Genomic DNA, 144,179 nt, shown 5'->3' with positions numbered 1-144,179 from the left:
TATGTACAGGACTATAACTACTATAATACTGCTCCTATGTACAAGAATATAACTACTATAATACTGCTCCTATGTACAGGACTATAACTACTATAATACTGCTCCTATGTACAAGAATATAACTACTATAATACCGCTCCTATGTACAAGAATATACCTACTATAATACTGCCTCCTATATACAAGAATATAACTACTATAATACTGCCTCCTATGTACAAGAATATAACTACTATAATACTGCTCCTATGTACCAGAATATAACTACTATAATACTGTCTCCTACTTGTGTGAGTTTGGTCACTGTGTACAGATGATTCAGAGGTTTTGGAGCCTCAGCCTCTGATTTCCCTCCTCCGGTGCAGGGATCTTGGATCTGCTCGTAGGAAATTACTTTACACATTGTTAGAAGATTTTCCTCTCTCCTCACACTAGTGACGGTGGCCAGGATGGCGGTATAACTGCGTGCCTGTGCGATCCATCACTGTGAATCCAGAGAGCCTCTGGCCAGGGTGAGGCATGAGAGGGGAAAGAGAAATAAATGCAGTGAGAAGTAGAGAGAATCAACAGCGATTCCACACCCGACCGGCTTCAGTCAAGCCGTGGTTGTATCTGTACCTGGAAAAGCTGGGTGATAAATGATATATGTGCTATTACAGCTCCCACAGGGATGCCACCTAACTTTCCTACACTCCCGCATGTCTGAGTAATGTACTCAAGTCTGAAAAAGCTGGGTGGCAACCCCTATGGGAGCTGTAATGGCAGCCACAATGGCAGGGTCCACCACGGAAAGACTAGCACAGCATGCAGCATTAACTATTCCAGGAAAATGATGGGCACCATGACAGAACATGAAGAAGTTATCGGCGTCCGTCAAAGCTTAAAAGGGTTTTCCAACATTTTATAACTGATGACCTGTCCTCAGGAAAGGTTATCAGTATCTGATCTGTGGGGGTCCACCGCCCGGACCCCGCTGATCAGCTGGTTGAGAAGGCACCTGTGCTGCTGTGAGCACCGCAGCCTTCTCCCTGCTCAATAAGCACAGTGCGTACATAGTATAGTGGATGTGCTATATGGGGCCGAGCTGCTCCTAGGCCCGTCACCGACGAACATGATGTCACATGGCCCAGGCAAAGAAGGCCGCAGCGTTCACCCGAGCGCCGGTGCCTTATCCAACAGCTGATCGGCGGGGGTCCCGAGTGTCGGACCACCATCAATCACATACTGTTGACCTATCCAGAGGAGTCTTGGAAAACCCCTTTAAATTATGATTTTCTTCTCCTATGACCAGATAGAAAATCTATCTCATATCTATCTAATTATCTATCTACCTCATATCTCTCTCTCATATCTATCCATCTATCTATCTATCTATCTATCTCTCTCTCATATCTATCTATCTATCTATCTATCTATCTATCCTCTCTCTCTCTCATATCTCTCTCTCTCTTTCATATCTATTTATCTATCCTCTCTCTCTCTCATATCTATCTATCTATCTATCCTCTCTCTCTCATATCTCTCTCTCTCTCTCTCTCATATCTCTCTCTCTCTCATATCTATCTATCTATCTATCTATCCTCTCTCTCTCATATCTCTCTCTCTTTCATATCTATTTATCTATCCTCTCTCTCTCATATCTATCTATCTATCTATCTATCTACTATCTATCTATCTATCCTCTCTCTCTCATATCTATCTATCTATCTATCTATCTATCTATCTATCTATCTATCCTCTCTCTCTCTCATATCTATCTATCTATCTATCCTCTATCTATCTATCTATCTATCTATCCTCTCTCTCTCTCTCTCATATCTATCTATCCTCTCTCTCTCATATCTCTCGCTCTCTCTCTCTCATATCTCTATCCTCCTGCTTTTCCCATGATTCGTTCATCTCTTCTCATGTATTTTCCATGCAGCTCTTTCGCTTTCCCCCGGTCCTTCCGCAGATCCGCGCCTCTTCTCATGGACCAGCTCCTCACTTCTCCTTATAACCCCCGGCTCCCCCTGTAAGACACTTGTTCATAGGATTATCTCCTGGAGACATCTAGGAGGACACATAGCTCTTCCTACAGACATGCACTTATAAGAGTCGGCGCTCCCCTCCCATGGATTTGGTGCAGTTGGGAGGTCATTAGCGGTTTCAGTTCCTTTGAAGAGATTTCTGTCCGTTTTGGCCTCGGGAGCGATCGTTAGTAATCACGGCCAAGAACAATACAGCCCGTTTGGCAGGGAATATTCCTTTTAACAGGCTGGAGCTACCCTGGGAGCGAGCTGCTGTGTGCTGGAAATTCTTCCTTTTTTGGACAAGTGCAGATCAGGATATTCTCGATATATGTGCGTTTTACAATTATAAGACAATAATCCGGGAAAAGCGATTAGAAGTCTTCATGGGCCTGGTGTATAAGTCTAATATACTGTCCCAAGCCCAAGTTAGTCCTGCGTATGTGAGCGAATGTCCACCAACTTACAAGTAGATCTAAAGATAGATTATGCCACCTTCAGAGCTGAAATCTCCCATCAATACCATAAATCATTCCCTGCTTGTTCAGTGTCTGCACAGAGCTTCCTCTGATGATTTGTATTCTTGGAACTGTGTATAAAAACGAATTCATCCCCCTGCGTTATAGGAGTTCAGCAAAGCTGTAAGGGGATGGATCTGACAAGATATTTGCTGTTTCCAATACAAACTGCAGAATTATAACTGCAGCTCTGGAGTATAATACAGGATGTAACTCGGGATCAGTACAGGATAAGTAATGTATGTACACAGTGACTGCACCAGCAGAATAGTGAGTGCAGCTCTGGAGTATAATACAGGATGTAACTCAGGATCAGTACAGGATAAGTTATGTATGTACACAGTGACTGCACCAGCAGAATAGTGAGTGCAGCTCTGGAGTATAATACAGGATGTAACTCAGGATCAGTACAGGATAAGTAATGTATGTACACAGTGACTGCACCAGCAGAATAGTGAGTGCAGCTCTGGAGTATAATACAGGGTGTAACTCAGGATCAGTACAGGATAAGTAATGTAATGTATGTACACAGTGACTGCACCAGCAGAATAGTGAGTGCAGCTCTGGAGTATAATACAGGATGTAACTCAGATTCAGTACATGATAAGTAATGTATGTACACAGTGACTCCACCAGCAGAATAGTGAGTGCAGCTCTGGAGTATAATACAGGATGTAACTCAGGATCAGTACAGGATAAGTAATGTAATGTATGTACACAGGGAGTGCACCAGCAGAATAGTGAGTGCAGCTCTGAAGTATAATACAGGATGTAACTCAGGATCAGTACAGGATAAGTAATGTATGTACACAGTGACTGCACCAGCAGAATAGTAAGTGCAGCTCTGAAGTATAATACAGGATGTAACTCAGAATCAGTACAGGATAAGTAATGTATGTACACAGTGACTGCAACAGCAGAATAGTGAGTGCAGCTCTGGAGTATAATATAGGATGTAACTCAGGATCAGTACAGGATAAGTAATGTATGTACACAGTGACTGCAACAGCAGAATAGTGAGTGCAGCTCTGGAGTATAATATAGGATGTAACTCAGAATCAGTACAGGATAAGTAATGTATGTACACAGTGTCTCCACCAGCAGAATAGTGAGTGCAGCTCTGGAGTATAATACAGGATGTAACTCAGGATCAGTACAGGATAAGTTATGTATGTACACAGTGACTCCACCAGCAGAATAGTGAGTGCAGCTCTGGAGTATAATACAGGATGTAACTCAGGATCAGTACAGGATAAGCAAATATCTATGAAGTGATTGATAGATTTGGGGGTCGGAGTGCGGTTTTAGACTTAATGCAGCAATGTAAGGGTTACCAAGAAGCTGCCTCCAGCTCCATTCAGCGGTTGGCCTTGTTCAATGTGGCATGGCTTCCTTTATTCCAAGCCCCAATGTCCCGCGCTTCAGAGCCAAGCTACATTGTACAGGGAAAAGGGCAGCCGGTTCCCAGGGAGGGCGATCACGTGACGTCGGGTCGGAGGTCACTGCTCGGCGCTGCGGCTGATAAGGGTCGGTTTTCAGAGCATTTAAGTAATTGCCGACTTCTGAATAGACGTAACTCATTAGGCCGGAGGAGGACGCCATTTTGAAATGAGGGCGCTGTGAATAGACCAAAAGAAGCGATGAAATGAACCGGTGTTCAGACAAAGCCAATCGAGTCCCACCATTGTACCGCAGCTTCACTAAAGATAGAATCCTTCTCATTTACAGCCAGAGACTGGAAACCTACCCTGACCTACTACTCCTCACAGCGGAGGGTTTGGGACAATTTTACCTGCGCTGGGACACTGTAGCAAACTATCAGAGAGAGAGAGAGTTGCGTTGAGGATGTGTTTTTAGCTCACAGGTACAACGGCATAGCATCAGAGGTCAGGGTGAACTCTGTTCATCCTGGGCCTCCTGGTTCAAGAAAGGAATGCCAGAACGGCAGTGAAGACTCAGCAGTTAATAATTATCCTTCAGCGTAAAAGAAAAGCATCGCTTACAATACGTGAAGAGGGCACTGCGTCGCTGGCCAACTTCTCTGAAGGTAAATGGATTTTCTGTGTCGCCGGGTCCCCTGACACCAAATCCATTAGCTCTTTTGTGACAGAAAGTAACATCACTCACCGATATTAGGGATCCGGGGGCACGTTAGGCCACAGCCGGCCGCCATTTCCCAGACACACACAGGGACGATGTTCCTATAAAAGGAGAGAATTTAATTTATTTATATTATCTGTTTCTGGGAAAGCTGGGTAATTGCCAATATGGCTACCAATCCGGCTTTTCCAGATTTTAGAAAAGGCATGCCTAGCATGTGCCATTTATAATGGCAGTGTCCTCTTTGGGGCCTTTGAGCTCCTCTGTCACCGGGGCCAGGGTGCAACAAATACCTACGCACCCCCTATAGCTATGGACGTAAAAACAGCCTGATTCCGTCTACCTACGGGATGCCATTTGCACAGTAAAAAACGAAATAATTTTTTTAAACTGTTGCCCATAGCAACCAGTGCTCTGATTGGTTGCTATGGGTGACAACTCTGCCCTGGACAAAAAAATAATAATGAAACCCTACAGGCCTCATTTATCAATGCTGTACAGTAAGACTGATTAGGTTGCCCATAGCAACCAATCAGAGCCCAGCTTTCATGTCTTTGCCTCCTGTGGGAAAATGAAAGCTGAGCTCTGATTGGTTGTTATGGGAAATCAAAGCAGGCTTACTAGCCGATCTGATAACTGAGGCCCAGATTTCCCAAAACTATTATTCGGTCATTCGAAAAAAAAAAAATACTTCATTACACGTATTCTGTGGCAAATAAATACTAGTCTGGTGTCGTTTAGTTTAGTTTTTTTTGAGCGTTTGTTGTGGTGTTTTGCAGTTTTTGGGTGAAAACGCCAGCTGTAGATATGACATGGAAGTCTACGGGAAATATTAAAGGGGTTGTCCCTTCTTGGACATTGGGGGTATATCACTAGGATATGCCCCCAATGTCTGATAGGTGCAAGTCCCACCTCTGGGCCTCCCACCTATCCTTAGAACGGAGTCCGCAAAGTGCAGGAGGGTGCACTGCTCTTGCGCGGCCGCCCTCTATTCATTTCTATGGGACTGCTGAAAATAACAGAGCCCCATAAAAGTGAATGGAGTGCTGGCCGCGCTTGCGCAGTGCCATTTCTATTAATTTCAAAGGGACTTCCAAAAATAGCCAAGCACGTCGCTCGGCTATTTTCTGCAGTCTCATAGAACTGAATAGAGGGTGGCCACGCATGCGCGATGTGCCCTCCTGTGGGACCTGCACCTATCAGACTTTGGGGGCAAATCCTAGCGATATGCCCCCAATGTCCAAGATGAGACAACCCCTTTAAGAGAAGGACAAACGGTTTTATGTAGTGGTGTTTTTTTTCACCCTTGAGGTGAGTTTTTTGTGAAAGTAGTGAGAGTGTTGGAAAAAAAAGCTAAAAAGTCGCAAATTTTGTCACAATAATAAATGACCCACAATCCTTCATTGGCCCGGACCTAAGCCTCTCAACCCCAAACATTTTGGTAACGTATGCAGTGCTGTGGCAATGAAGGGGTTAACCCGTCTCCCGACGTTCTCTCCCCACCCCCACGGTTAGCATTAACAGTTTCATTCGCAGACGATGAAAGAACCGCTCTGTATTCTTGTGAAGCCCGAAAAAAAAAACAAAAAAAAACAACCAATTTCAAAAGCCACTAATTGGTGCCAATCTGTTTAATTAAGAATACCCAGGATCGTTAGGAAGTGTTTCCGATGCCAAATGTTGTGTTATCTACATGTTACAGCCCCTCTGCTGCACACAGATTGGGGGGCCCTAGGTACAGTCACATAGCGGCAGGGATTTAACCCCTCCCAGGCTTCACACGCCACCTGCCGCTCTGTCTGCGGCGTCTCCACATTATCGGGGGGGGGTTAAGTCTTTGATGTTGTAAATGATTGGGAAACAAAATTGCGAAAATAGGCAAGATGGCGTCCAGCGCAGGGGATCTGAGGAGAGGCGGTAAGCTACACATCATGGCAGTAGTCTATACAATTGGTCAAACACATACTTGCCAACATTTTTTAAGTTGGCTTGTAATTTTCTGGATGTGGACACGCCCCCTTATACAGAGCCCCACCTTTTTTACATGGCGCAAAGCCCATTTTGTGTGTCGCTCCTCCCTCTTGGCACTTTGGTGGCTGGGACTGCAGTTGATGATGCAGAATCCCAGAAAGCCACTCTCTATGTTGTGCCCCGGGGATCTGACAACTCTTCGGGAGGGCTCTAAATTTTCCAGGAGCCTCTCAGACATAAGTATGGCCAAAAGAACCAGACTACCTTGCTATATGGTAGGAGTTTCAGATGTAGAAGTTGCACTAAGGTCTTGGTACCTGATGGGGCCTAAAGGCCTCTCTACCACATAAGAACAGGATAACGTGCCCACAGGACCGCCAACCATTCTCGTGTCCCTTTATACTACCATCACTGCACCTATGCCAAGATAAAAAGACCTTTACTCTTCTCTCTATGGCTAAAATTATAATAACTATGAAGAGGAGGGGTCCAATTCAGTTCAGCTCCGCCCATGAGGAACCTAGATAAAGCTAAACTGAGCTGAGGACCCCAAAGAACCTAGGGTCCTGCAATTATAATACCTAACCACAACAGGGCCATAATATTCAGCAGAGGATGCTATGCAGGTATCCTTTATAACAGTATGACTGAGGGGCCCCCAAAAATCAATTGCCCTGGCCCAAGAGGAACCATAGGTATGACCTTATCAATGGAACCTCAGACATTTCTAACCACGGAAAATTGCAGATCAAAATTGGGAGCTTGGAAGCCAGGATGGATAGCCACTATAAAGAGGAGACTCTGGAAGAGGACTGTATTCAGGGGCGTACCAGTAGAGCTAGCAGTTGCACTCAAGTCTTGGTGCCTAAGGGGGGCCCATTGCTACATAGGTGTATGAAAGTCGGTAGGTGGAGGCCCTGTTATGGATATTGCATTGGGGCCTAAGAGCTTCACGCCTAATTTAGGATTTAAAAAAAGTGAACAACCCTTTTAAGGGATAGTGCGAATTGAGGGATAGACTGACCTATCCGTTTAAGCTTAATTAACCCTTTGTTGTCATCAGGCATCGAGTTCTCTTTCCAGGCACTTGTGGGTTAAGCGGACTGCGGCAGATGAAATAGCAGAGCGCGGCTAATGAAGGCAAGTTTGAGACTGACCATTTCACTTTACAAGCTCATTACGGCGGCAGCGATTACTCAGGGTACATTAGGTAGAACACATGCCAGCCCGGGCAGAAGAAAACACATATATATTCACGGGGGATATTCTTTCTGCATACGCTTAATGGACTAATTAAAAGAACTTTGGCCGGAGCGGCATCTGAAGACGAAGCCGTATGAGCCAATTAGTCATATTGTGTCTGGAAAAAAAAACGACTCCAAGGCCAGGCCTGAGAAAAGATCCTCGTGTTTAGACTCAGTCTGGAGCTGCTCAGAGGATCTGGAGCAGCCGGCGACAAAGCCAGCTCTGCTAACGTGCTGGCGGCGCGTCCAATTCAACGTCAGCCGCGTGCCATGTGTTCAATATGGCGGCAGCTGGGGTGACTGTAAATATGGCCAAGGGCCCGCTATGATTAGAGGGATCATATATGTGGGGACCCGTGTGCAAAGTAGTGGCATCTAAATGATTGGCGCATGCCAAGTGGGTGAAGCATTGGACTTAAAGGGAATTGTTGACAGGAAAGTTGCCTTTAATCCAGACACAAAGGTCAGTTTAGCAATCCATGGCTTCATTCATTCACTACTTTTAATCCCTATTCAAAAGAGTAATTAAAGGGATTGTCCAGGATTAGAAAAACATGGCAGCTTTCTTTAAAAAAAAAAAAACAGCACCACTCCTGTCCATGGGTTGTGCCGGGTATTACAGCTTGGCTCCATTGGAGTCAATAGGGCAGAGTTGCAATACCGTACACAACCTGTGGAAAGGCGTAAAAAAGCAGCCATGTCTTTCTAATCCTGGACAATCCCTTTAAGTGCCGCAAGGGTGGTCTCAAGCCACTCTGCCAGCCCTGCCAAGCCACTCTGCCAGCCCTGCCCTCTCCTTCTCGATTGGCAGGAACAGGTTCCTACATAGTCATCTTACCTTAAGAAGGAGAGGGAGGGGTTGGCAGAGTAAGTAGGAGGAGCATGGGTGCACGGGGTGGCTTTGGCACGCCCCCTTGGGGCATTTAACTGCTCATTTGCATATGGATTCTCGTTAAGTGAGGTAGCCCTGCAAGGCACTGTGCCTGGTTTATCAGTGACTATCCTGACAACACTCCCTTTAAGTCACAGTATACTCCAGGCAAATCCAATACATTGTATTATGTAGGGACTTCGGTGCCAGGCTCCGCCCCTCAGGCATCACGCAGTGTATCATTTTGGTGAGGAGTGCTCCTTTAAGAAAATCTACACCTAAGAATTCAGGGGTAAGGGCTCATTACTTACCTTAATAGATTTACCAAAGAGCTGTATGAAAGTGTGGCTTAAAGGGAATGTCTAGTCACCAGATACGGTACTTACCTGATGCTCGTTTTTTTAGACCTGCTGTATCACAGCACAGCTATGATTGGTGGCTTCGGTTTGTCCATTGGCGTCTGCGGAGATCTCAGCCTCTTTGTTCACCACCATGCTTAACCCTGCAGCTCTGTTTGCTCTGATTGGCGGCTGAAGACACATGAGCTGAGCATGCTCTGCACAGATGAGCCAGCAGGGGCAGCAGTGAGGTGTGCAACCCGAGAGGTAACAGGGAATCAGCAAACCTGAAGTGCAGATGTGGATGTGACCCTACAGCTTGGATCCATCTCTGGTATACCTGCTGCTGCTGCTTTGGTACCCCCTGATTTTTGTGGAACCCTCTCATGTGAATGCCCCCCCGCCCCCCCTTCTAGCGGGTCCTTGCAGCCAGGTTTAACCGCGAGCATTGCTGAGCGCTACATAAACAGACGGCGAGATTTAGCAGTTGGCTTTTTCAGATCTTATTACTCTTGGATCAGACGTAGACCCTGGATCTGCTTGTTAAGATAAAGCTGCGCTGTTTACGTTCCAAAAACCGGGGTCATTGCCTGCTTATAAATACAGCTGCCTCCCCGAGCACACGCCATGCGGCCAAAGCAACTGCGACACAACAGAGGAATTAACCTTTTTATTATCATTCTGGGTGCACCATGGAGCAATGCACCCCTCTTACATTCTTCTACATAGCAGGCAGTATTATATTGGATCTATCCTTGTGCATAGGAGCAGTATTATAGTAGTTGTATTCTTGTACATAGGAGCAGTATTATAGTAGTTGTATTCTTGTACATAGGAGCAGTATTATAGTAGTTATATTCTTGTACATAGGAGGCAGTATTATAGTAGTTATATTCTTGTACATAGGAGCAGTATTATAGTAGTTATATTCTTGTACATAGGAGCAGTATTATAGTAGTTGTATTCTTGTACATAGGAGCAGTATTATAGCAGTCATATTCTTGTACATAGGAGCAGTATTATAGTAGTTATATTCTTGTACATAGGAGGCAGTATTATAGTAGTTATATTCTTGTACATAGGGGCAGCATTATAGTAGTTATATTCTTGCACATAGGAACAGTATTATAGTAGTTATATTATTGTACATAGGAGCAGTATTATAGTAGTTATATTCTTGTACATAGGAGGCAGTGTTATAGTAGTTATATTATTGCACATAGGAGCAGTATTATAGTAGTTATATTCTTGTACATAGGAGGCAGTATTATAGCAGTTATATTCTTGTACATAGGAGACAGTATTATAGCAGTTATATTCTTGTACATAGGAGCAGTATTATAGTAGTTATATTCTTGTACATAGGAGCAGTATTATAGTAGTTATATTCTTGTACATAGGAGCAGTGTTATAGTAGTTATATACCTGTACATAGGAGCAGTATAATAGTAGTTATATTCTTGTACATAGGAGCAGTATTATAGTAGTTATATTCTTGTACATAGGAGGCAGTATTATAGTAGTTATATTCTTGTACATAGGAGCAGTATTATAGTAGTTATATACCTGTACATAGGAGCAGTATAATAGTAGTTATATTCTTGTACATAGGAGCAGTATTATAGTAGTTATATTCTTGTACATAGGAGGCAGTATTATAGTAGTTATATTCTTGTACATAGGAGCAGTATTATAGTAGTTATATTCTTGTACATAGGAGCAGTGTTATAGTAGTTATATACCTGTACATAGGAGCAGTATAATAGTAGTTATATTCTTGTACATAGGAGGCAGTATTATAGTAGTTATATTCTTGTACATAGGAGCAGTATTATAGTAGTTATATTCTTGTACATAGGAGCAGTGTTATAGTAGTTATATACCTGTACATAGGAGCAGTATAATAGTAGTTATATTCTTGTACACAGGGCAGTATTATAGTAGTTATATACCTGTACATAGGAGCAGTATAATAGTAGTTATATTCTTGTACATAGGAGCAGTATTATAGTAGTTATATTCTTGTACATAGGACGCAGTATTATAGTAGTTATATTCTTGTACATAGGAGAAGTATTATATTAGTTATATTCTTGTACATAGGAGGCAGTATTATAGTAGTTATATTCTCACACATAGGGGCAGTATTATAGCAGTTATATTCTTGTACATAGGAGCAGTATTATAGTAGATATATTCTTGTACATAGGAGGCAGTATTATAGTAGTTATATTCTCACACATAGGGGCAGTATTATAGCAGTTATATTCTTGTACATAGTGTGGGGATTTGCTCTGGTAGACAGGGTATGCGGACCCAGTACAGAGGCAAATTACCAGTTCTTAAATCAAACTTCCGTGTTTATTCACACATGAGGCAAAAACAAAACGTCACTTTGCAGTCTTGGTGTTAGTTCACACACATTGGAAAGTCCACATAGCAAAAATCACCTTGTTGGCAGTTCTATCTCCAGAAGGGCATAGCAGGCTTTTAGGGGGCCTGTTTCCCCTAAACACGGGTCTCAGCCCTCCAGCACGGCACAAGCCTCAGATCCCAGCACACACACTTTGCTGCTGAGCCCAGCTGTCTTCTAAGGACAGCTAGATGCTGTCAAAATCCAGTCCGGTGTTTGACCCCACCTGGCTGCAAATCAGCCCAGCAGCACACACTGGGAGGAAAATACCTGTTTTCCAAGACCATACTCTTCACTGTGTCACATACCCCCCCCCCCCCCCCCTTTGTTCAACCTTGAGGGGGTGAACACTTACCATACAATGTACTCGGGACAGGGCATCCTCGTTTCCCTGTAATCGGCCTGCCCTGTGTTCCACTGTAAATTTAAAGTTCTGTAGGGAAAGGAACCATCTGGTGACCCGGGCATTCCTCTCTTTGGCCTGGCTCATCCACTTCAGAGAGGAGTGGTCGGTCACCAGGCGGAATTTTCTCCCCAACAAATAATAGCAGAGAGATTCTAGTGCCCACTTGATGGCCAGGCACTCTCTCTCCACTATACTGTACCTGGTCTCGGCTGGGGTGAGCTTACGGCTGAGGAAGACAACGGGATGCTCCTGGCACAGGGCCGACTTCAAAGCAGAGATTGCCTCTTCCGCCCGATCTTCCCAGCGAACCATCATTGACTTGTGTCCCTTCAAGAGTCCTGTCAATGGCGCGGCTATCGTAGCAAAGTGGGCGACAAACCTCATGTAATAGCCCACCATCCCCAGAAACGACTTTACTTGCCTAGAGGTGACAGGTCGGGGCCAATTCCGTATCGCCTCTATTTTGTTTCCTTGGGGTTTGATGACTCCGCGCCCAATGACATACCCAAGGTAATTAGTCTCCTCTAACCCTTTAGCACATTTCTTTAGGTTAGCTTTCCGAAGGGAGTCCACTACGGCCTGCACTTTGGGCAGGTGACTTTCCCAGTCGGTACTGTGGATGACAATATTGTCCAGGTAAGCCGAAGTGTACCGACGATGTGGACGAATCACAATGTCCATTAGACGTTGAAAAGTGGCGGGGGCGCCATGCAGACCAAAGGGTAAGACCTTGTACTGATACAGCCCCTCAGGCGTCATGAAGGCCGTTTTCCCTTTGGCAGCCTCCGTTAAGGGCACCTGCCAGTACCCTTTCATGAGGTCCAAAACAGAAAAATACCAAACTTGTCCTAACCTATCGATTAGCTCATCCACCCGGGGCATGGGATACGCATCGAATTTCGATATCTCGTTCAGCTTACGACAATCGCCACAAAATTGTAACATCCCGTCCGGTTTGGGTATCAATACTATCGGACTGGCCCACTCACTTTTAGACTCCTCGATGACGTCTAGCCGCAGCATTAGCTGCACCTCCTCCGATATGGTTTGCCGCCGAGCCTCGGGTACCCGGTATGACTTTAATCTGACTTTTGCCTGAGGCTCAGTGACAATGTCATGCTGTATTGCGGAAGTGCGTCCAGGGAGGTCCGAGAACACATCCGTGTTCCGACTAACGAACTCCCTGGCCTCCTGAGTCTGTTTAGAGGAGAGGCTGTTAGCCATTTTTACTGTGGCAACCGCCTCCCTTGTATCAGACAGAGGGGCCGGAACCTCTTCCCCTAGAAAACCCGGTCGCGGGCTGTCTTCTGTACAGGTCTCCCTATCTTTCCAAGGTTTTAGTAAATTCACATGGTAAACCTGCTCTGGCTTTCGCCGCCCTGGCTGGTGTACCTTGTAGTTTACATCTACAACTTTCTCGAGTACCTCGTAGGGCCCTTGCCACCTAGCCAGGAACTTACTGTTCACAGTCAGTACCAGAACCAAAACCCGATCACCCGGGTTAAAGTTTCGGACCCGAGCCTGCCGATTATAGACCCGACTCTGGGCTCGCTGAGCTGCCTCCATATGCTCCCTGACAAGAGGTAACACTGTCTCTGTCCGATCTTGCATCTGGGTAACGTACTCAATGACTCTTTTATGCGGAGTGGGTTGCTGTTCCCATGCCTCTTTGGCTTCGTCCAACAAACCACGAGGATGTCTGCCATATAGCAGTTTGAAGGGCGAGAACCCAGTAGAGGCCTGGGGTACGTCTCGCACAGCGAACATGAGATAGGGCAGCAGAAGGAGCTCCCAGTCCTTCCCATCTTTAGACACCATCCTTTTTAACATGTTTTTTAATGTTTTGTTAAACCTTTCTACCAGACCATCCGTTTGCAGATGGTACAATTACGTCCGAAACTGTCTGATATGCAGCAACTTACAAAGTTCCCTCATGACCTTGAACATAAAAGGACTCCCCTGGTCAATTAGGACCTCTTTAGGTAGCCCCACTCAGGAGAACATTTATATTAGCTCCTTAGCTATAAGTTTAGCCGATGTATGTTTCAATGGCACCGCCTCCGGGTACTGAGTGGCGTAGTCTAGGATGACCAAGATGTGTTAGTGTTCTCTAGCGAACTTCGGTACTGGGCCTACGAGGTCCATAGCGATTCGCTCAAACGGTACCTCAATGATTGGGAGAGATACCAAGGGACTGCGGAAATGGTGCACGGGCGAGACTTACAAAATTCGTCCACCTCCCTAAACACATTGGGCCAATAAAACCGTTGTAGTATCCGGTCCTGTGTTTTCTGCTTTCCCAGGTGACCCCTGAGAACATGTTGGTGGGCTAACTCTAACACGAGTTTGCGATAAGCCTGGGGCGACATATCCTGATGAACCACAAAACGACTCTGCCCCAGCTTGTTGTGGTTCACCATCTACTATTAATACATTTTCCCAGGCTCGGGATAGGGTTGGGTCCGGTGTTGTGCAGTACCAAAATTATCCCCAGAGACATTGAGGTCTGCCAGCTCAGGCCCTGGCGGCAAGTCCTCCACATCTCACACTTAGTGGGTTGTCTCCTCCTCTTCCACCGAAGAGGCGGTCACCCCTACCGCTGGCCCTACGGCCTCTGGTTCCCAGGGTTATGGCCTCTCCCCGGAGCAAGGTCATTTTGCTGGGGTTACTCCTGTCTCATGGGTATCAGTCACTTTCGAAGCAGGCCTCAGTGCCGAGAAACCCGGGACGTCTCTCCTGATTATAAGTTCGTAGTGTAAGTTTGTGGAGACAGCCACTTCGTGAGTCCACCTGCTGGTCCCCGTGGTTAGAGACACCAGGGCGGTGGGATAGTCTTTTAAGTCTCCGTGGATGCACATGACCCGATTTTCCAGCCAGTATACTCAGCGAACAGTACCAGGGGAGCCCTTACTAGGGCCTCCGCTGGAGTATCTCCCACTTTCACCTGGCACAAGTGATTTACAGTTTCTGGGGTACCTGCTGCACACAGCCTCCTGGCATATAGCGACTGACGGTAGCCATAGTTAGTAGTAGTTATATTCTTGTACATAGTAGCAGTATTATAGTAGTTATATTCTTGTACGTAGGAACAGTATTATAGTACTTATATTCTTGTACATAGGAGCAGTATTATAGTAGTTATATTCTTGTACATAGGAGGCAGTATTATAGTAGTTATATTCTTGTACATAGTAGCAGTATTATAGTAGTTATATTCTTGTACATAGGAACAGTATTATAGTAGTTATATTCTTGTACATAGGAGGCAGTATTATAGTAGTTATATTCTTGTACATAGTAGCAGTATTATAGTAGTTATATTCTTGTACATAGGAACAGTATTATAGTAGTTATATTCTTGTACATAGGAGGCAGTATTATAGTAGTTATATTCTTGTACATAGGAGCAGTATTATAGTAGTTATATTCTTGTACATAGGAGCAGTATTATAGTAGTTATATTCTTGTACATTGGAACAGTATTATAGTAGTTATATTCTTGTACATAGGAGGCAGTATTATAGTAGTTATATTCTTGTACATAGGAGCAGTATTATAGTAGTTATATTCTTGTACATAGGAGGCAGTATTATAGTAGTTATATTCTTGTACATAGTAGCAGTATTATAGTAGTTATATTCTTGTACATAGGAACAGTATTATAGTAGTTATATTCTTGTACATAGGAGGCAGTATTATAGTAGTTATATTCTTGTACATAGGAGCAGTATTATAGTAGTTATATTCTTGTACATAGGAGCAGTATTATAGTAGTTATATTCTTGTACATTGGAACAGTATTATAGTAGTTATATTCTTGTACATAGGAGGCAGTATTATAGTAGTTATATTCTTGTACATAGGAGCAGTATTATAGTAGTTATATTCTTGTACATAGGAGGCAGTATTATAGTAGTTATATTCTTGTACATAGGAGCAGTATTATAGTAATTATATACTTCTACATAGGGGGCAGTATTATAGTAGTTGTATTCTTCTACATAGGAGCAGTATTATAGTAGTTATATTTCTGTACATAGGAGCAGCATTATATTAGTTATAGAAGCAGGATTATAGTAGATATATTCTTGTACATAGGAGCAGTATTATAGTAGTTATATTCTTGTACATCAGAGGCAGTATTATAGCAGTTATATTCCTGTACATAGGAGCAGCATTATAGTATTTATATTCTTGTACATAGGAACAGTATTATAGTAGTTATATTCTTTTACATAGGAGCAGTATTATAGCAGTTATATTCTTGTACATAGGAGGCAGTATTATAGCAGTTATATTCTTGTACATAGGAGCAGTATTATAGTAGTTATATTCTTGTACATAGGAGCAGTATTATAGTAGTTATATTCTTGTACATAGGAGCAGTATTATAGTAGTTATATTCTTGTACATAGGAGCAGTATTATAGTAGTTATATTCTTGTACATAGGAGCAGTATTATAGTAGTTATATTCTTGTACATAGGAGCAGTATTATAGTAGTTATATTCTTGTACATAGGAGGCAGTATTATAGTAGTTATATTCTTGTACATAGGAGCAGTATTATAGTAGTTATATTCTTGTACATAGGAGCAGTATTATAGTAGTTATATTCTTGTACATAGGAGCAGTATTATAGTAGTTATATTCTTGTACATAGGAGCAGTATTATAGTAGTTATATTCTTGTACATAGGAGCAGTATTATAGTAGTTATATTCTTGTACATAGGAGCAGTATTATAGTAGTTATATTCTTGTACATAGGAGCAGTATTATAGTAGTTATATTCTTGTACATAGGAGCAGTATTATAGTAGTTATATTCTTGTACATAGGAGGCAGTATTATAGTAGTTATATTCTTGTACATAGGAGCAGTATTATAGTAGTTATATTCTTGTACATAGGAGCAGTATTATAGTAGTTATATTCTTGTACATAGGAGGCAGTATTATAGTAGTTATATTCCTGTACATAGGAGCAGTATTATAGTAGTTATATTCTTGTACATAGGAGGCAGTATTATAGTAGTTATATTCTTGTACATAGGAGGCAGTATTATAGTAGTTATATTCTTGTACATAGGAGCAGTATTATAGTAGTTATATTCTTATACATAGGAGGCAGTATTATAGTAGTTATATTCTTATACATAGGAGCAGTATTATAGTAGTTATATTCTTGTACATAGGAGCAGTATTATAGTAGTTATATTCTTGTACATAGGAGGCAGTATTATAGTAGTTATATTCTTGTACATAGGAGCAGTATTATAGTAGTTATATTCTTGTACATAGGAGCAGTATTATAGTAGTTATATTCTTGTACATAGGAGCAGTATTATAGTAGTTATATTCTTGTACACAGGAGCAGTATTATAGTAGATATATTCTGTACATAGGAGCAGTATTATAGTAGTTATATTCTTGTACATAGGAGGCAGTATTATAGTAGTTATATTCTTGTACATAGGAGCAGTATTATAGTAGTTATATTCTTGTACATAGGAGCAGTATTATAGTACTTATATTCCTGTACATAGGAGGTAGTATTATAGTAGTTATATTCTTGTACATAGGAGGCAGTATTATAGTAGTTATATTCTTGTACATAGGAGCAGTATTATAGTAGTTATATTCTTGTACATAGGAGTAGTATTATAGTAGTTATATTCTTGTACATAGGAGCAGTATTATAGTAGTTATATTCTTGTACATAGGAGGCAGTATTATAGTAGTTATATTCTTGTACATAGGAGGCAGTATAATAGTAGTTATATTCTTGTACATAGGAGGCAGTATTATAGTAGTTATATTCTTGTACATAGGAGGCAGTATTATAGTAGTTATATTCTTGTACATAGGAGCAGTATTATAGTAGTTATATTCTTGTACATAGGAGGCACTATTATAGTAGTTATATTCTTGTACACAGGAGCAGTATTATAGTAGTTATATTCTTGTACATAGGAGGCAGTATTATAGTAGTAATATTCTTGTACATAGGAGGCAGTATTATAGTAGTTATATTCTTGTACATAGGAAGCAGTATTATAGTAGTTATATTCTTGTACATAGGAGCAGTATTATAGTAGTTATATTCCTGTACATAGGAGGCAGTATTATAGTAGTTTTATTCTTGTACATAGGAGCAGTATTATAGTAGTTTTATTCTTGTACATAGGAGCAGTATTATAGTAGTTATAGTTTGGTGCAATGTATATTAGTTTAAACTGTTTTTGTCTCTGTTTTTTGGCCGTGTCCATTTTCATTTTTCCAATCTTCTTCATTTAGTTAATTATGGGTTTGAGGTGAGAAAGAAAAGTGCAGAAGGAATCTCCCAATTACCTATGATGGAAAGGGTTAATTATAAGTGAAGTTTTAATTTCCGAGATATGTCAGCGACATGAGATTCTCACAGCAGCTGGCAGGGAACACGCCAGACCCAACCAGCTGGGACGGCAGCTGCACTGTCCCTCAGAATGCAGGAACTAACGAAGACGATTGTCCGATGCGCTAATTATACTCTCTGTATCTGTTACATTTAGGAAGGGCCCCGCATCTCTCTTCACTAATTAGCAATGTTTTGCTGTTTCAGTATGATATATGCAAGGCCAATTACCAGCTCTCTCCCCCCTCCCCCCCCTTACACCTTATCTCAGGCTCCACGATGACACCACAGAAAAAGCTCGTTACATTACGCACCTGTATCTGTATGGACGTGGCGGTGTTCGCCTACAGCTGCCGTGTGCTCTGTTCCCGTCTACAAACATTTCTGCTGATCGCAAGCACAGAATCAGGAAAATTTTAGGGGGTAAAAAAGCCCCAAAAAAAGTTATGAATAGAGAATAAAGTTTTTGATTGGATTGCATAGGTAGAAGGTAAAAGTTGCAGAATGGCGCAAACCTCCACGTCTGCCGTGTAGGATGACGCAGGGTGGCGCAGACATAATGGAAGTCAGAGCTGTGGCTCAAAAACAGCAAAAAGAATGTGAGCCATTTGCTCATGAGGTCTGGGTGGTCACCAATATGGTGGTCGTTACTGCTTTTGGCACACATATGACCCAGCTTTTCGAGATCCCTGGCAAATACGACTTCTATGGACAATTGCGTTTATCTGCAAATAAAAAAAAAAAAAGTAATTTTGCCATTTTTTTTCCCACCTAATCTTCTCGGCTAATTATCACCCAGCTCTTCTTCCAATGGCTCCAGAATAATTAGTTTACACAAATTAACAAAGATAATGACGATGGAAGGTTCCAGAAAATAAGAAAATCGTTCACATAGTCCAGTGGCAACAATACGACACCCTGGACCTGATCCCCTTACCCCATGGGTGATGGAAATGAGCACTCCGACATTAGCAGTCCCAATATGGCGGATTGAGATCAGGGTATCTATAGGAGTTGCTCTGGTATCAGGGTCCTGGCCTACAGGGGGAAACGAAAACCCTACAACATGGGGCAGTTGGGGGCCCCTGCACAGACTTTGCAGGCAGCTTGGGCCCCATTTTCCTACATCTTTCCCACGAGCATAGGCCCCATAGCCTTGAGGGCTTCATGACAAGGTTGGAGAAGTTCTCCATGGTCAATGTCCACATCATCGCCTCTTTTCTCTAGTTTCGAGGTCTTTCCACGTCCTCTCTCTCTCTCTCACTCGCTCCCCTCCCCCATCTCACTCACTATTTATGTTGCGGAGGAACACGTGGCTTCATTAGCACTTATTAATTAAGAACATATGTAGGTTTCAGCACCGCTGCTAATGAGCCGCAGTGGAGGGCACAGGAATCTCAGCGTGCCAGGCCTGACTGCTAATGAACTCAACTCTGACAACCTCTCTGAGAACAACCACAAAGCTTGGCTGTGAAAGCAGAGCCCTGCGAGGGGGCAGCCCCACCGCATAGTCCTACATATGGCACCGGCCCTGGCCTCGGCCTCTATCCCAGACTGTGTAGTGTGGTGATGGAGTTATCTATATATCTATCATCTATACTACTTATAGGAAGATCGCCAAGAAAGGTAGAAAGTTCACAAAACACGAATATCTCATTATCTATCTCCTATCTATCTATTTTTTCATATCTATCTATTATCTCTCTCTTATCTATATATCTATCTATCTATCCATCCCACCTACAGGCAGAAAGCCTATAGCAAAAAAGGTAGAAAGTTCACAATCTGGACACGGCAGAGTTCAACTTGAAGCAAAAGTGTACTGCCTCTTTAAGACCACCTTGAAGTTTATGTATCACACAGACACACACTTGACCTGCTTACTGTACAGAACAAGTTGTAATGTGCTATAATAACATATTACAACTTCAGGGAGTGACCTTCCCAACTCAAGGCGCCCAGAAGGACGAGAGAAGAACCACAAGATTTCACAGAAGAATATTTAGCCCCCTGCAGCTATATGTGACTCATAAATTTATATATATATAAAAAAAAAAAAACTTGTTAGAGGGTCCAAACTATTGCAGACTGTCAGTGCAGTCCCACTACCTATGTGCCCACAAATGTATCTTTAAAGCCCCTGAGATCTGGCGGAGCAAGGACTTTCTCCTCTACGCCGCACCTGACTATGGACTGTGTGATTGTTGAGTTGCCACTTGCCTTGGAGCGGCCTGGGGAGCCTGTGACTTTTTGTGAACCAGACCTCAGTCCACAATGACTCCAAATGAGCCATATCTAATAAAGAAAATGATCCTACAACTGGTTTCGAAGCAGTCTGTGTGGGCGATCAAGCCAGACACCCTATATAAGTGGCCTGAGTCAAGTTCAAGCGCAGTACCACCTCATAAATTGCAGGTAAGAGGGTTATCTGTTGATGGCTAGTGTAGTGCTTCTTCCCAGAAGAGCAAATACCAAGCATAGTGCCTCTGTTCAGAAGAGAAACCACCAAGCTTAGTCCCTTTGCCCAGAAGTGCAACCACCAAGCATTGTGCATTTGCCAAGAAGAGCAGCTTCCAAGCATAGTGCCTCTGCCCAGTAGAGCAACTCCCAAGCATAGTGCCTCTGTTTAGTAGAGAAACCACCAAGCATAGCACCTCTGTTCAGAAGAGAAACCACCAAGCATAGTGCCTCTGCCCAGAAGTGTAACCAACAAGCACTGTGCCTGTGCCCAGAAGAACAACTACCAAGCATAGTGCCTTTGCCTAGTAGAGCAAACACCAAGCAGGATGCATCTGCCCAGAAGTGTAACTACCAAGCATAGTGCTTCTGCCCAGAAGAGATACCACCTAGCATAGTTTCTCTACCAGAGGAGCACCCAAGAAGCATAGTTCCTTTGTCCTTAATAAGAAGTCACCAAGCATAGTGTCTCACCCAGTAGATCAACCACCAAGCTTAGTGTGTCTTCCCAGAGGTGTAACCACAAAGCATAGTGCCTCTGCCCAGAAGTGCTAACAGCAAGCGTATTGACTCTGCTCAGAAGATCTACCACCAAGCACAGTGCTTCTGCCCAGAGGTAAAAGCAAGTATAGTAACATTACCAAAAAGAGTTGTGCCTTGTAAATATAACGGTGCTGCCTCAGTCCTGAATATGCACTTGTTCTTGTTCAATTTGCTGAGTCTGTGTCCGTCACTGCACCCTGTAGGGGCAGACCACAAGGGCCAAATACCTCCACTAATACCTGAACTGCCCCCTTACACTCACACCATGATAGATGCCAAAAATGCTGAAATTGAGCACAGTTGGAATAAATAGTCTGCGAGGTGCCAGTCAGCGGCTGGAAATTCATGAACCAACCCAATCTGCAATTCTCAGCCCTTCAGCCCAGCAGAGAGATCACACGTGGTGCACTTCTCCAGCCCAGACTCCCAAGGAACATGGAGTCCTGCGTCTAAGCCGTGATAAGGATGGGGTTGACTTCTTCTGTATTGTGTATGCTTCGGCCTCTTTAGTCCCGCACAGGGACTGCCGCTGAAGGGAGAGATGGAATTTAAATAGGAAATGTTCTCCCCTCCATAGAAGGAAGCACAGAAGTCAGGACGTGTGCGGGGGTCTCCAGAGAGCGCAAAGTACACAGAATAAAGGACAAGTCGGGGAATGATAAGGGGCGAGATCAGTACGGGAAGAGATAAGGTTTGGCAGAGAGGGGACTTTATATCTGTGAGGTCTGCCGTCAGCTTCATCCCGTCCGTCCGGCTACAAAAACTCCTTTCTTCAGGTTCTTTACAATTCCGCCGGGTTATCGTTCAGCGGCAGGGCCACAGCGCCAACAGCCCCGCCATATCCACGTATTAATGTACTTCAAAGAGGAGCGTCTGACGGGATCTGTAATAACGCGGCGACACAGATCCGCTCCATGTGTAATTAATTAGTGGCGCTAATAAAATATATTTTCTTCTGCCGGGAAATCTGAAATATTAGAGAGGTGGATCGCCTCTTCAGCCGCGGACACTCCGTATCTACTCTCATACCGCTGTGCTGCCCACAACATTATCTATCTATTTATCAATACCCAAATACCGCCATATAATGCCCTCACTCTACTGCCATTCAGTGACCAATAAATTCTGCCATACAATGCCTAAATAATACCATTATACATTATTCAGTACTACTACCCTATACCGCCTACATATCGCTGCCATTCAGTGTCCGAATAAAACTACCATACAGTGTCCACATATTACCGCCACACCGTGCATAAATAGTACAGTATGACCACATAACTCTATCATATGGTTCCCACATAATACTACCATAGGTTGGTTTTAAGGGTAATTTATATAAAAGGTAGAAATTATAGGTGGTCTAGGTCAGTGAAGGGTCAAGGGAAAATTTTGGGTTATTCCAGGAGGTCCTGTTCATGATGGCGGTTGCCTGGGAATTTCTCAGTTTGCCAGCCCAGCAAGCATGGTAAAGCGGGTATTAGGTTTACGCCTCTGATTGATAGGCCTCCAAATGTGAAGGTCCCGCCGCCCGCCGGAGACGCTGTAAATAACGGTATTAATTCAGGTAGATTATATTTTTATCACTTTGTGTCCATTCTTACTCTGTTCTGGTAACGCCATTCATATCTATAGGGGGAGTGGGATTTGCGGGGTTAATGGCGAGCGGGATGGGGGAGGGGGCTCGATGTCCTTTGTTTTGTTTGTTTCATATTTTGCTCTCCAGTTCTTCAGGTATTTATCCTGGACCGAGCAGAATTAAACAGATTATGCGGCCCATTAATTCTCCCATGTAAGCTCGATAAAAGCTCGCTGGCTGGAGAGCCGCCCGCTCGCTCTAGTTGGGTGGTCTCCCATTTAATGGGCTCTTTACCTGGCACAGATTACCGAGCTGTTATATTGTGAGGTTTGGCCCGAGTTCCTCGCGTCTCCCTTTCAAGAGAGTGTCCAGAGACTGAGGCTGCTCCTTCAGGGAGGAATAATGGGGGTGAAGGAGAATCCGTGTAAATTGGTCTCCCCTATACGGACAGCGGGCGGCGGAGATCCGGGTCAATGTCAGTGCTACTATGTCAGTGTCCTGCACCCCAAGTGTCATTATCCTGTACCCCGAGTGTCAGTGTCATTATCCTGTACCCCAAGTGTCCGTGTCCCACACCCCAAGTGTCAGTGTCCCGCACCCCAAGTGTCAGTGTCCCGCACCCCAAGTGTCAGTGTCCCGCACCCCAAGTGTCAGTGTCCCGCACCCCAAGTGTCAGTGTCCTGCACCCCAAGTGTCCGTGTCCTGTACCCCAAGTGTCAGTGTCATTATCCTGTACCCCGAGTGTCAGTGTCATTATTCTGTACCCCGAGTCTCAGTGTCCTGCACCCCAAGTGTCAGTGTCCTACACCCCAAGTGTCAGTGTCCTGTACCCCAAGTGTCAGTGTCCTGCACCCCAAGTGTCAGTGTCCTACACCCCAAGTGTCAGTGTCCTGTACCCCAAGTGTCAGTGTCCTGCACCCCAAGTGTCAGTGTCCTGCACCCCAAGTGTCAGTGTCCTGTACCCCAAGTGTTAGTGTTTTGCACTCCAAGTGTCAGTGTCATTATCCTGTACCCCGAGTGTCAGTGTCATTATCCTGTACCCCAAGTGTCAGTGTCATTATCCTGTACCCCGAGTGTCAGTGTCATTATCCTGTACCCCGAGTGTCAGCGTCATTATCCTGTACCCCAAGTGTCAGTGTCATTATCCTGTACCCCAAGTGTCAGTGTCATTATCCTGTACCCCGAGTGTCAGTGTCATTATCCTGTACCCCGAGTGTCAGTGTCATTTTCCTGTACCCCAAGTGTCAGTGTCATTATCCTGTACCCCAGGTGTCAGTGTCATTATCCTGTACCCCGAGTGTCAGCGTCATTATCCTGTACCCCGAGTGTCAGCGTCATTATCCTGTACCCCGAGTGTCGGTGTCATTATCCTGCACCCCGAGTGTCAGTGTCATTATCCTGTACCCCAGGTGTCAGTGTCATTATCCTGTACCCCGAGTGTCGGTGTCATTATCCTGCACCCCGAGTGTCGGTGTCATTATCCTGTACCCCGAGTGTCAGCGTCATTATCCTGTACCCCGAGTGTCAGTGTCATTATCCTGTACCCCGAGTGTCAGCGTCATTATCCTGTACCCGAGTGTCAGCGTCATTATCCTGTACCCGAGTGTCAGCGTCATTATCCTGTACCCCGAGTGTCAGCGTCATTATCCTGTACCCCGAGTGTCAGCGTCATTATCCTGTACCCCGAGTGTCAGCGTCATTATCCTGTACCCCGAGTGTCAGTGTCATTATCCTGTACCCCGAGTGTCAGTGTCATTATCCTGTACCCCGAGTGTCAGTGTCATTTTCCTGTACCCCAGGTGTCAGTGTCATTTTCCTGTACCCCAGGTGTCAGTGTCATTATCCTGTACCCCAGGTGTCAGCGTCATTATCCTGTACCCCGAGTGTCAGCGTCATTATCCTGTACCCCGAGTGTCAGCGTCATTATCCTGTACCCCGAGTGTCGGTGTCATTATCCTGAACCCCGAGTGACAGTGTCATTATCCTGTACCCCAGGTGTCAGTGTCATTATCCTGTACCCCGAGTGTCGGTGTCATTATCCTGGACCCCGAGTGTCGGTGTCATTATCCTGTACCCCGAGTGTCAGCGTCATTATCCTGTACCCCGAGTGTCAGTGTCATTATCCTGTACCCCGAGTGTCAGCGTCATTATCCTGTACCCCGAGTGTCAGCGTCATTATCCTGTACCCGAGTGTCAGCGTCATTATCCTGTACCCCGAGTGTCAGCGTCATTATCCTGTACCCCGAGTGTCAGTGTCATTATCCTGTACCCCGAGTGTCAGCGTCATTATCCTGTACCCCGAGTGTCAGTGTCATTATCCTGTACCCCGAGTGTCAGTGTCATTATCCTGTACCCCGAGTGTCAGTGTCATTATCCTGTACCCCGAGTGTCAGTGTCATTTTCCTGTACCCCAGGTGTCAGTGTCATTATCCTGTACCCCAGGTGTCAGCGTCATTATCCTGTACCCCGAGTGTCAGCGTCATTATCCTGTACCCCGAGTGTCAGCGTCATTATCCTGTACCCCGAGTGTCTGTGTCATTATCCTGCACCCCGAGTGTCAGTGTCATTATCCTGTACCCCAGGTGTCAGTGTCATTATCCTGTACCCCAGGTGTCGGTGTCATTATCCTGTACCCCGAGTGTCGGTGTCATTATCCTGCACCCCGAGTGTCGGCGTCATTATCCTGTACCCCGAGTGTCAGCGTCATTATCCTGTACCCCGAGTGTCAGCGTCATTATCCTGTACCCCGAGTGTCAGCGTCATTATCCTGTACCCGAGTGTCAGCGTCATTATCCTGTACCCCGAGTGTCAGCGTCATTATCCTGTACCCCGAGTGTCAGCGTCATTATCCTGTACCCCGAGTGTCAGCGTCATTATCCTGTACCCCGAGTGTCAGCGTCATTATCCTGTACCCCGAGTGTCAGTGTCATTATCCTGTACCCCGAGTGTCAGTGTCATTATTCTGTACCCCGAGTGTCAGCGTCATTATCCTGTACCCCAAGTGTCAGCGTCATTATCCTGTACCCCGAGTGTCAGCGTCATTATCCTGTACCCCAAGTGTCAGTGTCATTATCCTGTACCCCAAGTGTCAGTGTCATTATCTTGTACCCCGAGTGTCAGCGTCATTATCCTGTACCCCGAGTGTCAGCGTCATTATCCTGTACCCCGAGTGTCAGCGTCATTATCCTGTACCCCGAGTGTCAGCGTCATTATCCTGTACCCCGAGTGTCAGCGTCATTATCCTGTACCCCGAGTGTCAGCGTCATTATCCTGTACCCCGAGTGTCAGTGTGTCATTATCCTGTACCCCGAGTGTCAGTGTCATTATCCTGTACCCCAAGTGTCAGCGTCATTATCCTGTACCCCGAGTGTCAGCGTCATTGTCCTGTACCCCGAGTGTCAGCGTCATTATCCTGTACCCCAAGTGTCAGCGTCATTATCCTGTACCCCGAGTGTCAGTGTCATTATCCTGTACCCCGAGTGTCAGTGTGTCATTATCCTGTACCCCGAGTGTCAGTGTGTCATTATCCTGTACCCCGAGTGTCAGTGTGTCATTATCCTGTACCCCGAGTGTCAGCGTCATTATCCTGTACCCCAAGTGTCAGCGCCATTATCCTGTACCCCGAGTGTCAGCGTCATTATCCTGTACCCCGAGTGTCAGCGTCATTATCCTGTACCCCGAGTGTCAGCGTCATTATCCTGTACCCCGAGTGTCAGCGTGTCATTATCCTGTACCCCGAGTGTCAGCGTCATTATCTTGTACCCCGAGTGTCAGTGTCATTATCTTGTACCCCGAGTGTCAGTGTCATTATCCTCTACCCCGAGTGTCAGCGTCATTATCCTGTACCCCGAGTGTCAGCGTCATTATCCTGTACCCCGAGTGTCAGCGTCATTATCCTGTACCCCGAGTGTCAGTGTCATTATCCTGTACCCCAAGTGTCAGTGTCATTATCCTGTACCCCGAGTGTCAGTGTCATTATCCTGTACCCCGAGTGTCAGTGTCATTATCCTGTACCCCGAGTGTCAGCGTCATTATCCTGTACCCCACGTACACTGTGTCATTGTTCAGAACCCAGAAGCAAGAACTGAAGAGAGTACAAAAAATTGAAGGGAAAATACAGATGGGGAGGAGAAGAAAAAGTAAATGAAATTAGAGAAAATAATGAAAAGAAGTTCATATAAATTATTCAAAGGCAAAGAGTATAATTATTATATGAATATGCAAAAAAAGCACATCAGATATAACGGTAAAGCAAAAAAAAAGTTTTTATTTTTAAATAGAATATTTTAGCTTCTTTTTTTTTTTACTGCCAGCTGACTTGCTTCATTTTATGTTGTAGAGAAGGGTCGGCACTGCCAGAGCGGTTGCGGTGCACGTGTCAATAGGCGGGCGTCCCAACTTGCGATATAGAGAAGGAAGACCGGCACTCGCGTTGCTTCATTTTATCCCATAAATATTAATAATTATTTCTTTCTTAATTATTTATTGTAACATTTTGAGCTTTTATTTACATTGTTAATTTGCCATTTTTTGTATTAGTTTGGATTATTTTTCTGCTTTTCTTGTCTATTTTTCTACCTTTTCTTTAGTTCTGGCAGCAGTATTATTACTATCATTCATCTTCTTCTTCTTAGGGCCCATGCATGCGAACATGTGCTGGCCATGCCCTTATTGCGGCCCGCAAAACAGTGTGTCCGCAATATACGGGCACCCGCCGTGTGCCCACCGTTTCACGGGTGCAGACCCGTTCGCTTGAATGGTGTGGAATGCTTCCGTGGCATTTTGGTCCGTGCCAATGCACTGCGAAAAAATAGAACCTGCTTACGGTCCGGTGCGGACGGATCACGGGCCCATTCAAGTTCAGCGTTGGCCACATGGCTGGTGCACGTGCAAGGTGCGGTCCCCAAAGCATGGCATAGGCGGCACACGAGCATGAGCCCTTATTATTATTATTATTTTCATCATCAGTTTATTTCCCATAAGCCCATGAAAACAAGAAAAAAATCAGCCGCAGTAAACGCTAAATATCATCATTCCCGCCTAGTTGGTCGATCTGTGACAGGTTTTCAAAAAGCCCAAAAAAATTGTATGATACTTATAATAGAAATAGGAGGAGTGGAAAAAAATTCTCTGGTTTGGAATTAGTCGTCTTTCCAGGATTAGAACTTCCTCACTTAAAGTCTAATCACCTCTCGTCTGGCCCGGGGTTCTTGGCCTTCAGTCTTCGGCAGCGGCCCATCGGGTCAACACACCGCAGGGTTCTGATTGGTCGGCGGCTGTTGGTTTAGGCTTCTTCATAAGATGCCCACCAGGAGAGCGCAATTAATTTATTGGAGGTCTATGCTGGCTCGCTCCCTCTCTCAGATCTGCGGCTCAGACTTTGAGCAGTAGACCGTACTAAAAAATGTTTTTTTTCTCTTTTTTTCCAATGGCTCGGAATTTTTCTGCTGAGAAAAGCAAAGACCCTCTTTTATAACCCTCAAACCACCACTTAAATGAGCATGGAAAATAAAGTTTTCTGACCACGTATGGCGGCTGGAAGTCTGCGCGGAGATATTTGCACAGAACTTCTTCCTAATACTGCGAGAGAACATTGGGCTGACACCTTGAAATGGGCTGAGCGCTCGAAACGGGTTCCCGCTCGTGAGGACGACTTAAAGGGAGTCACCTTGGGTAACCTTGGACAGGGCAGATATACGGGTCCCCAAGATATTTTTAGATTTTTATTTCTATTTATTCATTTTTATTTGAACTTTTTGCATTTATTTTTATTTCACGTTTTTATTTTTGTTACTTTTTTTATTGTTGTTTTATATATATATATATATATATATATAGTTATCATATTACATCATTATCATTAAAATGTACAGATAAAATTTAAATTGAAATAGTTTTTTTTTTCTTCTTAAACAAAACAAATCTAGTAATTTAATAAATTCTATAAAAAAAATCTCTAAAATTTAATAAGTGAATAAAAAAGTTTCCAAGGAGAAAAAGTGCAAACCTGTGAAAGTTTTTTTTGCAGTTTCTTAGGGTAAATTCAGAATCCACAGCAATGATTTCGGACCGATGAAAAAGAATATTTAGGATAAAAATACTACATTATTTGAATATAATAAAAAATATAATAAATAATAATATCATAAAAAAATAAAATAAAAGTAAAATCTATTTTTAATACAAAAAATTATGTATGGACATAAATGAGTACTTTTTTTTTTACTCCTTTGTGTCTGGATATATTGATGCAGACAGATATTGGGGCATTGACATGACCTTTTAAGGCCGTCACTGACCCAGGGATGAGATAGTTAATAGTTAATTGTGACTTAATTTATTTTACAGCCAATTAAACCTGACAGAGAGGACCTGAGGTCAACTGGAAGCTGCAGGTGTGGTCAGCGGGGCGTGACAGGGAGGCGGCTGGCCGGTGTGCACTGGTCCCTGCACAGATCACAAAGCCTAGGTTATAGCAGAATCTGCAAGTGAGCAAATAGCTCTGAACTGACACCAGTATTCGCCATGATGGGCTTAGATACACAGGATCAGGAAACAGCATCACACATGATAGGATTAGATACAGAAGTATCACACAGGAACAGTTATACAAGGACAATAATAGGAGAGAGAGATAGAAGTCCAGTATATGACGGTAGTATAACCCGGTGCACAGCTGTTCTATAATATCTATGTATAGAAGATGGGACCAGCAGGAATGTTATCTTCTGACTTTTAAAGAGACAGTGCACCTATATTCCGCCTCTTATACAGGTATTGCAGGAGGCCCTGTAGTTACAGCAGTTCTCGCTGATCGCAGTCATCAGGTCCAATTATCCCTCTAGTTCTGTTCATCCTCATCGTTCTGGGTCATGAATAGAATTCCAGAACAGCAGTATATACAGTACATACATATATATATAGCAGGTCTGCCGTCTGTCGCTGTGTGACTGCTCTCACTGGCTGATAGCGCAGGAACAATGGCCCTTTGGTTCCCCGGTATATTGCGCCAGATAACGCCAGCCAGTGATGTCATCGTATGACGCATGGCGGCTCCTCCAGGGGACAATGGACAGACAGGAGATATCAGGAGCGGCAGGGCCCCCGCAGCAGTCTCTAATCTCTTGGAGGAACCCCAGTACCAGACATTTCGCACTTTCCAGGCCGAGAGGGAGAAGTGAGAGGAGGGGAAGTCGATAAGTAAGAGATATAAGACCTCCGCGCCGCTGATCTCCCCGCACAGCGTGACATGGGACATGAAGACACAGTGACAGCGCCAGGACTTAAAGGGGCGGTCGAGCCTTATAATGAAAAGCTCTGCAGCTTTTAATATACTTGGTGTTTCCATGTCTTACTGTATATAAGATCTCTGCTTGCTGTCAGTGAGTCACAGACACCCCACAGTGTACATCTGTACGGGGTCTGGGGCCCCTCTACCACATAAGAAGACACCAGTATGGCACATGGTAGGTCAGTGTCACTTTACCACTATGCAAATGTTTGGGCCCGACCTACTGGTTCAGCTGCACGAGCAGTAGCAGAAGTTCCCAGGCTGCACTGCTAAACTCTGGGCGGGGCTTAGCCAGAATTTGGCGGGCTAACAGAGGTGGAGCTTAGCAACTTTAGTGGGAGGAGTTTAGCGTTGCAAACATAACTTTACCAGGGGCCCCAGAAATACCAAATCTGCTTCAGGTTATGGCTTTGGGCCCCTACAATGTACTCACCTCCCCGTTATAAGCCCCTCCCAGATAAAACACCCACTTCGAGGCACATTTGTATGAGGCCTCTTTTTTTTATTGCCCGCAAATAACAATCCGTGGCTCCATTCAAGTCAATGGTTGAGAATTTGATGCCCAGCCCAATTTTTTATGTACTTACTGTTTAAACATTATTGTATGCTTCCGTTTCCAATCCACAAAAAACGGATCACAAAGAGAAACCAAACGGAAAAACGGAACGGCAAAACGGAATGGAAGCGAAACGGAAACACTACTGAAACAAAAAATTGATCCGTTTAAAACGGACCGCAAAACCATAAGGTCAGTGTACAAGAGGCCTAAGGCCGAGTTCACACGAACGTGTGTGACCCGTGTCTGTGCTGCAGCTCGCAAATTGCGGGCCGCAATGCACGATCGCTGGCCGTGAGTCAGCCGCATCGGATCGCGGACTCATTCACTTTAATGGGTCCGCGATCTGCCCGTTCCGCAAAAAAATAGGACCTGTTCTATCTTTTTGCGGAACGGAAGTACGGGACGCAACCCCACGGAAGCACTCCGTAGTGCTTCCGAGGGGTCCCGTTCCGTGTGGCCGTTCCGCAATTCCAGATTTGCGGACCCATTGAAGTGAATGGGTCCGCATCCGTAATGCGGAATGCACAAGGAAGTGTGGCCGTGTATTGCGGCCTGCAATTTGCGGGTGGTTGGGTGGTCCTCACTTATCACCACTGTCTTACAGTGGGACTGTCCTAGTTGCCCCTAGCAACAAATAAGAGCTTAGCTTTCATTTTATAAACAGGGCTGGAAAAATGAAAGCTGAGCTCTGATTGGTTGCTAGGGGCAACTAGGACAGTTCTGATAAATGAAGCTCAGTGGGGGGGAGGTTTATGAAACCAAAAGAAAAACTGCCTTTGTTACCCATAGCAACCAATCACAGTGCAGCTCGTCCTAGTGCTCCGTGATTGGTTGCTGTGGGCAACAGACAGTATTACTTTCAGTTTCATAAATTTGCCCTCAGCCTCGGAAGTCGGGCCCTATTTGATAAAACTCATTTAGAGGAACACTCCAGATGAAGCCTAGTGCAGGGCCCGAGGGGGCGGAGCATGACACAAGGATTCTCAGTTTAGCCTGAATTTTCCTATTTTATAAAAGAAAATTGCCTTCCTGTTGACATCGGGGCTGGTAGAGGAGCCATTAATGTTCTTCTGTCTTAGTTTGCGCTGCCGGGATGTGACAGGGATGAATATCCATCTATTTGTATTACCATATGAAGGAAGAGGCGGCAATTAATGCCAGTGTTGAAAATCCAAGATGGCCGACCTCCTGTCATGGCAGGCGACAGGTGACAGGCTGCCCATTATTTGGGCCCTTTGTCTCGGGCTCCAGTCTGCGTCTTCTCGCAGTCAGAACGTCTCCCGCTCATTTCCAATTCCTTCTTCAGTTGTCTTTGAAAATGGGGCTTTTAATTAAACCGTACATTTCGGCTGACAAGTCTGCAATTTGCATATCTGATTAGGAGCGGCCATTTCGCTTCGGTCCATCCTATGAAGCGTGACAGATTAACCCTGGAGTGGCTGCAGAGCTGCTCGGTGTAATATGGTGTTATCATATGGATTATACAGAGATATCGTGGCTGGGGTTACAGACCGGGCGGGGGCAGGCAAGATGGACAATTGCCCAGGGCCCCCACATACATATTATTTATAGAAGCGATTTGCTGACAGTATTATATGGGCAATGTATGCAAGTATTATGTGAGCTCTTAAAGGGAGTATTATTGGGGAACTATATGGTAGCACTATGTGTAGTATTTAAGGGAGCATTATTTGAGCACTATACAGTATTATTATGTGGGCTCTCGACGAGAGTATTATATGCGTAGTATATGTCAGCATTATGTGGGCTCTTTAAGGGAGCATTATTTGAGCACTATACAGTATTATTATGTGGGCTCTCGACGAGAGTATTATATGCGTAGTATATGTCAGCATTATGTGGGCTCTTTAAGGGAGCATTATTTGAGCACTATACAGTATTATTATGTGGGCTCTCGACGAGAGTATTATATGCGCAGTATATGTCAGCATTATGTGGGCTCTTTAAGGGAGTATTATTTGTGCACTTTATGGTAGTATTATGTGGGCCCTTGAAGGGAGTATTATGTGGGCAATATATGGTAGTAATATGCGAGCTCCTTAAGGGAGTATTATTTGGCCACTGTATGGTAGCACTATGTTGACTTTTTAAGGGAGCATTATTTGGGCACGATATGTTATTATTATGTGACCTCTTTAAGGGAACATTATTTGGGTACTATATGCTAGTATTAGGTGGGCTCTCTATAAAAGAGTATTATTTGGGCATTATATGGTAGTATTATGTGAGCATTAAGGGGAGAACTATTTAGGCACTAGATGGTAGTATTATGGGAGTTCTTTAAGAGAGTATTATTTGGGCACTATATGGCAGTATTATGTGGGCTCTTTGAGAAAGTATTGTTTGGCTACTGTATGGCAGCATAATGTGTGCTCTTTAAGGGAGTATTGTTTGGGAACTATATGTAAGTATTCTTTGGGTGCTATATAGCAATATTATATGAGCCCTGTAAGAGAGTAATCTTCAGGCACTAAATGGAAGTATCGTGTCGGAGTATTATTTAGATACCAGATAGTAGTTTTATGTGGGCTGTATATGGCAGTATTTTCTTGGAACTATATGGCGGTATATCATATGTAGGTGATATCATGAGAACTGTCTACAAATGCTAAATGGAGAACCTTACTTTGCTTACTACTGTTGTGTAAATCCGATCCTCCTGTGAAAGATGCTCCCCAGTGCTGACAGTACTTCTCCTATGGGCAGCTAAACTGGCTTCCAGGTGTGTGGACCCCTTAAACAGTGCCTCATACCTCAGCTTTCTGGACCCTCGTGATTGTGGCATGGGGGGATTATAAGGGATAATACTATAGGTTCCGGTATCTTTTTCCCTATCGTTTACAGACACGCTTGTATCATACTCCAGAGCTGCATTCTCAGTCTCAGCTGAAACCTCCCAACATTCCCAGCTTGTTCAGCATCTGCACAGACCTTACTCTGAAGACGTGCATTCTGGGAATTGTCTAGTCATCTGATGAAAGGAAAACCAAGCTGCTCTCTGGAGCTGTCAACAAGCTTGCTGACTGTTTCCAAAGACAACCAGCAGAATTGTGAATGCAGCTCTGGAGTATGAACTCAGCATCAATAAGGGATAAGTAATGTACTGTACACAGTGAAGTAATGTATGTACACTAACTCCACCAGCAGAATAAAGATTGCAGCTCTGGGGTATAATACAGGATGTAACTCAGGATCAGTACAGGATAAGTAATGTATGTGCACAGTGACTCTACCAGCAGAACAGTGAGTGCAGCTCTGGAGTATAATACAGGATGTAACTCAGGATAAGTAATGTATGTACACAGTGACTGCAGCTCTGGAGTATAATACAGGCTGTAACGCGGGATCAGTACTTGATAAGTAATGTATGTACACAGCGACTTCACCAGCAGAATAGTGAGTGCAGCTCTGGAGTATAATACAGGATGTAACTCAGGATCAGTACAGGATAAGTAATGTATGTACACAGCGACTTCACCAGCAGAATAGTGAGTGCAGCTCTGGAGTATAATACAGGATGTAACTCAGGATCAGTATAAGTAATGTATGTACACAGTGACTGCACCAGCAGAATAGTGAGTGCAGCTCTGGAGTATAATACAGGATGTAACTCAGGATCAGTACAGGATAAGTAATGTATGTACACAGGGACTGCACCAGCAGAATAGTGAGTGCAGCTCTGGAGTATAATATAGGCTGTAACGCGGGATCAGTACTTGATAAGTAATGTATGTACACAGTGACTGCACCAGCAGAATAGTGAGTGCAGCTCTGGAGCATAATACAGGCTGTAACTCAGGATCAGTACAGGATAAGTAATGTATGTACACAGGGACTGCACCAGCAGAATAGTGAGTGCAGCTCTGGAGTATAATACAGGATGTAACTCAGGATTAGTAATGTATGTACACAGTGACTGCACCAGCAGAATAGTGAGTGCAGCTCTGGAGTATAATACAGGATGTAACTCAGGATTAGTAATGTATGTACACAGTGACTGCACCAGCAGAATAGTGAGTGCAGCTCTGGAGTATAATACAGGATGTAACTCAGGATTAGTAATGTATGTACACAGTGACTGCACCAGCAGAATAGTGAGTGCAGCTCTGGAGTATAATACAGGATGTAACTCAGGATCAGTACAGGATAAGTAATGTATGTACACAGGGACTGCACCAGCAGAATAGTGAGTGCAGCTCTGGAGTATAATATAGGCTGTAACGCGGGATCAGTACTTGATAAGTAATGTATGTACACAGTGACTGCACCAGCAGAATAGTGAGTGCAGCTCTGGAGTATAATACAGGCTGTAACTCAGGATCAGTACAGGATAAGTAATGTATGTACACAGGGACTGCACCAGCAGAATAGTGAGTGCAGCTCTGGAGTATAATACAGGATGTAACTCAGGATTAGTAATGTATGTACACAGTGACTGCACCAGCAGAATAGTGAGTGCAGCTCTGGAGTATAATACAGGATGTAACTCAGGATTAGTAATGTATGTACACAGTGACTGCAACAGCAGAATAGTGAGTGCAGCTCTGGAGTATAATACAGGATGTAACTCAGGATTAGTAATGTATGTACACAGTGACTGCACCAGCAGAATAGTGAGTGCAGCTCTGGAGTGTAGTACATCTATTTACAAGTGATTGAACTGTATAGGAAGATTGTTTCTAACTATAAAATGGCAATGGATATACACTATCCGGACGGCGGCGGTTCCGGTATTTCATACATAATCCTCTACAGAGGACGGAGACGTGTCGTCCTTCTGATTCTCCGTATAATTCGAGTCATAATTCAGACATCTTCTCAAGGAGTGCGAGAGAGACGTCTTCAGTAAAAGGGAGCGCCGCTCTAATCACAAATCCTCTTCCAAAAATACGCCGCTAATTCATTTACAGTTTTAATTAGTTCTCATCTGTGGATGGGAGGGGGCACTTAGCACAGAGGGTTTCGCAGAGTCGGGGGGGTGGGGGGAGGGGTTGGGGGTGGATTTAGAAATGTTACCGGTGAAACCGCGCTTTTTAATTACTACGCTGGGGCCCGAGCCCGGATCTGCTGATGTCTGGGGATCGAGTTAATTAAAATCCGCATTATTTTACTTTTAATTAGTTTCCCTCTTTTGTTTCCTCCTCGCCATATGGCCGTGTCCCGTAGTCAAATTAACTTAATTAAGCTAATTACGCTGATCAGTTTAATTATTCACGAGGCGCTGATTGGGTGAGAGGGGAATTTTTTTTCGTACCCTGAAGCTTTTTTGATTTAAGCTGTCTTCTCTCTCCTCACACGGACGGGAGGGGGGGGGGGGAGGGTGGCGGAGATTAACCCCGGAGATGCCAGTCTGTGGTCCATGAGGGGTTAATCCTGCCAGTCAAGGTCATTTCTGACAATGGGAGAGGGGAAAGGAACAATTACAATAAAAATTATCTTAGATCAGGCTCGCAGAAACTGCGGAGATCAGCAGCAGATGGCGCCGCTTATTTCCTCTAATTGTAACATTGCTGGCCCACCTTTAAAGGGGGTTTTCTAGGATTTTAATATGGATGACCTATCCTCAGATAGGCAGGGGGTCCGACTACTGGCACTCTCACCGATCAGCTGCTTGAGGGGGCTATGGTGTTCAGGCGAGTGTGGCGGCCTCACCGAGTACAGCGCCATCCACCGGATAGTGGCTGTGGCTTGGTATTGCAACCCACTTGAACGGCACCTAGGCCATGTAATTTATGAAAGTGACGGCACTGGCCTAGCTCACCGATGCACCGCGGCCTCTTTAAATCAGCTGGAGCTGGACCCCCCACAGATCAGGTATTGATGGCCTAGCCTGAGGATAGGCCATAACGAGGGAAATCTTGGAAAACTCCTTTAAGACTTGATCATGGATATTGATGGATCTGCCAACATCCATCCAGTCTGTATGCATGGCTTAAAGGGACAGTAACATAAAAAATAAAACGAACATTTTTTTATTGATTCTGTTCTGTTTCAAATAAAATCGAAAGGGGATATATACACACACACACTCAAGAGGCATAATTTAAATCCCCCTTTTCTATAAGGGATGCTAATGGGGCACATAGGCTTTGTTCTCTCTAGCTGAGAGGCGTCTTGGAGAAAGCCCCCTCCCATGCTTTATAACCCTGCCCTCTATAACTAAGCCCCACCTCTTTTAGGATTTCTAGCTGATCACAGAGACAACCAAGATGTGAAGGATTTCTGTTTCTCTCTCTCTCTCTCTCTTCCTGGGTATAAGACAATCCGACGCCTATCCGGATTAAAGGATGCCTATCATCTCTATCAGATATATGGTATTCTCATTGATACGATCTGCAGGTGCCCTTTAAATGCGGGTAACGCAGCAGTTACAGGAAGACATTATATTCCTATATCTCACAGGACGGGGATGGAGTGAAATCTTCCCGGTCCGACCGTTGTGGCGTCTGCCTTTTGTCGTGCACTTTCTGAACTCTTGTAATTAATTTCTTGACATTTATATGATGTACGGGGGCCATGATGGCCCTCTTACTGTAATGCATGACCTCACCGAGCGTAACCCCTGCAATGCTGGAAGCAAAACTCCAGACCGTCTGATCAGAAATGGAGAGGCAGCGTTTTAGTGGGAAATTGCTTAAAGGGGTTTTCCCCATTTAAAGCATCTACACATATCCCACCGCTGGGACCACCTTACTCCAGAATGAGAGTCGTACCTCTCCCCCCCCTTGCACCCAGGGATGGAATGAATGGATTTGCGGATCCCTCCATTTACTTCTAACGCAGTTACGGAAATAGGCACTCGCAAAATTTGCATTCTAAATCACATGACAGTTTAAGCCCACCCCCAGATACAGAATTTTTTATGTAAATGAGCATAAGTTCAACCCCTTTGTTCTCTGGGGTGGGACAAGGACTGCAAGTAGGTATGCCCACGAGGACTCTAAGTTTCTAATATTCTTTCAAGTTTCGATCTTGACTTTTCTCAAGATCTCTGCTTGCTGTTAGTGAATGGAAACAAAAAATAAATAAACTTTAGATCCCTAACCTACTTCTGCACAGGTGTTCATTACAAGTCAATCCTCCAGCTGCAGCAGCGGGTGGTCTCAGGTTAGGGTCTTCTGTAGGGTGACTTGCGTGGAGCAGTTCAGCATACAGATCTGCCATTCCAACTTTATTGGCGACAACTGGGATATTATTGCTGCTGTCAGAGCCTCATCCCTTTAATACTTAGTAAAGGGGAACTCTATCCGTTGTTTTCCTCTACTATAAGGGAAGAGACACTGCTGGGAAGGCGAATCTTATAAGGAGGAAAGCATAAGAAAAATGCATATGAGTAAGCATACAGAAGATGCATATTTTAAGCAACTGGTGGGTGTATATAATATAACCAGCATGCACAGCAAGATATATTATAAATGCACAAGCAATGGGAAGTTCTGTATGTTATACATGAGCGAGCGCTCGAAAGATGTCTACTTACATATAAGACATGCATAAGAGAGCAAGCACTGGGAAGATGAGTATGTCATCAGCGAGCAAGCACTGGAAAGAGGAGTATGTCATCAGCGAGCAAGCACTGGGAAGATGAGTATGTCATCAGCGAGCAAGCACTGGGAAGATGAGTATGTCATCAGCGAGCAAGCACTGGGAAGATGAGTATGTCATCAGCGAGCAAGCACTGGGAAGATGAGTATGTCATCAGCGAGCAAGCACTGGGAAGATGAGTATGTCATCAGCGAGCAAGCACTGGGAAGATGAGTATGTCATCAGCGAGCAAGCACTGGGAAGATGAGTATGTCATCAGCGAGCAAGCACTGGGAAGATGAGTATGTCATCAGCGAGCAAGCACTGGGAAGATGAGTATGTCATCAGCGAGCAAGCACTGGGAAGATGAGTATGTCATCAGCGAGCAAGCACTGGGAAGATGTGCATGTTATAAGCGAGCAATCAATGGTTGGATGTGTATGTTATAAGTGATCACAGGGAATCTGTGTAAGTTATAAGTGAGTGTACTCTGGGAAGATGTATTTGTTATAAGCAAGAAAATACTGGGGTGGGGATATGTGTATGTTATACATGAGCAAGCACTGGGATTATGTGTAAGCAAGCAAGTACTGGGAATACATGCATGTCATAAGCAAGTGAGCAGTGGGAAGATGTATATGTTCTAAGCAAGCAAATACTGGGAAGATGGGTACAAGTAGGTAAGCACTGGGAATATGTCTATTTACAAGAAAGCCCTGACAAAATGTGTATGTTAGTAGCAATCAAGCAATGGGAAAGACTATGATATAAGCAAGCCCAAGAAAGATATCTTTAAGGGGACATTAAGCAAAAATAAACTGGTGAAAGTTGTATATAAGCGTGCAGGTGAGGGGATATTTTATTTCTGGGGACACTATACAGGGATTATTGCCTGGAGCACAATATAGGGTGTTATTATTACTGGGGGTCTCTAGGGGGCATTACAGCTGCTGTGGACACTATAGGGCAGGGATGGCCAACCTGAGGCTCTCCAGATGTTGCAAAACTACAACTCCCAGCATGCCCAGACTGCCAACTGCTATCAGCCTACAGCAGGGCATGGTGGGAATTGTAGTTTTACAACAGCTGGAGGGCAACAGGTTGGCCATGCCTGCTATAGGGCATGGGTCAGCAACCTTCGGCACTCCATGTATGGTGAAACTGCAACTCCCAGCATGCACACTTGCTTGGCTGTTCTTAGAACTCCCATAGAAGTGAGTGGAGCATGCTGGGAGTCGTAGTTTCACAACAGCTGGAGTGCCGGAGGTTGCTGATCCCTGCTATAGGGACATTTGGGGGATAATTTTCAGACTGGTGAAAAGTAGAACTGGCTTAGTTGCCCAGAGCAGCCAATCAGATCTCACCTTTCATTTTTTGACAGCTCTTTTAGAAATCCAGTTCTACTTTACACCAGTTTGATAAATGACCCCAATTATGTCTAGTGGGGGTCACTATTTTTTCAGCAGTATAGTACCTGGGGCATTGGGGGGCACAGTATTGGGGGTGGCAGCAGGATGACACTGTGGGGGCACCAGGATGGGGGAGGTTGATAGAAAAATTGAGAAATCTAACGTGTCTGTTACAAACTGTAGAGACGAGATGCGGCTGAAAGAAGTTGTCATGGTGGTCTGGGTCAGACGGAGGAGAAGAGGAGATGTCCCTGGATGTAAGAGGTATGTGGTCACTATGACATGCAGAAAGTGTTTTTAAAGGAGAGTTACACTTTAAAGGCTATATTTGTTTGTCTTTCCAACCTGCTTCTTGTTTTTTTTTCAGTTAAAAGGTTTACCTGGGAATTGATGGGGACGGTCTATCCTCAGGATAGGTCATCAGTATCAGATCGGTGGGGATCCGACTCCTGACACCCCTGCTGATCAGCCGTTTTCACCAGAGCTCCGGTGAGCACTGCGGTCTCTTTATAGTTCACAAAGCCCAGCACCGTACATCAGACAGCAGCCATGCTTTGTACTGCAGCTCATCTCCTTTCACTTGAATGGGACTGAACTGCAACTAGGCCATGTGACTGATATACAGCGACATCACTGGCCGCCCAACAGTTGATCGTCAGGTGTCCCGGGAAAAGGACGCCGGCCGATCCGATATGGATGACCTATCCTAAAGATAATCCTATACACCTTGCTGGTACTGTATTACCCCGCAGTTTCTCTGCACAAGAACCTGCAATCAGTGCAGGCAGGCTAGTGTGTGAGTGTATTGTTTGCGCAATATTTACTTTGTCTAAAACCGGCCCTGCTCCCATGTGATGATATACCATTATGTGTGGATATCTTCTCTGTACATGTGATCGTCACAAGGGGTTAATTGTGAAGTAAGCATGCCCAAGCAGCTTTAACCCTAAAATAGCCAGGGGGAGGAGGGGGGCAGACATTGGGGCCTGTAACAAGGGTTTAACCTATAGATCAGGCATTGAAAGGGTCCCGGCACCAACATCTGCCAGGCAGACAGACAGGAGTCTCAGGCTGGGAACCAGCGAGGGTGGTGAGGCTCATTAGTTTCAACAATCTGAGCTGCAAAAAAGATGAATGCCTCATTAATCCCCGCTAATGAACACCTCTCCATTAACGAGCACAGACGCAGAGCGCAGGGCCGGGGGCCGCCATTCATATACCTACTCGTGTTGTGCCTCACAGACATGACTTACCGCACACAAGCAATTAAGGCGTTGGGTTTCATTGCAGCAAAATGGAACTCATTCCATAGGCCTTAAAGGAAAAGAAAAGGAATTCTAATGTGAGGCCAGATTCCGCCAAGACCCCCTGAAAGATCTTGGCTCACATATGTGGCACTTTGTAAATACATGACATTACTTATCCTGTATTATACTCCAGAGCTGCACTCACTATTCTGCTGGTGCAGTCACTGTGTACATACATTACTTATCCTGTACTGATCCTGAGTTACATCCTGTATTATACTCCAGAGCTGCACTCACTATTCTGCTGGTGCAGTCACTGAGTACATACATTACTTACCCTGTACTGATCCTGAGTTACATCCTGTATTATACTCCAGAGCTGCACTCACTATTCTGCTGGTGCAGTCACTCAGCACATACATTACATGACTTATCCTGTATTATACTCTCTTATAATAGTCCAGTAGCATTATAAGAGGTTGCTATAAACGTCTCTGGAGTTTCTCAGCCATTTAAGGTTCATGGGGGGCAAGTACGGGGGCTGCAGGTTCTCCCTCGTCCCACTGCAGCACATTACTGTCAGCCTGAAATGCCCGATACCAGAACAATAGTTGCAGATCTGACTGCAGGTTTAGTGAGAAAAAAAATAAAATACTGAAATAAGGATGCTATTTTTAAAGGGGGTTTTCCAGTTCAGGCAGTGACTCATACCGAGTATTGCTTCATGCCTTCCCATGATCATCTCTGGGGTCATGTCTTTCATAAATAGCGGTAGTGAGCGTGGCGTAGTGAAGGCGCTGCACCCCAACATGTGACTGAAGATGGGGGAGGACTCACCACCAGACAGCTCTTCCTCTCTCACCTTAAGGCTACATGCACACAACCAGGTGTGTTTTGCGGTCCGCAAATTGCAGATCCCCTCCCCCAAAAAAACGGATGCCATCCGTTTTTTTTTGCAGATCCAATGTAACAATGCCTGAAACAGACCAGAATAGGACATGTTCTATTTTTTTTGCGGGGCTACAGAACAGACATACCGATGCGGATAGCACACGGTGTGCTGTCTGCATTTTTTGCGGACCCATCGAAATTAATGGGTCCGCATCCTATCCGCAAAAAAAAAAACGGAGCGGACACGGGAAAAAAAACAAAAAAACGTTCGTACTGCACTTCTCTCTATCTTCTGTAGAACTACAACCCTCAGCGTAGCCTGGAGGACAAGCTGGCCATGGTACCCGTGAGCCAACGGCTTTGTGTCCCAGGCAGACACTTTGCTGGAGAGAATTTTAACCTGAAATCAGCTGATCGCTCAGGGTGAGTGATTGCATTTTCCTACAGCACTCCTACAGGAACATCAGGGTATTACAGTCTACAGATAAAGGCCTGGAGAGCACTATTGTGTACCTGGATGGTCGCCATCATGGCTTCATTTTGTGTATACTGTGTGGTCAACCCTACTCCCCCCCCCCCCTCCCAACTATTATAATCATATAAAACTCCAGCAAGTTTTTGAATAACTTAATTAAACAGACAATGGTTACAGTGGAAACCAATTATTTTTTTATTATTCAATATCAGGATCAAAAATCTTGCGTTACAAAACGGTTTCTTGCCCCAGGACACGAAACACAAGTGGAATCTCCCTGTTGAAACGCACGACACCAAGTGCGGTGAATTATTTATACTTTAGCTTTGCATATACATTAGACCTTGGGGAAATGGCGGTAGGCGGGGGTGGATCTGCTGGCGGCAGAGAATATAGGGATACTGCCATACTGATATAAAAAAAATAATAATAATATTTTATAATTTTTTTTTTAAGAGAGTGTGGAAATGAAAATTTCAAAAAGACCACAGGGGTTATAAAGCAGATAGGTGTGAACCTGGTTTTAAAGGGGTTCTCCGGGTTTCTAAAGCATAAGAGCCGTAAGTGAAGAGATTTTTTGGGAACTATGGCTACTGGGGTGGAGCTGCTGTGAGCACAGGTGGTCGTGGACGGGTTGTACGGATTAAATTAATGCACGTATCACATGACAGGGACTGCTTCAATAAACTTTATTTATAAAGAACCACCCAGAGGACCCCTTTTAAATCTAGCACAGACAGGGTAGGCTGCGGTACATTCAGTGCAAGGCCACAGGACTGACAGCCAGAGTTATAGTTCAGGGCATTGAGTCAGACAGGGATCTGCAGTCCTCCAAAATATTTTATATAACCGCAATATATATCACTAGACGTACGCTGACAAATACGATACTTCCAACTCTAGGGAGTCAACCCAAAATCCAAAAGGATGAGAAAAAAAAATAAAAAAATAAAAATAATATATATATATATTATTATTTTTAAAATCCCTCTTGGTAATCAGTTAAGCAGGGGCGTGAAGTAAATCGGGCTAAACCAACCTGTAAGGGGGAGGGGGTTTCAACCTGGCGCGACTAAACTAAAGGAGGAGATCCCCACTCTAACACAGATAACCATAATATCCCCCACCCCATATAAAAGACCGAGGCCTGATGAATCCCATCTATGCTCTTTTATTTGTCCGGAGTTCCCGGACGCACCTTTTCCCCGGTGCAGCATTCAACAAAAAGTTCCATAAACACCATAAATAAAACAAACTTGAGGGTACAAAAATATTTAGAGTGCCAACAGAGTGCGCAGTGCTGTACAGGGTGAGGAAGCAAAGGCAAGTGAGTGTATGTCGGAGGGCACAGCTCCTGAAGAGGGCGCCCTTAAGGTTCAGCAACCCTGCCAAGGAGCGCTACATAGCTCTGCCCAATACAGTGAGTACGGTGGTACAGTCTTAAATGCCAACCCCCGAGGTTCTTTTGGAGAGCCGTCAGGCAGACATATCTTGAGACTGAAGTGAATAGAGTTTAAGGGGTTGTGGAGGGAGGTGCCAGGACCTGGGCTCTACATTGTTGAATGGGGACCACAATAGCAACCATTTTTTGGGTACCCCATGCTGACAGCTTCCTTTGGGCAATACCACACAAACTCAACTCCCCACCAATACCCCCCTTCATTAAACCCCATCCAGTGATGTGTCCTTGAAGTGCACAGTTCAGCGACTTTCAACGTGGTGGCTTCCCAGCCGCTTTCCAATTGGTCAGTCTTGTGTGTGATGTCATCAGTGATGTCATAAGGATTTACAGGTCCTATATACATATTGAAGAACTGCCTTTAACGTTCACCCAAGTCCAAAAAGTTGAAGAAAAAGTCGTCTTCGGGGCCGTTACTGCGCAAAATAATTCTCTTTTTACAAGTCATTTACAAGTTTTTAGTCCTCCTCAGGTTTGGCGCAGCCGCCTTGAACGAAGCCGGGCGTGTGTGAACACCGGACGAAGACAAGCGAAACTTGAAGAGGCGTATATAATATATATATATTTATATATCTATAGAGATTTCTATATGCCAACAATGTGTCTCCAAGGAAATATTAACAGAAGGCACGGAGGATACGAAGCTCTAGTCACTAACAAACCTGCAAGGAGAAGAGACAAGAACGCTCAGCTCACATCCTGTCACACAGAGCAATCTGCTGCGAGGCATTCTGGAAGATGTAACATACAAGGCATAAGCCCTACATCTCCCACAATGCAAGACTGCAGAAAACAAAACCAACAGACGTAATTATGCAGCTTCGGCTGTAACTGGAGCAAGACATGCAATCCACGTGGGAATGAAGTGTAAAACATGGTATAATCTGAGGGTCAAAAAAAGCTCAGGAGCTAGGGGAAGAATCATGAAGGCAGCTTTGGAAGTGAATAGAGTATAAGGTGTGATTTAAAGTGAGGCTATGCAGTTCTAGTCCTGACAGCAGAATCCTGAATGGAGCTCTGGATGTGAATGGAGTGTAGGTTACGATGTGACCTGGGAATTAACAGGAGAACACTAAAGGCAGTTTTGGAAGTGAACCGAGTATAAGGCGTAAGAATTCTAAATGGAGCTCTGGATGTGAATAGAGTACTATATTAAGATGTGACCCTGGTACAGCTCTAAATGCAGCTTTGTGAGTAAATAGAGAACAAGGTGTGAGAATTCTAAATGGTGCTGTGGATGTAAACGGAGTATAACATAGGATGTGACCCTGGGATCCATCAGGTGAACTCTAAAAACAGCTTTGGAAGTGAATAGAGATTAAGGTGTGATTTAAAGTGAGGTAATTCAGTCCTAGTCCTGCCAGCAGAAATCTAAATGGAGCTCTGGATGTGAATGGAGGAGTATAAGGTAAGATGTAACCTGGGAGCCAGCAAGAGAACTCTTTGGAAGTGAATAGAGTACAAGGTGTGATCCAAAGCAAGGTCATGCTATCCTAGTGCTGATGGCAAAATTCTAACAAGTGCTCTGGAAGTGACCGGAGTACAACTTTAGGGTTCATGCACACGAACACAGGTCCGCAGACAGGGGGTCCTCAATATACGGTCCCCGGCCGTTTGTGCCTCGTGGATGCGGACCCATTCACTTGAATAGGTCTGCAATCCGGGAGGTGCGGTGCGGAACAGAGGCACTGAACCCCACGGAGGCACTACGGAGTTCATGTCGGTGCAGACGGATCACGGACCCATTCAAGTCGAATGGGTCTGCATCAGTCTGTGGAAATAGCACAGATGTTGCGGCCCCCAATGCATGGAACGGCCGGCACACGTTCATGTGTATGAGCCCTTATGATGTGACCCTGGGAGCCAACAGTAGAATTCTGAAGGCAGCTTTGGATGTGTGCGGAGCATAAAACTAGCTTAATATATAAAAAGATCAATACATATATAATATAGAAGCCTGTCTCAAGACAAGAACGTGCACTTACTTTCTGGTCAGGTAGCATTGGGCTACTCTGAAGGGGGTTATTCTGAAGAGGATTTAAGTGTCCGTTAAGAAGACCGGAGGGCCGATCGTGTTCGCAGAAGATGGTGCCGTTGACGTAGTGGAACCTGTCTCCTGGTACCAATCTGTTTCTGCATGTGGCACATGTGAAGCACTGAAAGAAAATGGAGACAACTATAAGTTGTAGGGGCCCATGATATAAATCAATACATGTATGTGCTTCTTAAAGGGAAAGTACAGCTTAATGCATCTTCAGGAGCACCAGAATAGGAAGCATTCCCCTTGAAGACTAAATCAGACGGACATGCATAAGGCTGGATTTACGTGGCGACTTTCTTACCTTAAGATGATACACGCTGCCTTGTGCCCGCATCACCATTTCGCTGGCCGGGATGGACTGTCCGCACGCACTGCACGCCCCGCTGCTCCCAAATAACCTGTCAGAGTTACAAGGGTCAGTACATACAGGAACAATAAAAATGGCTCTACACGCTGGACCTGACAATCAAACCGCCCGCTACATTGATCATCGTATCCATCACGGTCTGGCAGCCATCTTAATTTATCGCACAGAAGCAGAAGCAATTACTGAATGTGCAGACACTAATGTTACAAGGGCGGGAGCCATTACTGGACTGAGGTCTCACTATCACGAGTATATAATACTGTATATACCAATGCAGTGTCAGAAGCCGAGGTATCCAGATACAACCTAGATACACCACATACCCAGACAGACCTGACAGGACATCAAGATATAACCTAGATACCCAGATAGATCCGAGGAGCATCCAGATACACCTTACATATCCACACAGACCTGAAGTTCCTGCAAATACACGTTACCCAGATAGACCTGAGGAGCATCCAGATACCTCATAGGCCTGAGGAACACACGTAACCAGATGGACCTGAGGTTTATGGAGATACATCTCACATACCCAAATAGACCTATGGGGCATCCTGATACACTTCACACACAGAGATAGACCAGAGGAGCATCCAGATACACCTTACACACAGAGATAGACCTAAGGGGCATCCAGATACACCTTCCATACCCAGAAGGACCTAAGGACATCCAGAAATATCTTCCAAACCCAGATAGACCCGATGGACGTTCAGATACACCTTCCATACCCAGATAGACCTAATGGACATCCAGATACACCTTCCATACCCAGATAGACCTAATGGACATCCGGATACACCTTCCATACCCAGATAGACCCGATGGACATCCAGATACACCTTTCATACCCAGATAGACCCGATGGACATCCAGATACACCTTCCATACCCAGATAGACCTGAAGGACATCCAGATACACCTTCCATACCCAGATTGACCTGAAGGACATCCAGATACACCTTCCATACCCAGATTGACCTGAAGGACATCCAGATACACCTTCCATACCCAGATTGACCTGATGGACATCCAGATACACCCTCCATACCCAGATTGACCTGATGGACATCCAGATACACCCTCCATACCCAGATTGACCTAATGGACATCCAAATACACCTTCAGATACACCCTCCATACCCATATTGACCTTAAGGACATCCAGATACACCTTCCATACCCAGATTGACCTAATGGACATCCAAATACACCTTCCATACCCAGATAGACATCCAGATACACCCTCCATACCCATATAGACCTTAAGGACATCCAGATACACCTTCCATACCCATATAGACCTGAAGGACATCCAGATACACCTTCTATACCCAGATTGACCTGAAGGACATCCAGATACACCTTTCATACCCAGATTGACCTGAAGGACATCCAGATACACCTTCCATTACCAGATAAAGCTGAGGTACACCATGTCATAGAAGAGGTTTCGTGCACCACACTGCCATTTACCTAAAAACCATTTATGCAAAATTCTGCTTTGTTTTTCCGTCCTGCAGCTTCTATTCCAGTAAACAGAGGATCCTCAGAACACATTATATTGCGCAAACTAGCAGCGCCCAGCTTCCTGTATCCGCTCATTTTACTATGTCATCTTGCGAGGTAAATAGTCGCTTTGTCTATAAGCAAACTATAAGACGGCAGCACTACAAGTCTCAGCCTGCGTTGCGTTCTCAACTTCCAGTAACTGCGAGCTGTGGTTATGCTAAAGTCGCAAGCAGGCGCACAGGACAGTAGAGGCCATACGGAGGTGGTCTGCTGAGACTTGTAGTCCATCTCCGACACATTTGTTATGTATGTGGACGGGCAGGCTTCCCTGCTTGCCTCCCTTATTGACAGCCAGCGGCTCGTAGATTAGATGAGCTTATCGATTAATCCTGCCTGATTGCAGTGTAATCTCACACACCCGCTGCCCTGCAGCAGAAATACAAATTAATTGCAGAGACCTTCAGACTATGAAAAGTGAGTCCCGGTGGGCCCATAAACGTCCCGGCCTGTGAGGAAGAGGCAATGGCAAGAGCTGTATACAACTTTACATTAACCACATATACCGGCGGGAGGGAACCGGGTCAAAAACACAGTAATTACATCAAAAGACGCAGAAAAACTTTAGATATAGGTCAGGACCCTTTTAAATCGGCGTATATTTTATCCGAACTGGATTAGAGGGGCTAACTGTACCTCAACCCCAAAAATAGCAAGTCCTGGTGTCTGTACCTAGCAGGACCAATGTGAAACTAAGCAAAATATTGGGTATAATATAATATAATGTAATGTGCTGTGCTGTAATAAAATAATGTGGAAGCTAAAGCAATAAAAGACAATTACAATAGTATAATATGCAGTAATGTATTATAACTCATATGCAGTATATGATAAAATATACAGCAGTACATCTAATGTAATGTGCAATATTTGGAATTTTATTCAATATAATGTAGTATAATATACAGTAATGTAATATAAAAATGTAATTTGTGCAGTAATATGATGGAATGTAATAATAAAATGTAACAGTGGCATAGTATACAGTCCTGTGAGCCGGGCCCTCACGCCTGGTGTCTCCGTTGTATATTAGCCAGTTAGGTTGTGATGTCTTTTGTTCTGCACAAGAATCCTCCGAATTTGTAAAGCGCTGTGGAATATGACGACGCTATAGAAATTATTATTATTAGTGTAATATAACAGTATAATGTCTAATTATATATGATGGAATGTAATACAATATAATGTTATATATTACACTATAGTACATTATACCACTGTACGTTATATTACATTATATTGTATTACATTTCACATACTGCACTACTGTATACTAATGTAATGTGCAATATATGAAACGTAATGTAATATAACAGTAGTTATGTCGTGTGCAGCATACATAATGTAATACGATATAATGTAATGACAGAGTGGAATAATATACAGTAGTGTAAGTTAACACTAATACGATCTATATATTGCGTAACTTGAGAGGTTTTCCCAATTCGGGGGCCTGGGAAGATTGGTACTGCACTATAGGCCATATTGATGGTCACCAAGCTTTCCCAGATTCAGATAGTCCTGTTCTAACTGGTTGTTACAAATTCTATTATAACATGATGTACAGTACTGTGCCATAATATATTGCTATACAGTATAATCACACTACATATTACTTTGATATTGTTATATAACTGTATATTATATGACCTTATAGTATATTATATAGGTATATAACTGTATATTCTGAGCCTATAGTATATTATATTGGTATATAACTGTATATTATATGACCTTATAATATATATAGGTATATAACTGTATATTATGACCTTATAGTATATTATATTGGTATATAACTGTATATTATGAACTTATAGTATATTATATTATATAGGTCTATAACTACCAATATAATATAATATACTATAAGGTCATATAATTTACAGTTATATAACAATATCAAAGTAATATATAGTGTGATTATACTGTATCGCAATATATTATATTATGGCACAGTACTGTACATTATGTTATAATAGAATTTTTAACAACCAGTTAGAACAGGACTATCTGAATCTGGGAAAGCTTGATGACCATCAATATGGCAGCCTATAGTATAGTACCGATCTTCCCAGGCCCGTGAATTGGAAAACCTCTCAAGTTACGGTATTTACCACCTCCCCCCCCCACCCCGACCCAATCTGGTGCCTAAATGGACAGATAGGAAATTCAGGATTCTGAGAAAGCTGAGTGACTACCCTGGTAAGAGCTTTAATGGTTATAATCCAGCTTTCCCGGAAACAGATAAAACCCCCAAGTGAATATAAGCCCTTGATTGTAGTGGATATAAGATATTATAGGGGGGAAATGGCGCCAGGTTTCAGTCCTATAGGATCCCTCTGCAGCAAACAGAGCGGAATGAAATGTACACAGAATCTTTTGCGGTTCTATAAGGAGGGAGGGGGGTGGGGGGGGAGGGAAGTCTTCTATTAAATGAGCGTCTCCTTTTATTAAATGTTTTCCCTCCGTCTCCTTGAAGATCTCGGCAGTGTAATTGATGCGAGTTTGCCTTTAATATCCTGTTCTCTGGCTCTTCGACACAGTCCTAGAGCAGCCGCCAAAGTGCCGTCCTATCTAATAAAAGGCTCCGCGTAATGAATTTTCGATCTTAATTTAAACAGTAATTTAAGCGGCGAGGGGGAGGAGGGGGGGCTGCACATGGATGTGAGGGGAGGACGAGACGGGGACAGTGCCGGGCCATAGAATACACCAGATCAAAATCCCAGTCACTGCCTTGGACCTCATTCAGACACATTTTAGCGTGCGTTTTACATCCGCCAATCCCGACCACCTACAGCACCAATTTGGGCTGCGCCATGACTTGCGGCTTACGCTAAACTGTGTCCACGCCACTGCCGCATGAATGAGGCCTTATAGTGATCTATTGTCTGGTTTAATAAAGTTTATTGAAATTAGCTCTTTATTATCTTCCCTAGCAACTGGTCACCGAGAGGACTGGTAGTCACGGGCTGAACCCTTCTTTCAGGGACTGAATTACTACTGAAGATTAGGCCTCATTCGTACAAACTTTCTCCTAGTAATGCTTGGCTGCCCATAGCAACCAATCAGAGCCAAGCTTATCATTGTGCCAGAGCAGTTTAAGAAATGAAACCTGAGCTCTGATTGGTTGCTATATGCACCACATTTTTTTTTTACAAGGCTTGAACATATGATGCGCTCATGTCAATAAACTTTATTCAAAAGAAAGTGAACAATCTTTTAATGAATCTATAGGGAGGCAATAAGGTGGGAGTGTCGCATTGCGGAGGGGGCCATGTCTGACTGACCCAACTATGTATAATAAGATGATAAAATCCTTCACTTTTATGCCCAAGCTTCCCAATGGTGGAACGCCCCTTTAAGGCCACACCAATTTGGTCTTAAACCAGAGAAGATGGGTATAAAAATGATGGACTTTGGAAACGCAAGCTGCCAAAGAATGGAGCACCCCTTTAAGGCCACACCCATATGGTCTTAAACCAGAGAATATGCGTGTACATAGCAGTATACCAACCTGTGTGCCCCACGGCAGCTAATTATACCGGCAAACCCGCAGCCATATTGGCATTTAACCCCTTGTATTCTTCACCCAAACACCTCGGCTAAAAAAGTGACAACATTTACGGAGATAAGAGACTCCGTGCGAGGAGGGGGGCGAATGAAATTGTCGGCCGGGCCAAAAAGTGTTAATGCATTCAGCAGTGGGGGAGGGGGGGAGCTGATAATTTCGGAGGTTTGTGAGCCCTCCCGGTGAGGAGCGGAATTGAACTTAATAGAAAATAACAGGGGCTTAATTGATGCCATATGTTTCAATATTGCCAACAGGGAACTTCACCTGCCAAGTGGGAGCCGGGGGGAGCGATTCGGGGGTCACAAGGCTCGTTCCAGAATTAATATCCAAAGGCCCTTTGTGTTGATGGAACAGAGTCGAGAGCGGGTGCGGGGCGCACAAACGGGAGGCTAATATCAGGGTCTGGCGGTTACGCAACAGGTAACCACGTGGCGGAGTATGTGAAATTACTACACCCTGCCGAGGGACGTGTCCCCCCCAGGTTTGAGATTTAAAGGGACACGCCCCCCCCCAAAAAAAACATAAGTTCTGCTGAAACCTTTTTAGTAATATCTGTTTCTGGAAAAGCTGGGTGATTATGCACATACTTGCCCACCCAGGTCACCACATGGAAAATCTGCTTGAGAAGTACAGTAATCTGAAGCAGGGGCTTTACTTCTGACATTTCAGACTCTATGGGCGTGGACATATTGGTCTTTACCCAGCTTTCCCAAAATCGGATATAACCAGGGAAAGGCTCATCCCTATTTATACCCGGTCACAGGACCCAAGTCAGATCAAAATATCTCAAGTCTGACCCCAAATAGAGGACGGAGGGGGGTGGGCAAACTTATCTTCCCAGCTGCTCCCCTCATAAGCAAATAGTCCTAGAAACCAGCTGCTCAGATGGCAAGAACTTTTTGAGGGAAGGGTGTATATAAAGGATGCAGAGCGAGGGGCACCGTGTGGACGGGTGCGGCGGAGGGAAATACGCCCTAATGACATTTTCACCCACACAAGGCAGGACCCTCTGCCTACCCCTCCCTCCAGTCTATTCAGCTGTGTGGTCACCCAGCTTTCCCAGTAACAGACAACTTAATATGGCCACTTTTCCACATTACTGACTGGAAGGTAAGCCTGGTTCTTTAGCCTTAGGAAGGCTGACAAACTTCACAGGGAACATATTTTTGGACACCCAGCTTTCCCAGATGGAAGGATAGTTTCTGATTTGGTGATCGGCAGGGGGGATTATGTCGATGATTCAGGGGCCTTGGAAAGCTGGGTGAAATCCTACATGGAAGCAGTAACGGTGGCCATGTTGGTCGGTCCCTTGCTTTCCAAGACCCCTGAATGGCGGTTTAGCCGAAATCTTTGTATACTTGTCATTCAGGAATGCCAGAAAGCTGTGTGACACATCATGTGGGATCAGTAATGGCGGCCATATTGGTAATAACTCCGCTTTCCACGAGTCCCGAATGGAAAGTTAGGAGTGGAGGATGTATTACAACAGAGTTATTAGGTACCGTGATCATTCAGGACTCTAGGAAAGGTGGGTGACCATGCCTGTGTGAGCAGAGTGACCATTTACAACAACCCAGCTTTCCTAGACTCCTGCACGAAAGGTTACGAGTGGAAGATGTATTACAACAGATTATTTAGGAAATCTGGGTAACTATGCTAGTGTGAGCTATAATGGCAGCCATATTGGTAATAACCCAGCTTTCCAAGACTCCCGAATGGAAGGTTAGGGGCGGAGGATGTATTACAATAGAGGTAGGTACAGTGATCCCTTAGGACTCTAGGAAAGCTGGGTGACCATGCCTGTGTGAGCAGTAATGGCAGCTGTATTTGTAAAAACACAGCTTTCCATGACTACCAACTGGACGGTTAGGAGTGGAGGATGTATTACAACAGAGTGATTATTCAGGACCCTGGGAAAGCTGGGTGACTATGCTTGTACGAGCTGTAATGGCGGCCATCACTCAGCTTTCTGAGTAATCACTCACTGCCATGGCTAGCCTGGATCTCCCATTAGGAACATGGCGGCATTATCACCAGCGCCCGCTGCGGACCTAGCAGAGCCAGATGCACACTCACCGGATGTAGTCGTTCCGGCACAGGATCATGCCGCTCTTGGTGTAACACGAGGTGCCAATCTCCCCCAGCTGAGCCTGGCAGCAGGAACACTTGAGGCAGCGGGTGTGCCAGTACCGCTCCATGGAGTACAGGAGGAAGCGGTCCGCGATCTTGCCCCCGCAGCCTGCGCAGGCCTTGGGGGGGGAGCTGTTGCTGCTGACCGCCGTGGTGGTAGCTTCGGACGTCCGGTTATTCACCATCCCTGGTCCTGCAAGAGAAATGGAGGAGACGCGGGGGTGAGGATGTGCACGGCTGGCGCTGGCAGCTGCAGAGACCTAAGTGATTGAAAGAAGCACTTTGCTCAAGCACCAGAAAATAGCTTATTACACAGCCGTCCCCCGAGAGCGCAGCTAATCACCCCGCAACTCCTACTGCCTGCACCCTTTCACTGCTGGCCGCCACGTCCGCATGCCTTTCCTGTAGCATGCCCCCCTTGTGCATAAGTATTAGACCCCTAGGCCGGCCAGGACGCTCCCTGCCTTATTACAAGCCGATAATGCATCTGGTTATATTGGACGTTAACCCCGTAGACTCCACAGCACTAAGAAACCAGTCCGGACTCTACCCTGTCTATTACACTGTAACGGGGCCCACCGCTGCTCCCCAGCGCCGCGATTGCCGGGGGCTGCAAAGAATTAGGCAGCGTTATAATAATGCAGCGTCTGCCAGGAGGAGCAACTTATCTGCGCTCTGTACCGTATTACACGGCAGAGAAGTGGGTCGTCCAATTAAAGGGACAGTCACCGGAAAAGCATTATAAAACGGCAGGCGGGCGAGGGCCCTACGGCAGGCATCACCCGACTATAACCAGTAAAATCCCTAGAGGAATCCCTTTTCAGAATCCTTTAACCCTCGAGCTGCCAAGAACCTGCAAAGGAATCCACATGATGCGCGATTAACCCTTTGAAAAGCAGCGCCACATTAGGGATGGAGGTGGTCACTCAGCTTTCCCAGAACGGAAAATGTGTCTCGCTAGGAAATGTAACATTATAACTAGGCCTTGGTGATGTTCAGGAGTCTGGGAAAGCTGGGTGACAACCAATGCGGGAAGCGTGACAGTGGCTATATACGGGTTGTCATTCAGCTTTCCCAGGAACAGATCAGGCAACGGGTTTAGGCAATTTTAAAGATACAGTAATGAAGCGCCTGCATTTCCCTGCAGGGCCACTGGGTGTCACCACTAACTACAGGAGATCCACTGTATAAGTGTATGAGTGAACGGTCACATTTAAAGGGGGATTCTGCTTCACTTTACCCTCGACAGACCCCTAATTACAGTGACACAGGGGCCTGGGCGGCAGGTCAGTGTCACCATGCAGGTGATGGTGAGCTTACAAAGCAATGCGGGATTTATTTAAGGTGGAGTTACCCTTTAAAGGCCCATTCATACAACCGTACTGCTCTGCGGATCCGCAAAAAAGCAGAACCGTTCTTCCGCAAAAAAAAACTAAATAGAGTTGTTAATATGTTCCGTTTTTTTGAGGATCCATATACTTATATGGGTCCACGGAACGTTTTCTGCGGACAAGTATAGGACATTGAAGTTTATTTTTGCGGAGCCGCGGTACGGAATAACGGATGCGGACAGCACACTGTGGCCCATAGAAATGAATGGATCCGCAGACCTTCCGCAAAATTGCAGAACGGGTGCGGATCCGTACATACCGTCGTGTGAATGGGACCTGAGTGTCAAGCACTAATTTGTTCTTCAGGATGTGGGCATAGCTGGCACTTCCCTCCTGTGCGTTGGCGCGCCTCGTGCCGTTCATTTCTTATGATTACATTATGTTATCAAATCCGCTGCTAATTACCCTGGAAATCCCGGCTCCTCCTCCCCGGGGGACACTAGAGAGACCCCTAAAATGGGAAGATTAAGTGAGATTTACAAGGACGGGCGAGGCGCCAACATGTCACCTGCCGTCATAATCTGGGATTGCCACACGACCCATTCACAAGTTGCCCCAAGTGCCCCAGACCCTCGCGCTTAAACCCCTTCATAGCTGTCCACCCGAGACCCCCAACGAACCCCATAGAGTCCTCTGAAATTCTATTCAGCCATTTCCCAGTTCTGTCTCGGCGGCGAGGTGCACCCAGCTTTCCCAGAGTACTGAAAGGCCAACCATCTACTAACAGAGACATCGGGCACAGATCCAGATATCTGTTCAGGAGTCTGGGAAAGCTGAGTGATAACACTGATATAGCTGTAAATGCCACTCTGCAGGCATCACCCAGCTTTCCCGGAAACCGAGAACCCAAAAACTAAGGACGGGCCTAGAAGACACAGTCTTCAAACTGAATGCAGCACTAAAGGCTGCTCCACCTGCAGTTACCCAGGAGTTAAAGGGGGGCTCTGACTGTACAATGAAACAAAGTTCTTCTACTTCCTAAAGGACATTGCCTTGTGTTTTTCCAGGTCTCCGCTTGCTGTCGGTGAACGGAAAGAGTCTTATTGCCATCCATGTTTTGGAACAGACTGGGAATGAGAAGGCTGCTGGTGATGCAGGGGTTAAACCCTATTGGGATGCGGAACAATCCCCCCCATTATCTCCAGGGCTCTGGCTCTGAAAAGGCTGAAACAGCTCCTAATGAAAGCCAAGTGGGATGTGGACGCCCCCCCAGGCCGGGTACATGAGTATTAGAGCGTCAGCTCAGTGGTCCAGATTCCTTTACTGCAGAATATCCGGACAACACTGCTCATCAGACTCAATAACACTGGGAAACCGTGAAATGGCATATCAGTGCCAGCCTAGCGCAGATGTAGCAGAGCTGACTTGCCATAACGTGTAGTAAGATTTGTGGTTTTACATGGGACTGCAGAAAAACATTGTTTTCTAGATCTGCTATTAGATGACAGTATATTATATCACTGCAGTTACGGTACAGCCGGATACAATGACATTACTACTCAGCCTGTTATCCTATAGGACAGCACCAGTCCATGACTGCTAGTGCGTTATATCCGTATTACAGTCACAGCACAGTCTTATCTAAACTATGGGGCAGTATACAGTATACACATCTTATTACACTCTGGTATATTACAGTACAGTCTTATCTAAACTATGGGGCAGTATACAGTATACACATCTTATTACACTCTGGTATATTACAGTACAGTCTTATCTAAACTATGGGGCAGTATACAGTATTTACTATTACAGTATACACATCTTATTACACTCTGGTATATTACAGTACAGTGTATTACACTCTGGTATAAACTAGTTTACAGTATAGACTGCGATATTACGGTGCAGTGTACTACACTCCGCAATACTACGGTCCAGTGTATTACAGTATAAACATCTTATTACACTCCAGTATAGTTATTATATTACAGTACAGTGTATTACACTCTGGTATATTACACTACAGTACAGTGTATTACACTCCGCTATACTACGGTCCAGTGTATTACAGTATAAACATCTTATTACACTCTGGTATAGCTATATTACAGTACAGTGTATTACACTCTGGTATATTACACTACAGTATATTACACTACAGTATATTACAGTATAAACATCTTATTACACTCCAGTATAGCTATTGTATTACAGTACAGTGTATTACAGTACAGTGTATTACAGTACAGTATATTACAGCTGTACCACCCCGCACTGTAATATAATATAACACTACAGACTGGTATATTACACTACAGTATATTACAGCTGTACCACCCCACACTGTAATATAAGACTACACTCTGGTGTATTACAGTACAGTGTATTACAGTACAGTATATTACAGTACAGGGTATTACAGCTGTACCACCCCGCACTGTAATATAATATAACACCACAGACTAGTATATTACAGTACAGTATATTACAGTACAGTATATTACAGCTGTACCACCCCGCACTGTAATATAATATACCACCACAGACTGGTATATTACAGTACAGGGTATTACAGTACAGTGTATTACAGCTGTACCACCTCGCACTGTAATATAATATACCACCACAGTCTGGTATATTACAGTACAGTATATTACAGTACAGGGTATTACAGCTGTACCACCCCGCACTGTAATATAAGACTACACTCTGGTGTATTACAGTACAGTATATTACAGTACAGGGTATTACAGCTGTACCACCCCGCTCTGTAATATAATATACCACCACAGACTAGTATATTACAGTACAGTGTATTACAGTACAGTATATTACAGCTGCACCACCCCGCACTGTAATATAATATACCACCACAGACTAGTATATTACAGTACAGTATATTACAGCTGCACCACCCCGCACTGTAATATAATATAACACCACAGACTAGTATATTACAGTACAGTATATTACAGCTGCATCACCCCGCACTGTAATATAATATACCACCACAGACTGGTATATTACAGTACAGTGTATTACAGCTGTACCACCATGCTCTGTAATATAATATACCACCACAGACTGGTATATGACACGTCCCGGTCTTTAGATGGGAGCTGGTGGCACAGAAAGTGAATGAACGCTCAGAAGTTCACCCGCGGTCCCGCCAATGCCACTGCTCTGCCCACCTACCTGCCCGCTGCTGCCCTGTCTCCGCTCAGTACAGATCCACTAGATCTCGGGGTTCGCAGATCTCTCTCCAGAACATACAGATCCCAAGAGCCGAGCGACCACTGACTGCAGCTGCCCGCCGGCGCCTGCTTATATAACCACGCATGTGACGTCACCCGGGGGCCTCCTACCGGTGCCAATCAACCACCAGGGGGCGTTCCAGCTGTCAGAAAGATAAATGGCCATTTAAATAGGGGAGGTCTCACTGCTGCCCCCCTGAGGCCACCTGCTGCAATGCGCCCCTCATACCTGATAAAGGAATCCTAAAATAACTCCCTGGTGACTTGATCGTATGCTGGGAGTCGTAGTTTCACAAAAATTGGAACGCCCTACACTGTCAACAATTGGAGAAGATGATTGTCTTACATTTTCCATGATTAGAGGACCGCACACTAATCATTTACTCATACTGAAATCCCAATGTGACCAGTGTCAGTATTTATGCATCATTCGCATTCTATTCCAATTCTGTTTTGTCTCCTGGGGAAAAGTAATACCACAATTAGTAACATGTGTAATCATTTACTCCATGGAGCTCATTTTGGGGCGAGGCGGACGAATTTTGGGGCAATTAATGAGTAAAAGGGGGGTCGTTAGGAATCCATTGCAGCCATTATAAGGCGCCGATTCCATTAAAGCAGTGATATCGTCACTCTGGAGGACCCGAGTAATGGAGGACATCGACTGCCAAATGGGGGCTCCTTTAAGATTTATGACTCTGACTAATCGCGAGACGGCCTCTGTTGCCCATAGCAACCAATCACAGCACAGCTTTCATTTCCTAGTCTGCTCTGCCAAAGGAGAACTGCGCTGTGATTGGTTGATCTCTTAAGACAGGGGTCACTTTAACCAGCAGGTAACCTGATAGCACGGGCACGGACCACAGTCTTTGATCCGCCATCTTTGCCCTTCGCCATGTGACATTCATACAATGACCATTATTATTTAATAGTGCTCCCTGAAGCGGAGTCTGCGGACGTCCCCATAAATCGCGGGTCCGGCGACAGCTCCATTGTGCCAACGACAAGCTCCCTTCGCACAATGCCCAGGACGATATTGACTCACGTGCAAGACAATGGCGGTCGCTGCGGGTCGGCGTAATCCGGATCGTTCTGCATCGTGACCGTCCCTAGGAATATTCTCTGCATATCTAGACCCATTTCTCCTGCTTCTGCGTATCTAGACCCATTTCTCCTGCTTCTGCGTATCTAGACCCATTTCTCCTGCTTCTGCGTATCTAGACCCATTTCTCCTGCTTCTGCGTATCTAGACCCATTTCTCCCGCTTCTGCGTATCTAGAACCATTTCTCCCGCCTCTGCGTATCTAGACCCATTTCTCCCGCCTCTGCGTATCTAGACCCATTTCTCCCGCTTCTGCGTATCTAGACCCATTTCTCCCGCTTCTGCGTATCTAGACCCATTTCTCCCGCTTCTGCGTATCTAGACCCATTTCTCCCGCCTCTGCGTATCTAGACCCATTTCTCCCGCCTCTGCGTATCTAGACCCATTTCTCCCGCCTCTGCGTATCTAGACCCATTTCTCCCGCCTCTGCGTATCTAGACCCATTTCTCCCGTCTCTGCGTATCTAGACCCATTTCTCCCGCCTCTGCGTATCTAGACCCATTTCTCCCGCCTCTGCGTATCTAGACCTATTTCTCCCGCCTCTGCGTATCTAGACCCATTTCTCCCGCCTCTGCGTATCTAGACCCATTTCTCCCGCCTCTGCGTATCTAGACCCATTTCTCCCGCCTCTGCGTATCTAGACCCATTTCTCCCGCCTCTGCGTATCTAGACCCATTTCTCCCGCCTCTGCGTATCTAGACCCATTTCTCCCGCCTCTGCGTATCTAGACCCATTTCTCCCGCCTCTGCGTATCTAGACCCATTTCTCCCGCCTCTGCGTATCTAGACCCATTTCTCCCGCCTCTGCGTATCTAGACCCATTTCTCCCGCCTCTGCGTATCTAGACCCATTTCTCCCGTCTCTGCGTATCTAGACCCATTTCTCCCGCCTCTGCGTATCTAGACCCATTTCTCCCGTCTCTGCGTATCTAGACCTATTTCTCCCGCCTCTGCGTATCTAGAACCATTTCTCCCGCCTCTGCGTATCTAGAACCATTTCTCCCGCCTCTACGTATCTAGACCCATTTCTCCCGCCTCTGCGTATCTAGACCCATTTCTCACGCCTCTGCGTATCTAGACCCATTTCTCACGCCTCTGCGTATCTAGACCCATTTCTCCCGCCTCTGCGTATCTAGACCCATTTCTCCCGCCTCTGCGTATCTAGACCCATTTCTCACGCCTCTGCGTATCTAGACCCATTTCTCACGCCTCTGCGTATCTAGACCCATTTCTCACGCCTCTGCGTATCTAGACCCATTTCTCCCGCCTCTGCGTATCTAGACCCATTTCTCAATCTGGGAAAGCTTGATGGCCATATTGGGATTGAATGGGTGAAGCGTGAGTGGCCGTATCAGGTGGAGTAAAAAAAAAAAGTCAGGTGGAGTAAAAAAAATAAAAAAATTGTGAACCCCACTGGAGGCATACAGCAGGATGGTAATGGGTTTGTTGGGTCCGTCTCCCGGGTCCCGTCTTGCTGGGCGTCCATTCTTGCCTGGAATTGCTAGAGGAAGAGGCTTTCTTAGGCCGTGCGGCTCCTCTCCTCCTCCAGCTCTTTGATTTCCTTCATATTTTAATTGAGTCTGGGGAGAGATGAATGGATGTTGGTGGAGAGCGGACAAAGGCGAGAGAAAGACCCCCGGCGACCAAGGGGCTGGAAGACTTTGATGCCCTTAATAGATAATATTCAAGCTCCTTAAGAAGAAAGCCCATTAGAAAGTCTGGTTTTCCAAGGTCAGCTCTAGAGAAGCTCCGCACAGCGGCCATGATTTCCATCTTCACTTTACATGACAAATGAGTGGAAGAGGACTTCAAACCCTTCCCTGGAACTGGTGAACAATAGGACCTGTTAGTGCCCCTCTCCCCAACCCCCGGGACGACTTGTCATATGGATGAATTTATCTACTCACAGCATATTAACCCATCAAGACAATCTAATTAGATATATATATATTTATCGTAAATTAATTTTATTCTATTACTGTCATATTCTTAATATACTAGAATTAATATACTATAATACTATGAAAATTAATAAAATTATCTATTATGTTGCTTGCATTTATTTTATTCAGATTTTTTAAGGGATAAACAAAATATATAATAAAGTTGACTTTGTAAACTTATTTACAAAAAATAAAATAAAAAGGGACTTCCAGTTCCGGCCCCAGTGATGTAAGAGTGAAACACGAGCTGTTCCGTGCCGATTCAAGAGATTCCTTATTTGATGGGACGCCCTATGGATTGGCGGCGAAAACAACTTCTTCTCAGTGCCACTCTCATCCAGCGAGGATATCCAAGATGGTGCCACCTTCACCAGACCGTCACGTGAAGTCAGAGATGGTGGAGAATTCTCAACCCAGCCATAACTTATAAAAAATAAAAAATAAACCCTGGTGATCTTGGTGGCCAAGCCCATAACACCATCTGGAGAGGCTGGTCACGACCCTGCAGAACTTGTGGGAAGGCAAACGCTCACCGAATTGGAGCTTAGAACTCTGAAGGCAGAAACTGATGCTGATTATGCCTGCGCCGAAGGGAGGAGCAGTCAACTTTTATGGAACAAGGTCGATGACCTGGAAAATCAGTCACACCAAAATAACCTCTGAATCATGTGCCAGAATCCATAAGACCCTTGGAGCTCCGCCACCAGTGTGAACCACAAGGCTGGAAATTGAGACCCTTTGCAAGGTGGAAAGCAGGGTCGGATTGGCCATAGACCTTACAGGGAAATTTCCCGGTGGGCTGATGACCAGGGGGCCGCCTTGGCCCTCCTCATGGCCGGCCTGTGGAAGTTTTTGGGGATGTATTTTGTGCTGCTGGCAGTATTTGGCTCTGTCGGGCTGGTATAATGTGCCACAATATGGTATTGCTGGCCTTGCCCTCCATCAATTTGGACCTGACTACAAAACGGGGCCACTTTTAGTATTTTTTCCAGGACCACTTTAAGTTCCCACTCTGCCCCTGGTGGAAAGGGAACATTGGGTAGGTCATGTCCGATCTCCAGCATCATCTAACCATACCTCTAGAGATAAAAGGAGCTCTCTGCGACCTCGCCACCAGGTAATTATCAAGTACCTTGACTACACCGATAAAATGGCTATCCTGGGAGCGAGCAAGTCCAGATACTACTATACCAGCTACTGTTTTCTTACGAAGCTCATGATTATTTAGGATAAGCCATATGGATCGTCTCTGGGAACGTGAAAGGACCTTGAAGTTTTTGATGGTACTAAGCCACCTGAGGAGCCTCAACACTAATATGGCCATGCTCCAGAAGACACATCTAAAAGCTGAAGATTAGAGAGTAGCAGGCACTCCATCTCTGGACGACAAAGCAGGAGGACTGGTCCTACTCTATAAACAATTAAAGTTAGAAATCTTGGAGGAGGACTGGGACTCAGAAGGTCGATTGATTAAAGGGAATAATTAAAAATGGATGACAGCAACCTGTCCTGGAATGTGAGCAGGACTATTTGCTTTCACATGCAGAGCTGCCTATGAGGGTGAGGCCTCACTACACATTACGCTCTGACACTGGCATATACTACATATTGGTGAGCGTTGCTGTCAGGCTGCTCAGCCATGATAGTATATCACAGGCAGACTCATATCAGGTGCCCCACTACACTGCTCTACAATGGATGGTAATGATACAATCCTGCCTACAATATGGCATCATGGCTGAGCAGCCTGACAGCAACGCTCACCAATATGTAGTATATGCCAGTCCCAGAGCGCAGTGTGTAGTGAAACCTCACCCCCCAGGCAGACAACCAGTCCTGCTCACAATCTAGGACAGGTTGCTAGTGGCCATTTTAAGTCCTTCCCGGAGAACCAATTTAAATGTGGAAAAGCACCAGGACCGGAGGGGTTTACTGGTAAATATTATGAACTGTTACGTGACCAAAGTGAGTCCAAGTCTGGTGTTTCTATTACAACAAAGTGATTGCTACAGGGGGAGGCGTTGTGACACTCCGCTCATTACCGCCGGGATCACTCAGACCCGTCTCTCTAACCAATGTGGACCTCAAACTGAAGACCTTAGTATTGGCAGACAGGCTGGCCCTGATTCTCCCCACTCAGGTTGGATTTGTAAAGGGGCGCTCCGCTATTACCAATATTAGGAAGGTGCTGACAATCTTGGACGAAATTAGGGTGTGTCCCCAGCGCCGCTCCCAGCCAGTATTACTCACGATCAACGCTGAGAAAAGCGTAAGAGAGATGGCTGGGGGTGATACCTCACAGGAAGCTCTTTTTTTAGCTAGTTTATATAGGGCTTTTTATGTTTGGGACTTTGCTGTTTAGTTAGAGTGCACCGCTTTTCGAGATTACTCTACCCCATGTTGACTATACCATTAGTCAATTAAATGCGAGACGGCCCTGTATATCATTGACCAAGTTATCCCTGCCGGTGCAGCCGGGTGGACTTAAAGGGGCTGTCTCATCTGAGATATTAGTGGCCTATCGGTACCCAGACCAGGACCTGCCCGAAGTGAGTGGAGAGCAGCCACGCATGTGCAGCCGCCCTCTATTCATTTCTATGGGAGGGCTATTTTCGGAAGTCCCATAGAAATGAACGATGCTTGCGGGGTGCGCTCTCCATTCACTTCTATGGTACTTCCGAAAATAGCCGAGCTTGCTATTTTCGGAACTCTCATGGAAATGAATACCGAGCATGTAGCGCATGCGCAGTGCGCTCTTCCTTCACTTTCGGGGACCCGTTCTGGAGATAGGTGCGGGTCGCAGAGGTGGGACTGAGATGAGACAATTTGTCAGGGATCGGCAACCTCCCGCACTCCAGCTGTTTTGAAACTACAACTCCCAGAATGCTTCTTTCTATGGGAGTTACAAGAGCAACTGAGCAAGTGCGCATGCTGGGAGTTGTAGTTTCACAGCAGCCGGAGTGCTGAAAGATATTGATATTTATTAGTGGAAATAAAAAAAAATTCTAATTTTAATACCTATTTTATAATAATCCTATAAAGTTATTATCATTATAATTATTTACTATAATTCTGCTTGCAGTTTGCTTGGTTACCAAAGAGCCGGGCGGCTAACAAAAAATATTTATATAAAAAAAAGTAAGGCTAGTGTGAAAGTACCCTAAAAATAAAAACTCTATGAAACTTACGATTCAAAAGTACAGAAAAAATGGGAACATGGAAAAGAAAATATTTTATTTACATTTTCTTGAGTGAAAATTTTTAAAAATCGATTTGGTTACCAAAGGGCCAGCAAGTGGTTAACTAAAAATATTTAAAATAAAAATGGGAAAGTGAAAAGAAAACCTTGATTTTTATGATGCAAAAAAGGGAAAATGAAAATCTATATATATTGCTATTTATGAGCAGAAATGAGAAAAAATAAATCAAATTTTAATATCTATTTTTAACAGTCACCGATAGGAGCGTCAGAGAATTTTTTTTTTAGGACCATGATGCTTTGCGACAAGGCTCCAAGTTCAAACTCATTATAACCCCCCCCCCTCCCGTCAATGAACGACTTGCACACACGAACTTCCCATAAGCCGCGGTTATCCTCCCCCCCCCCCCATTGATGGATTATTAAATTACTTATTGATCGTCAGGCCGTGGTAATGAGCAACGCGCTTTTTAACCGGTGCCATAAACAGGTGAATTAACCCTTCACAGAGTGGAAAGAAACACAGAACAGGATCAGAAATAAAATATAAGAGTTAATTTAAAATAAAATATAGAAAAAATAATTTAAAAAAAAGTTCATGGGTTGACGTATTCAACCTCCACATGGGGGCGCCAAGCTCTCCTAGACTCCCATGGGATTGTTTGAGGCTGTACTGGTGGACTGTAATCACCTCGTCTCCACCACCGTGTAGATGGCTGATAAAGGGCTGGAGCCGCGGGTGAGGCCGCCTATTAACATACTATAGAAGCGGGGGGCGGCCGCAGACGTCGTTACTCCAGGTGGGCGCTGCTTTCACTACCTGCCACACAATCCCAGGGACTGTTTGATCTCTGTGTGTCCTCTGCGTACACAAAACATCAGACCGGCCTAAGTAGTCACCTCCAGCTGCCGCCAAAACTACAACTCCTAGCATGCACTGACTGTTGGGAAAGGAAATGATGGAAAAAAATGTGTATTATGGCGCTGTATAAATAAAGTTTATTGAAGGGAACGCTCTATGGACAGAAGGCCGGAGGTCTACCGGGCTCTTACTCCTAATCCATACTGAGCTCTTCTCAATAACTTTATTTATACAGCCCTGAAGAAGACATTACCACAGATATCTGGAGGTAAGTAAAAGGAAGAGGACGACTGGTAAAAACATCCCAGTGCCGCCATAACAGTGCCAGATAAGGTACCTGATAACAGTGACAGAAACAGTACCCCCATAACAGTGCCAGATACAGTACCCCATAACAGTGCCAGATACAGTACCCCATAACAGTGCCAGATACAGTACCCCATAACAGTGACAGATACAGTACCCCATAACAGTGCCAGATACAGTACCCCATAACAATGCCAGATACAGTACCCCCATAACAGTGCCAGATACAGTACCCCATAACAGTACCGGATACAGTACCAAATAACAGTGCCAGATACAGTACCCCATAACAGTACCGGATACAATACTCCATAACAGTGCCAGATACAATACTCCATAACAATGCCAGATACAGTACCCCCATAACAGTGCCAGATACAGTACCACATAACATTGCCATATACAGTACCACATAACAGTGACAGCAATAGTACCCCCATAACAGTGCCAGATACAGTACCCCATAACATTGCCATATACAGTACCACATAACAGTGACAGCAATAGTACCCCCATAACAGTGCCAGATACAGTACCCCATAACAGTGACAGATACAATACTCCATAACAGTGCCAAATAAGGTACCCCATAACAGTGACAGATACAGTACACCCATAACAATGCCAGATACAGTACCACATAACAGTGCCAGATACAGTACCACATAACAGTGAAAGATACAGTACCCCATGACAGTGACAGATACAGTACCCCATAACAGTGCCAGATACAGTACCCCATAACAGTGACAGATACAGTACCCCATAACAGTGACAGATACAGTACCCCATAACAGTGCCAGATACAGTACCCCATAACAGTGCCAGATACAGTACCCCATAACAGTGCCAGATACAGTACCCCATAACAGTGCCAGATACAGTACCCCATAACAGTGCCAGATACAGTACCCCATAACAGTGCCAGATACAGTACCCCATAACAGTGCCAGATACAGTACCCCATAACAGTGCCAGATACAGTACCCCATAACAGTGCCAGATACAGTACCCCATAACAGTGCCAGATACAGTACCCCATAACAGTGCCAGATACAGTACCCCATAACAGTGCCAGATACAGTACCCCATAACAGTGCCAGATACAGTACCCCATAACAGTGCCAGAAACAGAACCCCTATAACAGTACCAGATACAGTACCACATAACAGCGCCAGATACAGTACCAAATAATATATCCCATGACAGTGCCAGATACAGTATACCATAACAGTGCCATATACAGTACCCCTATAACAGTGCCCGATACAGTACCCCCATAACAATGCCAGATAAAGTACCCCCATAACAGTGCCAGATACAGTACCCCCATAACAGTGCCAAAACGGTACCCCATAAGTGACAAAAAGGTACCCCATAACAGTGCCACATAAGATACCCCATAACAGTGCCACATAAGATACCCCATAACAGTGCCAGATACAGTACCCCAATAATAGTGTCACTCCTGTATTCAGCCAGTGACGGCCTCTGCTGAGCTCTGGATTTTAGTACAATTTATTCCAGCAGAAGCTTCCTGCGGCTACTTTGTGTCATCTATAGAGAGCCCCCCAGCACTGGAGATTGTCCTCCCAAAATTACATAGGGGTTCATATGAGGAACCAGATGACAATCCTCAGCTGTTCATGTATTTCTGCTACATCTGCATCTGGGAAAGCTGGATGATGAGCAATATAATGTATCATGTCCCTGTGTAAGGGACCCATATATATCCAGGCACAGAAAACTGTATATGGGGAGACATCTAGTGGTCAGTAGGAGAAATACACAATATTGGTGGAAATGGCAGAATAGGAGATGGGGATGAGACACATGGAAAGATTACAGAATAGATATTAGAGAGATACCTGTAGATGTAAATGCAGATGAGCTGTAGTTCCAGACCCGGCCATGGTCAGATGTGGCGCTATTTCTGGAAAAGCAGCAGATCCCGCTTTCTCCTCCTGCTCTCTGGCATCGTGCAGATGTGAATCTTCTCACAGGACGCACCAGTGACACAACCATTAGCGCCCGGACAGTTTAAAGGGCTCATATATCTTTCCTGCAGGCGGCCATTATCTCCAGTGACAGCCCCTTTATCACCCATTACTGGGGGAAGAAAGACCCCTTTGTGTGTATTGTATCGGTGGGAAAGATTGTCCCCAGAATGGAAGCGGACTGGATCCTGTGATCGGGGGTCAGCCGCTGTTCATGCTGTGGGGTATATACCATAGTCCCCTCTTCTGTCAAATTATCTCTTTCTAGGAAAGCTGGGTGGCAACTAATGGCTGAACTTAGTGAGTGATCGGTTATAGTGCCCCTATACCAGTGACATCCCCAGTGCCCCCATAACAGTGACATCCCCAGTGCCCCCATAACAGTGACATCCCCAGTGCCCCCATACCAGTGACATCCCCAGTGCCCCCATAACAGTGACATCCCCAGTGCCCCTATAACAGTGACATCCCCAGTGCCCCCATACCAGTGACATCCCCAGTGCCCCCATAACAGTGACACCCCCAGTGCTCCCTATACCAGTGACATCCCCAGTGCCCTCATAACAGTGACATCCCCAGTGCCCCCTATACCAGTGACATCCCCAGTGCTCCCTATACCAGTGACATCCCCAGTGCCCCCATAACAGTGACATCCCCAGTGCCCCTATAACAGTGACATCCCCAGTGCCCCCATACCAGTGACATCCCCAGTGCCCCCATAACAGTGACATCCCCAGTGCCCCTATAACAGTGACATCCCCAGTGCCCCCATACCAGTGACATCCCCAGTGCCCTCATAACAGTGACACCCCCAGTGCTCCCTATACCAGTGACATCCCCAGTGCCCTCATAACAGTGACATCCCCAGTGCCCCCTATACCAGTGACATCCCCAGTGCTCCCTATACCAGTGACATCCCCAGTGCCCCCATAACAGTGACATCCCCAGTGCCCCCATAACAGTGACATCCCCAGTGCTCCCTATACCAGTGACATCCCCAGTGCCCCCATAACAGTTACGAAGTGTCCCTATCGGGATGACCATTTTTTTTAATTTTTATGTTACGACTTCCTAAACCTCCTCCCAAAATACACAAATGTCTTTGTAATTTATTTCCAGGACGCCCTCAGTGCACCTGTTATTAACCCTTCTTCTCCTGGGAGAATCAGAGCGCAAATCAGACATAGATACAGCAGTATCCCACATGACAGGATTAGATACACAGCATCACACATGATAGGGTTAGATACACCAGACAGGGTCACACAGGCTTAGATACTCCAAGCTCAACAGACGGGATCACACGTAATCGGCTTGGATACACACAGCTCACAAAACAGGCTTAGATACAGTGCTCAGCAGGCAGTATCACACAGGATAGGATTAGATACACAGCTCAGCAGACAGTATCACACAGGATAGGATTAGATACACAGCTCAGCAGACAGTATCACACAGAATAGGATTAGATACGCAGCTCAGCAGACAGTATCACACAGGATAGGATTAGATACACAGCTCAGCAGACAGTATCACACAGGATAGGATTAGATACACAACTCAGCAGACAGTATCACACAGGATAGGATTAGATACACAGCTGAGCAGACAGTATCACACAGGATGGGATTAGATACACAGCTCTGCAGACAGTATCACAGAGGAGAGGATTAGATACACAGCTCAGCAGACAGTATCACACAGGATAGGATTAGATACACAGCTCAGCAGACAGTATCACACAGGATAGGATTAGATACACAGCTCAGCAGACAGTATCACACAGGATAGGATTAGATACACAGCTCAGCAGACAGTATCACACAGGATAGGATTAGATACACAGCTCAGCAGACAGTATCACACAGGATAGGATTAGATACACAGCTCAGCAGACAGTATCACACAGGATAGGATTAGATACACAGCTCAGCAGACAGTATCACACAGGATAGGATTAGATACACAGCTCAGCAGACAGTATCACACAGGATAGGATTAGATACACAGCTCAGCAGACAGTATCACACAGGATAGGATTAGATACACAGCTCAGCAGACAGTATCACACAGGATAGGATTAGATACACAGCTCAGCAGACAGTATCACACAGGATAGGATTAGATACACAGCTCAGCAGACAGTATCACACAGGATAGGATTAGATACACAGCTCAGCAGACAGTATCACACAGGATAGGATTAGATACACAGCTCAGCAGACAGTATCACACAGGATAGGATTAGATACACAGCAGAAGTATCACACAGGATAGATTAGATACACAGCTCAGCAGACAGTATCACACAGGATAGGATTAGATACACAGCTCAGCAGACAGTATCACACAGGATAGGATTAGATACACAGCTCAGCAGACAGTATCACACAGGATAGGATTAGATACACAGCTCAGCAGACAGTATCACACAGGATAGGATTAGATACACAGCTCAGCAGACAGTATCACACAGGATAGGATTAGATACACAGCTCAGCAGACAGTATCACACAGGATAGGATTAGATACACAGCTCAGCAGACAGTATCACACAGGATAGGATTAGATACACAGCTCAGCAGACAGTATCACACAGGATAGGATTAGATACACAGCTCAGCAGACAGTATCACACAGGATAGGATTAGATACACAGCTCAGCAGACAGTATCACACAGGATAGGATTAGATACACAGCTCAGCAGACAGTATCACACAGGATAGGATTAGATACACAGCTCAGCAGACAGTATCACACAGGATAGGATTAGATACACAGCTCAGCAGACAGTATCACACAGGATAGGATTAGATACACAGCTCAGCAGACAGTATCACACAGGATAGGATTAGATACACAGCTCAGCAGACAGTATCACACAGGATAGGATTAGATACACAGCTCAGCAGACAGTATCACACAGGATAGGATTAGATACACAGCTCAGCAGACAGTATCACACAGGATAGGATTAGATACACAGCTCAGCAGACAGTATCACACAGGATAGGATTAGATACACAGCTCAGCAGACAGTATCACACAGGATAGGATTAGATACACAGCTCAGCAGACAGTATCACACAGGATAGGATTAGATACACAGCTCAGCAGACAGTATCACACAGGATAGGATTAGATACACAGCTCAGCAGACAGTATCACACAGGATAGGATTAGATACACAGCTCAGCAGACAGTATCACACAGGATAGGATTAGATACACAGCTCAGCAGACAGTATCACAAGATATCAGGAAGAGGATTAGATACACAGCTCAGCAGACAGTATCACATAGCAGAGGATTAGATACACAGCTCAGCAGACAGTATCACACAGGACAGGATTAGATACACAGCTCAGCAGACAGTATCACACAGGATAGGATTAGATACACAGCTCAGCAGACAGTATCACACATGATAGGATTAGATACACAGCTCAGCAGACAGTATCACACAGGACAGGATTAGATACACAGCTCAGCAGACAGTATCACACATGATAGGATTAGATACACAGCTCAGCAGACAGTATCACACAGGATAGGATTAGATACACAGCTCAGCAGACAGTATTACACAGGATAGGATTATAGGATTAGATACACGGCTCAGCAGTCTGTATCACACATGAGCTTAGATACAGCAGGTCAGCAGACAGTATTAGGCCTCTTGCACACAAACGTTTTTTTTTCCGTTTGTGTTCCGTATACGGAACCATTCATTTCAATGGATCCGCAAAGAAAATGGAAGGTACCCCGTATGCCTTCCATTTCTGTATTTCCGTTCCGTTCAAAGATACAACATGTCCTATTATTGTCCGCATAACAGACAGGGATAGGACTGTTCTATCAGGGGCCGGCTGTTCCGTTCCGCAAAAAAAAATGGAATGCAGACGTCATCCGTATTTTTTGCAGACCGCAAAATACTGAAAAAGCCATACGGTCGTGTGCAAGAGGCCTCAGGCCCCAGTTGCCAGGGGAAGCTGTGGCAGGTTATTATGGGGGGTGATGATGTCACAGCTGGATGTTATAAGTACACTTTGGGGGCCGGTGATGAGACGCTGACGGACCATTTCGTCCACCCTCCTGGTCTGATTAAGAGGATGTCCAGGGGTCACCAGTGTCTATCTATCCCCGCTGTAAGGTCACAGGAGGAAGAGATAACTGAGCAGAAGAGGCTTAATAGGATTAGTGCGGAGGAGGGGGATGGAGACCACTAATGATGTCTTTTTGTCAGTCTAGAAAGTCTCACGGAGAATGGGAGTTATCCCTGAATCTATCAAAGCATCTTTGATGTCTGTATGAAGAATCCATTGCAGGTTTTATGGAAGGAACAATGTGTCTAGATAGATATGAGACAGACGGACGGACGGACGGACGAACGGGTCTCTTGTAGGCAGCGGTTTTCTCCCAGCAGGCGGTATTATGGCGCTCTGATCCAGGTGACACCTCGGACGCGTCGCCTGTCACCATCTTATAAGCACTTTGTAAATGACTCATTAGGGCAGACTCCTGTGCCGGGGGGCTGGAATGAGCCCTAGACCCGTGTGATGGAAAGAAAGGCTGTCATTCACTGACAGCAAGCAGGGATTCGGAGAAATGTAAGGGCGCTGCTTCAGTGCTCTCAGGGAATGGAAACCTTCACTTGCAGCACCCAGGTGCACAGTTAGTTACAGCAGTCTCTTAAGATCACTTCTTGCTGTCAGTGAACGGACGGCTACTATGTGGAAACCCACCCTTACAGCCCTGTGTGACCATCACATGGTAGCTCAGTCCCATTAATTATATCAGATAAAGGGACCCTCTTCTGTTACGACACCCGAACTGGCGATGCGATTCTTGGAGAGGATTCCACTTTCTACCTTGAATGAAGCTCAGGTGGAATTTTTGGAGGAGGAGCTGTCCCTTTCTGAGTTAAAGGAGGCTCTGGGGTCTATCTCGGGGAGCTCATCGCCAGGATTGGATGGCCTCCCATATGAAGTTTACCGTAGGCATGGTGAGACGCTCCTCCCCCAGCTACTTGAGGTGTTTTCCCAGGCGATCCAGGGAGGGGGCTTACCATGCTCCATGATGGAGGCTCTTATTGTTCTAATTCCGAAAAAGGATAAAGACCCGGCAGAATTGAGCTCCTATAGACCAATTTCCTTATTAAATACCGATGTTAAGCTACTATCAAAAATTTTGGCTAGGAGGCTCTCGCGGGTTATATCCACTATTATCCATCCAGATCAAAATGGTTTTATGCCAAGAAGGGGCACCCATCATAACTTGCATAGGCTATTTATGAATATCCAGTCCCCGGGGAGTGGCGCCCGCTCCATCCTGTCGTTGGATGCTACTAAAGCCTTCGACAGGGTGGAGTGGACCTTTCTCTGGGAGGTGATGGAAAAAATGGGCTTTGGCCCAAGATTCTTGGCGATGGTACAGCTCCTATATAACTCTCCAGTTGCTAGGATAAGGATCAACGACATGATAACAGAGAGTTTTATATTAGGAAGAGGTACCCGTCAGGGCTGCCCTCTCTCCCCCCTGTTATTTAATATTTACATTGAACCCTTAGCGGCTAGTATTAGGCAGGATCCGAGGGTGGCTGGCTTTGGCACAATGGGGAATCACGATCGAGTATCACTTTATGCAGACGATATCTTGATTTTCATACATCAGACAGACACTACTCTTCCTCGCATAATGGACCTGGTTGGTCTCTTTTCCGGTCCTTCCGGTCTCGAGATCAACTGGGAGAAGACCGTTCTCCTCCCTATAGATGATCTGCGGGGCGAACGGTATAACCAGCTAACGATCTCAGATTCAATAAAGTACCTGGGGATAACAGTTTCTGCCAAACCACAGGAATATCTACAACTTAATCTGCTCCCTCTGTTGATAAAGCTGAGGGTTAAAATAAAGATATGGCAAAAAATCCTGTCGGCAGAATTTCATTAATAAAAATGGTGGTGCTGCCCCAGGTTCTATATATCTTGCGCAACTCGCCTGTATGGATTGTAGATAAGTACTTTAGATTGATAGAGCGGATGCTCAATGATTTAATATGGGGGAGGAAGCGTGTGAGACTGAAGGTACTCTATTTTTCTATGCCCTATAGTCGGGGAGGCCTTAACCTCCCCTACTTTAGGGGGTACTTTGTGGCCTCTCAACTCTGCCTGTTTAATGAATGGGAAAATAGCCAGTTCTGCAGCAGGGTGGTGAAAGACTCAGGCTTCGCAGACTTTTTTACAGTACTTGAGTCTGACTATTTATTAAATGCATTAAATGGGTATACACTCTTCTGCAGAATGGCCATAAAGTCTTGGCGAAATATAAGGAACTGGTGTGGAGCTGGGGCATCACTTATTTGTACTCCACTATGGCATAACCCAAAGCTCTTGAATTTAAATGACTTGAGTTGCAGCCAGTATTGGAGGACCAAGAATATTCAGTACCTGCATCAAGTGGTCAGTGGTGGACACATTTTGCCCCTTGCGGATTTAAAGCAAGGGGCAAATCTAGGTGAGGTGGCTTGGTATGCATATTTTCAATTAAGGTCAGCACTTTCTAGCACTGCGAATCGCTATCTTCTTATTATAGAAACTCCTGAATTTTTACATGATTTAATTTCTAAGAAAATTGTCACGAGAATTAAAGTATCTCACTGTTATAGACACTTAATGAAAAAGTTTTTTTCTGATGTTCTTTCACCAGGACAGAGAGCCTGGTCATCTTCGCTTTTAGCGACGGGCTCCCCAAACTGGGAGAATATAGGGGAAAGTTTAAAATTGGTTTCGCATAATTTTAATCACATTGTGGTACAATTTAATATTTTGCACAAAATATATGTGACACCTACATGGTTATATAGGAGAGGACTTAGAACCTCCTCTGACTGCCCACGCTGTGGTAAATCCGAGGCAGATCATTTACATCTGTTCTGGGACTGTCCAATGGTGAGCAGGTACTGGAGATCGGTTCAAACCAATCTGGCTCGCAGACTCAACATTGTTGTTCCCTTCACTCCCAGGATATGGGTCCTGGGAGATCTATCGGAGGTTAATCACCAACCTACAAATGGTCGATTGTTGATTAAGGTGATGTTTCTGGCTAGGCTTCTCATTTCTAGAGTATGGTTTTGCTCCTCCGCTCCAGATTGTAATAATTGGCTGGGTTTGGTTGAGAAGGTGAAAAGCTACGAGAAGATCTTGTATAAACAACGAGGAGCATACTTAAAGTGGGATAAATTGTGGAAAGACTGGGATACGACCAACTAATTTAACTTTTTTTTTTTTTTTTTTTTTTTTTTTGTCTGCAAGGTGGCGGGTGGGGGGGGGGGGTAAGGTGGGGGATTTTTTGGGGAAGATCCAATTGTCCGGCTTCTTTGTGTATGCAATGTATTAATGCAGAATGTGAAGCTATAATAGAGCATTGGAGCATCTTTAGAAATGCCGGGGGCTGGCAGGACTCACCGGCATTAGATATTGGTTAATTCTTGATCAATTTGAAATATTGACTAACATTCTGGTGAGGGTTCGGGGCTCGGGATCTTGGGGGGTCCGGGCATCGGGTGCGACCCGGGATGCGGCTTTTTCTCTTGGACGTGAGTTTTTACTACGGGCAGCGATTTGACACGGGTGTGGTTTGGGTCCCTCATTTGTTCCTTCTTAATGAACTGGAGTTGATGCCAGGCTCTGCCCTCTTAATGAGACAGTGCTGGCTGGCTATTTTTCTTTTCTCTCCCCAAGTGCTGGGGATTGTTGAGTGACACTTTGATTTGTGTCCCCTCTCCATGAGACACCGTGGAGCACCCATGCGAGTTATGCTTAAACAAGCCATTAACATTTAATCCAACTATATGGGGATGAGGCAGGAAATCCTGGGAGTGGGTTTTATACCACTGGGATAGAAGACTGCTGGACCCCCCTCCCCTTCTCTTCGGTTTTACGGAAGGGTGCGATCAAAGATCGCTGTGAGCTTGCCCCACACGGGATAGGTGAGCACCAGAGATTCGCCCCACGGGTGTTGGTCCTGTCCGTGGTGCTTGCTTGCGTCTGAGGGAGGCCGTGGGGGGTGCGTGTTCGCTGCTCGGTGGGCCGCCCGGGTCTCGGGCCTATGCTCCCTCTCAGTATGGAGATAATAATATTAAATAAGATCTCGTTTTTTATCTGTAATGCTAAACCCTTTGATGCCGGGCTGGTCCTGCTTTCCCCCCAGGCAGTGAGACCTTTATTTGATTTTAGTTAATATCTATATAATTATGGGTATTTGCATGAAATCATATTTAATTATGCTTTAAGGACTAGAACTGACGGACTTTTGGATTTTATAGCATTGTAAATGGTATATTGTTATGTATTTTTTTGTATGAGAACTAAAAAAATAAAAGTTTATATAATAAAAAAAAACAAAATAATAGCAGTCAGATATCACTAACCTGATCAATCATTGTTTTGATATTTCTACATGGCAAATAATTTACTAGCAGGTGTAGTAGAGTAATAGAAATCCAACAGACCCAACAGTCATGACATGCATGCTGCTGATTCTGTGTAATTGAATCACTAATTAAAAGGGGCACAATAAAAAAAAAAATAAAAAAAATAAAAAATTATATCAGATAAAGCAATAGCTCTGACACACTGTAACAAAACCCGCACCGGTGACAGCCGGGCCGATCATGGTGGATTTCGGGATGTCAACATGTTCCAATTCACTGACAGCTGGCAGAGATCTTGAAAATGGTGAGGGATTGATGCAAAGTTTTTAGCTTTTTTTTTTTTTTTAAAGGGGCAGATCTCCTTTAAATGAGCAACTTAGCAGTGCCAGCTGGGTCCCGATATCTACAGGTGCCCATTCATTTAAAGGAATCCTTGCAGGTGCACCCTTAGGGCAGGGGGTTCATAAACCATAGGTTAGAGGGTACAATCTGCTACATGCCAGGTAACACTGCGCCAGTTGCTCCTCAGCAGAGGGCCACAGGCTAGCAGTCATTTTTTTTTTTAAATGTTGCCAGTTTGTAGCTGAACGCTGAGGAGCAACTGACAAATTTAAAGGGCAAGCAGCACTGAATTTACTGTCTCTTCAGGTCAATAGCATGGAGGGGAAGTTACTACACGGCGTCCTCTACCCTGACATGAAGCACTTTCATAGCCCCGAGGCTCCCGCTTCCCTGGATAAACAAATCACCGGGCGCAGAGTCACATAAGAGGCAGCTCATTTGTAAATCTCCCTCCTAATCCCTCTGAGGACTTTAAACTTTTACTTTCTCTCCCCCTGAGGTTGGAGGGAGGTAATAATACCCCCCCCCCCCCCCTCTCCTATTGTTCATAGTCAATTAAACCCCCATGAAAATGAATGAGTTTACTGACGGCCTCCTGACATCAATCACAGTGTTGCTGCTTCTGAAGTTGGGTCAGGGACCCCCCGAGGAGACGCTCATCTCCTATACACAAAAGGCAGGATAGGCCGTGGCGTTCATAATGAGGTCAGTAGGGGGCACTGCAGAGCGACCTGTGGCTACCAGCTGTTGTGCTGGGAGATACAGGTGTCCAAGGGTCCCAATATCATAAACTGTGTTTTTATTTTCCAGAAGCAGCGCCACTCTTGTTTAGAAGGCTGTTTACAGTATTGCGGCACATCACAATGCAAGTCAATGGGACTGACTTGCAATACCAGAAGCAGGTATAATCAGGCGGCCTGTGGGTCAAAGAGAAGGCCGTCTATGGGGGGTCACAGAAAGAGCCAAGCAAGTCTCCATCCAGCCACCCTGCTTAGTGGAATAGGGGGTCAATAGACCCCCATTTTTCTAGATGATGGGGGTCACAGAGCTCTTTAGACATTTATGTTGTGTCCTATACTCAGACGGTGGTTTAGGGTTGTTTGATGGTCGTGAAAATGGCCATCAAGTTCCACCAACAACCTACCGATGGCGCCGCAGAGAAAACAACCTACCGATGGCGCCGCAGAGAAAACAACCTACCGATGGCGCCGCAGAGAAAACAACCTACCGATGGCGCCGCAGAGAAAACAACCTACCGATGGCGCCGCAGAGAAAACAACCTACCGATGGCGCCGCAGAGAAAACAACCTACAGATGGCGCCGCAGAGAAAACAACCTACAGATGGCGCCGCAGAGAAGCCAACCTGCAGATGGCGCCGCAGAGAAAACAACCTGCAGATGGCGCCGCAGAGAAAACAACCTGCAGATGGCGCCGCAGAGAAAACAACCTGCAGATGGCGCCGCAGAGAAAACAACCTGCAGATGGCGCCGCAGAGAAAACAACCTACAGATGGCGCCGCAGAGATAACAACCTACAGATGGCGCCGCAGAGATAACAACCTACAGATGGCGCCGCAGAGATAACAACCTACAGATGGCGCCGCAGAGATAACAACCTACAGATGGCGCCGCAGAGAAGCCTATTCAGACTACAGTATTCTTATCCTTCACTGTGATTTGTGTACTAGTCTGGTCAGAATTCACACACTCCATTATTTTAACTCTTATGTGCCTTTAGGTGATGGATAGAAAATCTGACGGAGCACGGACTAGAAAAGGTAAGCCGATGGAGTTTAAAAAAAAAAAAAAAAAAATATCAAAAATTTTTAATTGTTTGAATGTAAAAACATCAAAGCTGATGGGCCTTTGTATAGTCAACAGTCTTCACAAAGAGTGTGTATTGATTACGTCTTGCGTATCCTCAAAGAGTGAAAGGGAGCGATGCGGAGGGAGGGAAGGGTCTCGCTGTCTCCTGGAAACTAAGTTACTATTTCGGAAAAAAAAAAGTGCGATTTTCTATCACAGCTGGAAATCCATCACCAACTCTCTCCAGATGCTCGGCAGTCCTGCCTGTCACTATACCGAACAGCATGCGCTCCGAACGGCAATTACTGTGATTTACATTATAATTAAGGAAGCCACTTTAAGTGATGGCCTCTGCTAAGGACACCTGTGACACCGGCAATCCCATTCTGTGACACCATTCATCTGGAAAAACCGCTATCTCTCTCCCCCGCTCACTATTTTTAGGTGGCCAACAATAAATGCTTTGAAAGGCAGAAGAAAAACGCAGTTTAATTGAGAGTTCCAGACGCAAAACTGCAAAAAAAAAAAGATAACATATTGCAACTATAAAACAGCTGTCCGAAACTATATCTGTAACCAAAAACTCCATAATTCAGCATCGGAGACTGCGGGCAGATAGTTTTGGCAGAGTATTAGTCAGAACCATTAGTTAAGAAAAATAAATAAATACAAAAACAGCAAAAAATTTGTAAATTGAATACATAGATTTAAATAAATAAATGTAAAATAAAAGATTACAGGAAATTAAATAAAATACATAAAATGAAATAAATCAAAATAAAGATAAAACAGAATACATTAAATAAAATAAAATAAAAAATTATATCAAATAAATAAAATAAAAAATAAACTAAATAAAATAGAAATAAATGAAACAAAACAAATTAAATAACAAATAAAAATTAGACATTAATTAAATAAAATAACGAAATTAAAATAAATGCCAATCACTGACCGCAGGGATGCACATTCACGAGGCTAGACGGGTACAGCCATATAAACAAAACCCAACACGGCAAGCAATTTAATGGTTAAGTATTGTTTTTTTTATTATTCTGTGCATTTTCCTCCCTTGGCTACATTTTTTTGGCCCTTTAAAAAAAAAAAAAAGTAAGTAAAAATAATATGACAGATAGTAAATATAGTAATGTATAATATAAGCATATAAGTAATAAAGCCTGGGCATGCTGGGAGTTGTAGTTTTATAACAACTGTAAAGTCACTATCGATGATATATGGTCGGTGCTGGAATAAAAGGCAATTTCCGGAGATAAATCCTGGTCTAAAAATAATCCTGATGATAAATGGATAATTACCATAAATAATAAAAATTAAGAATAATTATGACTAAAAATATATATATATATATATATATAACATATAAAAATAAGTATATAAAAAAATAAAAATATAACTAAAATAATATGTGGAAAAACTTGAACAGAAATAAAATTAAATAGAAATAAAAAGGGAAATATTAAAAGAATTGAAATAAATAGAAAATAAAAAAGTTTATATAAAATGATCAAAGAAAAATAAATAAAATAAGAAGATGACGGCCGGGGTGACGCGCGCTCGGTTTGAGGGTCGCGCTGTCCGTTCCCGGGGTTTTGACTCTCCAGGTTCCAGTAAAGGGAATCTTCTGACCGATTTCATTAAAGGAAAGGTCCGGTGAAGAGGTCGCAGGGCGGAGCTGGAGGAAATTAGAAGGAGAAATAATAAGAGTCTTGTAGATCTCCATTGTCCTGGAGAACGGCCTGCAGTGTAAAGTCATATACATCAGAATGGGATTAAGTCCCTGTTGTCTGTGGGGTTTAATATATGGGGGGGGGGGGGGGGGGGGGGGGAATAGTGAAGTGTGATGGGAAAATCAAATCTTCTCCAAGGATATCTTGATGCTTTTTGTGGAACAAACCAGAATTTGCAGGTTTATACAGGGATGCATGGGTCCTATTCTTCCACTAGTGTCAGTCTTCACCATGGTCCTCGCATTCCATTCTGGAAGCGCAGCGTGAACGGAGCTAGAATTTAGGAAAAACATTTTGACTAGGCCCCGGTGATTTCAATCGTATGCAGCAGAACAGATGTGGGGATTGTGGGTTTTTTGATTGTACAGCTACCCATATGGGGAGACGGCAGGATGGCGGCTTCACAACGCGTTTCGTCCATTTCAGACTCGTCAGGTGCAGTAACTACCTCTGCACTATGAATAGGCTCTCGCCCAGGGCTTCATTAACCCGTGTTCTCCAGCCTAGAAACATATGGACTTTACCCCTATATGCAGCAACAGAACAAATCCCTCCTGTCCATGGGAGCCGTTACAATGTATCGGTGCAGTCTGAAGCCTGCAGGATTGTCCAGACCGATACAATTGTAGCGAATGCTCATCTGTGAGAAGTATTAGGGTTTCTGGATGAAAAATAAGAATGTCCAGTAACTGACAGCAAGCAGAGATCTTGAAATTGGTGAGGAATTAATAGACAAAGCCTATTAGAAAGCTGCAGAACGTTATAATTAAGCACGGGCCTGCTCCGTATCGGTCCAGAGGTTTACTATAGGTCTCATTATGGTCCAGCTCTTGACGGACTCCTCCCGTTGATGGATCTTTTTCAAAGCAGATTGTGTCTAGACTAGATCGGGGATGGCCAACCTGCGTCTCTCTGTTGTAAAACTCCCACCATGCCCTGCTGTAGGCAGTGTCGGCATGCTAGGAGTTGTAGTTTTGCAAAAGCTGGAGAGCCTCAGGTTGGCCATCCCTGGACTAGATCCTACTGCACCCATAGGTGGCCAAAATGTTGTGTAGGCAGTGTCATGAAAGGGTTAGTCCGGTCACTGTGGAAGTACAGCTACCAGCATGCCCAGGCAGCCATATGCTAGGAGTTGTAGTTGGTCAGTGTTGGACCTTTAGGGAACTACATAAAGATTTTTCTTTTTGTATGTGGGGGGGGGGGTGACCTCCTGTGCCGTTCCCAGACTACAACCACCAGCATTGCCATTTGACAGCCAGCACAATAGCACGGAGATTAATTGGTTAACGATTCACTAATAGACCCAGTCCGAGTATTGTATCCAGACAAGGGAGATCTGACAACTCCAGATATACAGGAATCCCAGGGCCCGGCCTGCGTCACAATGCCCGCATTCCATCAAGATCTCTGCTTGACAGTGTGAATAGAAACCTTCTTTACAACACATCTTAAATGAAACAAGCAGATAAATCGAACGCTGTACACCTGTGCCGGAGCAGGACTGGGCATGCTTCCATTCACTGACAAGAAGAGATCTTGCTAAAGAATTGAGACAAAGTATATTAAAGTAGCAGAACTTTTTTGACTTCGGCTACATGCACAAAAACGTATTTTGTTTCCGTGTCCGTTCCGTTCGCGGACCCATTCATTTCAATGGGTCTGCAAAAAATGCATCCGAACGGCCTCCGTATGTCAGTTCCGCAAAAAAATAAATAAATAGAGCATGTCCTATTCTTGTCTGTTTTGCGGACAAGGATAGGCATTATTATAATGGATCCGCAAAAAAAAAAAAAACAGATGACATACAGACGTGCAACGGACCGCAAAACACATACTGTCGTGTGCATGTAGCCTTAGACCTCTTGCACACAAAGGTTTTATTTTCCGTTGTGTCTTTTTGTGTTCCGTTTGCGGAACCATTCACTTCAAAGGGTCTGCAAAAACAACGGAAGGTACTCCGTATGCATTCAGTTTCCGTATTTCCGTTCAAAGATAGAGCCTGTCCTATTATTCCCGCAAATCACATTCCGTGGCTCCATTCAAGTCAACGGTTCTGCATAAAAAACGGAATGCATCCCTATCCGTTCCGTTTTTGCGGAACCATCTATTGAAAATGTTATGCCCAGCCCAATTTTTTTTTATGTACTTACTATTTAAACATTATTGTATGCTTAGGTTTCCAACATGCAAAAAATGGATCACAAACGGAAACGCTACTGAAACAAAAACGGATCCGTTAAAGCCATACGGTCGCGTGCAAGAAGCCTAATACTGAACCAGTTTAGAGATTTTGCTGCTATATCCCTATGGAGGCTCCAGTTCAGGATTCATTAACTGTTTATAATTGGTGCAAAAAAGAGAGGTGTTGCCAATAGCAACCATTTTCTACTGCATGTGAGGATAGAAACGCGCAGTAGCGACCAGTCGGGAACATTCAGTGAAATTTTCCGGATAGAAAGTTCTCCACCTGTAAAGCAGACATGACTTGTGTACCAATACCACCGCCTGGTGGACAATCGCTGAATTACAGCTCTGCACTGTAACCCAGTCTATGCAGGTGATCTGCTCCGACCTCAAGTAAAGAACCGTTTTCCACAGTAACAAAAGCATTTATTATCTTACATACATCCAAAGTATGGAACACGCACATATACAATATATAATATATGTCAACTACTGCATGACAAGGCTGTCCAGGTCAGAACTATGGGCAGTCAAGGGGCATCCTCCCAGCATCTATCTGGCAGACACGGTGGTGGCGGGGATGGATGCAGGAATCCCATGTATATCAGTCTTGTGGGGGTGGGGGGCAGCCATTATCAGCTCGTGTTCTTGGGTAACCTGTATACCCCTCCAGAATATACCAGCTGGTGGTCGCTGACCTTCTTCTGTAGAAATTCCTGGAGCTCCTGAATAATGATCTCCGTTACCACTGGTCCGGTCATGACAAACATCTTCAGCATGCTGTGAATGCGCTCCAGGGGCAGGCTCTCCAGGTTGGTCAGCATGGCCTGGATGTACGTCCAGAAGAGCTGGAGGGGGGGTGAGAGGGGGAAAAGTGTCAGCTCTGGGGTCTATGGGGAAAAGAGTTGCCCCGCTATTCTGCAATTCCCTTACTTGATTCTATAACCAATATTGTCACCCAGCTTTCCTAGAGTACAGAATGGCAAGTCAGTCTAGCTGTCTAAGGGAACACTGACCCTTTCCGTAGTTCTTTGTGAAAGGTTCTGGGAAAGCTGGGTGAAATCAATATGGCCATAGTTACAGCTCCAGTCCATACTGGCTTCCTGCAGGATCTGTAATGGTAGCCATATTGTATCACACTACGCCCATATAGCCTTCATGTGCCCAACAGGGTGTATGGCAGGGGTTGTCCTGCGTGAGGACTTCTATCTCATCACCCACCTGAAGTTCCTCCTCCTTCTGATCTGCTTGAGAAGCCATGGCAGAGTCTCCTTCCTCGTCGCTATCTATTAAGACCACCTTCTCCGCCTGATCCTTCTGCTCCTCCTCTATGATGGTGAAGGTCCCCGGTGGATCCTCTCGGAGGACGCCTTGCTGAATCCACAGGGTCATCTTCCTGCGGAGCGAGGTGACCGGCACCTTCAGCACCCCGCTGAGTTCTTCTAAGGTCCAGGTACCTACATAAAGAATTGGTCACTCGGTGACACCAGCTCCATTTTATTATTAGTGACCTGCTGTTCTAATGGAAATACACAAATCCTAAGCATGCTGGGAGTTGTAGTTTCACACCAGATCATGCACAGCAGACTACAGGGAAGATCAGAGGGTCCTGCAAATCCTAAACCTATAGCGACAACCCCAGAGCGCCTCCAAAGAGGCAAAGATTGAGCAGGTGCTCTGTTGGATAAGCAGTGCCAGGTGAGAGGGGCAGCCACCTATCTGCATGGATGTAACATGCAAACAACCATTCCTGGGGGGGACTTACTTTTACTCTGGAAGTTTAAGATGATGGCAGCATGTACTGGAGACACTGAGAAGGACAGCGTGCGGTCGGCCAATTCCAGGTCCAAGCTCACTAACCCAAGGTGGTGCTTCCAGTTCAGTGTCCGCATAGCCTGAGAGAACCAGAAGAAGGTTAAGAATATCTGTACTTCCTGCCAGTGAACACGATTCAGACTTAACACAATGGTACAAACCCTCAGGTCTGTACGAGTTCTCAGTCTATTGACCAACACACATTTTTCCCTTCACTGACAACAGAGATCTTGTAACGACCTGAAGTATCTTGCAGAACTTTTCATTATACAATGATGAAACCTCATTCAAACTGCATAAGGTAGCAGTTACACTTTCAGCCTGTAGGTGGCACTGCTGACCATAGCAAATTTCAGTAAGCAGAACACTGACACCTGGAGGCCAATTTCGGTAATACATCCCACCTAAAAATGAATATATTGTATAATGCACAATATGAACGGATAATCAGGTCAGAGCACTACCTTAAGTTTCTCATATCTTTTCGTGTACATGTCCATAGTTTCTTTGATCTGTTCCGGCAACTCTAATTTCTCCTCCTTCAGCGCCGGCCAGAACTCGCTGGACAGTATGACCGCCACCAGGTTAAATGGCGGCTTCTCTTCCTCCGGGAGCTTCTCCTCTTCATCACGGATGTTGGAGTTGATCCTTCGAGAGTCTGCCATGTCCTGTAATGGAGAAAGTTCCTAGTGAGCTCATGTGGCAGGAATGGTGACTGTCTCCACCGTAGCAGACGGCGCAGTACCTTCAGCATGACCTCGCAGTAGTGCATCTGAGCATCTCCGAAACGCAGCTTCAACAGCTCCACATTACGGATCTCTCTACAAAAAAAATGGTGAAAATCGGAACATTCAAAACTGAAAACTGCTTCTATGGTAATTCCCCAAAATGCTGAGTTTCAGTAATGCATTTAGGTGATAGCTGCGCTGCATAACACATGAAACCCCACAGTGGCTGCTGCGCTGCATAACACATGAAACCCCACGGTGGCTGCTGCGCTCCATAACACACGAAACCCCACAGTGGCTGCTGCGCTCCATAACACACGAAGCCCCACAGTGGCTGCTGCGCTGCATAACACACGAAGCCCCACAGTGGCTGCTGCGCTGCATAACACACGAAGCCCCACAGTGGCTGCTGCGCTGCATAACACACGAAGCCCCACAGTGGCTGCTGCGCTGCATAACACATGAAACCCCATAGTGGCTGAAGCGCTGCATAACACATGAAACCCCATAGTGGCTGAAGCGCTGCATAACACACGAAACCCCACGGTGGCTGCTGCGCTGCATAACACATGAAACCCCACAGTGGCTGCTGCGCTGCATAACACATGAAACCCCATAGTGGCTGAAGCGCTGCATAACACACGAAACCCCACGGTGGCTGCTGCGCTGCATAACACATGAAACCCCATAGTGGCTGCTGCGCTGCATAACACATGAAACCCCATGGTGGCTGCTGCGCTGCATAACACATGAAACCCCACGGTGGCTGCTGCGCTGCATAACACATGAAACCCCATAGTGGCTGAAGCGCTGCATAACACACGAAACCCCACGGTGGCTGCTGCGCTGCATAACACATGAAACCCCATAGTGGCTGCTGCGCTGCATAACACATGAAACCCCATGGTGGCTGCTGCGCTGCATAACACATGAAACCCCACGGTGGCTGCTGCGCTGCATAAGGGTCCATTCACACGTCCGTTGTTTCTTTCCTGATCTGTTCCGTTTTTTGCTGAACAGATCTGGACCAGATCTGCACCCATTCATTTTCAATGGGTCCTGAAAAAAATCGGACAGCACAATGTCAGATTTTTTTTTCAGGACCCATTGAAAATGAATGGGTCCAGATCTGTTCCGCAAAAAACGGAACAGATCAGGAAAGAAACAACGGACGTGTGAATGGACCCTTACACATGAAACCCTACGGTGGCTGCTGCGCTGCATAACACATGAAGCCCCATAGTGGCTGCTGCTTCATCGCCGCCCTCCACTGGTATTAGCTGACCGTCTTACCTCTCAGAACTATAGCTGAACTGGTGGAGGAGTCTGTCAGCAAGCAAGGTCTTGTACTCATTAATGAACAGCTCTTTGCTACCATAGATACTGACCAGGAGGCTGATGATGTCCGAAGAGCGGCGCTTGGAGCCGGTTTTACCTAGGGTAGAGGAGGAGGAGATGTCACAGCCCGAGGGTAGAACAGATCTTACATTAAAGGCAAGCGGGAAGAGCACGGTGCCAAAGAATCCCTGTGTCATGCTCCGCCCCTTGCACTAAGCAGTTTTGCCTGGAGACCCCCTTTAAAAGGATATTCCCAAACATCAGATCAAGGGGAGGGATCAGAGAGACCGAGGGCGGATCTGGTTTTGAGGTGGCCTCTTGCACTCACCAGGATCGGCATCCACAGGGTCCGGCACCCAGTCCTCAGGCTCAGACACGTCGTCGTCGCTCTCCTGTCCGTTCTCTAGGACCACGGGGTCGGCTTTTGAGAGCTCATTGGCCAAATCTCCCTCAGCGTCACCGGTCAGGCCGGCCACAATCTGCCGGACGGTGTCCTCCCGAGTCCTGGCGACGAAAGGTCATTGCACTGAAATCTTACAGTATTGATGGACATACGCCAGGCCGCGACCACCCATGGAAGCCAATGGGCAGTGTCCACCTAACAATCTTTAAGCCAAGGTTATGCGATATCAATAGGAGGATAAGTGGCTGCCAGACCGCTCCAGTGCCACTTATCTCTGGGGAAACAAAGGACAAGAATGGTTTAAATGCACCCCGTTTAACCCTTCCACCCCCGAACAGGGGACAAGGGGCCGTCCCCATACACATCGCCCAGTGCAGCTAGTGGGATCCAGCAGATATCCGCCATCAGGGTGCGGATCCGGTACCTTAGGTACTTCCTGATGGGCTCGCAGGCGACCTCCAGAATCACCATGGATGGGTCCAGCTCCCTAAGAGCTTTAATGGCGGAGATGTACAAGGTGATGATGTCCGATGTATTCACGCCTGTGAGGGAAAACCGCTATTATTAGGTACAGCATCACCCCCATCATCCCAATGCTGACAATGGCCGATACCAGAGTGTAATAGACTGTAGGAGAGGCGAAGGCGATCCGTAGCGCTCGGTTATCAGCCACGGTGGACAGGCAGATAGAGGCGACATGGCTGATAACAGGGAGTAACGGTTTGTAAGATTGGCACAGGCGCGGGGGGTGTTGGTGGCTCTTACCCGGGTGCAGCAGTCTGGTCTCCAGAGCAGTCTTCAGACAGCACAGCAGCTGCTGCCTCTGATTGGTCCGCTCCAGGCAGAACTTTAAATCCTCTATGGCCGGCTTCGAATCGGGGAAATCTGGACACACAAATATCACATTACCGTCCCACAGAGAGCGGTTGTCTAGGATTAGAAAAACACGGCGCCGCGCCTCTCCGCAGGTCATGTGCGTTATCGCAACTCAACCGCATTCATTTCAGTGGTGCTGAGCTGCAATACCAGACACATCCAATAAACAGGTGTGGCGCTGTTCTGGGAAAGTCACCTCTGATGATGCAGAAGAGCTCATCGATGCGCATGCTGGCGTAGAGGCGGTAAAAAAAGCGCTGGACATGGCAGCGCCACCGCTTCAGGATGCTGCTCGACTCCGGATTGGATTGGGGACCGTCCTGCAGGAAGACTTTACTCAGCCAACCAATCACCTTCTCTATCCACTGCCAAAGCAAAAACGGACACGTTACCAGGAGCCTGAGTTGTCTAGGCTTAAATGGCATGCTTAAAGGGGTTATCCCACCTTAGACAATGGGGGCATATCGCTAGGATATGTCTCCATTGTCTGATAGGTGCGGGTCCCACCTCTGGGACCGGCACCTACAAGGAGAACGGAGCTGGGGAGAGTGGTGGCTGGAGGACCCCGGGTTACCCGGGGTCCGTCCACCACCAGACGCAGCTCCCCGCCTCTCCCATTGCGCTCGGCTATTTCCGGCAACTCCATAGAAATGAATGAAGGGTGGCTGTGGATGCGCAGTGCGCCCTCAACTTTCTCCGCTCCATTCTCCTTGTGGGTGCAGGTCCCAGAGGTGGGACCCGCACCTATCAGACAATGGGGGCATATCCTAGCGATATGCCCCCATTGTCTAAGATGGGATAACCCCTTTAACTGTTAGTCTGAGGGGCAGGGCATGACAAAGGAACAGCAGAAGGGGCGGGGCATGACACAGGAAGAGCAGTAGGTGCAGCAGAGTTTTCTTACCTCCTGAAACTCATTGAGGAAGGACCTCTCGTAATCCCCCCGGCACCTCTTCTCCATCCTCTGCTCGATCATTTTGTGCAGCAGGGTGGTCACTGGCTCCGAGCAGATTCTCTCCAGTAGATTCAACCTGTGGCTGCAGATTAGAAGAACACTCATCAGTCCATCCGGCAGGACCCCCCAGTACCATAAACTAGGGTTGGGCGATATACCAGTATCATGATATACCGCGGTATAAAAAAAACGCAATATGGCGATATCGCTGTTTCCTAATTACCGCAGTATTTTGTGACGTCATAGAAGCGGTCATGTGCACTGACGTCTCCTTGTGGCTGCCCCCATACAGCGCAACGTCTCCTTGTGGCTGCCCCCATACAGCGCAACGTCTCCTTGTGGCTGCCCCCATACAGCGCAACGTCTCCTTGTGGCTGCCCCCATACAGCGCAACGTCTCCTTGTGGCTGCCCCCATACAGCGCAACGTCTCCTTGTGGCTGCCCCCATACAGCGCAACGTCTCCTTGTGGCTGCCCCCATACAGCGTAACGTCTCCTTGTGGCTGCCCCCATACAGTGTAACGTCTCCTTGTGGCTGCCCCCATACAGTGTAACGTCTCCTTGTGGCCACAAGTGTTTTTTTTTCCCTAAATGGGCATTTATCGCGATATATATCGTTATCGCAATAAATTTCTTAATATCGTTATCGTGGGAATATTTTTGATATCGTCCAACCCTACCATAAACTGGGGTGTAGGATTTCTGCCACATATAGGATTACTTCTCTGTTTACATATAATCCAAGAGTGAGCACACAGAACAGTCACTGTGAGGGACAGGTACCCTGCACCCCCAAATCTCAGGACTGTGGGGGTCCCACTGATTGACCCCTCACCGATCAGAAGTGTATGCCATATCTAGTCAATGTACTTCTCAAAGTCACTGTTAAAGGGTTATTCCCATCTGACATTGGTGGCATATAACTAGGTCAGCCAGGAGCGGCTCCCACCTCTGCGTCTTGCACCTACATCTCCTGAAGGGGGTCCCTTGAAGTGTAGGGGAGTGCACTGCGCAAGCGTACCCACCTTCAATTCACCGCTAAGGCCTCTTTCACACTTGCGTTGTCCGGATCCGTTGTGTACTCCATTTGCCGGAATTACACGCCGGATCCGGAAAAACGCAAGTGAACTGAAAGCATTTGAAGACGGAGCCGTCTTCAAAATGCGTTCAGTGTTACTATGGCAGCCAGGACGCTATTAAAGGGGTTATCCCATCTTAGACAATGGGGGCATATCGCAAGGATATGCCCCCATTGTCTGATAGGTGCGGGTCCCACCGCTGGGACCCGCACCTATAAGGAGAACGGAGCAGAGAAAGTGGAGGAGGGCGCACTGCGCATGCGCAGCCGAAAATAGCCGAGCGCTGGCTCTGCTATTTCCATCGGCCCCATAGAAATGAATGGGAGCGTTGGCCGCGCATGTGCGGTGCGCTCCCATTCACTTCAATGGGAGAGGCGGGGAGCTGCGCCTGGTGGTGGTCGGACCCTGGCAAACCCGGGGTCCTCCAGCCACAACTCTCCCCGGCTCCGTTCTCGTTGTAGGTGCGGGTCCCAGAGGTGGGACCCGCACCTATCAGACAATGGGGGCATATCCTTTAGCGTCCTGGCAGCCATGGTAACCATTCAGAAAAAGCTAAACGTCGGATCCGGAAATGTGCCGAAACGACGTTTAGCTTAAGGCCGGATCAATGCCTTTCAATGGGCATTAATTCCGGATCCGGCCTTGCGGCAAGTCTTCAGGATTTTTGGCCGGAGCAAAAAGCGCCGCATGCTGCGGTATTTTCTCCGGCCAAAAAACGTTCCGTTCCGGAACTGAAGACATCCTGATGCATCCTGAACGGATTTCACTCCATTCAGAATGCATTAGGATAAAACTGATCAGGATTCTTCCGGCACAGAGCCCCGACGACGGAACTCTATGCCGGAAGACAAGAACGCAGGTGTGAAAGAGCCCTAAGGGAGTTGCAAAAATAGTCCAGGTGGCCGTGCAGGCGTGGTTCGCTCTGCAATCACAGCGTTCGCGTCTAATTTCAGAACCGCGCATGCGCAATGCACTCTCCTTCACTTCCAAGGCCCCGTTCTGGAGAAGGCGTGGGACCCGCTTCTATCTCACACTGATGGCATAACCTAGCGACATGACATCATTTTCTGAAATGGTGTTACCCTTTGAAGGGGTTGTCCCACCATAAGAACTTATCCCTATACACATAAGAAATGATCTGGTCAAGGTAAAGTTTACCTATTGGGGCCCCCGGAGATCACGAGAGCAGGCTCCAGAAGCCCCCCCAGAGTGAATGGGGCGGTGGTCACAAATACGTGGTGCCAGGGACAGCCGAGTACCAGCGCTCGTCCCATACAGTTGAACCTGTGCATTCATGACCACCTCTCCATTCACTACGGGGAGTCCAGCACCTCATTTGAGCAAAGAGTGGGGTCCCTTTGGTTGCACCCCCACCGATCTGCTCTGGCAGTCACCCAGCTTTCCCACAGCCCGGAATGGCTAACCTGCAGCAATGAGAGCTGGAAGTTGATTGGCTGCTACTTACAAAATGCCGTTGAGCTCCTGAAATTGCTCCATAGCTGTCTGGCACCAGCACTGGTCGTCACTGCAGTCACAGCCGGCGCACTCGTCCCCCTCCTCCGCTCCTCTGTCCTCGGAGTTCCTCTCGCGCTCATTTTCGTCCATGCTGCTGTCGCAGTCGCTCGCACTGTCGGCCCTCCTCTGCTTGGGCTTCATGTAGATCTTAAAGGTGCGGGTGTAGAACTGCTGGATCATACTCTGGAAGGTCTTGGAGGTGGAGAAGAAGAGGATGGCTTTAATCATGGTGAAAACTTTGTCCCGTAACATCTGAGAGTCTGAGCCGGGCAGTAGGGCCACGTCCGCCCAGCGCCCCAGGAGGTCCAGGCTCTTTAAATAAGGGTCGAGGCGGGTGAGGAGGAGGCGGAAGGTGTCCAGCAGGAGGGCGGTGCACTGCTGCTCCTCTACCGTGTTCTCCTGCTGGTTCATCCCGTTCCAAAACTCAGGTGCAATGTTCCTCTGTAAATCCATCTGCAGAACCTCAATGAACCATTCCTCCAGGACGGACTGCAGCTCAAAGTCCACGAGAACCTCCAGAGCCGCTTTCAGGTCACCTTCCCGATAGGGCTCAACAAGACCGGACCTGGGCGCTGCCTGCATCAAAAGACATTAAATCCAAATGTGCTACTTACTAAAGGGTCAGTATGCACAGATATAACATGCATATAAATACATTACATCCTGTATTATACTCCAGAGCTGCACTCACTATTCTGCTGGTGCAGTCACTGTGTACATACATTACTGATCCTGAGTTACATCCTGTATTATACTCCAGAGCTGCACTCCCTATTCTGCTGGTGCAGTCACTGTGTACATACATTACTTATCCTGTACTGATCCTGAGTTACATCCTGTATTATACTCCAGAGCTGCACTCACTATTCTGCTGGTGCAGTCACTGTGTACATACATTACTTATCCTGTACTGGACCTGAGTTACATCCTGTATTATACTCCAGAACTGCACTCACTATTCTGCTGGTGCAGTCACTATGTACATACATTACTTATCCTCAGTTACAGCCTGTATTATACTCCAGAACTGCACTCCACTACACAGTGACTCCACCAGCAGAATAGTGAGTGCAGCTCTGAAGTATAATACAGGATGTAACTCAGGATCAGTACAGGATAAGTAATGTATGTACACAGTGACTGCACCAGCAGAATAGTGAGTGCAGCTCTGGAGTATAATACAGGATGTAACACAGGATCAGTACAGGATAAGCAATGTATGTACACAGTGACTGCACCAGCAGAATAGTGAGTGCAGCTCTGGAGTATAATACAGGATGCAACTCAGGATCAGTACAGGATAAGTAATGTATGTACACAGTGACTGCACCAGCAGAATAGTGAGTGCAGCTCTGGAGTATAATACAGGATGCAACTCAGGATCAGTACAGGATAAGTAATGTATGTACACAGTGACTCCACCAGCAGAATAGTGAGTGCAGCTCTGGAGTATAATACAGGATGCAACTCAGGATCAGTACAGGATAAGTAATGTATGTACACAGTGACTCCACCAGCAGAATAGTGAGTGCAGCTCTGGAGGATAATACAGGATATAACTCAGGATCAGTACAGGATAAGTAATGTATGTACACAGTGACTGCACCAGCAGAATAGTGAGTGCAGCTCTGGAGTATAATACAGGATGTAACTCAGGATCAGTACAGGGTAAGTAATGTATGTACACAGTGACTGCACCAGCAGAATAGTGAGTGCAGCTCTGGAGTATAATACAGGATGTAACTCAGGATCAGTACAGGATAAGTAATGTATGTACACAGTGACTGCCCCAGCAGAATAGTGAGTGCAGCTCTGGAGTATAATACAGGATGTAACTCAGGATCAGTACAGGATAAGTAATGTATGTACACAGTGACTGCCCCAGCAGAATAGTGAGTGCAGCTCTGGAGTATAATACAGGATGTAACTCAGGATCAGTACAGGATAAGTAATGTATGTACACAGTGACTCCACCAGCAGAATAGTGAGTGCAGCTCTGGAGTATAATACAGGATGTAACTCAGGATCAGTACAGGATAAGGAATGTATGTACACAGTGACTGCACCAGCAGAATAGCGAGTGCAGCTCTGGAGTATAATACACTGTTCTGTATAATGGGGTTATTATCTGTTGAGTTGGGGGCGCTACATCTGTATGAATGGGCTTGTTTATTCGTTGCACGGGGAGAACTACAAGTCTCAGCATTTCCCGCTAGCTCCAGACGAGATGAAGCAGGGAAATAAACACTATGCGGACGGGGCTTCCATGACAGCAGAGCACGGATGATTACAATCTCACTGACCAGCCCGAGGGCAGAGGCGGGCACCAGGCCCATGCTCAGGGTATTCCAGGCGGCGGACAGCTCCTCCAGGCTGGCCTGCGACATGGTCCCGCTCCGCCGTCTCCCGCCTGTCACTGAGCCTCCGGGCGTCGCACACAGATGACCCGCGCTCGGCCGCTGGCGATGACCTGACAGAGCAGGGCTGCCCGCCATCTCCATGGCAGCGAGAAACGCCGGCCTGCCCCGCATGACGTCACTGAACATCTTCCGGCCCGTAGTGTGTGGTCACATGGCTTGTCTCTTCGCTTCTTATAGGCTGCTGCGCGGTGCGGGGGCGTGGCCGGTGCGCTGGATTAGTAGGGGCGGACGGGCTGGCTGAGCCGTTGGTAGAAACGGAGGAACCATGAGCCAACAGGGAGCGGCGCTGCAGACCTACAACAACGAGCTGGTGAAATGTGAGGCCTCAACTGTCACCCTTCCTTCACCTCTGAATGTGAGGGGCCACCTCGCCCTTGTCCCCCATCCTCACCCCCTGATTCTACACTTTAACCACTACTCCCATCCTCCTCCCCTGATTCTACACCTGAACCACTATTGCTATCCTCAACCCAATTCTACACCTGAACCACAACTCCCACCCTCCACCCGAACCACTACTCCCATCCTCACCCTCTGATTCTACACCTGAACCACTACTCCCATCCTCACCCCCTGACCCTGCACTTGGGCCACAACCCTCATCCTCACCCAATGATCCTGGACCATGACCCCCATCCTCACTCCCAGACAATGCAGCTGGATAATAACTCCCATCCTCACCCCCTGACCCTACACCCGAACCATGACTCCCATCCTCACCCCCTGACCCTACACCCAAACCATGACTCCCATCCTCACCCCCTGACCCCCACACCTGAACCATGACTCTCATCCTCTCGCGATAACTGGGTCATAACTCCAATCCTCACCAATTTCTCCTCCCCTTGACCACACCTTCCATCTTCAGCCCCCAAACCTACATCTATTCTATGTCTCCTGACCTCACCTGCTGACAGGTAACATAGACCACGACTCCCATCTTCACCCCCTGACCCTACAACTGACCAGTCCATGCCCCCCACCTTCATGATTGACCCTAACCCTAGACTATGTCCCCAATCCTCGCCACTTGCCCCATACCTGGACCATTACTCCCATTGTCATCACCTGACGCCACCCTGATGGTTCCAGTGGGGTTTGACTTCTCTGTTGCTCATTGATCCTGAAGACACTAAGGTGTATGACTGACTCCTGAACTATGACTACCCTCCTCATCAGAGCTTCCATTTGGGGGTAGTATTTCTCTGATGTCTTTAAGGAGCAATACTACAAACATCCCTACGGTCTCCCCCCTCACCCAGCGTGTTACCACCTCCATGTGTCTCCTCACCACATTCCGTCTTCTCCTGATGGTTTAGGTATTGAAGATCTCTGCAGCAAAAGAGACGAACTGAACCGTCAGATCCAACAGGAGGAGGAGGAGAAGAACAAGCTGCAGAACGACATCCGCATCCTCACCGAGAAACTCTCCAGAATCAACGAGAGCCTCGCCAGGAAAATGGCCTCAAGAAATGAGTTTGATAAAACCATTGCAGAAACGCAGGCCGCGTACATGAAGGTAGAGACTGTCCCGGGAGCCACAATCTAAGGCCCCTTTCACACGGGCGAGTATTCTGCGCGAGTGCAATGGGTGAGGTGAACGCATTGCACCCGCACTGAATCCGGACCCAGTCACTTTAATGGGGCGGTGCACATGAGCGATGTTTTTCAAGCATCACTTGTGCGTTGCGTGAAAATCGCAGCATGTTCTACATTCTACGTTTTTTAACACAACGCAGGCCCCATAGAAATGAATGAGGCTGCGTGAAAATCGCATCCGCAAGCAAGTGCAGATGCGGTGCGATTTTCAAGCATGATTGCTAAGGAGATGAGCGATGAGCGACCCAGGACCCCATTTACTTAATTTTTTTCCATTATAACATGTTTTTAAGTTAACGAAACATAATAGCATTCTTTAATACAAGATGCAAAGTCAAATGTCAATTGAGGGTTAAAAAATAATTAAAACATAACTCCCCTCATCCACTTGATCGCGCAGCCGAGATCCTCTTCTTTGTTCTTCTTGAAGGACCTGCAAAAGGACCTTCGCTGACGTCATGTGGTGAGCACGATGACATCACCGAAGGTCCTTTTTCTCTTCACCCATGACAGCACCACGAGAGAGAGGATCCGGCCCCACAGACAGGAAACCTACAGAATAAAAGGGCGGACACTCTCCTCCCGATTCAGTGTGGTTTCCAGTCTCTGGGGAAGCCTGCAGTTTTTCTTCATTACAGGTCCTTCCCTCTGGCGGTGCCCCATGGAGCTTTCCCCTCGATACCTGCGGTCTTGTACAGGAGCAGCATCGGCAGGACGAGGGACGGGCAGAGGCATAGCGGATCCCCGGAGGGGGTGATGTGTGCGGGGGCTTTACGGTGCAGAAAGGAGATCGCTGGGCACGGACGCCGATATCAGGGGGAGGAGCAGGAGGAACTTCCGGCAGAGTGCCGAGTAAGTCCCGTGTTTCCGGTCACGTGATCGGCGCGCTGCGTCGGCCTTGACGTCATCGGGATGCGCACTGTTTTACAACGCTGTCGTCCAAAACCAAAGGAGAGGGTTCCCGGGCGTCCAGCTGCAGTATCATGGAGGAAGACAAGCTCGCTGAGGAGTTTGCGGTCCCTCCTGCATCGGTACCTTTTGACGGGTGAGTCTGGGCTTTTTAGCTTGGCTTTTATATGCTTATACACTTGTACTAATGTCTTGCAGATTAAAGGGATTCTGCCACCTCATTTTAGGTTATAGAGATGCGGACATGCACGGCTAGATCGCCGCTAGCATGTCCGTAATATACCACGCATGCGCAGTTCCTTCCCTGAGGCTGTGGCCAGCACAGAGAAGGAACACTATACCGGCACTGCGCGTGCGCGATCTCGCGCATCGCGAGATTACGGCACTCTAACTGTGAAGAAAGGAGGAGATTCGGAGTACGCAGGCGGTGCTGGGCTCCTTCACAGGGGGGCATGGCTGGGCACCAAGAAGGTTAGTACAGCCCCTTGGGCTCCTTACCAGGGTCATTTACATATCTCTAAAATCATTTTTTAAACTAAATAAAAGCACACAGCCCTCCCTATAGGACCGGTATATTGCGGACATGCTTGCGGCGATCTAGCCGTGCATTGTCGCAGCTCTAACGAGGTGACAGAATCCCTTTAAGCCTAGGAAAGTGGTGTCTAAAAAAAGGCATAAAGAGTGTGCTATATGTAAAGTGGGTCTATCTTCTGACTGGGAGAAGAAAATGTGCCAACCATGCATTGATAAAACAGTGGCAGAAGAGTCACCATCTTCTTATAAATGTCTGATAATGTCTATTATCCAAGAGAGGGGGAGGAGAGAAAGACCCTAGAATCGGCACAGGGAATCGGCACAGGAACAACGGTCATCTGATTGAGATGAAGAGGTCCATTCCTCCTTATTTGGCCATTCTGGCGACTCTTCCCTTTCGTCCGCTGAGGAAGGTGAGATTAGCGCCAGGCCATGCTTCCCCATGGAAGATACTGAGAAGCTCCTGAAAGCTGTACGTTCTACTATGGGCATGGAAGAAATAAAAGGTCTTTTCAGGACATTATGTTTGGCGGGGCTGGAATCTCGACACCACAGTACCTTCCCAGTTCATAGAAATGTTACCGCCTTGATTAAAGGAGAGTGGAAAAAGCCCAACAAAGGGGTTTTCATCTCGAAGAATCTCAAACGAAAATATCTATTTAAAGAGGAGGATTGTGCTTTCTGGGATAAAGCTCCTAAAATAGACGCGGCGATTTCCAAAGTCTCCAGGAAAACAGCGTTGCCCTTTGGTGATATACAAGATGATAGACAAGAAGGCAGATTCTTTTCTTAAAGGGGCTTGGGAGGCATCAACTTTCTCCTTTAGACCAAGCATAGCCTCTACTTGTACAGCCCTTTCTCTTATGAGATATGGTTATCTGAGTTAGAAGACCAATTATAAAATAAATGCCCTAGAGAGGAGATTCTTGCATCTCTGCCAACAATAAAGAAAGCAGCTGATTTCCTGGCGGACGTTTCTGCCTATTCAGTCAGACTGGCAGCAAAGCACGCAGGGCTCTTTGGCCGAAGAATTGGGTTGGTGACCTTCCTTCTAAGAACAAGCTGTGTGGGGTTCCTTGTGAAGGGGAATACCTCTTTGGTCCTGCCCTGGATGATTTATTAGACAAAGCGGCCGATAAGAAGAGGACATTTCCAGGATTTCAAAGTTCCTTCCCTTATAGGAATAAATTCAGCCGTCCTTTTCGTCCCCTTTAGAGGTGGTCAGGGGTCAGATAAAAAGACCAGAGAAGATAGATTTCGTACCCAAAGGAAAGGTAGAAGTTTTTTCTTCATTCAGTTCTTTAGGGACAAGAAAAACAAGGTCAACAATGTCGGTAGGGGACAGATTAAGAAATTTCTTTCATGCCTTCGTCCCAAATTTCCTCAAGTCCATGGATTCTGGACACCATTCGCAACGGATTAAAATTAGAATTCCGTCATATCCCTCAAGTAAGATTCTTACTTACAAGGGTTCAGCCTTCAACTCCTCTAGGCGTTTCCGCTATGGAAAACAAAGTTCTAAAATTAATAGGAAAATCTGCCATCAGGTTGGTTGGGACATTTCCGTTTGGCCTCTCGATGGCCCCAAGGGTTTTTACAAAAATCATTGCAGAAATGTCACCTCACATAAGGGAGAACGATGTCCTTTTCATCCCGTACCTGAACAATTTCTTAATTGTTGGAGAAACGGAATATGCTTGCAAAATGGCAGTACAGATAGTGTTAGAGATTCTAGACAAACTAGGTTGGATTGATAACCCTAACCCCAAATCAAGGCCATGTCCCACCAAGAAACAGTCCTTTCTGGGGTTGATTTTAGACTCTTCGTGTCAGAAATGGTTTTTTTTACCAGAGGAGAAGGTAATTTTCATCCAGGAGAAAATCAAGAATCTGATCGGGAATCGAGTGGTCTCTCTAAGAAAAGCAATGTCTATCCTAGGATCACTCACATCATGTATTCCGGCCGTACGATGGGCACAGCTCCGCTCAAGGGCTCTGCAGTTGGGAGATCCTGTCTCACTGGAAGAAGGACGATTCTCTAGGAAAAAAATATAAAAATCTTAGATGGTACACTCCAGGATTTGACTTGGTGGCTGGAAAGAGAACATCTAGTTCAGGGGGTGCCATGGAGATTAGAAGATGTAGTATGCCTAACTACGGATGCAAGTCCCTGGGGGTCGGGCGCGCATGTTCAGGAGATTTCTCTTGAGGGTCAGTGGAACAGTTCTCAGAAGAAAGTATCTTCCAACCTGAAAGAGTTACCAGCTGTTCGCCTAGCGATGAATTCCTCTCTTCCAAGGATAAAAGACAGAAATTTAAGGGTGATGACTGTTTTGTCTTACCTGAACAAACAAGGAGGTACGAGATGCAGGACTTTATTGCAGGAAGCCGTGAAGATTCTGTTACTGGCCGAAAGAGAATGTGCATCGATATCGGTGGTGCATATAAAGGGTGTGGACAAACAAACAGGCAGACCTTCTCAGTCGCCACCGTCTCTCTCAGGGGGAGTGGACTTTAGATCCCGCGATCTTCAGAGAGATAACAGCCCTCTGGGGTCAGCCAGAGAGAGATTTATTTGCTACCCACCAGAACAAGAAAGTAAAAAAAAAAAAAAATTCCCCCTAGATCCAGCACGATCCCCCTATGGGATCGACGCTCTGGTACAGAGATGGAGCTTTCACCTGGCCTATGCATTTCCTCCTCTTGCTTTGATCCCTCGTGTGTTACGAAAGATCAGGGAAGACAGAGCAAGGGTCATTCTCATTGCCCCCTTTTGGCCAAGAAGATCTTGGTTCACGTGGCTCCGGATCATGTCAATATCTGAGCCATGGGTCCTTCCAGAGATCCGGGGCTTGAGAAATCTCCACTTAAATGCCTGGAACTTGAGAGGTTCCTGTGAGAGAGAAGGGTTCTCTAACCCTTTTGATCTCTACCCTTCTTAAAAGCAGAAAGAAAGTAACGGTTGCCATATGTGCTAGGGTGTGGCAAAAGTTTTTAGATTTTGGACATGCGATTCCATCTTCAGCGCCCATCCATTTAGTACTGGAATTTCTTCAAAAGGGTCTGAACCTGGGGCTGGCAACTAATACCTTAAAAGTTCATGTCTCAGCCCTTTCAGCTCTGTTTAATCAGGACATTGCGGGATGCCCGTGGGTTGCAAGATTCTTTAGGGCAGTAGAACGTTCTACCCCAATAGCGCCACCTAGACCTCCACCTTGGAATTTAGACTTAGTCTTAAAAGCTCTAACTCATGTCCACCATTTGAACCAATTGAATCAATTTCTATCAAAAACCTCAACCTAAAGTTATGTTTGCTAATAGCTTTAACATCTGCCCGCAGAGTAAATGAGATCCAGGCCATCTCCATCAACCCTCCATATACCACAATCCTAGAAGACAAAGTGGTGATACGTCCTGATCCAGCTTTCCTTCCGATGGTCGTTACCAAATTCCATAGATCTCAGGAGATTATTCTTCCGACTCTTTTTAAAGATCCTAGGTCAGAAGAAGAAAGATCCCTTCACTGCTTGGACGTCAGAAGGGCGTTAATTAACTATTTAGCTTGCACAAAAGACTGGCGCAGAACTTCTTCACTCTTTGTTCTCTTTCAAGGAGTGACTAAGGGAGGCGCAGCATCCAAAAACTCTATTGCTAGATGGATCGTCTCTGCTATCTCTCTGTCTTATCTGTCCTCTGGTGTTTCCCCTCCTGCGGGGCTGAAGGAACACTCTACCAGAGCGGTGGCCACCTCCTGGGCAGAAAGATCCTCGGTACCTATGGAGGATATTTGCAGAGCCGCCACTTGGTCGTCTCCCTGCACTTTCTTTAAACACTACCGTTTGGATTTGAATGCTTCTCCTTCAGGCTCTTCCTTTGGGGAAAAGGTTCTCCTTTCTACTCTCCCACCCTGATTGTTTCCTTCGTGGTGCTGTCATGGGTGAAGGGAAAAATGATGATCACTTACCAGTAACTTGATTTTCCAGAACCCATGATAGCACCCTTATATTCCCTCCCTCTTTGGGTTTTCTTTCTGTGTGTTGGTTGTATATTCACACGGTGTAGCAAAAAAAAAAGTGTATTTAAACGTTTATTTAACAATATGTTGGCGGCCTTCCTCCGGTGCTTGAATATCACACTGAATTGGGAGGAGTGTTCGCCCTTTTATTCTGTAGGTTTCCTGTCTGTGGGGCCGGATCCTCTCTCTCGTGGTGCTGGATCATGGGTTCTGGAAAATCTAATTATGGTAAGTAATCATCATTTTCCAGCCAGGTCATCGAAGAAGAAGAAGAAAGACGAGCCCGGCAGCGCGATCAAGTGGATGAGGTAAGTTACTATTTTTTTTTTTTGTTGTTGTTGTTTTTTAACCCTACAATGGACTTAGCATTCTGAATTAAAGAATGCTATTATTTTCCATTATAACCATGTTATAATGGAAAATAATAAAATATACAGAACACCGATCCCAAACACGAACTTCAGTGAAGAAGTCCGGGTTCCACAGTCAGTTTTTTCTTTTTTTATCACGCACGTGCAAAACGCATCGCACTGACTGCAATTGCGTACCTACTCGCATGATTTTCCCACGACGCACCCGCATCCTATCCGGCCCTCACACGCGACACCTATGTGAAAGAGGCCTTACACTGTAACATTACATGTATTAGGGAATACTATATACAGTAATACCCTTACATATACAAGTACTGCTCTTATACTATAATTTATGTACAAGAATATAACTACAATAATACTGCCTCCTATGTACAAGAATATAACTACTATAATACTGCCTCCTATGTACAAGAATATAACTACTATAATACTGCTCCTATGTACAAGAATATAACTACTATAATACTGCTCCCATGTACAAGAATATAACTACTATAATACTGCTCCTATGTACAAGAATATAACTACTATAATACTGCTCCTATGTAGAATGATATAACTGCTATAATATTGCTTCTATGTACAATAATATAACTACTATAATACCGCTCCTATGTACAATAATATAACTACTATAATACTGCTCCTATGTACAAGAATATAACTACTATAATACTGCCTCCTATATACAGGAATATAACTACTATAATACTGCTCCTATGTACAAGAATATAACTACTATAATACTGCTCCTATGTACAAGAATATAACTACTATAATACTGCCTCCTATGTACAAGAATATAACTACTATAATACTGCCCCTATGTACAAGAATATAACTACTATAATACTGCCTCCTATGTACAAGAATATAACTACTATAATACTGCTCCTATGTACAAGAATATAACTACTATAATACTGCTCCTATGTACAAGAATATAACTACTATAATACTGCCTCCTATGTACAAGAATATAACTACTATAATACTGCTCCTATGTACAATAATATAACTACTATAATACTGCCCCCTATGTACAAGGCTATAACTACTATAATACTGCTCCTATGTACAGGAATATAACTACTATAATACTGCTCCTATGTACAGGAATATAACTACTATAATACTGCTCCTATGTACAAGAATATAACTACTATAATACTACCTCCCATGTACAAGAATATAACTGCTATAATTCTGTCTCTATGTTCTATATGTAGCAGAATTGTGGCTCTTCATCGTCTCTTTTCTATTGCAGATTCTGGAAAGTTCACAGACCTTACTGAATGTCTTGAAGAGGGAGGCGGGCAACCTTGGGAAAGCCACTGAAGTACGAGGAAACGCCCCCAGCACGTGACCTGGAGACTGGGTGTTTATGGGACTAGCGGATGAGACGACACAGTTTGTGTATTATAGTATTTTTATATTGAGCTGTAATGTAATAAAGAGGGCGTAGCCTGCAGTGGTGATTGGGATCCCGGTCTATTCTCAGACTGTTACACGGGGATCTCTCTCCCGCATCCTCCGCTGCATCTTCGGTTTCATCTGTTTCTGGGAAAGCTGGGTGACCACCAGTCTGCCCTCTATTAAAGCCTTGGGGTTTTCTTTACAGTTTCCCAGATTCCTGGTTATAAGTAGACGCAGTCTTCAATCCCCACACCCTAAACCCGCAGTGCTCCCACCCCAAGTCTAAACAGGCACCCCTAACCCAGAGTACCCCGTCTTCTGTGCCCACACCACAGGAGGACCCCTTTATTAGTCACCCTGATATTTGGACTGGTACACACAGAGGGAGATATGTGCCTGTTTATTCATCTAGTATATAGTGTCTGATCGTGTGCGGCCACCAGCTGCCAGGCCATGGTGGGAGTTGTAGTTCCCAAACAGTAGAAGATCCTCCGGTTGCAGATAATCATCATATAGCAAAACATTCTGTGGCCTTTGAATAGATTTGTGTTTCAGTTCGTCAGTGTTTTCAGTATACCTGCTTGCTGTCAGTGAATGGGAACATTCCCAGTTGTATGCAGCCGAGACCATTCCGCAGCACAAATCGCTCTCCTTGTCTGATAGTTTGTTGCAATGTATCAGTGCAGGTTAAATGTATCTAGATGGGATACACTTGTAACAAATCCACTGCTGCGAGAAGGATTAGGTCTGTATAGGTTTTTAGCTCCTTGTTGAAAACAAGATTTTTTTTTCCCATTTAGTGACAGCGAACAGAGATCTTGAAAATGGCGATGGGCTGATGTTTTCTTCCTCCAGCACTGAAGGTTTATTGACACGAGGCCGGGCGCAGCTCGTCTCCACCTCGTGGCGCAGCGCTGTGATTCTTTCCTCACACAAACAGTGGATTGGCGCCTGGCTTATTTTCACCAAAAATAAATCTCTCAAAGTGTAACATACAATAATACCACCCGGCGAGTGGCTGGCACAGTCCTGCTTTACTGCCTGCTGTGATTCTGTCCAGATAGGGCCGCGCCTGTGTCATCGGCGAGGCAGGAGGTCGGGCGTCTTACATAGGAGCTGCCTCGTGGACGCCATGTCTTGTGGTGCGTTTCATAGATGGCTGCGTTCAGTTCCCAGGGCTGTGCTCAGACACATAACCTTATTAATATGCCAATCATCAGTACCGTGACCGAGGCGATAAAAGCCAGAGATCGGACCAGGAGCAGCCGCTTCCTAGATGCAAGGCTACAGGGGACTTCAGTCTGCACGGGGTCCGGCCTCTTGTCACCTTCTGTGTCTGTGGGGGCCAACGTTCTGGGCTCTTCTGTGACTTCTGTAAAAGACACAACTGTTTAGACAGATAGATAGACTACTCACAAAAAGTCTAGGAGATATGGTTCGTAGGTGAAATTTCCAAATAAACCTAAAATGCCCTCTAACCTTTACAGGAGAACCTAATGTGACCTTCTCTAACCTTCTGAATGCTCATGTCCAACTGTTCAGTGTTTCAGTACTTTTTGCACAACTTGCTGTTCTCTAACAAGGAGCTTAACGGCAAAATACACAACATGTGTTTAATCCATGAATCGCCCAATAAATTCCCTGGTTCAATTAGAATTGGTATTTAACAGTCCTCCTCATCATGCTGTTCACATTTTGACATCATGAGACCAAGACGACACCTGACCACTGATCGACAGTACTTCGCCATTGCGAGGCTTCAAGCAGGAAGTTCTCCGACGGAAGTGGCCACCGAGCGTAGAGTGTCACAGACTGTCATCATCAGGGTGCAAGAGAGATACAGAGAGACTGGAAGAGTCACAGAAAGGCAGAGAAGGGGACGTCCTTTGGCCACATCCCACACTGATGACCGCTTCATTGTGAACAATGTCCTGCAGAACCGGATGATGAATGCCAACAACTCCAGGCACATGTAAGGGAGGTGAGAGGAACCCAAGTGTCACGTCAGACCATTGGATATCACTGGAGCCGGAACGTATTACGTTTTCTATTAATTTTACAAGAAAGCCAAATATCCCTAACTTTTTGTGAGTAGTATAATAGATAGATAATGGGCAGGATAGATGTGAGATGACTACACAGATATTTCCTTTTCTACTCCAAAATCAAAATACGAGAACCAACATGGCCACCACTACAGGTCCTGGGGTCGATGCCACCTGTGTTTCCCAGAGTCGTGACTGTGACAACCTGTATGGCTACCATATTGGTTGTCACTCAGCTTTCCCTGGACAGACCCATAGGGGTTTGTAGTAGTCTACCTGGGCTTGCTGTACTGTGGGCTTGTGAATAAGTGGAGTTTAAAGAACCGGAGTGCTGGTCAAGGAGCAAGAAACTAAGGTTTGATAGATTTTCCTTGTGTATTGTTGGCTTGATTCTAGCTAGTCCTCCAACTGCAGCAGGCAGGGTCTAATTCTAACTCATATTTACTGTTCATCCCCATCTAAACATGTGCTCCATGGACAATGCTGCTAAGTGCGTGTCCTGTGCAATGTATGTGCGCCTTGAAGAGCCCTTCGAGGGTGAATACATTTGCACTAGATGCAATCATGTTGCATATTTGGAAGCCCAGATCTTGGATCCAAATAAGCAGCTTGAAACACTTAGAGGCATTGCAGACCTGGAGAGAGGCTTAGACCTCACTGTGCAGGCGCTGACTGGGGTCAGTGAAATGGAGGTGGGAGGAGGAGGGTAAGATCAGGACCATCAGGTCAGCATTTGGGTTAATGTAGGAAGAAGGGGTAGAGGGAAAAGTGCCAGGGAGGCTAGTCCTGAGCTGTAGCGCCCTAGTAAATATGCCTGGTATTCGGGATGAAAGCCCAGGGCCAGCAACACTGCAGCCGGGCGTTTCTCCTAGCAACCAGGAGGATGCCCCCTGCAGGCTCTACAGTAGGGACGGGCTGCACCTTCGGGCTTGTTCACAAGACCGTTGCCCCTCAGTGCCCGTGCTGTGGACCGCAAATTGGGGCTGCCGCATGCAGATCGCGATCCCATTCACTTGAGTGGGGTCTGCGATCCATCCGTTCCGCAAAAAGATAGAACTTGCTCTATCGTTTTGCGATGCGGAGGTACAGACTTGATCCCACGGAAGCACTCCATAGTGCTTCTGTAAGGTTCCGTTCCGCCCTGCATCTCCGGATTTGGGGACCCATTGAAGTGAATGGGTCTGCATCCGTGATGCAGAATGCACATGGCCGGTGCCCCGTGTATTGCAGACCTGCCGTATGCGGGCTGCAATATAGCAACAGAGGGGCAATGGTCGTGTGCATGAGCCCTCAATGGGGAGGGTGCAACTGCCCTGGGGGGAAAATGGTTAGACGGCTGGAGGAGCTTTTATACTAAGACCTGGGGGGTCGTACTAATAAGGGGGTAGATAGTGTAGATAGAGAGTTGGATATAGGAGGGGACAGTGGGGATTTAGTGGGGGCTGGGGTTAGTGAGGAAAGTAGGGAGAAGACTGGGCAGAACTATACATTTGTGAAAAATAGAACTGCTGGTAACAAGAACCTGTTACCTACAAACATCAACCAAGGTAACCAGAAAATCCCGGATATTCACTTTACAGGTAATGGTAATTTAAAATGTATTTTTCACAAATGCCAGAAGTCTAGCTAGAAAAATGGGGGATCTGGAGGCTATGGTCCTAGAAGAACACATAGATGTAGTTGGCTGAGACATGGTTGGACTCCTCACATGACTGGGCTGTAAACATTGAGGGGTTTTACACTATTTAGGAAAGACCGGGTCAATAGAAAAGGCGGTGGCGTCTGTGCCTGTATGTGAGGAGCGGTCTGAAGACAAGTGTGGAAGAGGCAAATGCGGGTGAGGATGTGGAAACCTTATGGGTGGAAGTTCAAAGGGATATCAACACTGAAAACACAATACTTGGAGTAATCTATAGACCCCTAACAATACAGAGGAGATAGAAGCTCAACTGTATAACCAAATAGAGCGGCTGCACAGGCGGGTACAGTGGTGATAATGGGAGGTTTTAACTTCCCAGACATTGACTGGGGTCATGGTTCTGCCTCAACCGCAAAGGGGAGAAGATTCCTCAACTTGCACCAGGACCACTTTATGGGCCAGTCTGTAGAAGCTCCCACTAGGGGCGATGCTCTGTTGGATCTGGTAATTTCTAATGATGCAGAGCTTGTTAGTAATGTTACTGTTCGAGAAACACTAGGTAATAGTGACCACAATATAATTATATTCCCCCTAAACTATAAGAAGCAAACTCTGTCCGGCAGAGAAAAGACACTGGATTTTAAAAAGGCTAATTTCCCCGGGTTGAGGGCAGCATTTCAGGGCATAGACTGGGAGCAGCTACCGTCACATAATAAGGCTCCATTCACACATCCGTAAGTGTTTTGTGGATCCGCAAAACACAGACACCAGCAATGTGCGTTCCACATTTTGCGGACCGCACATCGCCGGCACTAAATAGAAAATGCCTAATCTTGTCCGCAATTGCTATTATTTTTCGGGAACAGAATTGCGGACCCGGAAGTGCGGGTTGTGCGGCCCCATAGAAATGAATGGGTCCGCAATCGTAACGAAATTGCGGACGTGTGAATGGGGCCTTATACTGAGGATAAATTGGAGTGCTTTAAATCCACATTGAGTAATTGCACAAAAAATGTTTTTCTTTTGGTAACCAGTATAAGCGGCTAAAATGAAACCCCCATGGCTTACAGCTACTGTAAAAAGGGCAATAAAAGACAAAAAAAAGGGCATTTAAAAAGCTGTAGCGTTTGAAGATTACAAAGGGCTTAATAAAATCAGTAAAAAGGAGATAAAATTAGACAAAAATAGAAAACGAACAGCAGGTGGCAAAAGAGGGCAAAACAAATCCCCAATAATTCTTTAAATATATAAATGCTAAAAAACAAGGTCCGAGCAGGTAGGTCCCCTAAATATTGGTAAAGGGGGGTAGTCACTGAAGATAAGGAAAAGGCAGAGTTACTAAATAGGTTTTTTAGTTCTGTATATACAAAAGAAGAGAAAGGAGCGGATACCTGTGGTGCTGGGGCTGTTAGTACATCCAGTAATATACTCAACTGACTAACTGTAGATATGGTCCAAGAGAAGTTAAATAGGGTAAATGTGAACAAGGCTCCGGGTCCAGATGGATAACACCCAAGAGTGCTTACAGAGCTCAGTTCAGTCATTGCTGTGCCCCTGTTTATAATATTTAAAGATTCTCTAGGGACTGGTACAGGGCCACGTGATTGGCGCAAGGCAAAGTGGTGACCATATTCAAAAAGGGATCTTGGTCCTCTACATGTAATTATAGACCAGTTAGTTTAACTTCTGTTGTGGGAAAAATGTTTGAAGGACTCTTAAGGGACTATATACAGGAGTATGTGACTGTAAATAATATTATAAGTGACAACCAACATGGGTTTACCAAGGACAGAAGTTGTCAGACTAACCTGATTTGTTTTTATGAGGAGGTGAGTAGTAGCCTGGACAGAGGGGCGGCTGTGGATGTAGTAAGGTAAGTAGTAGCCTGGACAGAGGGGCGTCTGTGGATGTAGTGAGGCGAGTAGTAGCCTGGACAGAGGGGCGGCTGTGGATGTAGTGAGGCGAGTAGTAGCCTGGACAGAGGGGCGTCTGTGGATGTAGTAAGGTAAGTAGTAGCCTGGACAGAGGGGCGGCTGTGGATGTAGTGAGGTGAGTAGTAGCCTGGACAGAGGGGCGGCTGTGGATGTAGTAAGGTAAGTAGTAGCCTGGACAGAGGGGCGTCTGTGGATGTAGTGAGGCGAGTAGTAGCCTGGACAGAGGGGCGGCTGTGGATGTAGTGAGGCGAGTAGTAGCCTGGACAGAGGGGCGGCTGTGGATGTAGTGAGGCGAGTAGTAGCCTGGACAGAGGGGCGGCTGTGGATGTAGTGAGGTGAGTAGTAGCCTGGACAGAGGGGCGGCTGTGGATGTAGTGAGGTGAGTAGAAGCCTGGACAGAGGGGCGGCTGTGGATGTAGTGAGGTGAGTAGTAGCCTGGACAGAGGGGCAGCTGTGGATGTAGTGAGGTGAGTAGTAGCCTGGACAGAGGGGCGGCTGTGGATGTAGTGAGGCGAGTAGTAGCCTGGACAGAGGGGTGGCTGTGGATGTAGTGAGGTGAGTAGTAGCCTGGACAGAGGGGCGGCTGTGGATGTAGTGAGGTGAGTAGAAGCCTGGACAGAGGGGCGGCTGTGGATGTAGTGAGGTGAGTAGTAGCCTGGACAGAGGGGCAGCTGTGGATGTAGTGAGGTGAGTAGAAGCCTGGACAGAGGGGCGGCTGTGGATGTAGTGAGGTGAGTAGTAGCCTGGACAGAGGGGCGGCTGTGGATATAGTGTTTCTGGATTTTGCAAAGGCTTTTGATCCTGTTCCTCATAGACGTTTAATAGGTAAAGTAAGGTCTATAGGCTTGGAAAGTATAGTCTGTAATTGGATTGAGAACTGGCTGAAGGATCGTGTCCAGAGAGTTGTGGTCAATGATTCCTAGTCAGAATGGTCCGAGGTTATAAGTGGTGACCCCCAAAGTTCAGCGCTGGGCCCTCTATTATTTAATTTATTTAATACAGATATCGGAGGATGAGATTAATAGCCCCATATCTATTTCTGCAGATGACACTAAGCTGTGTAGTACTGTACAGTCTATGGAAGATGTCCATAAACGAGACTTGGACTGAGTGATTGGGCATCAACTTGGCAAATGAGGTTCAATGTGGATAAATGTAAAGTTCTGCATCTTGGTAGTAATAATCTCTGTGCTTCATATGTCCTAGGTGATGTAGCACTGGGGGAGTCATAGAGAAGGATTTGGGTGTCCTTGTGGATGGTAGATTAAATACAGCATTCAATGTCAATCAGCTGCTCCTAAGGCCACCAGGATATTGTCATGCATTAAACAAGGCCTGGACTCGCAGGGCAGGTATGTGATATTACCACTTTACAAAGCGTTGGTGCGGCCTCATCTGGAATATGCGGTTCAGTTTGGGGAACCAGTCCATAGAAAAGGAGCCCTGGAGCTGGACAGAGTACAGAGGAGAGCGACTAAACTGATAAGGGGCATGGAGGGTCTTAGTTATGGGGAAAGATTAAAAGACTTGAATTTATTTAGTCTTGAGAAGAGACGTCTAAGGGGGACATGATTAACCTGTACAGGTATATAAATATGGCGAAAAGCTGTTCCATGTAAAATGCCCTCAAAAGACAAGGGGGCGCTGCCTCCGACTGGAGAAGAAGAAGTTCAGTCTCCAGAAGCGTCAAAGCTTCTTTACTGTTAGAACTGAGAATCTGTGGAATAGACTCCTCAGGACGTGGTCACAGCAGGAACAGTTTCAAAAAGGGTTTAGAAGAATTCTTAAAAGTAAATGACATTAATTCTTATGAAAATGTGTAGAAATCTGAGTCTCACTTCCTTCTGGGATTCGCGTCCCCACCGATCCCTTAGTTGAACTTGATGGACTTATGTCTTTTTTCAACCGTATTAACTCTGTAACTATATGTAACTATGTATATATGTAAGAAAGCAGTTTACAAACCAGTCATGGCCGCCCCCTGATAAATGGCCGCCTTGTTGTGTGGGTCTCTTGTCATCCGGATCTGCTTGACCCTCGCCTGTGCCTGAAATAAAAATATGGGATGACACCGGAAAGCTTGTCAACAACCGGCCTGCCTGGATCTACAAGAAGTAGCGGACACCGACCTGTTGTGACGCCTTGGCCCAGTCAATCTTAAAGACGAAGATTAGGAAACCGATGATCTGCAGCACAGCGCAGAGGAGGATCCCCAGCCAGAACCCTGGGGCAACACAAAGCAGAGGTTATCTGGAGGCCGTACTGAGCGCTCTCCACATTCCTGATTATCATCAGACGTTCAGTGGGATATACTTAAAGGGGAACTCCACTGTAGATAAATGTTAATGCTCCATTCACATCCAGAGCTGCATTCAGAGTTCTGCTGTGTTCCAGCTCCCGTGCAGCAATGTGTTGTGGGAGTAGATAGCTCCATTGATCAAGGGCAACCAGCGAGACTTTTGAGTGCAGCTTTGGTTAGGAATAGAGAAAAATACAAAATGTAAGAATTTTAGAGAAATTCTAAAATGTTTTCTGGGTCACACCTATTATTCCCATTTTGGCTGCAAACATCAGGGAGATTCCCACAGGAAGACCAATGGCATAATAACCAACCGCGTGAAAAATGGCTCCGATTTTCTGCTTTCCGGTGCCTCGCAGGACCCCACCGCACGTGGCCTGCAAGAATAGGCATAAAAGTCTGATCATCTAGGACTGGAAACTAACATATCGCTAAAGTTCCTTTTTGTGTTCATCAAAAGTGTATAAAAAGCGTATTTACTCCTATGGTCCTATGACAACACTTCCTGCTCTGAGGTGTATAAAGCAGTGTTGTCATAGGGACATTCTGCAGCTCTGTGCTGTCACTCATGCCGATGTAGCAGACTATGGCAGATATGAGTCAATATGGGTGTCAATGGTGATTGAGCTCCACGCGGTGACCCTATGACAACACTAAAGATCACCAGAGCCCAGGCAGGAAGAGTTGTCATGAGAGCTAATCAGCATATTCATCCAATTACTGGCTTAAAAAAATTATTCTCACCACACATCCGTCAAAGAGATGAGTCCCAGCATACACCGGAAGAACGTAGCTGACCAGCTGAACTATACCCCTGCAAGAGAGAGGACGTGTTACTAATCTACACCAGTACTTACCACACATGAGGGAGAATCGGCCTACATAAAAAGTTGAATAGTGTCTACTGATTCTGAGTTACATCCTATGTTATACTCTAGAGCTGCACTCACTATTCTGCTGGCGCAGTCACTGTGTACATACATTACTTATCCTGTACTGACCCTGAGTTACATCCTGTATTATACTCCAGAGCTGCACTCACTATTCTGCTGGTGCAGTCACTGTGTACATACATTACTTTACCTATACTGATCCTGCGTTACATCCTGTATTATACTCCAGAGCTGCACTCACTATTCTGCTGGTGCAGTCACTGTGTACATACATTACTTATCCTGTACTGATCCTGAGTTACATCCTGTATTATACTCCAGAGCTGCACTCCCTATTCTGCTGGTGCAGTCACTGTGTACATACATTACTTATCCTGTACTGATCCTGAGTTACATACTGTATTATACTCCAGAGCTGCACTCACTATTCTGCTGGCGCAGTCACTGTGTACATACATTACTTATCATGTACTGATCCTGAGTTACATCCTGTATTATACTCCAGAGCTGCACTCACTATTCTGCTGGTGCAGTCACTGTGCACATACATTACTTATCCTGTACTGATCCTGAGTTACATCCTGTATTATACTCCAGAGCTGCACTCACTATTCTGCTGGGGCAGTCACTGTGTACATACATTACTTATCCTGTGCTGATCCTGAGTTACATCCTGTATTATACTCCAGAGCTGCACTCACTATTCTGCTGGTGCAGTCACTGTGTACATACATTACTGATCCTGAGTTACATCCTGTATTATACTCCAGAGCTGCACTCACTATTCTGCTGGTGCAGTCACTGTGTACATACATTACTTATCCTGTGCTGATCCTGAGTTACATCCTGTATTATACTCCAGAGCTGCACTCACTATTCTGCTGGTGCAGTCACTGTGTACATACATTACATTACTTATCCTATACTGATCCTGAGTTACAGCCTGTGTTATACTCCAGAGCTGCAATCACTATTCTGTTGGCTTTAGAGCTGAACTGTCCCCAAATCACCCACTTTTTCAGTGTCTGCACAGTTCTTGCTCTTGGAGAAAGTAACTGTCCCCTGCATTATAGGAGCCAGCCCACCTATGTCTGTTGGCAGGCTTGCTGACTGTTTCCACTGACCACCAGCAGAATTGTGAATGTTAGGAAATAATATTGCATTGATTTGAAAAATAAAATAAAAAATCTGGTTAATAAGGCAAAAGGTGATTGAGATAACAGGGCTCAGTAATCTGGTTACAACACTCAGCCAAATCTGCACTGTCACAGTGCTAGCAATGGAGAGGAGCAGCCGGCAGCGGTCCTGCCATTCCCCTCTCAGCCGGCAGCGGTCCTGCCATTCCCCTCTCAGCCGGCAGCAGTCCTGCCATTCCCCTCTCAGCCGGCAGCAGTCCTGCCATTCCCCTCTCAGCCGGCAGCAGTCCTGCCATTCCCCTCTCAGCCGGCAGCAGTCCTGCCATTCCCCTCTCAGCCGGCAGCAGTCCTGCCATTCCCCTCTCAGCCGGCAGCAGTCCTGCCATTCCCCTCTCAGCCGGCAGCAGTCCTGCCATTCCCCTCTCAGCCGCAGCCTTGACCTAGTGATATTCACTGGAGAAGGCTTGCTACAATGTGTCAGTGCAGGTAAGTTGATTGTTACAAATGTCTCAACGTAGAAGGCAAACTCTTAGCTGGACTAAGGAAGAACAAGACAGCAAGCAGAGATCTTGAAAATGCTAAGAAATCACTGTGGAGGCATTGAAAGCTCTGCGCTCTTGGTATTGTCGGGCCCTCGGTTTAAGGACCCCACCACTGCTTTTACCTACTGACAAACTGCTATGATGTAAAGGTGGAGTTCCCCTTTAATTTCTGTGTTTTAAAGACAGACGCAGTCTCTGCAGATTGACAGGGACTTGCAGAAGCTGTGTATGAAAACATGGCAGCCTCCAGGCGTAGTCAAGGACGCTTGGTGCCCATGATAACGCAGAACCTCTGCATTCTGTGACCAAATGAAGATTTAAAGGAACAGCGCCCTCTCTTACTCATCTGACGTGAAAACATAGCCAATCACATTCTTCAGGCTGATGAGCAGGATGGAAGATCCCAGGGCACAGGTCTCTGTAACAACAACAAAACCGGATTATCACGGGCTGGAGCGGGGTCTCACAGCAGCACAGAGGATTGCAGAAGAAGCCTTTGCTGAGGCCTATCAATCTGTGTTATGACAAGGGGCAGTATTAGACTATGAGAAGGGGAAAGGAGTGAAGTAGGGGGTCCCATGATGGAATGAGCAGGGTGCCCAGCAGCACAGAGTATTTCAGAAGAGTACGCGGATCTTGTCAGGGGATGTTAGTGATGGCTTTTCTCCTCTTTACCTGCCATTAATAAGGAGACGACCATCGATTTCTTGGCTTGGACAATGTCCCCTGCCCCCAGGGCGTGACCTACTCGGACGCTGGCTGCAATGCTGTACCCCAGTGGCACCTGCAGAGCAGAAACAGGGCGATATTATAATACCTCCCCTACTTATATCCTTCACCAGCAAAGCCTGCCCCTTGTGGCGTGCAGGAGCGCTGCACAACTAGGCACTGAACATCAAGAATCTTGGAGGGGAGGGGGGATTTAACAGAGTTTTCCAGGAGTTTTTGATGAACTTTTTACAGGATGGGCCATTGATATCAGATCGGTGATGGTTACAACTCCCAGCATTCCCCCAGTCGATCAGCTTTCCGGCAGTTGGACCCTGCTATTGATAGGGATAAGTCATCAGTACTTCCATCCCGTAGAACTCCTTTAAATATTCTCAGGATAGGTCATCAATATGAGATCAGCAGGGATCCGACTCCCAGCACCCTCGGCGATCAGCTGTTTGAAGGGGGCGAGCACTGCAATACCAATCGCAGCCACTATACAACGTACGGCCCTTCGGTCGGTCCGAGCATCGCATCCCAGGTAGTCGGACACTATGATCCGATATTGATGACCTATCCTGAGGATATTTAAAGGGGTTCTCTGGGACAGAAGTATTGATAATCGATCCCCATCAATATCAGATCGGCGGGGGTCTGACTGTTTGCAGGGACTACACAGCACCATCCAATGTATAGTGGCCGGGGCTGGTTACTGCAGTTGCAATCCGCTGATCGGTAGGGGTGCTGGGGTTGGACCCCCACCTCTCCGATATTAATAACCACTCCTAAGGATAGGTCACCAATACTTCAGTCCCGGAGAACCCATTGAAGCCAGAGGAGCAGAAGTCCGGCCAAAACTCAGATCCTCGGTCCTTACCATGAAGACAATGGTAGCCATCTGGTAAATAATGGTTTGAGCCCCGAGATCCTCCACGCTGAGCACTCCTGCAGGGACACAATAATTACGGTAGAACGCGCATTAATATTAGCTTTGGATGTGAATGGAGAAGAAAACATTATGCTCTTCAATAATAATAATAATAATTACAGTGTATGTGATGATAAGCAGCTGCTATGTACAGGGGATGCCGCTTATCTCCAGGCAATACCAAGAAGTGGGATCCTCCTACAAATCTCGAATATGTCCAGATGAGCGGGGCGGTGACTTACCGGACAATATGATTCCGACTTCAAACGCCCACCATTCTATACAGAGCATCAGCATGCTGGGAACGGCGAGACGGATGAACGTGCCCCAGTCCTCGAAGCAGGCCATGGACCACCCTAGAGAGAGCGGCAGCGACATATCATTCACTAGGAGACTTTTTACATTCATTGCTTCCTCCCTTTTTTTATATTTTTTCTCCCCAAGATCTCTGCTTGCTGTCAGTGAATTCAAACATTCACCCTCAGTGTCAACAAGGATTTTTCCATTCACTGCCATGAAGCAGGGTTCTTGAACATGGCGAGGAATTAAAAAGGCAAAGGATATGAAATAGAATCAGAAAACCCCTTTAGGACCTTGCGACCTTCCCGAAACATTGCCCCCTACAGGTTGACCCAACACAGGTTGAAAACCTGTACAGAGGGCACTCCAGCTGCTGTGAAACTACAACTCCCAGCATGCAAACATGCTTAGCTGTTCTTCTAACTCCCACAGAAGTCAATGAAGCATTCTGGGAGTTGTAGTTTCTGAACAGCTGGAGTGCCGGAAGTTTCTGGTCCCTGCTGTACAGAATCGATCCTTCTCACAGCTGAGATTTTGTTACAATGGTATCCAGACTAGACAATCCTGTATGACGTCAGTCTGATACATCAGGACAGAAGAGAGATGTAGCAGCAGACGTTTTTAACTGGCAAACTGGATACCATTGTAACAAACCCTCAGCTGTGAGAAGGATTGGGTCTATCTTCAAAAAAGGCAAAGGATATGAAATAGAATCAGAAAACCCCTTTAACCACTTCAGCCCCGCTAGGTGAAACCCCCTTCATGACCAGGCCACTTTTTACACTTCGGCACTACACTCCTTTCACCGTTTATCGCTCGGTCATGCAACTTACCACCCAAATGAATTTTACCTCCTTTTCTTCTCACTAATGGAGCTTTCATTTGGTGGTATTTTATTGCTGCTGACATTTTTACTTTTTTTGTTATTAATCAAAATATAACGATTTTTTTGCAAAAAAATGACATTTTTCACTTTCAGCTGTGAAATTTTGCAAAAAAAAACGACATCCATATATAAATTTTTCGCTAAATTTATAGTTCTACATGTCTTTGATAAAAAAAAAATGTTTGGGCAAAAAAAAAAATGGTTTGGGTAAAAGTTATAGCATTTACAAACTATGGTACAAAAATGTGAATTTCCGCTTTTTGAAACGGCTCTGATTTTCTGAGCACCTGTCATGTTTCCTGAGGTTCTACAATGCCCAAACAGTAGAAAACCCCCACAAATGACCCCATTTCGGAAAGTAGACACCCTAAGGTATTCGCTGATGGGCATAGTGAGTTCATAGAACTTTTTATTTTTTGTCACAAGTTAGCGGAAAATGATGATGTTTTTTTTTTTTTTTTTTTCTTACAAAGTCTCATTTTCCACTAACTTGCGACAAAAAATAAAAAATTCTAGGAACTCGCCATGCCCCTCACAGAATACCTTGGGGTGTCTTCTTTCCAAAATGGGGTCACTTGTGGGGTAGTTATACTGCCCTGGCAATTTAGGGGCCCAAATGTGTGAGAAGAACTTTGCAATCAAAATGTGTAAAAAATGACCGGTGAAATCCGAAAGGTGCACTTTGGAATATGCGCCCCTTTGCCCACCTTGGCAGCAAAAAAGTGTCACACATGTGGTATCGCCGTACTCAGGAGAAGTTGGGGAATGTGTTTTGGGGTGTCATTTTACATATACCCATGCTGGGTGAGAGAAATATCTTGGCAAAAGACAACTTTTCCCATTTTTTTATACAAAGTTGGCATTTGACCAAGATATTTTTCTCACCCAGCATGGGTATATGTAAAATGACCCCCCAAAACACATTCCCCAGCTTCTCCTGAGTACGGCGATACCAGATGTGTCACACTTTTTTGCTGCCAAGGTGGGCAAAGGGGCACATATTCCAAAGTGCACCTTTCGGATTTTGCAGGGCATTTTTTACACATTTTGATTGCAAGGTACTTCTCATACATTTGGGCCCCTAAATTGCCAGGGCAGTATAACTACGCCACAAGTGACCCCATTTTGGAAAGAAGACACCCCAAGGTATTCCGTGAGGGGCACGGCGAGTTCCTAGAATTTTTTATTTTTTGTCACAAGTTAGCGGAAAATGATGATTTTTTTTTTTTTCTCTTTTTTCCTTACAAAGTCTCATATTCCACTAACTTGCGACAAAAAATAAAAAATTCTAGGAACTCGCCATGCCCCTCACGGAATACCTTGGGGTGTCTTCTTTCCAAAATGGGGTCACTTGTGGCGTAGTTATACTGCCCTGGCAATTTAGGGGCCCAAATGTGTGAGAAGTACCTTGCAATCAAAATGTGTAAAAAATGCCCTGCAAAATCCGAAAGGTGCACTTTGGAATATGTGCCCCTTTGCCCACCTTGGCAGCAAAAAAGTGTGACACATCTGGTATCGCCGTACTCAGGAGAAGTTGGGGAATGTGTTTTGGGGTGTCATTTTACATATAACCATGCTGGGTGAGAAAAATATCTTGGCAAACGACAACTTTTCCCATTTTTTTATACAAAGTTGGCATTTGACCAAGATATTTTTCTCACCCAGCATGGGTATATGTAAAATGACACCCCAAAACACATTCCCCAACTTCTCCTGAGTACGGCGATACCAGATGTGTCACACTTTTTTGCTGCCTAGATGCGCAAAGGGGCCCAAATTCCTTTTAGGAGGGCATTTTTAGACATTTGGATCCCAGACTTCTTCTCACACTTTAGGGCCCCTAAAAAGCCAGCGCAGTATAAATACCCCACATGTGACCCCACTTTGGAAAGAAGACACCCCAAGGTATCCAATGAGGGGCCTGGCAAGTTCATAGAATTTTTTTTTTTCGCATAAGTTAGCGGAAATTGATTTTTTTTTGTTTTTTCTCACAAAGTCTCACTTTCCGCTAACTTAGGACAAAAATTTCAATCTTTCATGGACTCAATATGCCCCTCAGCAAATACCTTGGGGTGTCTTCTTTCCAAAATGGGGTCAGTTGTGGGGTGTTTGTACTGCCCTGGCATTTGAGGGTCTCCGCAATCATTACATGTATGGCCAGCATTAGGAGTTTCTGCTATTCTCCTTATATTGAGCATACAGGTAATGAGATTTTTTTTTCCGTTCAGCCTCTGGGCTGAAAGAAAAAAATGAACGGCACAGATTTCTTCATTCGCATTGATCAATGTGGATGAAAAAATCTCTGCCAAAAAAAAAAAATGGAGGGGAAAGGCGTCTGCCAGGACATAGGAGCTCCGCCCTACATCCATACCCACTTAGCTCGTATGCCCTGGCAAACCAGATTTCTCCATTCGCATCAATCGATGTGGATGAATAAATCATTGCCGGGATTTTTTTTTTTATATATATATACATACAAAGTGCTTGCCAAAGCATAGGAACGCCGCCTCCTCCTCAGCTCGTATGCCTCGGCAAACGTATCTGTCACTGCAGAGGAGAAAATCCCGTCTTGCAGCGCCGCATACACCGACTTGCGTGTAATCTGACAGCAGCGCAATGCTTCTGTCAGAATGCACATCGGTGCTGCAGCTAGTTCATCGGTTGGTCCACCTGGAAGGTAAAAAGACAAAAAAAGAAAAAACCAGGCCACAACGCAATAATTTTATTAACTTTGGAACAGAACATTTAACTTTAACTTTTGGAACTAAACATTAACCTGTTTGCTTACCTGTTTTTTTTTTTTGTTTTTTTTTTGTTTTTTTACCTTTATAGAACAAACCTCTCCTCCCCCATGGGTCAATGTGCAAAGCGCAAATCGCCCAAAGATGTGGCGAAGTGCGTTATGCACTTTGTCCCATGTGAAAGGAGACGTTTGCAGCAGCTGTGTGAGTGAATGGGCCCTAATAGCCCTGTGTGCCTATCCTGGTGAGATGATCCCTATGCTAGGTGTACCTGTGTGTGGTACTTTCGGAAACAATCCCCTAAGCATAGGGCAGGGTGGTCGGGACAGTCAGGACAGAAATACCGGGTGTCACGCCTTATTCCACTCCTGCTACAGACACGACATCTTTTTCGGGGTGACGGTTGGGTTGAGGTACCAGCAACGACATTGGGGAAATGTCGCTCGTGTAGACGGCTAACTACACTGGTGGATGGGGGCACGGAACCTTCTGGATACAGGAGGTTCTCAATAATCTCTTCCTGAAATTTGAGGAAGGATCCAGTTCTCCCAGCCTTACTGTAGAGAACAAAACTATTATACAGCGCCAATTGAATCAAATATACAGACACCTTCTTATACCAGCGTCTGGTTCTGCGGGAAACTAAATACGGAGACAACATCTGGTCATTGAAGTCGACCCCTCCCATGTGGAGGTTATAGTCGTGGACTGAGAGGGGCTTTTCAATGACACGGGTTGCTCGCTCAATTTGTATTGTCGTGTCTGCGTGAATGGAGGAGAGCATGTAAACGTCACGCTTGTCTCTCCATTTCACCGCGAGCAGTTCTTCGTTACACAGTGCGGCCCTCTGCCCCCTTGCAAGACGGGTGCTAACGAGCCGTTGGGGGAAGCCCGCGCGACTAGTTCGCGCGGTACCACAGGCGCCAATCCGTTCTAGAAACAAATGCCTAAAGAGGGCCACACTTGTGTAAAAATTGTCCACATAAAGATGGTACCCCTTGCCGAATAAGGGTGACACCAAGTCCCAAACTATCTTCCCACTGCTCCCCAGGTAGTCAGGGCAACCGACCGGCTCCAGGGTCTGATCTTTTCCCTCATAGACACGAAATTTGTGGGTATAGCCTGTGGCCCTTTCACAGAGCTTATACAATTTGACCCCATACCGGGCGCGCTTGCTTGGGATGTATTGCTTGAAGCCAAGGCGCCCGGTAAAATGTATTAGGGACTCGTCTACGCAGATGTTTTGCTCAGGGGTATACAAATCTGCAAATTTCTGGTTGAAATGGTCTATGAGGGGCCGAATTTTGTGGAGCCGGTCAAAAGCAGGGTGGCCTCTGGGACGGGAGGCGGTGTTGTCACTAAAGTGCAAGAAACGCAGGATGGTCTCAAATCGTGTCCTGGACATTGCACCAGAGAACATGGGCATGTGATGAATTGGGTTCGTGGACCAATATGACCGCAATTCATGTTTTTTTGTCAGGCCCATGTTGAGGAGGAGGCCCAGAAAAGTTTTAAATTCGGAAACTTGGACTGGTTTCCACCGGAAAGGCTGGGCATAAAAGCTTCCCGGGTTAGCGGTTATAAATTGTGTGGCATACCGGTTTGTCTCTGCCACGACTAAGTCTAAAAGCTCCGCAGTCAAGAACAGCTCAAAAAATCCCAGGGCCGAACCGATCTGAGCCGTCTCAACCCGAACTCCAGACTGGGCGGTGAAAGGGGGAACTACAGGTGCGGCTGAAGTTGGGGGCTGCCAATCAGGGTTTGCCAGCACCTCTGGGATTCTAGGGGCTCTACGGGCACGTCTTTGCGGTGGCTGCGACGGGGTCACTACTGCTCGTGCCACCGTACCAGCTTCAACTGCCCTTCTGGTGCTCGCTACTTCACCAGGTTGTACGGCAGTGCTGGTACTAGGTCCAGGATGGGCTGGGCTGCTGGTGTATGCCTCACCACGTAATCCGGCAGCACCAGCCCCACTCTGATGCTCTTGAAGCGGATCCTGCGCAACCTGCGGTCTAGCAACACGGGGCCGGGTACGCCTGGTTCTATCAGGGACCTCAGCCTCCTCGTCCGAACTTTGGGTCAGAGAGCCGCTGCTTTCTACAGGTTCGTATTCTGACCCGCTGGATTCATCAGATGAGGGTTCCCACTCCTCATCCGACTGGGTCAGAAGCCTGTAGGCCTCTTCAGAGGAATACCCCCTGTTTGACATGTGGGCAACTAAATTTAGGGGTATTCCCTGAGACTACCCAGGTAAAAAAAAGCAAGCCTGTCTTACAAAGGGGAGGCTAGCGAAGTACCGGAGGCCGCTGCGGTTGATAAAAAATATCAAAAGTGATTTTTTTATCGCCGCAGTGCGTGTAAAGTGGATGTGCAGCGATAAAAAAAAAAATTTTTTTTGTCACTGCGGTGGGGCGGGTGTGGGCGAACGCACGTGTGGGCGACCGATCAGGCCTGATCGGGCAAACACTGCGTTTTGGGTGGAGGGCGAACCTAAAGTGACACTAATACAGTTATAGATCTGACCGTGATCAGTTTTGATCACTTCCAGATACTATAAAAGTACAAATGCTGATTAGCGATACGCTAATCAGCGAATAACGGACTGCGGTGCGGTGGGCTGGGCGCTAACTGATCCCTAACTACCTAACCAAGGGACCTAAACTATACCTAAAACCTAACGGTCAATACCAGTGAAAAAAAAAAGTGACAGTTTGCACTGATCACTTTTTTTCCTTTCACTAGTGATTGACAGGGGCTAGAAGGGGTGATCAAAGGGTTAATAGGGGTTCAGGGGGGTGATCTGGGGCTAAGTATGTACTGTTGGTGTACTCACTGTGAAGCCTGCTCCTCTGCTGGATCCAACCGACGAAAAGAACCAGCAGAGGAGCAGGCAGCCATATAACAGATCATATTTACTAATATGATCTGCTATACTGCTCTGTGATTGGCTTTTTTGAAAATCAGCAACCTGCCAGCCAATGATCGCTGGCTGGCAGGTCCTGACGAAATGCTTCTCGAAGAAATGCCGGCCCGCGATGCGCATGTGCGGGCCGGCTGCGGCGAAATCTCGCGTCTCGCGAGATGACGCGCCGATGCGTCCAGGAGGAGAAAAGCAACCACCTTCCGGACGCATCGGCGCGTTAGGCGGTCCGGAGGTGGTTAAGAACCAGCGACCCTACAGATTGAGGCCTCATGCACGCGACCGTATTTTGTTTCCGTGTCCGATCCGTTTTTTTTTTTGCGGATAGGATGCAGACCCATTCATTTCAATGGGTCTGCAAAAAACACGGACAGCACACTGTGTTATACCACTGTAACGAACCCTCAGCTATGAGAAGGATTAGGTCTGTTGTCACTGTTTAAAGGACAAAAAGAATCTTTCCATTCACTGACAGGAAGCAAGGAATCCTGATCTCACAGAAACATTGCCCCCCACAGGCTAAGGGCTCATGGACACAAACTTATATTTTGTCCGTGTCCGCTCCGGTTTTTTTTTGCGGCCCATATGCAAAACCTTTCATTTCCATGGGGCTGCAAAAAAACGGAAATGACTCTGTGGGCATTCCGTATCCGTATGTCCGCAAGTTTGTTACGCAAAAAAATACAGCATGTCCTATTCTTGTCCGTTTTGCAGATATTGTTACAATGGATCTGCAAAAAAAAAAAACGGATGAAACACGGACGTCACATGGATGTCATCTGTTTTGTTTACGGATCCGTGTATTGCGGGCCGCTAAATACATACGGAGTCGTGTGCATGAGCCCTTACCCAGTGAAGATGGCTGCGGTCAGCCTGAAATGGCTGATAACAGAGGACAACAGAATAAATGCGGTGAGTGTATAGCACGTGATCTCAGGCGGTCGCTACCTCCCCAGGTGTCCACGTGAAGCTTCCTCCATATGATGTAGAAGAATAACAGGACCGCCTGGACGTACTGCGATAAAGTGTTGGCACAGGCCGAGCCCCTGGGGGAAAAAACACAGAGACGTCTCCTACAATATCTGACATGATTCATTTATATTAGATTTAAAGGGATTGTCCAGGGTTGGGAAAACATGGCTGCTTCCTCCCATAAACAGCGCCACCCCTGTCCACGGGTCCTGTGTGGTATTGCAGCGCAGTCACATTCACAGCACAAGACGCGTCTGTAAGACCCTTGTCACATTGCGTGTGTCCGCTTTTTATACGTGCACGCGTGTTATAGATTTTTCTTAATAATGGCGGCTCTCATGATGACCCCAGCTTTCCCACACTCCTGAATGGTCAGTTAGCCAAGCTGTGGAACGTATCGCCACGTATCGCCACGTATCTAAGCAGCTTAACAGAATTCTAGGAAAAGTGGGTGACCACCTCTGGAGGCAGCCATATTGGTCACCCCCCATTATGAATAGCCCCATCAGTACTTACATCACCCCCAGGCCCAGTTTGTACAGGAAGATGTAGTTAATTAAGGCATTGAAGAGGTTTGCCGTGAATCCGGTTAAGACCTGAGGAAATATAATTCCCTGTAGGAAGAGAAGATGAAAATAAGACGTCACCGGGGGGCACTAATGTCACAGGGGAGGATATGGGGTGAAAGAGATTGGGGCAGCTTTATTAGAACTAGAGCAGGGTTCCTTAACTCCAGTCCTCAGGGCCCACCTGCCGGTCATGTTTTCAGGATTTCCTTAGTATTGAGCAGGTGATATAATTAGTGTCAGTGCAGCAGGACTTACCACAGGGGATAGTCTCACATCACGACCGAGGGGTAGGCCCGAGGACTGGAGTTAAGGGAACACTGAACTAGAGCACAGGACTGGTGGAGCAGCTGCCCCTAGCAACCAATCAGCTTCCAGCTCTCATTTCTCAGAGGTGCTTTGGAAAATGAAAGCAGCGACCACATTGGTTGCTAGGGGCAACTGCTCCACGTATTGAAGTATGGCGTCCGGGACAGGAGATGGAGGTACCTGGTTCTGTAAGTATTTAGCCTGAAGCTGATATAAAAACGAGGCCTAGGAGAAAGGAGAGAAGCCATTACCAACAACACAGAAACAGGAAGTCATGTGACCTGTCATAAGTAACGACCCCTCCCAAAACAACATAGTAAACTGCTAAACTGCACCCCAAATGTCAGTGTCATTATCCTGTACCCCAAGTGTCAGCGTCATTATCCTGTACCCCGAGTGTCAGTGTCATTATCCTGTACCCCGAGTGTCAGTGTCATTATCCTGTACCCCGAGTGTCAGTGTCATTATCCTGTACCCCGAGTGTCAGTGTCATTATCCTGTACCCCGAGTGTCAGTGTCATTATCCTGTACCCCGAGTGTCAGTGTCATTATCCTGTACCCCAAGTGTCAGCGTCATTATCCTGTACCCCGAGTGTCAGCGTCATTATCCTGTACCCCGAGTGTCAGTGTCATTATCCTGTACCCCGAGTGTCAGTGTCATTATCCTGTACCCCAAGTGTCTGGTCATTATCCTGTACCCCAAGTGTCGGCGTCATTATCCTGTACCCCAAGTGTCGGCATCATTATCCTGTACCCCAAGTGTCAGCGTCATTATCCTGTACCCCAAGTGTCGGCATCATTATCCTGTACCCCAAGTGTCAGTGTCATTATCCTGTACCCCAAGTGTTAGTGTCATTATCCTGTACCCCGAGTGTCAGCGTCATTATCCTGTACCCCGAGTGTCAGCGTCATTATCCTGTACCCCGAGTGTCAGCGTCATTATCCTGTACCCCGAGTGTCAGTGTCATTATCCTGTATCCCAAGTGTCAGCGTCATTATCCTGTACCCCGAGTGTCAGCGTCATTATCCTGTACCCCGAGTGTCAGTGTCATTATCCTGTACCCCGAGTGTCAGCGTCATTATCCTGTACCCCGAGTGTCAGCGTCATTATCCTGTACCCCGAGTGTCAGTGTCATTATCCTGTACCCCAAGTGTCAGTGTCATTATCCTGTATCCCAAGTGTCAGTGTCATTATCCTGTACCCCGAGTGTCAGTGTCATTATCCTGTACCCCGAGTGTCAGTGTCATTATCCTGTACCCCGAGTGTCAGTTTCATAATCCTGTTCTCCGAGTGTCAGCGTGTCATTATCCTGTACCCCGAGTGTCAGCGTCATTATCCTGTACCCCTAGTGTCAGCGTCATTATCCTGTACCCCGAGTGTCAGTGTCATTATCCTGTACCCCAAGTGTCAGTGTCATTATCCTGTATCCCAAGTGTCAGTGTCATTATCCTGTACCCCGAGTGTCAGTGTCATTATCCTGTATCCCAAGTGTCAGTGTCATTATCCTGTACCCCGAGTGTCAGTGTCATTATCCTGTACCCCAAGTGTCAGTTTCATAATCCTGTTCTCCGAGTGTCAGTGTCATTATCCTGTTCCCCGAGTGTCAGTGTCATTATCCTGTTCCCAGAGTGTCAGTGTCATTATCCTGTACCCCGAGTGTCAGCGTCATTATCCTGCACCCCGAGTGTCAGCGTCATTATCCTGTACCCCGAGTGTCATTATCCTGTACCCCGAGGGTCAGCGTCATTATCCTGTACCCCGAGTGTCAGTGTCATTATCCTGTACCCCAAGTGTCAGTGTCATTATCCTGTACCCCAAGTGTCAGTGTCATTATCCTGTACCCCAAGTGTCAGTGTCATTATCCTGTACCCCGAGTGTCAGTGTCATTATCCTGAACCCAATACTCTGGTCCCCTTCTGTACTCCCCACTGTGGGTCTTGTACGTGTCATATGTACAGTGAGTTGCGGGTAGGTGACGCTGATCTTCTTACCGGTAGGGCTGGAATGAATATGAAGACGTATATCTGAGTTAATCTATAAAGAATAATAAGGTACAAAATGGTCAAAAAAAATCCCACTAGGGATCCTCTCATATACTAATTTTAAAACATAACTTTTCTTTTCTTTATAGTTTTAAAATAAAATCCCCTAAGTGCCCAGTATTAGAGACATTAAAATCATCAGCTGACCTCCAAAAGACAGACCACCTTGCTCTATCTATGTCTCGGGGTCCCTTATACGGCTATAAGGGACCCCGTGTCCCTGATAAACATTAATTGTGTGTTTTCTCAATTGTAATGCTGCTCTCTGTACCACAACACTTTGGATACAAAATTTGCAGCCTTTTATAAAAGTTTTAGGGTACTTTCACACTTGCGTTAAACTTTTCCGGTATAGAGTTCCATCCTAGGGGCTCAATACCGGAAAATAACTGATCAGTTTTATCCCCATGCATTGTGAATCGAGAGAAATCCGTTCAGTATGCATCAGGATGTCTTCGGTTCAGTCAATGTACGTTTTTTGGAAGGAGAAAATGCCGCAGCATGCTGCAGTATTTTCTCTGTCCAACACTCCGGAACACTTGCCGTAATGCGCAGACCTTTACAAAATGTGAAAAAGATAAATACCGGATCAGTTTTTTCCGGATGACAACCGGAGAGACGAATGCGGAATTGCAATGCATTTGTGAGACAGATCCGCATCCGGATCCGTCTACGAATGGTATCCGTTTGCATACAGATTGCGACGGAACTACCTGCCGGAATCCAACAACGCAAGTGTGAAATTACCCTGAAAACCAGCAGCTGCTGGATACAATATTTGTAACCTTTTATTAAATGTATCGGCTGAGCTCTTGTAACATTGTAACAGCCTCGGGCACACCCTTTCCCTGCCTGTAGAGAGTTCCCCTGTTCCATCATTGATTCACAGATTGCATCATTTCGGCTCCTATGTCTAATCAGCTGATCTAAAAACAGTCACGCGCCCCCCCCCCCCCCCCCCCCCGACGGCTTTGTCAGGGGATAAGGGGTTATGGCGCGAAATCACTCCGCTAGATTAACTCCTGGCTCCCTCCCCACTACAGAATAACCAATTGGCTAAATTAAACTAGATTGGGAGTGCACGGGGCAAATCAGCCTCCGTGTGCCTAACCGGCAATCAGCTACCCCTTACGTCGCCCCCGCGTCATCCACAGCATAACCGGTTTTCCTTAGTGATGCATCCCTCCTAAATAGATGACGTCAGACTGCTCAATACGTGATAACACACAATGCAGAGAAATTCCTAGATATTAATAAATCAAGTGGCAGCATTATTTATATCTTAAAGGGGTTGTCTCATCGCAGACAATGGGGGCATCGCTAGTATATGCCCCCATTGTCTTATAGGCGCCTATATCGAGAACGGAGCCCCGAAAGCGTTGGAGGGCGCACTGCGCATGCTCTTCATTTTCTATGCGGCCGCCAAAAATAGCCGAGCGCTGGCCCATAGAAGTGAATGGGAGCGGTGGCCGGTCATGAGCGGTACGCTCCCATTCACTCCTAAGGGAGAGCGCCTGGTGGTGGCCGGACTGGAGTTTTCCAGCCACCACCTTGCGGGGCTCCGTTTCCAATATAGGTGCGGGCCCCAGCGGTTGCACCCGCACCTATAAGTCAATAGGGGCATCTCCTAACAATATGCCCCCCATTGTCTGTGATTAGACAACCCCTTTAAGCTATACAATAGATAATAATTTACTCAGACTGGATCAGTACAAGATGCTAACTGAAATTCCAATATTAACCATTTAATATCTAGTGAGGCAGGTTACGTCCGATAAAGGGTCCATTCACACGTCAGTATTTTTACCTTTCCAGATAAACGTTCCTGTTTTTTGCGGATTTGAAAATCTGGATGACATGAGGATGCTTATAGCATGTCTTCTGCATTTTTGACGGATCCATTGACTAGAATGGCATGACGGAATGCAAAATCAGACAAATAGTAGGACAGGGTATATTTTTTTCCTGGATCCGAATAAACGGAACCCACGGAACGGAATCACGGAATCGGAGAGCACCATGTGTGCAGTCAGATTATTTGCTGATTCCATTGAAAATGAATGGATCCGCATAACGTTTTGTTTTTAATCGGAACGGATGCGGAACACCAAAACGGACGTGTGAATGGACCCTAAGGCGGTAAAAGAGAAATCCTCATTCAAGCCATTAGGGCTGAGGGATTTGAGTCTGGGAATCCATCTTGTTTCTTCTTGAAGCAGCTTCGTATCCAGAGATTCTTCTTCCGAGTTCCTGGAATGTCTTTCCAACATAAAGTTGTGCAGGATGCTATATACACAACACGGCAGATGAAATATCCCCTGATGTCACGCTCTCGTCTCGTCCTACCGGGCTTGCAGAATTTTTTCATTTTGGGTAAATATTTGCAAAAAGAACAGTTTCCACGGGGAAAAGAATCAGATTTAAGCCAAGATGTATTTTCTTCTCTCGCAGAAAGATGACTTTGTACCAGCTGGTCCCTTACATTACGTCCTCTACGATATGTGACACTTGGAAACGGGGGAAGCACCCCTCTCGGGTCTGGGTCACCGGTAAGTATATGCCGGTGTCGTCTGAGAATTTTGGTTATTTTCTCATTTGTTGCCTGATTATCTTCCATGTTAAGGGGCTTTCTCTGATATCCTCAGGCTCTAAGCCTCTGATATAATTGATTGCATTCCCTCTGGAATGCTTCTTCTGTGGTACAATTCCTTTGGGCCCTCAAATATTGACCCGCTGGTATCCCATTTGTTTATGGGACTGGATGCCAGCTGGATCAATGTAAAAACTGTTAGATATCAGAATACGTCCATCATCCCCCTTCATAATCTTAATATCCAAAAAGAAAATCTCCTGCGGGTGAAATGCATCCCAATGATATTCTGGTTGTCAGTATTGAGTCCGTGACTTCACTGCAGCGCCGTGGGTCCCAGCTCTGGCCTACCCGCCAGCATACCCCCGCATCTGCCCTCACTGCCAGGTCTCGTCTTGTGCGCTATAGCGCACGCGCATGCTCCTTTCCCTTTGTTAAAGGAGAGGAGAGCGCGCTTCCTGATTACTGTCTCCGCCCTGGTATTTGGGGCAGCCTCACTGACCATGAAGTGCCCAAGCGTGGTTGTTATACCGGATAACCTCTGCTGAAGCGTCCTGCTGCTCTGCCCTGCTGCGTACGGGACTTTTGCCAATTAACCCTGACCTTCCCTGCCTGTCTGCCTCCAGCATTGACCCCTACAAGTTCGCCTGGACCTCTGATCTTGCACTGCCTGACTACGAGTCTGCCTGACCCAGTATACCGAATTACTCTGAACTTTGTTTTGCCTTTGTTTTAGGTGACTTTTGTCTACCTTCTGCCAGTAAAGATCATCTGTTCCGTTACTCTGCGTTTGTTGGACTCTGTACACACTCCTGGGTGACTGGTATAAACACCAGGGTCCTGACGCTGGGAGTCAGCAATATTGGGCTAATTCCTAGTCCACGATCAGCTGACTCAGAAGATCCACATCCTCTGGTCGTGACACTGGTTTAGTTTATTCACAAACTGAAAAAAAAAAACATTTCCTGATCCCCCTCCCAAAATAAAAGAATATCACCAATAAACCTGCCCAAAAATGTGACTTCAGTGAATACAATTTGATATTTCCACCACCCCCAAAAATAAAATTTGCATAAGTGGGCGCACGCGGCGTCCCCATCGCGGTCCCTTTTATCTGGTGACAATATTTACCCTTAAATAAGAGGAAGTTGTGAGTAAGTATACATTTCAGGTGAAAGTGCAAAAACTATTGTGCAACTGAAAAGTAATACTCCTTGTTTCCAAAAAATGCTTTACTGCTTTCAATTGCAACTCCTGTTTAAAGGGGTTATCCAGGTTCAGAGCTGAACCCGGACATACCCTTATTTTCCCCCAGGCAGCCCCCCGAGGCTAGCATTGGAGCATCTCATGACCCGATGCGCTCCCTTGGCATCGGTTCTTTTGTTTTCAAATAACACACTGCCGGGCGGGAACTTCTGCCCGGCAGTGTGTTCGGTGACGTCACCGGCTCTGAGGGGCGGGCTTTAGCGCTGCCCTAGCCGTTTTACTATATCCCACCCATCAGGGCCGGTGACATCACCGGGTTTCCTGGCAGCCCCATGGAGAGCCCCGGTACGTCACCGGATCTCCAAAAAATGCCTTTGCCCTGCGCGATTTAAAAATGGGGGTATGTCCGGGTTCAGAGCTGAACCCGGACAACCCCTTTAATATTGCTGTAAAGTGATTTCATGGCTATGGAAGGGTTTTGGGGTTTTTGTTATATGGGAATTTGTATTCTTCCTTTGAAATGAAATGTTGGTCCCCGGCTTTTATCAGGATTTGGTGTAATTCAGCAAGATACAATTTCAGGTAGTATTGAATATGCTGAGAGTAACCTTCCAACCATTCCTATACAATCCACTCGATCCTGCAATACCACATTCCTTCCTTTGTCACCATCAGGTCATTTGCTTTCAGTTCTTCCAATGCTTTGTTCTCGGACGGGTTTACTGTTGTTTTCAATGATAATTTATCAATTTCTCCGGATACCAACTCAACAAAGTCTATATTTTTATATTGGGAAATATATAAAGAAAACATTAGAGAAGTGATATCAGCGATGGCTGCAGATGTCCCCGGGGTCCCCGTGTCCTCGCTGTGGGTGATGTAACGCTGAGTCCTTATGTGACCGCAGGTTCAGTCCTCGGATATTGAACCTTGTGATTGGAATGACGATGGCGAAATCTGTTTGGTGTTTTTCATGATCCAAACTCAACATTGTATAAGGATCAAAGGAGTCGGATATGCCGGGTCTGATAGGTGGGGGGATCTCACCTACTAAGACATCAGGGGTCCCCCAAACCAGACAGGACCCTGAAGGGCAGAGCATGACACAGGGATTCTCTTTGATGTTCTCTGGACCTCTGTGTCATGCTCCGCCTACTGGGCCCTGCACCATGCATAACATATTGTTATCTCAATTGCGTGAAGTGCTCCTTTAAATGACATTACGGTAACCTGTTGCTTGAGTCTCACCTGGACACTTCTGGGTCTTGCCAGAAGAGGAGAAGAATCGGTTCCGTATTCACAAATAGGGCCCAGCAAGGGAAACAGAACAGGAAGAGGATTATGATCCCTCTCTGCAGGATGGTACCGACCATCTTCATGTTTTTACCACCATAGGTCTGAAAGAGAAATCGGTTCGGATAAAATCACCCAGCATCCCCTGCTTGTTCGGCGTCTGCTCGGGTCATTTGCATGCTGGGAAATGTCATCTTTACACCAGAGTGTAAAGTGGGGAAAAATGTCAGTGCATCTTATGGGGGCGAATACTAAGGTGCGTTTCCATTATGAAAGCGTTCATTAGAACAGTAGGAACGGGGAGCGGTGAATGCAGCCCATGCGGGCTCTGTACTTGCCGCTTCCTGGTCTTCTCCGCACGCTGTACTGTGATCTGCACACAGCGTGAGGACGTCAGCGCGCTCTGTGACCTCACACTGTGTGACATTGAGACACAGCAGAGCAGGAAGAGCGCTGGACGTAAGGAGCGGCATCGCTGTCCGGAGGTAAGTTAATATATATTTTCTTGTCTGCTCTGTGCTCTGATTAACATGGGGGTCTGATCTGAGGTCTGAATGGGGGTCTTATTCACATTGGGGGTCTGATCTGAGGTCTGAATGAGGGGTCTTAATCACATTGGGGGTCTGATCTGAGGTTTGAATGGGGGTCTTATTCACATTGGGGCTCTGATCTGAGGTCTGATTGGGAGTCATTCACATTGGGGGTCTGATCTGAGGTCTGAATGGTGGTCTTATTCACTTTGGGATTCTGATCTTAGGTCTGAATGGGGATCTTATTCACATTGGGGCTCTGATCTGAGGTCTGACTGAGGGGTCTTATTCACATTGGGGGTCTGATCTGAGGTCTGATTGGGGGTCTTATTCACATTGGGGATCTGATCTGAGGTCTGAGTGAGGGTCTTATTCACAATGGGGCTCTGATCTGAGGTCTGAATGGGAGTCATTCACATTGGGGGTCTGATCTGAGGTCTGAATGAGGGGTTTTAATCACAATGGGGCTCTGATCTGAGGTCTGATTGGGAGTCATTCACATTGGGGGTCTGATCTGAGGTCTGAATGAGGGGTCTTAATCACATTGGGGGTCTGATCTGAGGTCTGATTGGGAGTCATTCACATTGGGGATCTGATCTGAGGTCTGAATGAGGGTCCTATTCACATTGGGGCTCTGATCTGAGGTCTGAATGGGGGTCTTATTCACATTGGGGGTCGGGGTCTGATCTGAGGTCTGAATGAGGGTCTTATTCACATTGGGGGTCTTATTAACATTGGGAGTCTGAGCTGAGGTCTTATCAGAAGTCTAATGAAAAAAAAATGTCTTCTTATTTTCCTCCTCTAAAACCTAGGTGCGTCCTATAGGGTGAAGAATACTTACTTGCGACATTAACGTGTCACATGCTCCGGCCAATCCTGCCCCCACGGCTATTCCAGTAATATTTAACACCTGTAAAGTAGAAGGAGAGTGCATTATGGACGAATATATATATATAGGCTCTATAGTTACCGTATATCACACCACAGAATGGACCCCCTTCATGCAATAGACTGGTGGAGTGTCTAGGTTCTGGACCCCCGCTGATATGAAATAATATAAAGTAGCAATGAATATCAATTTGCAAAATCTATTTACCGCAATCGCCAGCGACACAGCGTCCAGCTCCACCTTTCCCAAATGTCCACAAAATATGGAGCTCACCACACTTATCATAAAAATCATCAACTGCGACAGAACTACGAGGAGTAAAGAAAAGAGGGTCAATAACAGGGATAGGCTACACCGCTTATATAATACAAGCACCTACTTATCCTCTTGGCTTTTAGGTTGGGATCAGTTGCTCAACTGCAGAATATATTGTTGGATGAAGAACAATTTCTAACAGGAATTCTTTACTTTAAGGTCCCTTTCACACGAGCGAGTTTTCCGCGCGGGTGCAATGCGTGACGTGAACACATCGCACCCGCACTGAATCCTGACCCATTTATTTCAATGGGTCTGTGTACATGAGCGTTTTTTTCATGCATCAGCGTTAAAAATGCAGCATGTTCAATATTCAGCATTTTTCACGCAGCCCTGGCCTCATAGAAGTGAATGGGGCTTCAGTGAAAAACGCATTGCATCCGGAAACAAATGCGTTTTTTCACTGATGGTTGCTAAGAGATGTTGTTTGTAAACCTTCGGTTTTTTATCATGTGCGTGAAAAACGCATTAAAACGCAGTGCACTCGCGTAGAAAAAACTGTTCAGCTGAACGCAATTGCAGACAAAATTGACTGAACTTGCTCGCAAAATGGTGCACGTTTCACTGAACGCACCCTGAACGCATCCGGACCTAATCCGTCACACTCGTGTGAAAGAGGCCTAAGTTTTTTTTTCCCAACATAGGCCTAAACTAAATCTCTCCTCCCTTTCCTGTATTCAGACAAACAGGTTTGGCCAGTGCTGATCTTCCAGTGTGAATACTGTCCCTGTATCAGGTTATTCCTGGGCTGGATATACACATTACATAGCTGTGCCTTCCTACCCTCCATGCACATGTAAGCTCGACCTAGCAGGCATGGGTCCTGAAAAGGGAGAGGGGATATAATTATTGCATACCTCCTCGACAACAAAAGGGTCAGACTATACTATGCTATAATACTGTTCCTATGTACAAGAATATAACTACTATAATACTGCCCCCTATGTACAAGAATATAACTACTATAATACTGCTTCTATGTACAAGAATATAACTATTATAATACTGCTCCTATGTACAAGAATATAACTACTATAATACTGCTCCTATGTACAAGAATATATCTACTATAATACTGCCTCCTATGTATTAGAATATAACTACTATAATACTGCCTCCTATGTACAAGAATATAACTACTATAATACTGCTCCTATGTACAGGAATATAACTACTATAATACTGCTCCTATGTACAAGAATATAACTACTATAATACTGCTCCTATGTACAAGAATATAACTACTATAATACTGCTCCCATGTACAAGAATATAACTACTATAATACTGCTCCTATGTACAAGAATATAACTACTATAATACTGCCTCCTATGTACAAGAATATAACTACTATAATACTGCTCCTATGTACAAGAATATAACTACTATAATACTGCCTCCTATGTACAAGAATATAACTACTATAATACTGCCTCCTATGTACAAGAATATAACTACTATAATACTGCTCCTATGTACAAGAATATAACTACTATAATACTGCTCCTATGTACAAGAATATAACTACTATAATACTGCCTCCTATGTACAAGAATATAACTACTATAATACTGCCCCCCTATGTACAAGAATATAACTACTATAATACTGCTCCTATGTACAAGAATATAACTACTATAATACTGCCTCCTATGTACAAGAATATAACTACTATAATACTGCTCCTATGTACAAGAATAGAACTACTATAATACTGCTCCTATGTACCAGAATATAACTACTATAATACTGCTCCTATGTACAAGAATATAACTACCATAATACTGCCTCCTGTGTACAAGAATATAACTACTATAATACTGCCTCCTATGTACAAGACTATATCTACTATAATACTGCTCCTATGTACAAGAATATAACTACTATAATACTGCTCCTATGTACAAGAATATAACTACTATAATACTGCTCCTATGTACAAGAATATAAATACTATAATACTGCTCCTATGTACAAGACTATAACTACTATAATACTGCTCCTATGTACAGGAATATAGAATATATGCCGCATTGTGGTCTGGGATTAGTTGTGGTCCGGTTATTTACCGCCGGTCCGGCTAATATGATGATCTTGTGCATCTCCTGGAGGACTGATCGCGGTGAAATACGTTGTATCTTCTGTATACATCCTGTGGCGTCTGGATCGGTCTCGGTCTTGCCCTCTCTGGCAGCAATACTCGTCTCTTCCCGGTTTGTCTCTTCTTCCTCCTCCTTGTCCATTACTGTTGGGATATTACAGTGTTAAATTCTAGATATAAGACAGTCAACAAGAGAAAACAACTTGTGGAACTACCACTCCCAGCATGCTCCTTAGAACACACCATTCAGAATCCTGGAAAAGCAGGGTGCCAATACCTTATTTGTTCTGTAGTTGCTTATTAAATTGGTTCCTTCCCCCTTAATAGTTTTTTTTTTGTAGAACTGCATGATGACATAAATCCAGCTCCCGTCTGAGCCGCACTGCTCAATTTTCTTCATATGCGGCAATGATGGGAGCTATAGTCAATGGTGTTATTTGATTTCATTATATCAATGAGGAAAGGCAGGGAGTCGCTTAGTCAGGGCGCCTAAGGGAAGGGATGGATCTGAACTCTACTGCAGAGAGCCATGTAAATGAATTAAAACATGAGATGTCGGGGGAAGGAGCGTCGCTGCTGCATTACCCTAAAAACTTCAAAGCCCCCACTCCAATCTCAAATAATATACAGAAGACGAATATTCTGTTGTGTTCCCTTAAAAATATATATATATATATATAAACGATAAATAATAACTAACATTTCTATTATTATTATTAACTTGGAAGCAGAATTATGCTGCTGCAGAGCTGACATTCATATACACATACAACAAACTGGAGATCTTTAGGACCTGCCTCTCCCTGGAGGACCCAGCACCACTGTGTCTTCAGTATGAACTGTGTAATTCTCTGTGTCACCTGTGGTGGCGCTGCAAGAGAATTGAGCCCTGACTGATTGCAGCTGATCACTAAGGGTCCCAGGCGCAGGATGCTCTTTCATCATCCAAAAATGGATTGCCCAAAGCGGAGGACCCCTTTAAGTGACACCTATTATACGGCGGGATGTGATCGTGCCAGGGTCTCAGGGGAGGGGCGGTTTAGGGCAGCCACAGTATTATGAAATCACTACAGGCTATAGATTTTAAAGAATGGAAGTCAATTGGGGGAATGGCCGGGTGCGCTGTTCCCTAAGGGTATGCCCACACAGTCAGGTTTCTGCATGCAGTTTCTGAATGCCAAAATCAGGCGTGAATTGTAAAAAGGAAAGAAAGTATAAAAAGCAGATCCTGGCTCCGGCGTCCAAAGCTGCATCAATAAACCTGACAGTGATGTCATACCCCAAGGGCAGAAGAGACAGAGAGAGGGCAGAGACGGGCAGGGGCAGCAACAGGCGCTTACTTTTCAGCCGGTCCCTGGACGCGCAGAGGATCTGTCTGTTCTTAATGCAGGGCAGAGGTTGTAAAGGATTTTCTCCTTGCTGGGAGGAGAGTCCCCTCCTCCGTATATTTTTGAGGTCTACCCATGCCCCTCCTCCGCTCTCCCCATGCCAAGCTGCAGAGCTGCCTTATGTGAACCTAATAGATAGTGCGTTCGGAAAGTCTTCAGCCCCTTTCACTTTTTTCACACTTTGTAATCTTGCTCCTTGTGCTAAAATATAAAAAGAAATCCCTAATTGTTCTGCCCCCAGCCCCCATGATGACAAAGCAAAGACAGAATGTTAGAAATTTGTGCCAATTTATTAACAAGGAAAAAACTAAAAGCTCAGTCTCTCCACATTTTGGGTGGATAGGAGAGTTCTTCTTGGGGTAACTATGGCCGGGCAGGGCAGCTTTTCCAGGGCAAACTCTGCTAGTTGTGGCCACAAGTCCAGTTTGGCTTCCCAGTAGTCCAGCGGATCTTCAATGTGGGGTGGCAGGGTGCTGTCCAAGTATGCAACCACCTGCTGGTTCAGGTCCTGCTCCAGGTCTATCTGCTGCTACTGGTGTGTAGTTTCTTCACTAGGCGGGCGAAGAAAGCTGCTCATCAGCGACTCTAGACTCAAGTTGGTGCTGATGGAGCTGGAACTGCTCCTACCCCCCCCCCCCCCACCTTGCCACAGCAGCCATGGCAGAGGAACGTGAGTGCAGAGGCCCCCCCCGGTCAGACCTGCGAGAGGATGGACGATGGCGCAGATAGGCAGTGGCCAACTCACTACATAGGATGTCTCTATAGTAGTTCAGTTTGTCCTCTCTCTCAGCGGGTGTAAAAAGGCCCCCATTTTGGACCAGTAGCGAGGGTCCAATAAGGTGGAGAGACAGAAGTCATCCCTCTGCCGAATGGTGACAATTCAGCTGTCACTACACAAGCAAGTGATCATGCATCGGGCCATTTGTGCAAGTGACTCGGAGGGACTCCCTGCCTCCATATCCACTTCATACTGCCACTGTGTTTCTAGGTCCTCCGCCTCGTCTTCCTCATCGCCCTGTAGCTCCTCCGGCTGCTCCTCCTCTCCTGTCAGCTGAGTAGAAAAACCACCCATTTGGCTGCACATTGCTTGTGATCCAATGTCCTCCTCCAGTTCAGCCCCCACAGGGCTCATGTGGCCGTGAGATCTAGGCGCCACGTCTTCAGTCCACTGACCAGCCAGATTTACCAGCATCTGTTCCAGGACATGAAGCAGTGGAATGACGTTGTTCATTCCGTACTCCTGGCAACTGACAAATAACGTGGCCTCCTCAAAAAGCCTGAGCAAACGGCAGGTGTCACGCATGAGCTGCCACTGGCTGACATCGAAGTTACACAGGGGAGTACCTCTGTCCGCCTGTATCATCAAGAAATAGTTTATGGACTTTCTCTGTTCGTATAGTCGGTCCAACATATGGAGGGTGGAATTCCAACTGGTGGAAACGTTGCATATCAGCCTATGTTGGGGGATGCCGTTCTGCCGCTACAGCTCAAGGAAGGTGTGCTTTGCAGTGTACGGGTGGCTGAAGTGCATGCAAAGTTTCCTGGCCATTTTTAGGATGTCTTGCAGATGGGTGGAAGACTTCATGAACCGCTTGACAACCAGATTGAACACGTGTGCCACGCAGGGCGCATGGCTCAGCCCTCCTTGCACGATGTTCTTCCTGTTGCCGGTCACCCTGTTTCCGATTTTGAGTTGTCATGGAGAAAGACAGGATTCGATTTCTTGCTTAAGGACACGGAGCAGTTCCTTCCCTATGTGACTCTGTTCGCTCAGGCAAACGAGGTGCAGAACAACGTGACACCGCCGTGCCCTGCACATGTGGTATGCTGGAGGGGCACTGTCAATTGTCCCTGCAGCGGAGGCTGAGGAAACGGTGGAGGAGGAGGAGGCAGAGGCGGAGATTGTCGCAGGACTAACGGCATGACAACGTGGAGGCTGAGGCGGCGTCACCTGGCCAAGTTGCTGGTGTGGCTGAACCACATTCACCCAGTGGGCCGCAAAGGACATGTATTGTCTCTGACCGTAGTTACAGCTCCACACGTCAGCACTGCTTTGAACTTTGGCAGACACCGACAGGCTCAAGGACTGGCCCACGTTCTGTTCTACATGTGTGTGAAGGGCTGGTACTGCCTTTTTGGCAAAGAAATGACGGCTTGGGACTCTCCACCTCGGCTCGGCATAAGCCATCAGTTCTCTGAAAGATACAGAGTTCACCACTTGGAAAGGGAGGGACTGCAGCACCAACAACTTGGACAGGAGCACGTTCAACTTCTGCACCGTTGGATGAGTGCACGCATATTGTTGTCTCTTGGCAATCGCTTCGGTGATCGATTGCTGACGGAATGATTGACGAGGAGTAGGAGGAGCAGGAGCTTCAGGACCAGCAGATGATGGGAAGGACAGACAGCTTCCTTCGGCTGAGGTGGTGGAGTCTTGACTGCCTGAAGCCGGGTACGTGCCACTGGGTGATGCAGAGGTTGCTGCGGCAGGCTGGACCACCACATCAGGTTCTCCCAGGCAACTTTATGGTGACGCTGCATATGCTGACACAGGGCCGTGGTGTCAACGTTGACACCTTGGCCACGCTTTACCTTCTGCCTGTCACAAACCAGCGGGTGTGAACCCACTGTGCCACGTATCCTACCTCCTCTAAGGAGGCAGCTAGCCAGGCGGACCAGGAGGTACCAGGGAAAGGTCCCGGAAGTAGAGGCATAGTCAGGCAGGTGGAGTCGCAGTCAGACAGACGAAAGGTAAGGGCAGGCGGCACAGGTACAGGTCAGGCAATCCGGATCACAACAGGAGAGTCAAGGCTAGCAGGCAGGGATCAGACGGGAAGCAGAATCCAATAACACAAATACGAGTCAGGAACACAAGTGGTTATCAGGAGCCTTAGCAAAGCACAAGGACCTTGACGCTGAGGCATCTGTGAAGAGGGCTGAGCCACTTATATATATGCACAGGAGATCTAGGATAGGTCAGCGAGTTCACATGACTTACGCCACAAAGCCCAGGAAGTGATGCGCGCCAGCCCTTAAGGAAGTGCAGCAGAAACAAACAGCAAGCATGCTGTGGCCAGGGCTGAGAGATAATTGTGGAGCGGATCCAGAACAACAGCACCCACACAGACAGAGCCCAGGACTGCAGCGGTGAAATGGGAATCTTCAGATACCGGAGTTGGAGTAGAAGGAGGCATCGAGAAGCGATTTAAGGACTACCGGTTTTAGCAAGGACACATAGAAGGCATTAGGAATATGCGGAGAGAGAGGCAGACATAACTTGTATGTCACTTGGTTGATCCTCCTCAATACTTCAAAGGGTCCAAGGAATCTAGGAGCAAACCTGCAACTGGGAACCCTTAAGCGGATGTTTTTAAAGGAGAGCCATACCTTACTTATCTCCAGACGAGAACTGAGGCAGTTTTCACCGCTTTGTTGATGCAGTCCTTGGTGTCACGCCAAATCTTCAAAAAATCCCTGAAAGAGGAATCCACAGCTGGTACCCCAGAAGATGTAGGAACAGGGAGAGGAGTACGAGGGTGTTGTCCATAAACGACAAAGAACGGAGGGGATCCAATAGACTCACTAGTGTGGTTGTTATAGGAGAATTTTGCCCAATGTAGTAATTGTACCCAGTTGTCGTGTTGGGCTGAAACAAATTGCCGGAGATAGTTCTCTAATAATTGATTGACCGGCTCTACTTACCCGTTGGTCTGGTGATGATAAGACAAGGGAAGTCCAGCTCAATTTCGAGCAGCCGGCAAAGAGCTCTCCAGAGCTTAGAGGTAAACTGGACTCCGCGATCTAAAACAATATGCCAAGGTAAATCGATGCAAGCGGAATATGTGTCTCACGAACAGTTTAGCAAGTTCAGCAACCGAGGGCAAAGGAACGAAGTGCGTCATCTTGGAGAAGCGGTCCACGACCACCCAGATCGCTGTACATCCGGCAGAAGAGGGCAGCTCTGTAACAAAGTCCATGGCAATGTGTTGCTATGGGGCATCAGGAACTGGAAGGGGTAACAACAGCCCGGGTGGTTTGGTCCTGGAGACTTTATTCTGAGCACAGATGGTGCAGGAAGACACATAATCACGTACATCCTTAGACAGTGTGGGCCACCAGTAATGGCGAGACAAAAGTTCTGTGGTCTTGCGGATCCCTGGGTGACCAGACAGTTTGAAGTTGGGCCTCCCAGGAGGGATATCTTTTACCAGGACAGGAGCCACTGTAATCAAGCGAGCAGGATCTACAATGTACCTGGGGCTCCTCCTGCTGGTCGGAGAAGTCAGATGACTGAGACAGAGCATCCGCCTTGATGTTCTTCTCGGCTGACCGAAAGTATAGCTCAAAATTAAAACGGGAGAAGAAGAGTGCCCATCTGGCTTGGCGAGGGTTCAGACTGTCTGCAGATGTGTAAGGTTCTTGTGGTCTGTGAAGATTATCACTGGATGCTGGGCCCCCTCTAACAGATAACGCCACTCCTCCAAGGCAAGTTTTATGGCCAGAAGCTCCCTGTCTCCTATACAGTAGTTCCTATCAGCAGGGAAGAAGAGCTCGGAGAAGAATCCACATGTAAACATCTTGCCCTTGGAACCTTTCTGTAGTAAAACAGCACTGGCTCCTATGGAGGAGGCGTCCACTTCTTAAAGGAATTGGCGGGAGACATTGGGATAATGCAGAACAGGTGCAGAAGCAAAGGCCTCTGCCTCAGGAGTCCAGTCTCTGGCATTCACCCCTTTCTTAGTAAAAGAGAAGATCGAAAATGTAAGAGATGAAAAATTTGGGATGAACTGACGATAGAAATGAGCAAATTCAAGGAAGCGCTGTGTAGCACGAAGACCCTGTGGGCGGGGCCAGTCCATAACATTTTTTAGGATCCATCTGCAACCCGGCATCCGAGATTATGTATTCCAGGAACGGTACAGTAGATTTTTCAGAGATACATTTCTCGAGTTTGGCATAAAGTTAATTCTCTCTTCAACCGCTGTAAAACCAAACGTACATGCCTCCGGTGAGTGGAGAATAGATCAGTATTTCGTCCAGGTACACTATCAAGCAGACATATAGCAGGTCCCGGGAGATATCGTTTACCAACTCCTGGAATACCGCGGGAGCATTGCACAGACCGAAGGGCATGACGAGATACTCATAGTGTCCATCATGAGTGTTGAAAGCAGTCTTCCACTCATCGCCCTCTCGAATGCGGATAAGGTTGTATGCGCTGCGCAGGTTGAATTTTGTGAAGACTTTAGCTCCCCGGATCCTGTCAAAGAGTTCGGAGATTAGCGGAAGAGGGTATCGATTCTTGACCGTGACCTTATTCGGACCTTGATAGTCGACACAGGGCCGTAAGGATCCATCTTTTTCTGCACAAAGAAGAACTCGGCACCGGCTAGTGAAGAAGATTTCCTGATAAACCCCCTCTCGAGATTCTCCTTGATGTAATCAGACATCGCTTGGGTCTCAGGAAGTGAGAGTGAATAGACTCGACCGCATGGAGGAGTGGCGCCAGGCAGAAGGTCAATCGGACAATCATAAGGACGATGAGGAGGCAGGGTCTCTGCCTCTTTCTTACTGAAGACATCCGCAATACTGATATACCGCTGCGGAAGTCCAGGCAGATCTTCAGGTACAGCAGACGAGGAAGCTGGTCGGACCTGATAAGCAGGTGGACCGGCAGGAAGATCCCCAACACAGAATCTGACCGGAATGCCAGTCCAGAATTGGAGTATGCTGACGCAGCCAGGGAAGACCAAGGATAACCGGATTCACGGACGCTGGCAGCACATAGAAGGAGATAATCTCTGAATGCAGAACCCCTATTTGCAACTTAAGGGGCATAGTAACAGAAGCACAGGTTCAGGAAAGTGACAGTCCATTTACGGAAGCCACTGACAGAGGCTTTTCTAGACGGATGGTAGGAAGCTGGTACTGATGGACCAGAGCTTGCTGAATGAAGTTACCAGCTGACCCAGAGTCCAAGAATGCAGGCACAGACAGTGTGACTACCTTGTGAGAGAGAGAGTCACCGGAACTGAAAGTTTCGGAGAGGTCTTCTTCTTGTCTAGGACCACCTCTCCAACTGATCCTAGACATTGGCGTTTTCCTGGCTTCTGTGGACAATTACGCACAAAGTGGGCCTTGCCTCCACAATACAGACACAGGTTCTCTGCTTTTTGCGGCGTAAACGTTCCTGGTCAGATAATCAAAAGCACTCTATTTGAATGGGCTCTTCAGATGGGGTGGACACTAGATGAAGAACCTGCTTCTGGAAGGATGGAGCCAAACGAGGTGGTCTTCTGGTGCATGCAACCTCCTTAGAATGTTCTATGAAAAGCATATCTATCCTTGTGGCCAAGGTGATCAGGTCATTCAGAGTAGATGGACGGTCGCGACCAGCTAATTCATCCTTAATTCGGTCAGAGTGGCCCTCCCAGAACACTGCCAGTTGAGCCTCATTGTTCCATGCAAGTTCGGCAGCCAGGTTATGAAACTGCATGGCGTACTGACCCACAGACAAGGAACCCTGTCGTAGATGCAGCAGAGCTAATGCAGCAGAGGACGTGCGACCAGGCTCTTCAAAGACCAGCCGGAAGGTAGCCAGGAAAGTCTGCAGATTAGTGGTCTCTGGACCTCCATGTTCCCAAATAGGATTTGCCCAAGCAAGTGCCTCATCAGACAGCAGGGACACAAGGAAGGCAACCTTGGACTGCTCAGTGGGGAACTTCTAGCCATGCAACTCAAAGTGGATTAGGCACTGGTTCAGGAATCCACGACAGGTTTTTGGATCTCCACCATAGAGGGATGGCAAAGGGAGTTGCACAGTGAGCCGCACACAAATCCGGATTCACCGGTGTGGGAATTGCAGTAACTGGAGAAGAAATTGCATCCAGATGAGCAGCAATATTATGCATGAACTGCATCATGACATCCTGACGTTCGCTCTGACTCCTCACTTCATGTAACAATTCCTGAACGACAGGATTGGGGTGACCAGTGGGGTCCATGGCCTCAGTGTACTGTCACGAACCAGCGGGTGTGAACCCACTGTGCCACGTGTCCTACCTCCTCTAAGGGTGTTGTCTAAGTGAACCCCTCGATTATTCACAGTATTCTTCACAGTACCCTGATGGTCGGGATAGATTTTCCCAAGGGGAACACCAGGTCGCTACCTCTTGAGGAGGATAGGGACACAAGGCACCTGGTCCAGGCGGACCAGGAGGTACCAGGGAAAGGTACCGACAGTACAGGATGTAGTCAGGCAGGCGGAGTCATTACCAGGAGCAACAGTGCACGGACCGAAGGATGAGGCAGAGGCGTAGTCAGACAGGCGAAAGGTCAGGGGAGGCGGCACAGGTACAGGTCAGGCAATCCGGATCGGCAACAGGAGAGTCAAGGCAAGCAGGCAGGGATCAGACAGGAAGCAGAATCCAAAAACACAAATACGAGTCAGGAACACAAGTGGTTATCAGTAGCCTTAGCAGAGCACAAGGACCTTGACACTGAGGAATCTGGGAAGGGGGCTGAGCCACTTATATATGCACAGGAGGGCTAGGATAGGTCAGCGAGGTCACACGACCTAAGCCACAAAGCCCAGGAAGTGACGTGCACCGCCCCTTAAGGAAGTGCAGCAGGAATAAACAGCAAGCATGCTGTGGCCAGGGCTGAGAGCAAACTGTGGAGCAGATCCCAGAACAACAGCACCCACACAGACAAAGCCCAGGACTGCAGTGGTGAAATGGGAAGCACCGGCCAGCAGATCACCGCTGAACAGGGAGCCCGGAACCGCGGTACTAAGCAGGGGAACAGCGGCGCAACACACGGTTTACTCAGCTGAGCAAGAAGGACGACTTCTGACTGAGCTCCTCACCTCAGGTCCCCATCGCAAGCCATCTTACATTTTTCCTGGGTCCCAACACCCCAGCTGGCCCACAGATACCCGCTGCGTCCTGTCCCGCTACGAAAAGTGACGCTCCGGGACTCCCCAGAGCGTAGGCCTAATAAGACCGGAAAATCCCCGGCCTAAATTTCTGCCGCACTTCTGCCGCGCTACGGAACGGTCGAGCAATGGCCAGCAAGAACGGATACTAGAACCCTCCATACATAGAGGACTTCCACTCACAAAACCACCTACTAGGTAGGCGCCAACCGACTTAGTTGCAGTGACAGCATCCATAACCACCAGGGCGGGACCCATCCAGCGCCCCGCAACCGCCAAATATGGACACACAAGACCGCAGGGTGAGGGGCGGAGGAAGGGGGACACGGAGGGAAGACATCTTCTTCAAGCACCAGGCGGCCATCTGCTGGCCCTGCTGCCCAGCTGAAACTCACCTCCGGTACACATCCACGTGCCCTGCACCCCGACTGGAGGACAGGTGCTTCTATACCAACTGCAGCGTGGAGGTCCATGGGAGTGGGATGGTTATTACTGCAGAGAACTAGCGTGCATTCAATTACAAAAGGACTCCGGCGCTCGTCCCATTCCCCCCCCCCCCCCCCCACTCACCCACCACCCTACCGATCAGAAAAGGAATCCCTACAAGTGACAGCCGCAACATCTGTGATCCGGAGGGTGACAATACCACTCACCTTTTTTGTAATCTGTCTGGTGGAACCTCTGAGATTTCGGACATTGCTGAAGGCTTTCATAGGACACCATCTTCCTCTGGCTACAGTCGCACACTGCCATCTAGTGACCATCTATATTATTCTACTACTCCAACTTCTACAAGCTGCCAGAATATCCTTTTCTTTTAGCAATCTAGGGCTTCAATGCTCTGATATGTCTGGACTCATTATGGTGTGAATACCCATGGGACCCTAATCTTGTGCCCAAAACCAACTAGCTATCACTTGCCAACACTAATTGACAAAATGGTCAAGTAGCGGAAAAGATGTGATCAAAGAGGGCAGGTCAACCCCAAAGATCCACCCCTGCTAAAGGAGATAGCGTGAAGTTCACGAAAAAAAATCCTAGTTTTGCGCCAACATCCCATCTCAAAATGCCAAGCTCCCAGGAAACGCAACGTTCTCAAGAAGACTCTGAGGTGGAACATAGCGACACGGATGAAGCTTTCACAACTTCCGCCGATTTCTCGTACCTTTTTGCAAAA

At 46.1% G+C, this 144,179-nt stretch overlaps 4 protein-coding genes across 5 annotated transcripts; 1 reads left to right on the top strand and 3 right to left on the bottom strand.

Annotated features, from left to right (window-relative positions):
- Positions 1–42,430: 42,430 nt before the first annotated feature.
- On the bottom strand, positions 42,431–58,074 carry LOC122946441 (LIM domain transcription factor LMO4-A). The gene is made up of 5 exons (XM_044306079.1): positions 57,932–58,074; positions 53,349–53,595; positions 46,061–46,157; positions 45,704–45,874; positions 42,431–44,380 (listed from the first exon to the last, which is right to left on the bottom strand). The coding sequence occupies exons 2-5, from the start codon at positions 53,585–53,587 to the stop codon at positions 44,372–44,374; spliced, it is 516 nt and encodes a 171-aa protein (XP_044162014.1). The 5' UTR covers positions 53,588–53,595; positions 57,932–58,074; the 3' UTR covers positions 42,431–44,371.
- Positions 58,075–82,324: 24,250 nt separating this feature from the next.
- On the bottom strand, positions 82,325–93,132 carry ANAPC2 (anaphase promoting complex subunit 2). The gene is made up of 13 exons (XM_044305869.1): positions 92,924–93,132; positions 90,571–91,196; positions 87,977–88,109; positions 87,269–87,437; positions 86,962–87,081; positions 86,621–86,738; positions 86,122–86,297; positions 85,749–85,890; positions 84,473–84,548; positions 84,192–84,395; positions 83,678–83,807; positions 83,134–83,369; positions 82,325–82,760 (listed from the first exon to the last, which is right to left on the bottom strand). Exons 1-13 carry the CDS (start codon positions 93,119–93,121, stop codon positions 82,548–82,550), a joined length of 2,541 nt encoding a protein of 846 aa, XP_044161804.1. The 5' UTR covers positions 93,122–93,132; the 3' UTR covers positions 82,325–82,547.
- Positions 93,133–93,211: 79 nt separating this feature from the next.
- SSNA1 (SS nuclear autoantigen 1) lies at positions 93,212–101,958 on the top strand. Its single transcript, XM_044268420.1, has 3 exons — positions 93,212–93,357; positions 94,360–94,559; positions 101,742–101,958. The coding sequence occupies exons 1-3, from the start codon at positions 93,306–93,308 to the stop codon at positions 101,838–101,840; spliced, it is 351 nt and encodes a 116-aa protein (XP_044124355.1). The 5' UTR covers positions 93,212–93,305; the 3' UTR covers positions 101,841–101,958.
- A 132-nt stretch (positions 101,959–102,090) lies between these two features.
- Positions 102,091–143,728, bottom strand: LOC122919408 (multidrug and toxin extrusion protein 1-like). Of its 2 annotated transcripts, none has more exons than XM_044268418.1 (18): positions 143,656–143,728; positions 133,647–133,822; positions 131,470–131,570; positions 131,215–131,283; positions 129,799–129,947; positions 124,704–124,746; positions 122,892–122,936; positions 122,353–122,450; positions 121,813–121,910; positions 114,260–114,373; positions 113,967–114,034; positions 113,054–113,162; positions 112,721–112,796; positions 110,552–110,621; positions 110,052–110,184; positions 109,638–109,732; positions 109,474–109,555; positions 102,091–103,262 (listed from the first exon to the last, which is right to left on the bottom strand). In XM_044268418.1, exons 1-18 carry the CDS (start codon positions 143,697–143,699, stop codon positions 103,075–103,077), a joined length of 1,758 nt encoding a protein of 585 aa, XP_044124353.1. In that variant the 5' UTR covers positions 143,700–143,728; the 3' UTR covers positions 102,091–103,074. The 2 variants fall into 2 exon arrangements, with proteins under 2 accessions (XP_044124353.1, XP_044124354.1); XM_044268419.1 differs by lacking the exon at positions 143,656–143,728 and adding an exon at positions 135,019–135,280.
- Between the last annotated feature and the right edge of the window lie 451 nt (positions 143,729–144,179).

This window comes from Bufo gargarizans, chromosome 9, assembly GCF_014858855.1.
Source record: "Bufo gargarizans isolate SCDJY-AF-19 chromosome 9, ASM1485885v1, whole genome shotgun sequence".
NCBI classification, from domain to species: domain Eukaryota; kingdom Metazoa; phylum Chordata; class Amphibia; order Anura; family Bufonidae; genus Bufo; species Bufo gargarizans.
Note: the sequence above shows the minus strand (reverse complement) of the source record. Positions and strands in the feature narration are given on the sequence as shown.

Coding starts and splice junctions, on each gene's coding strand:
- LOC122919408 (XM_044268418.1), bottom strand. CDS start 143,699: ATGTCCGAAATCTCAGAGGTTCCACCAGACAGATTACAAAAAAG. Junction 122,937..124,703: donor TATTCATTCCAGCCCTACCG/GTAAGAAGATCA, acceptor CCTTTCTCCTAG/GCCTCGTTTTTATATCAGCT. Junction 121,911..122,352: donor AAACTGGGCCTGGGGGTGAT/GTAAGTACTGAT, acceptor TTTTTCCCCCAG/GGGCTCGGCCTGTGCCAACA.
- LOC122946441 (XM_044306079.1), bottom strand. CDS start 53,587: ATGGTGAATAACCGGACGTCCGAAGCTACCACCACGGCGGTCAGCAGC. Junction 46,158..53,348: donor TGCCGGAACGACTACATCCG/GTGAGTGTGCAT, acceptor TAACTCTGACAG/GTTATTTGGGAGCAGCGGGG. Junction 45,875..46,060: donor GCAGCGTGTATCATCTTAAG/GTAAGAAAGTCG, acceptor ATTTTCTTTCAG/TGCTTCACATGTGCCACATG.
- ANAPC2 (XM_044305869.1), bottom strand. CDS start 93,121: ATGGAGATGGCGGGCAGCCCTGCTCTGTCAGGTCATCGCCAGCGGCCG. Junction 83,370..83,677: donor CTTAAACTTCCAGAGTAAAA/GTAAGTCCCCCC, acceptor TTCTTTATGTAG/GTACCTGGACCTTAGAAGAA. Junction 82,761..83,133: donor AGAAGGAGGAGGAACTTCAG/GTGGGTGATGAG, acceptor CCCCCCCTCCAG/CTCTTCTGGACGTACATCCA.
- SSNA1 (XM_044268420.1), top strand. CDS start 93,306: ATGAGCCAACAGGGAGCGGCGCTGCAGACCTACAACAACGAGCTGGTG. Junction 93,358..94,359: donor CAACAACGAGCTGGTGAAAT/GTGAGGCCTCAA, acceptor CTGATGGTTTAG/GTATTGAAGATCTCTGCAGC. Junction 94,560..101,741: donor CGCAGGCCGCGTACATGAAG/GTAGAGACTGTC, acceptor TTTCTATTGCAG/ATTCTGGAAAGTTCACAGAC.